This window comes from Rhinolophus sinicus, linkage group LG13 (genome assembly GCF_036562045.2).
Source record: "Rhinolophus sinicus isolate RSC01 linkage group LG13, ASM3656204v1, whole genome shotgun sequence".
Classification (NCBI taxonomy): domain Eukaryota; kingdom Metazoa; phylum Chordata; class Mammalia; order Chiroptera; family Rhinolophidae; genus Rhinolophus; species Rhinolophus sinicus.
In genome coordinates this window covers 1514060-1623989 of record NC_133762.1, presented here as the reverse complement: position 1 = coordinate 1623989, position 109930 = coordinate 1514060, and the positions used below count along the sequence as shown (strand labels likewise).

Here is a 109930-nt window from a genome sequence, read left to right as displayed (position 1 = left end):
AATGGGGGTCCAAGAGCAGCTGGGGGACTGAGGGCACCGGCTGGTCCAGAGGATGAGGCCTGAGTGTGATGGAGGACGGCTGCCGAAGGGCAGTGCCCAGGCAGCTGAGGGTCTTCAGGGACGGGGGTGGAAGTGGTGCTTCTCGGGCTGAAACAAACGGTAGGTGCGGACGTGAGGTAAGAGGTGGTTTAAGGTGAGCCGTCTGCCTGGTGCCAGGGATACCCTGGGGGCAGATGGAGTCTGAGCAAAGTGTGGTCTGGGTTGAACCGCAGTTGAGCAGAGAACTTTGAGGGGAACGGGCGTGTGTCCTCCAACTGGAGAAGGAGCAGCTGACCTGAGCTCTGGGTGCTGTGGACACTGGCGTCCTCCAGGGGGACATATCAGTGGCACTTCTAGGTGCTCCTGCAGTGGCTGACAAATGGCTAGTGCAGGGCGGGCGACTTGAAAGGGGAGGGAGTTCTTTACAGACTAAGGCTGCGGGGACAAGATGGCAGGGAGGGAGAAGCCACATAACCAAATGCTTTGGTGGCCAGGGAAGGATGGAGATGGTCCTCAGAGGCTGCCGGGAGGCGAAGAAACATTTACTGAAGCAGGAAAGGGGATCACGACCAGACAGAGCAGCCTGGGGGGCATGCTCCTTCCGAGTGTGTATGAAATTCTGAGGAAAACCTCGAAAGGGACCTAAAATCTCCAACGGAGTAATGTTGCCAGGTTACCACCACCGGTCCCCCCGGGGAAGGGGAGTGAGGAACGGCAAGTTGTGTGTGAAACCTTGTGTGTGTCCCAGCCAAGCTGGGAGGCTGTCACTGGAAACCCCACACTTCCTGAAGGTGCCAGGCTCCAGGGACGTTTGGCTGCAGGCTGTGTTTTCGTGTTACATGTGTGAAATGTTCTGTCATACAATGTAAAAGAAAGTTTCTACTTGGAAAGCCAACTGTTTTGGTTTGTGGTTGTCCCCACTGCTTCCTGGGGCTTGTGCTCTGATCCTAACTGCCCCTTGGGGAGCTGGCGCGGCCACCATATTGGAGACACCACTGTCCCTGCTCTTGGAGGTGCTTTTCGGTGACATGCTAGTCCGCTGCAGTAAAAGGGGACAGCAGTAAAGGAAGTGGGGACATGCCCAGGACGTCATTCATCTCTAAGCAAGTGGGAACAGCTGGTCTGGATAAACAGTAACTTCTTCAAGTATGTTTAAGGGCAGGTTATTTTCAGCCGTTTAAGTCTATTTGATGTGAATCCTCTGATACCCTGCGTTCGCTCACCACTCACCAACGTCAGACACAGTATTACTACAACTTCAATACCGTAGTGATAAGGACTTGAGAACTGAAGAGCACACATTTCTTCACGAATTTATTATATAAAACGCCCCAGAGATTGATCGTCTCACTTCCATTGGACACCAAGCACATGGAGGACCCAGGCCCCGTACGGTGAGCGGCTGCGGGAGCCCCTGGCATCTGAAGGCTGGCCCGGAAAACCCCACGTTACCTGTAACAGCATGGAAAGCATGGTCTTCTTCGTCCACTAAATTATGGTGAAAATGTCACTGTTTTATTTAGCATTATGGTACATAACAGTTCTATATCAATTACTAAAAGAATTAAAATAATCCCGAAAGACATCCCTTTTTCCCTCCAATGATTTGAACGCTGCATTTTTCCTGCCAATTTCCAACAAACCATCAGGCTGATAGTGTTAAAACAATCAAGGCACAAGCTCAGCACGTTAGCTGTCGCTTGTAGTAGAGATGATATATCAATGTCTCTCCTTAGTTAAAAATACATAATCCTTTTATTTTCTATTGCAATAAAAGAAACTGACATCACAGACACAGGAGACTAAAAGGGGAGAGTACTTACTTGTGACTGTCCAGTGATTCAAACCTATCGGTACTTTCCACAGTACTTGAAAGGAGTATTTAACACTTACTTTTGGACGTAAAATTTAATCTTTGGGGACATACAATGCAGTAGGACTTAGGAGTAATAGTTCCGTCATTTCCAGGTGACCACAGAGAACAAGGCACAGCAGCCGTCCTTTCCTGTATGCTGGACACTGACCATGTGACCACGTGCCTCGAGAAAATGGCTGGTTAGATAAGGTGATGGTAACACAAGGGAGCACTTTGGATTGTCTATTTAAAATGCAGGTAACAAGTCACCAAAAATTTATTTTAAGTGCACTTTCACATGCTTTGTGTTTATAATAAACAACAAACGTCCTAACTTTCTTGCAACAGGCTTGACTAACCACTTCTTTTGGCCAAATGCACTTTTCCCCAGGAAACGTAAAACAACAACACAACAACAAGAAAAAAAATCCCTGTCTTTCCGTAAACTAAGAAAGACGATTGGCTACTGAGACAGCTCACTGCGAGACGCATGAAGACACAGGCCGGGGCGTGGGGCGCTGGGGTCCGCTGTGCTGTCACTGCAGGTGAACATCCGAGCTCTCCCTTCCGTCTTTATTACAGATTTCAGATTTTCCACAGAAACTCTTTGGGGGCTAGAACAGCAGCAATCGCATCACACTGTTTTCAAGACTTCAAGTTTCAAAAGCAAATTGTTAAAAAAAAAAAAAAAAAAAATACAGTTCCTGATTTGAGTTAGCTACAGGGACCCAATAGCACATACTCGAAGGTTACACGGTCTGTAGATGGTGGCCAGTCCCTTAGGGAGCAGTTCGGTTGGTGTATGTTTTCAATACTCAAAAGGCTCAACCTCAAGCATAATAAACACAAGCAAAAGTGATTTAACCATTAAAATAAATATTCAGAAAAACCTCTCTGTACATACAAGTGAAAGAATAAGTAACACTTTCACACAAAAAAATAATATAATAAAGGATTTGTTCACGTAAGTAGCTGAAATCTGCTGTCCCAGCCCACGTGTCCCCAGCAGAGAAGGGGACGCACGGGGTGACCACTGCGTTCACTGCCTCACAGCCTTTGGACCCGGACACCATCACCACCAAGTTTATCCCTCTTGTTGTGTTTATTCAAGTTCTCAATTTCTTTTTCTTTCCTTTTTTTCTTTTTTCCTTTTTCTTTTTTTTCCTTCCTTTTTTTTTTTTTTTTTTTTTTACAGCATGCCAAATCCTTTGGCATACGTGATGGCCTTCAACAATCTCTCTTTCAGTTTTTCTTTGCTTGAATATTCCGGAAGTAAAAGGACATTAAAGCAAGTATGAGATGTAGGCAACCTAAATAGAAAGGGGGAGAGGAGAGAAGTCAGTGAGACTGTGGTCAGCATTACGGGGTGTTGTGGGGAGGTTGGGCAGTGCAGACCACACACCAACGCAAGGCCCACGCTCTGTGCGTGTGCCACCCAACAACCAGTATCAGTGGCAGCTTCCGTTAGGACTCAGTGCTGGCGGGGACTGGCAGTCACACTACATCTGAGCTCCTGCTTTCTACCGGGTGTGGTTTCAGGTCTCAAACCAAGAGAGAGCTCATCTACCTGAGTCTTCTCACAACAAAGCTCCCGGGAGGGCACCAGCTCTCTGCTATGGAGCTGAAGTCTGTGAGGTTAAGTAACTTACTCTAAGCTAGAGTGTTCAAACGTGGCTTTCAAGGCTGGAAAGTGTGCTCTCGAATGCATATTGGAAATATTCCTGGCAATATGACCACATAAATGATTGGATAATATAAATACATTTACATTAATACCACTATATATCAAACAATGTAGAAGACTAATAGAAATCTTCCTACACATTTAAACCATTAATATGCTACCGTGTTTCCCCAAAAATAAGACCTCGCCAGACAATCAGCTCTAATGTGTCTTTTGGAGCAAAAATTAATATAAGACCCAGTCTTATTTTGCTATAAGACCAGGTATAATATAATAAATACCAGGTTTTTAATATTATATTATTACTACATAATACAATACCAGGTCTTCTATTAATTTTTGCTCATGTGTCATATATGGTCCTTACTCACCAAAAATGTCAATTTATACAATGGAGAGAGGGCACATTTAATATGGAGATTATGAAATTAGAGATTCTAGCATAATCGAGTGCTGAACAATCAATCTCCTGAGCCTCAACTTAACCATTCTGAATATAATACATAATATGGCTTTCAATTAAAAACTTCTGAACCCAAACTGACTGAACCACACCAACCCGCAGAGTCATTAATCCAGGGAGCCCTGTAGTAAGTTTTAACTAGGCAGTGCTTTAAAAATTTCCTTTAACAATAACTACAAAATCTTCTCTGAATATTTCAGGTGATTTGGAGATTTCGGTATAAAACTGTGGAAGTGCTCAGAAGCCACTGACTGGCCAGTTCACACGTGTGCGATGCAGAACGCAAGGTGTTGGGTATGTAGTCACAGTTTAATAATTACCGTTCCGTGTCTGGGCCGTTTTTGGCTATAATCATCTTTAGTTTCCCTAGTCCACCCACAGGTGCTCTGTCCGTGCCTGTTGTAAATTGCAAGAAGAGCCTTTTCTGCTCATCTGTAAATGAGTGGACGATGTCCCAGAATTCCCTAGTGAGAGAAGACATGACCTTGATTTTAGTTTGGCGCCGTGATACTTGGCACAAACACAGTGATGATTTGTATTAAAACCACATGGAAATTAACATCGGAAGCTTCATTCCTGGTGGCTATGACCCAGGAAGTTCATGTGTGCACATTTATCTGAAGGAAACAGTTTTTATAACAGTAAAAACTGGTAAACCTACGTGTCCAACAGTAGGACATGATTATGTAAACTGTGGTATAGTCACAATATATAATCAGCAAACGAAAGACAAAATCCAAAACCCAGATCCCAAGACTTGCAAATGACTCAAAGTAATACTCAGAAAAATTAACTCTGGATGTCTTTGAGTATATCTATTTCATTTACCCCACCTTCTTTATTTAACTCTTTATCTACTCACACCTTACTCAACTTTTGGGGGGAAAAGTGATACAGATTAAGAACAAAAGAAAAAACGGAAAAATCCCAACCCACATACCGAATAGTTAGTAATACTAAAGCATACCATTTTTAGATGAACTAGAACATTTTTATCAGTAGCGTGTGTTGTGGTGGGGAATTATTCTGTTATTTCTGCTACATGGACGTGTTTTAAGATCATGAATTTGTCCCTGGAATTCCCAAAGCCCCAGAGATAAAATTCATGTCAGAATGATCCTTGTTATACTTAATCTAAAAACAAAACGCAAGCTCATGTAAGCTATCTTGGCGTGCTTGCTTGAATAGTCAGGTATCCATACGTCTAACAAATACACTAATTCTCAGCTAAAAAATTCAAAATTTTAGAAAAAAATTAGAACATTTTTAATTGGTGAAAGAGTACATTTAAATATTTATTTGAAAAATTCTTTCCAGAACCTTGGCAGAAAACGTCACCCTTCCCACACCCACAATTACAACTAACTGTAGTTTCTGACATTCCAGTATGCAATTTCTGTTACCGAAATGGCAGCATTTTTGTTGGTGTGATGCTACTAGCGCTGATATAGCTCAGTAGCTTTCTTAGACTCCCTGGCTCTCTCCAGTGTCTTCACACTTCCGTCCCTGACCATCTACCATGCTCCCTCATCCCTCAGCTCCCGCAAACCTCCCCCTCACCTACAGAAAACAATAAAGAAACCCACACCAAGAGGAAATGGCACGGGACTCACAGGCACATGTGAGTCCAAAAGGAGAAAAATCACACCACACTCCAGGACATTCCTTTTGGTAAGAAAACGCACGGGTGCTGGAAGCCCGAGTCCCTGTGAGGGCAGGAGGCGTGGAAGCCTGACTGCACCAGCCACCCTGCAGAGGCGGGTCAGAGGGTGCCCTGCGTGGGGGAGACCCACGGTGCTCACTGTGACCAGTCTGGCTAGATTAGCAGTGAGCTTCCTAAAGTGGTTCTTTCTAAAAAACTACAACTTAAAATACTGAAGTTACTTAGTATCAGTTTATATAATGAAAACACTGAAAAGTTCTTTTCTTCCTGTAAGTGTTCTGCTCTGTATTACAATTCTGAGTTAAGAAGAAGGCGACTATTTAGAAGACTGAAAACGAGAAGAAGCAGCTGCTGCATTTCTACCTAAAAGTGGTGGCTGCCTGGGCTGCACCCCATTCACACCTCCTAAAACTTACGGACATCAACGCGGAGAGGAAATCTGGTAAAACACGCATAACCTGCGCCTAGATTAAAAGTAGGAAAACAGAGCAGCAAACGCCAACTGACAGGTGAGCAGGAGTCTGAACACCTGAGCCCCGCCCGCAGGAGTGAGGTGGAAGAGCCTGAGAAAGGCCCCGGAACCAGAAAGGGCGAAATCGAGAAGGCACCAAATCAGGAAGGGCGGGCACCTTGGGAGACAGACGCGTCCCTTGAGTAGCTTCTGGCTGTAAAGGGATGGAAGCAGCTGATGAAAAAGGCCCTAATTAAACAAGACAGAATTGGAGAATCAGGAAGTGCTGGGCCATATAACCACATTAAAGGAAATGCTGTTACCACAGCAACATAAGAGGGATCCCTTTAATGCAGAGACCACTAAAGACACCCAAACTCCTCTCCATGCCCCCATGTGATCTAACCGGTCATAGAAACAAATGAGAAAAACAGAACTCCAAAATCGATAAAGATGTTATAAAACAAGTCCAGCAAATAAATGAGAGGTAAAACTTCTGGCAGAAAAAAGTACACCCAAAAAATTCAGTCACGAAGAAGGGGAACCTGTAACACCCATATTCCAACATGAAGGGAGAACACAACAGCAGATAGAAAAGAACACCATTGATCAGAAACATGAAACTCAGACGGATGCACAGACCTGAAACAGAAATGAGAATACTCAAAAGTACTCCAGAAACGTGCAAAAGAAACTTGGAAATAAAGTCTAATTTACAAGGTGACCAAAGGAGAAGCAATATGACCACAATTTCTACTACGGACATAAAGGTCAGGGACAAAAGAGCAAGAACATAAACAACTAACCTAAAGCAGTGCACAGCACAGCGGAATAAAGGAGATCCAGATTTAACTACATAACATAAAAGCTTTCACTTGGCAAACGACCCTGTGAGCAAAGGCCACAGACAAATGACAAACTAGAATAAATATCTGCGAATTTACTGAAGTGCTAATCTCTCTAACTCAGAGTTCCTAAAAACAAAGAAAGTAATCAATAACTGCACAGCAAAATGAACAAGACTATAAAAATACAAACAGCTCTTAAGTACAAGACAAGACGTCCACCCTCTCTCATTCACAAATCAGAACTACACTGAAATAGCACTTCTCAAAGGTAAACATCCGAGTTTAACAAAACATTGGGTTTGGGAAATTTTAGAAAAGAGAGATACACTTACATACTGCTGGTGGGAGTGCAAAATGTTACAACTTCTGGGATGGAGAATTTGGCAGTATCTGTCAAAATTACATATGCATCTATATTTGATGCCACAACCCCACTTTTAGCAATTTAACGACAGCCGGCAGATGTATGGACTGATCCCACACAGGATGACTCACGGTGACATTACTTGTAATAGCAAAAGGCTGGGACAAGCACGAGGGCCACGAGCACTGTGACCTGCAGTGCCCTCACAGCACGACAGTCCTGCCAAACCAAGGAACATGGGAGACGTCTGCAGGGACATGGGGTGGTGTCCAGGACAGACTGGGACAACTGTCTTTCTAGCTCTGCCCATGAACGAAGCCTGCAGGCAAAAGCATTTAACAGCAAGGTCACACCTGGCACCCAAAATTGACTTCTAAATGCCATTCCTCAATAATTTCTTATAAAAATGGCTTATTTCAGCCAGAGGGGAAGGAATGTTGAAGGTGAGCTAAAAGTTTTGGAATGTAATGGGGTCGTGTTAATTTAAAAGCATACCAAGACCAAATATCTAAATGTCATTAAGAATAATGACTGTGAAACACATTACATATAAACATCCACGAGTTCATAACATTCAGAAAAAAAGCAAAAAAACAAAACAAAACCCACAACTAAAACGTCAAAATCAATGGTCACTGCGGAAACTGTTACACTAACCCCTTACTCTGAACTGTCTAAACATACTTAAGCCTTTTAATAGGGCTGTTTTTCAAATAATCAGCCCCCATTAATAAGGAAAAATGGCAGGTATATATGTAGAATGAACAGAAGAAAATTGTTTTCCAAATCACCATTTTGTAAACCCCAGTGAACTAATAGAAATCAAGGATATTAACAGATACGAAAATCAGGTGAAAAACAGATAAAGGGCTTGGAGAGGATGATGGTAACAGCGACGCAGTTATTTTTTACTTTTATCAACCTTCTCAACGTCTCCCCATGAAAAAGAGCTAATTGCATGGGAAAATGGAAGACTTACAACAAAATACCTACAACTGAGTGAGGCCACAGGCTGTCCCCACGAATGCTCACGTGGAAATGGACGGGAACAAACAATGCAGGGTAAGGAAGCCACGGGAGGGCACCTGGGTTTCTCACAGCCAGAGAATACGGGACCCTCAAAGCCACCAACCCACGAAGAGCACAGGCCAGTGTGAGAAGAGCAGCCACAAGTCACGGGGCGCTGAGGTGACTCAAGGGGACAGTGACACAGTAAGCAAGCTCTGGGCCCCGAGAACTGCCCAACACCAAAGCCCCTTCCAGAACAAACCTTGCGCTGAGGAGAAACTGCTGACCAGGTTAAGGATAATAAAAGCAGAGAAAAACTCTCATCAGTAGGGCAGGGCGTAGACGAGGCAGCTTCACAGCGCACAGGCACGTCTTCAGGTCACTTTGCAAACACAAAAGGCACAGAGCCCCCGGAAGCATGAGGAACTGTCCTGGTCCTTGCCCCCTTAGGGGGTGGGGATGCTCACTCCACTTTTCAAAAAAGGCACTAACAGCAGCCGTGGTTCTTAACAGGCGTGCATGTGCACACGCGCACAGGGCCGGTGCCCCTCAGAGAACGAAGGCACGCCCGGAGAGCTGCCCACGAAACACAGAAACTGCTGGGAACTTCAAATTGAGCTAAATTAAAAAATAATAGAGGCGACGACAGAACAACGAAATCAGAAATAGAAAATCTCAGAACAAGGTTAACGGAACAAAAGGAAGATTTTGGAAGACATGACAGACCTAGAATTACAACTGAAAAAAATCGTATCAAATATGAAGTAAAACTAAACTAGAACCACAGGGTGAATTAAGCCCAACGATAACACCACAGAAACAGAAGCTAGAAGAAAAATCTTAAAAATCTAGTTGTAGACTTATCAGAGGGATCACTTTGTATGTTATATAAATGTCTAACCATTGTGCTGTACACCTGAAACTAATCTAATATTGAATGTCAGTTATAATTTTAAAAAGTCACGGGGATGTAAAGTACAGCATTGGGAATATAGTCAATAGTATTGTAATAACTACGTGACAGATGGGTAATAGACTTATCGGGCTGATCACTTGGTGAGGCGTATAAATGTCTAATCACTATGTCTATACACCTGAAACTAATGAAAAATAAAAACAAAAAAAGTGAAAAAACAAAACAAAATCCAAGGAGACCTGAAGCCGAGCCTGAGGCCCCCTCCCAGCCCAGACACAGCTGGCCGGGAATTCCGCCACCATGGGCTCCAGCCTGGGAGCGCTCTGCTTCCTGTGGAGCCTCAGCAGCCCTCCCAGCCCAGACTCCTCTTGGGCAGGAAGAGCAGCCAGGGGGACCCGCACGGCAGGCCCAGGGCCCAGGAGACACCATGCCGCTCAGCCAGGGGGACCCCACACGGCAGGCCCAGGGCCCAGGAGACACCATGCCGCTCAGCCAGGGGGACCCCACACGGCAGGCCCAGGGCCCAGGAGACACCATGCCGCTCAGCCAGGGGGACCCCGCACGGCAGGCCCAGGGCCCAGGAGACACCACGCAGCTCAGCCAGGGGGACCTGGCCACAGGACGCCCAGGACCCGGCACTCTCTGCAGATCCAGGTGACGCAGCCTGAGTGAGAAGCTGACTCCACCCTCTCAAGCAGCACTGAGTGGGGCCCCACTGCAATGAGAGAAACGAAACCTAAATTTGTCATTGGAGCCCCGACTCATGCTCAACGGGAACAGGACTGCGTGCTAAAGTAAAAATGTAAATAGGACCTAGAGTCTCTTTAACATAACAGCAAAATGTCAGGGACACAACCCTGAAATCACTGGTCACACCAAGAACCAGGAGAATTACAACATGAAGGAAACCAAATGATGTCAACACTGGGATGAATAAGATACTGGAATAAAAAATTACCTTAAATATAAACGGTCCAAATATAACAAAAGGCAGAGATTGACAGAGTGGTAAATCCATAAAAACGACATGACTCAACTATATGCTGTTTATAAAAAACTCATTTCAAATTCAGCAACATAGACAGGTTGGAAGAAAAAAGATGGAAAAAAGACCTATCACGGAAACATTAAAAAAGAAATAGGAATGGTTATCTTCGTATCGGATGCAGAGCAAAAAAAGTCATAAGACATAAGGGGAGTTTTCTATAATGATCAAGGGACCAGTGCACAAGAAACACGTGATCCCAGGTGGCTCTGCACCAAGGGACAGCCTCAAGATACCTGAAGCAAACCTGACAGAAGAGGAGAAGAGACACAAATACCAGAAACAGACGTACACAAACACGCTCAGCTGATTTTTGTCACGTGTGAAAAAGTAATTTAGCGGAGGAAGGACACAGTGGTATCAGTGGTATATCTGGAATATGCAAAGAACTCTCAAATGCAAGTTAAACAAAACAAAACAACTGACCGCACTCTTGGCATTTATCCCAGAGATATGAAAACTTACGTTTACCTAAAAAACTGCACGTGACTGTTCACAGCTACTTTATTCATAATATCCCAGCACTGGGCACGAACTTGAAGTCTTTCAACCGGCAACAGTTAAAAAGAATGGTAAATCCGTAAGGAATAAACACTACTTAGAAATAAAGGCGCACTACTGATACATGGAGAACTCTGGATGATTCCCAAGGAAACAGGCGGAGTAAGAGAAGCAAATCCCCGAAGGTCACATACTCTGTATAATTCGTTTATATCACATTCTTGAAATGACGAAATTAAAGAAACAGATGACAGATCAGTGTTACCAGGTCTGGGAAGGGGCGGGGCATGGAGGTAGGTGTGGCTATGGACTTGTCCTCTTCACTGGGTCCTACCTGTGCCAGGTGCCAGGTAGGTACCTGTGACTTGACCCCTGAGGGAACTGGGCAAAGGGCACACAAGCCTCTGAGTTATTTCTTACAACGGCATCCGAATCTACAACTATCTTAAAATAAAAAGTTTAATTAAAGTGCCGGCCTAGGGGGTCAGGAGGTTGGAGCTCTGTGCTCCTAACGCTGAAGGCTGCAGGTTCGATTCCCACATGGGCTGGTGGGCTCTCAACCACAAGGTTGCCAGTTCAATTCCTCGAGTCCCGCAAGGGATGGTGGGCTCTGCCCCCTGCAACTAAGATTGAACACGGCACCTTGAGCTGAGCTGCCACTGAGCTCCCGGATGACTCAGTTGGTTGGAACGCGTCCTCTCAACCACAAGGTTGCCGGTTCAACTCCTGCAAGGGATGGTGGGCTGTGCCCCCCACAACTAGCAACGGCAACTGGACCTGGAGCTGAGCTGCACCCTCCACAACTAAGACTGAAAGGACAACAACTTGAAGCTGAACAGCACCCTCCACAACTAAGATTGAAAGGACAACAATTTGACTTGGAAAAAAGGCCTGCAAGTACACACTGTTCCCCAATAAACTCCTGTTCCCCTCTCCCAATAAAATCTTTAAAAAAAAAAAAAAAAAGTTAAAGAAAATTAGTAGAGACAAAGAGGCAGATAAGGGGATCAACACACCAACACACCAGAAAGACACACTGAGGCTCACAGTGTATGTGCCAAACAAAAACTCTTGAACACAGGAAGCGAAAACTGAAGGAGCCAAGAGGAGGAAGAGACAAATCTCCCACTAGAGACCACGCTACACCCTCTCTGAACAACTAATGGGACTACGAGTCAGAAAACCAGCAAGGCGTCTACCAGCAGATGTAAACCAGCACTACAGGACACGCCACAGCACACTCACAGTACTGAAGTCACGCAGAAGTTCTCTGACCATAAGGTACCAAACTAGAAAGCAGTACCAGAAAACAGGAAAATATTTAAAAATCCCTGGAAATTAAACAACATACTTCTGTTTAAATAAGGGTGCAAGAAGAAGTCTCAAAATACATTTAAAAAACTACATAGATATGAAGGAAAATGAAAATATAACTTAACATTTGGAATACAGCTAAAGCAAGGCCAAGAATAAATTTAAAGCAATAGATGCTTACACAAGGAAAGAGGAAATGTCTTAAACCAATAATCAATGTTTCTAGCCTCAATAAGCTAGAGCAAAAGCAAAATAAGCCCCAAACAAGGAATACAATAATAAAGAGCAGAAATCAATATAACTGGAAACAGGAGAAAAATAGAGAAATGAAAAGCTGGCTCTTATCGATAACTTCGAAAAGGCTCTGAGTAAGACTGAAAAGGAAAAAGAGAAAACACAAATGACTACTGGCAGGAATAAAAAAGGGGTGATCAGTTCAGGCCTTCAGACATCAGGAGGATAAAACGGGAAAATTATGAATTCTGCACACATAAATGTGACAACTTACATGAAATGGATCAACTCCTCAGTAACAAACTGCCACAACTCACCCAATGCAAAAGGTCATTTCAGTAGTCTTATTAACCATTAAAGAAATTGAATTTGAAATTAAAAAGCTCCCCAAAAAGAAAATCTCCAGGCCCAGATGGTTTCATTGGAGAATTCTACCAATCATTTAAGAAAGACATTTCAACACAATCTCTTCCAGAAAGTAGAACACTTTCCAACTCCTTTCATGAGGCCGGGATTAACTCTGATGTTAAAACCAGTCCAAGACAATACAAAAAAATACCAAACTACAGAGCAATATCTCATGAACTTAGATACGAAAACTGTCAACCAATTACCAAGTCTAACTCAACTATGAGCCCAACGGGACTGACTGACCAGGGTGAGCAAGGCCAGTTCGATATTGGAAATCCCATTAACAAAACACGCCATATCGACAGGTTAAAGAAAAATCATGGTCTCAACTGATGTAGAAACAGCCCATCTGTGATAAAACTCTCGGCGAAACCAGTACCGAGCAGAACCTCCTGGAACCTGTAGAGCACTAACTGGTCACATGCTGCCTGATGACAGGGATAGATTCTGAGAAATGTATCGTCACATGTATCTGAGTATCAGCGTGCACATAAACACATACCTAGTTGTTACTGCCCCCTCCCTGCACACCTGGGCTGTGGGTACCGCCCCCTCCACTCCTGGCCTGTGGGAACCGACCCCTCCAAACCTGGGCTGTGTGGTACAGCTGTTGCTCCTGAGCTGCAAGTCTGTGCCAGGTGTTACTGAATACTGTGGGCAACTGTAACACAATGGTAAGTGTCTGTGTGTCTACACACCGAAACATTGAAAAGGTGCAGCAAAAATACAAAGTGATCTTTGTCCGAAAGATACAAAGTGGTCTACCTGCTCAGGGCACTTACCATGAATGGAGCTGCTCTGGGTGAGTCAGTGTGTGAGGGGTGAGAGGATGTGATGGCCCAAGACATGAATGTCCCCTACTGTGGACTTTGCAAACACTGTACACTTAGGCTACAATCAACTCACAAAATAACACGAGATTAAATCAAGCACAGGAGAAAACGATGCCATCAAGAGACATGGTAAACACAAGACATGTGGGGCCGTTGCCAGCGTCACACAACATACTGTTTACAGCAAACTATTTTGAATAAGTAAAGAGTCCACTCTAAAATAACAACAAAAAAGTAAATACGTAAACCAGTAACCCAGCCACTTCCTATCAGCATCAAGCACTGCACACAGTACACGCTGCATGTGCTATGCTTTTAGATGATGGGCATTGCAGGTGTGTGTACACCAGCGTCGTGCCACATTAGGCATTAGGATGGCCATGACGTCACCAGGCGATAGAAATTTTCAGCTCCATTATAACCTTCTGGGACCACCTTCCTATATGAGGTCTGTCATTATGCGTTGTACGCTAATATTAAACAATAGTTAAGGAATGAATGCTTTTTCTCCTAAATTAGGTTTTCACTTCTATTACTCCTACTCGCCACAGTGCTAAAAGTTCTAGCCAGCACACTAGGCAGGAGAAAAGAAATAGGAGACATACAGATTTAAAAGGAAGAAATATAACTGTCCCAATTTACAGGTGACATGGTCATCTACACAGAAAACCCCTGGAAGTCTACAAAAGACTTCTAAATTGAGTTTAACAAGGTCAGAGGATGTAAGAGCAACATGTAAAAATCAACCACATTTCTATATACTAACAAGAAACATGGAAACCAAAATTAAAAATACAACCATTTACAACTGCTACAACGGAAATCACATACCTAGGCATAAATTAAACAAAACATGTATAGGTTCTGTACACCGAAAACATCAAAATGCTAATAAAAGAAATCAAAGAGAACCTAAATAAGTGGAGAGCTATACTGTGTTCCTAGATTGAAACAGTCAACACAGTGAAACTTCCCAATTTGATCTTAGTGTAATTTCTATCAAAATCCCATCAAGGATTTTTGCAGACATTGACAAGGTGAATATAAAATTTATATAGAAAAGCAAAGAGTTGCTAAAATAATTTGGAAAAAAATCTTTTGGAAGATTTCTGAATGGAAGAAAGGTACATACCCCATATACCTACGGCAATAAACAAAGGTGGCACTGGCGGCGACACACATGCACACAGATCAACAGAAGGGCACAGAGAACTCAGAAACCGATTCACACGAACCTTACCAATTGATTTTTGATAAAAGAGCAAAAAACAATTCAGTGAAGAAAGGCCAGCCTTTTCAATAAATTGTATGGGAACAACAGGCAAAAAAAGTGAGTCTTGACTAAAGTCTCATGTATCATTTAAATACGGACTCAAAGTGGACCACAGACTTCAATGTAAAACTACAGAACTTTAGGAACAAAGGTAGAAGAAAATCGTTAGGCCAAGAATTTTATATTTGAAATCAAAAGCATGATCCATAAAAGGAGAAATTGGAGTTCATCAACAAAATTAAACACTTTTGCCATGCAACAAATTCTGTTAAGATCTTCAAAAGATTTTCAAAAGATCAAATGACTAGCTACAGAATGGGAAAAATATTTGTAAACCACATACCTCACAGAGGACTAGCATCTATAGATAACTCAAAATTCAGCAGTAAAAAGAAACCAGACGTTTTACCAAAACCAATATACAGATGGTAAATAAGTACATGAAAAGATATCCCACATCATTGCTATCGGGTTAACTCAAATTAAACCACAATGAGGTATCACAACATATCCAGCAGAATGGATAAAATCAACAATCTTGACACCACCAAATGCTGACAAGGATTTGGAGAAACTGGGTGGCTCACATATGGCGCAGGGAAATGTAAAATGGTGTGGCAACTCTGAAGTAGCTTGGCAGTTTCCTTAAAATCTGAACACGCACTTGCCATAGGACCCAGCGATTGCACTTTTGGGCATTCATCCCAGAGAAATGAAAACCTACGTTCACATAAAAATCTGTGCCTAAGTGTTCATGGCAGCTTTATTCCTAAACCCAAGTGTCCGTCAACAGTTGAATGGTTAAACCACTGTGGCACATCCACACCACAACATACCAGGCAGCAATAAAAAGAAATGAGCTGTTAATCCATGTGACACCTTTGATGGATCTCAGGAAATCAGGCTACAAAGGGACAGGGCGTGGGAGTCGGCCGGTGACGAGAGTTCTGTGCTTGGATTCAGGCAGTGGTTATGCAATCTATAGATGTGATCAAGGTACATATAAAAACCATATACACATACAGGTATGTGCATGAAATCTGATGAAATCTGATCATGGTCTAGAGATTGTCCCGATACCAACCTCCTGATTTTTGACAATGTTACAGGTCTGCAAGATGCTACAACTGTGGGAAGATGGATAAAGGGTACACGGGATCAACCTACACTTACAAAAAATTCCGCAGAATCTGTCATTATTTCAAAGTAAAATTTAAAACACAAAACCTTCTCACAAGGAAATCTCAAAGGCCCATTGTCTCACTGGTGAATTTCATCTAATATTTAAGAAAAAAATAATCCCAATCTTACACAAATATTTCTGAAAATAGAGAAGGGTACTCACTCTTTCAACTCATTATATGAGGGTAGTGAAACTATGTATACAGGAAAAGGAAATTACAAGTCAGTATTTCTCATGACTACAGATAAAAACAATTCTTAAAAAATCTTAGCAAAATAAACAGTGATATGTTTATAAATTAACAGACCACAACTAAGTTGGGCTTATCTAGGAATGAAAGGCTAATAAACATCGAAAAAGTCAATGGAATTAATCACACTAACAGAAGGGATCAAACCTGATCGAGTCTCTGAGACAGAAACTCACTGCCAGAAAGAGGCCCTGCCTCTTACCCTAAAAGAACAGGCAGGGAAGGGCATTTCAAAGTCAAACAAATTAAACCAGGGCGAGCTTTATCAGCAACTGGAAAACACACAAAAAACTGCTTGGGACTCAACATTTTCACACTTTGTTTTTATTAATGCTATACTTTTAAAAGTTCATGTTTTAAATATAGATTTTTTAAAATAATGATTTATTTTCATTAATTTGATTATTGGTAAGTTTTAGTAGAAATATATTTTATAACATTAAAAATAAAAACCACAATTTTAGTGTTTCATATTACACTAAATATAATGTTGGTAATTTTTAGTTGAAATGTATTAAACAGTTTCAAAGTTTTTTTACTCATTTCATTTTAATGAATTCCAAATACTTGACATGAAATAAATACCAACTGGATACCAATATTGCTATTTTCCCCCTGGTATTATAATCACCATTCTAAGTCTCCAACTTCCTACTAGTTGTAGGCTCTATTAATGAATTAATATTTTCATATTTATGTTGACAAAACTAAGAGATTGAATTTTGTTTAAAAGATTTTTAGAATATTAACTGTGAGAATGAGTGGGAAGCTGTTATACCCATCATTTCACGTGCATTAGCTTGCCCTTCAAACCATGTATTCACCCCCAGGAATGATGTTATTTTAAAAGCTAGAAATAAAAGGAAGACCTAAATTTAAACAATTTCTTCATAGGAACAGCACAAGATACTGTCAGCTATTCTTAGAGAAACATTAAGATGCTACAAAGTCTAACTATCTGTGATCAGCATGTCACTAACAGAAGCCACTGTGACGCTCCCTGGGACACGAGTGAGCTTTTCCTGTCACCATGTTATCTCAGCCCTTTCATGGTTGGAAACTTCAAGTAAGTTTCAGAACATACGTTCAGGTTCACAACCACTGCTAAAAATGACCAAGGGTGTATTAAGAAGAGGGAATCCCATCTGCCTCCTACAAACAGGTGAAGAGCAACTTAAATAACAGAAGAGAATAAGCATAACACGGTACTGCTGGTTTCTAGACACTGTTGATGTTGGTTCCGGTGCTCTCAGCTGTGACCAGCAGGCAGCCATCTGTTCGCCTTCTCACCTCAGCCCAGCAGTAGGAGCCAAAAGGGCACCTCTGTCCCCAGCCACCGATACCAGCAGGGGAGGAGGGAGCCCGTGTCTCACGACTGGATGGCCAAGTGCAGACGAAGAGCCAGTGCGGTGGCAGGAGCCTGACTGGAAGCAGGAAGATGGTGGGGACTCTGCCTGTTTGTCTGAGATGTGGGGGCTGCGTCCCCAGGTGTAACAGAAATACTACTGTGTATCTTGGCATGTTATCCTGAGGATTAAGTACAAGAATGTACCATTTCACACAAAAGGTGCTTCCTGTAAGGAAGGTGAGTAACAATTCACAAACAGAATTAAAAGAAAGGAGAAATATTCAGAGGTAGAAGTTCTATTTTCATCGTCTCCTAACCAGTAATAAGCAGTCTAATCAGAATCACTAGGAATAGGAGGTAATCCGTACCCCAAATGGAGAAGAAACACTTCTTTTGTATGCGACTTACATACAACACTTCATTGAAGAAATAAATCATAAGATGAACAATACAAACTGATGATTATATTACATTACAAACACACTTCTAATTTTATAGATTGAGAATCTGTGAATTTGCTTCTTTGGAAGGTAATACCTAGAGACAAAGGTCTAAAACATAAAGCACACATCCCTTTGGTGAATTAAATCTTCCTTTGAAGAATGAAGTGAATGTGAGAACATACTTGCTAAGGATATATCCGATAAAGGGTTAATAGCCAAAATATACAAAGTAAATAGCAAAAACACACAAAGTCAGTTTAAAAATGGGCAGAGGACCTGAACAGACGTTTCTCCAAAGAGCACATAGAAATGGCTATCAAGACTAATCATCAAGGAAATGCGTATCAAAACCACACCTGTCAGAATGTTATCATCAAAAAGACAACAAAAAACAAATGTTAGTGAGGAGGTGGAGAAAAGGGAGCCCTTGTGCACTGTTGGTGGGAATTTAAACAAGTGCAGACCATATGGAAAACAATGTGAAGGTTCCTCAAAAAGTAAAAATGGGAACTGCCATACAAACAGCAATTCTACTTCTGGGTATTTATCCAAAGAAAACAAAAACATAAATTCGAAAAGATACGTGCAGCCCTATGTTCACTGCAGCATTATTTACAACAGCCAAGACATGGAAGCAATCTAGGTGTCCATTGACAGATGATTGGATAAAGAAGTGGTACATACACAGTGGAATATTACGCAGCCATAAAAATGAAATCGCACCATCTGCAACAACATGGATGGACCTAGAGAATATTACACTAAGTGAAATAAGTCTGACAGAGAAAGACAAACACCATATGATCTCACTTATATGTGGAATCCAAAAAGAAAACCAAAGGAAACGAACAAACAAAATGAAACAAACAGACTCTTAGATAGGGAGAACAAAATGATGTTTGCCAGAGGGGAGTGGGCAGGGGGCTGGGTGGAAAAGAGGAAGGAGTAAGAGGTATGGATTTCCAGCTATAAAATAAGTCTTGGGGATGTGATGCACAGCACAGGGAATGGTCAGTAATATCGTAATAACTATGGACAGCGACAGATAGTCACCAGACTTGTGATCACTTTGTAAAGTATACAAATGTTCAATCACTATGTTATAATACACCTGAAACTAATATATATTGTATGTCAACTGTAATCGAAAAATGAGATAACATTTTTTAAATAAAAAGATAGGGATCTGGAAAAAAAAAAATTCAACCACTCACCTGATCAGCACAGAGTCCCGGGTGTAGCCACCATCATATTCTGTAGTTTCTTCTAGTGCTTGGAAATCTAGGTTCTGGAAATTGAGAAAACGTGGCTTAACACCTTCCACAGCACAGCATCACAAGCAAGAAATCAGTGAGTGGCACTCTGCAGACACCTGCTTTCTTACCCGGCTTCCACATATAAGCAATTCAATCTCCTCTGGTCTGAACAGGTACTTTAAGGGGGATTCATTGGTCACCATGTGAAAACCTCTCCGAAAGGCCTTGAACTGTTTTTCTACTGATTTGTTGAGAATGTAGTCAGAATAGAGATTGACAAATTCCTGCAGGAAACATTAACCACAAGAATTTCTTACATAACACATACACAAACACAGCGTGGCTTTCTTCACCTGCATTTGTTTTTATTTTCAGAGAGAAAAAACATTCAAGAATATTTTAAAAAATTCAAACTTTACACATACAAAGGAAAACAGCTTTAACAATTCCACAGCTCTCTGAAATAGCCAATATTAAGCTGTAAAAAGGCCGTGTACATACACTAGTAATACATGTTAAGTATCAATTTTGATATTTTATTAAATAAGACTGAATATGAAAGCTGGGCCTCAGCTAAGTGTGCAAACACAAGGGACATTTAAATCATGGAGTCATCGATTTATAAAAGCTACCATTTTTCCTAAAAGCAGAATGTACTTTGGAGCAAACCAGGAAGTATCATGTTTTCTATTCCAGAATCTTTGGGAAGTTGCCTACCGTCCCCACTTCCCCAAATCCCTGTGTTACTCGATACCTAAGCTACGGTGCCCATCACAACAGGGAAGTTACTTTGTGAGCGAGCATGATATGCTATCAAAATGATATTGATGTGAACACGCTTTTAAAGGTTTATTATATACGCATCATCATTTTCCTGCTATGTTCTAGGTTACTCCTGTTTCCAGACGCTTACTTTTCTTGTCAATATGAAAACACAAATCTGATTTAAAGAATACTTCTCAGCAGTGTAGTTAGGCCACACATACATCCATGTGGGTTCATTAAATGCAACTATCATTTGTCTGGTGACAAGGACCTTAGTCACGAGATGCCTGATTCCCTTTCCTCTGCAGCTTCACGATAAACACCCTGCTTCCTGCTTTCCAGATCACAGCCACACCGCCCGCTGCTCAGTGGGCCCTACTTCCAGCCTCTTGCTGTACAAGGGGCTCAGTGCCGGACTGTGAACTCTCACACCAGCTTACAGCCCAGATGTAGAAAACTTGGTCCATTTCCTTTACAAGAACCTGGTTACTTGACTTGGGTCTTTGTACGGACTGTATTAGATACGGTGATGGAAGGAGAACTGACTCTGGGGGGTGAACAAACAGTGCAATCGGTGATGGATTATAGAATTATGCACTTGAAACCTATATAATTTTACTAACCAATGTCACCCTCAATTCATTTAATAAATAAAATAAAATTACAGGCATACATGCTTTGATATTCTGTTAACAAAAAGAGAAAGGCAATGATATAAAAACATTTAGTACCTTCCTGTTTTCATTTGTAATTGGAATTTTATCACCATTTTCCTTCAGATCATACATCATTGGATTACCAAAAAGGTCTGTCTGAGATATCTGGAAAGTGATCATCATATCATCTTCCACATTCCCTTCATACTCCAGTAAATCTTTTAAACTCTGATACAGAACCTAACAACCAGAAAGGGAAATTAAGGTTACCATACGACTACAAAATACAACAGTCTGTAATGCTCTTCTTGGAAGAAAAAAAAAAAAAAAAAGAACTTTGACAGTTGGAATTAAAACACAGATGGTAACCCTCCTGTCCCAAACAGTTTGTGATACAGGAACTAAAGATTGTCAGTCACTGGTGAGACACCCCAGACCGCCACTTCAGCAATGAGCTCACACTGCTCGCTCCACGAAAACCCCAAACGTGTCTCGGGGTAAGGAACAGCTGGGGAGGGGACAGACACACTGACGGCGGCCACCATGCCCCTTATTTCACCTGCAATCTGATATAATCAATCTTATAAAGCCTGCTTGCTGACAGTGAGTGATACATAAAAAAGTGTCCCCTCCTTTCAGGTTTGAAGTGTTCATGGTACTTCTGACAGATTAAAACAATTTTATCTTACTGGGTATAAATATTAACAAAGATACCAAATGAAAACTTTAATATTTATATAAATTAAACTATATGTTTGCTTCTACATAAAATCTAAAAGATCTAATAAAAAGTGACAAAGACTTACGGGGTGAGAGTCTCCCAAGTCCCGGAAAGTTCCTTTTTTCCCCATTAGCTTCCTGTAGACAACCATGGGGAAATGTACATCCAGTATGCAGTTATTGTAAATAGCCAGACCCAGTACTATGCCAATCAGAGTGAACTGACCCTCAGTTTCGAAAGAGGAAGGATTAAACCAAAACAATTTTGTAGATTCATCATATGTGAACATACCTGTAAGAAATGAATTTTGAAAATACATTACTCTTACATTTTATTAAAAACTGATGAAATACAAAGTACATATATTTTATGTATTTTAAAACAGAAATATAAAATAATTATAAAAATAAAAATAAAATAATTAAACATGTAAGTAAGTATACTTATAAGTGTTAGGTACACAACATTTTTTTCCTCTATTACATTAGCACTGGAAAAACCAAAGTTTAAATATAGAATTATAAATTGTGGCAAATAGTAGTACTGTCTATAATTTTAAAGAAGTCAAAGAAACAAAGTAATAAGCAACTTTCATGACATTTTCCAAAAAGTTAGGGAAAATGTTCATTAAATTCAAGCTCTCTAATCTTCTAACACAGATGAAAAGTTAATTTGCATCCATACTTTATCCACGAATGGTTGAAAAATAAATGCAAAACAAAAAGAAAAAAGGCTACCAAATTTTGAAAATGTTGCACTTATAAAAGCATATTTCGTCCACATTTTAGGAAACAATTCTGAATTCCATTAAGGAAAAGTTTTTTTTTTTGTTTTTTCAACATTATACAATGGTCCCATGAAGTTTTTCTAGCACCTTTCTAACAAAGTCAGATGATGTCAAGTACATACTTAGGAAAACTTGATAAACTTAGATTATGTCCAAAACTCAAAACTATTTAATACACATATTAATCGTGGGCCAGTGAGTAAAATAAAAGCAGTTTGCAGCTTTCAGTTTCACATGCCTGTCATCACGCAGAACCCAAGCCTGGAATCCTTATGTCACTCATTTAAAAACAGAAATCTTTAGTTTTGCCTATTGCCTATCTAAATAACCATTGTTCAGGCAGAACTGTCTTCTTCCCTTTAGATGAACACCTAAGGAAAAGGTTAAATGACATTTGAATTGAATTTACAACATTTTTCATTTTACTAAAATATTTTTCCGTTGCTACATGAAAACTGAATGAAAAATAGTTTAGGAATTAGGTCTAAAAAAGACGGAAATTTCATATGAATACAGCACAAATAAATCAATTATAAGATTTTTAAAAGCTTAAAAATATTCATTTTCACATTCAGTTTAAGTTAAATATAAAAGAAACTTTAAAATGTCCCCTTGGTCATAAGAGTATAGATTAAACTACAACATTTTTCCAATGCAATTTAATGTTCATGAAATAACAGTTTGAATATTATCCAATTCGTACTTGAATTTCAGTTTACAGTTAAACTTTTTTTTACAGGCCTACATCACATATATTGGAATGCTAAAAATTTCATTTAGTTCTAAATATAGTATTAATGGGGTCAAACAGTCTAAAATAATTACAATTAATGAATAAATTTGATGAAATCTCGCAAATGTATGCCCTTGGTAGCAAAAGCAACAAACTACAAATTAATCAGGATATAAATTACACAGGTCACAGCTCTCATCTCTGCGTATGAAAGCTAATTTGAGGTACATGGAGATTCCACTCTGTGCACATTTTTTTCAGGTACATGGAAGAAAACCACTATAAAGGGTGTGGCTCTACTAAAATTTTCTTGTTTGATATTTCTATTGTCATCATTCACTTACATCAAGTAGAAATGGTAATGTATGCTTTTTCTTAAAAGCATTTCTGCTTATAATGTAAGTATACTTTAGAGCTAATGTTTAACATTTTAGATACATCAGAACCTAGAGCTAAGGTTTACCCAACTTATGAAGCTTATAAATTAATTTTCTATCTCAAAAAGGGCATGGTTTTACTTTCAACAATTTACATACCAATGACATAGCCTTCGGATTATTAATAAACATTAGCTAGACGAGACACATCCTCACCTTAACTGTATGTCATGAACTCAAAATGTCTAAGTCCATATATATGACCCACTAAGAACAGGAAAGTCACTTCAGTGGACACACTGACCCAGTGTGTTCTCACAGCTTAAGGCAATTATCTGCGGTCCCTGTGGTCCGTTCTTCACAGTTCTGAGGGGACCTTTAGTGAAATTCTTTCCCTATCATTGTTATGCATTCAATTTTAAAAGGAAGCAAAGCCAGTAACCAAATGACTACATTGTAGAATGGAACCCGTTCAGGATTACCAGTTAAGTACACTATCCAGAAGCTGCTGTCATTTCCCTGTTCGACACCGCCTACCTCTGTCAGGGAAATTCAAATTCTTCAAACTGTAGATCAGTCTTTCCCAAACTGTGTTCAGTGAAAACCCTCTGGGGAGGCAAATATTATCAGATGGGGGACAGAAAGAGGCTTCTGGAGTTCAAAGAGTGGGAGAGAACATTACAGTATTAACCACCTCCTCCCCGCCGCCCAAATCCTGCAGCAAATACACCCAACTAAGGGAAACCAGCCAGTGTTTGCAAACTCTGGGCCGGATGCCCAGGCGAGCCATCCTCGAGCGTGCAGACCACTGCTCTGCGGAACTCTTGTCTGCAAATGCTGACTGCGGTTTCAGACCACCTGCTCTAATGGGCCGCTCTAAAGGGTTCAATTTCATTTACCTAAGAGAGAATCCCCCATGCTAAAATATTTGGCTAAGTAATCCAAGTAAGAACTTGAAAAGGTGAGTGATGCAAATCAGTTCCAGAAACCCACCGATTCAGTCAGTATTTGTGCTTCTAGGTGAGCCACACCCACCATCTTCTGCTGCTCTTAGTACCTGACAATATGTATAAACCAAGGTACACAATTTCTGCATTCAAAACAGTACGACCCCATGGCACATCACTAGAATATTTACCAATATCTGGATTGAAGATTTCCTCCACAACCAGCTGAAAAAATTCTTTGGAAACACCTCCCTCATCAACGCCTTGTTCTCCTTCGAATTCCACATACAACTGTTTCTTCAAGTCTGCAGGATTTTCCATGGCGATCATCTCTAGCTAGTGAGTGAAAAAATAAAGCGAAGAGATGATGAGTGCCGGCACGGGGATGAGCAGAACGAAACAGTAGGTAGGGCGAGGGGGCAAATACACGTTACTGACTTTTTGTTTGTTTTAAACGGAAACAGGAAGCAAATGCGTAAAAAAAAGCTAGTGAGGGCAAACATTTAGTCTCGTAGATAACGGAAAAATAGGACAGAAAAGAAACCCAGCATAGAATTAGAAAAGGGTTACTTTCTAACTACTTATTTCTTATGCAATTGACAAAGAATACAAATAGAATTAGATTTTGTTACTTGTATATAACAAACCTGGGCTGTAAGGTTAGGACATGGAAAGAAGACAGCAAAACGCATTAAGTGACTACTCCAACTTTTGCATTTCAGCAAAAATAATGGAATATAAAAGTCTGACTTCAAAATTGTTTGCTAGTAGTTCTTTATATTACAATAGAAACTCAAGAATTAAGTCTTGCTATCTATTAAGCCATAAGTAAACTAATTTCAATCAAGAAAAACACATTGGCTAAGCAGGGAAGCCATTTGTGGTCTCTAATAAATAGCGCTCAGTATAAATCACTAGTTTTAATGGATCAGAACACAGGTTATGTCCACTTATTTTTGAAAACAGATGAGACATGCCCTTGCTCACATCCTTACTCCTAACTTCTTACTAAGTTACCAAACCCTAGTACCTAGCATTTCAACTATAACTCTTTACCAATTACACTCTGTAGCTACAGAATAATCAATATAGTGATTAATCTGTCATTATGAGATTAACCATAAAATCACACTAGATTCTAATGTGAAATATTTTTTTTTTTTAATTTTATTAGTTTCAGGTGCTAATGTGAAATACTTATGCTGCAATCTGTTGTTTTATGTATCTGAAATTTATTACACTTATGTCTGACTGACCATCCACTTTATTTACTAAATTGACTTTAAATGCTTACTGGATGTTTAAAAAAATCAAAAATTTTAAAAATAGTTTTGAGCAGTGTAAATGGAATAAACAGTCCTAACGTAATTACTTTAGGTTAATAACAGCACTGGTTTGGACAATCTAATGTGTCTTCAAAAAAAAAGTGTGTGTGTGTGTGTATTATGAAGTCGTGAATCAGGTCAGTTGCCCTAGATCAATGTTTTTCAAATTGCCAACCTGCAGCTCCTTAGTGGTAGCCCAATCCGTTTAGTGGTTTACAACCAATAATGGGGGGAATTCAGAATGTGTTCCACATGGTAATGGCATCTATTGTTTTGCAAAACTTTTAACTATATGTATAGACAGATATGCATGTGTGTACTGGGATGTTATGCAAAATATCTCTTACTAGTGGTTGCAGTCAAAAAACGTTTTTAAGAACAGAGACCAAAATAATCTCCTGGAAATCTTTAACTTTTGGATTCTATGATTCTGTGAATTTAGAATCTTTAGCTGAAAAGAACGTCTATCCTGTACAACAGCAGTCTCCAACATTTACAGAAACATTTTTATGCCAAATTGTATTAAGATAATTTTATATTTGAGACCGAGTGTTGTAAAGTCAGAATACTCTGTACTAGTCCCAACTGTCACTTAACATAACTTTTAACCTTTGAACATGAGCAAGTTAGTCTGTTAAGCCTGTTTCCTCATCTGTAAAGGAAAACGGGGCGGGGGGGGGGGGGGGCGGGGGGGCGGGGTGGTGTCCCGGGAGGCAGTACTCTTCATGCTGCAAAGTTGTGAAGGCTTAATGTCGATAGATGAGAAAGTTCTAGATTAGAGGCTATATTAAAGGAATAACTTTGCTCTTTGAATAAGATTCAAACTTCAGTTGTATAGCCTAACCCCAAGTTTTGCAAATAACCTTGGGGGAAAAACAGTTGGAACCTGTTTCAAGCCACAGACTACAAAGAATTCTGAGGACTAAATGAGAATTACCACCTTAACTCAAATATGCTCTACCCATCAAGGCTAACTTCGCCCACTGCCATGGAACCCATTCCTCGTTTCCTTCTCCCAGTTCCCACCTGCGGGGTGTCAAAGGTCAATGTTTATGCAGGCCCTTACCACACAGACAAACCTGCTTCTACCAGGTATGATGCATTCCCAGGCGGAAAAATTCTCTATTTAGATTAATGCCTCCCTGACATTCACAAATGAGCACCGATTCCACGCCCATGGGACTGGTGACGTTTAAAGGATCTGGTGGGGTTTCCACAGGACTCAGAGTCCCTGAGTTCTGGTCCTCCCTCCACCTGAGACACTTCATATGACAACTGAAGCAAACTGATCTCCATTCTCAGTAAAATACTGCATGTCTGTGCATTCCGACCAATCTCACCCTCCACTCCCCACCTTGAGTGCCAGAAGAATTGGGAAGTGTGTCCCGTTATAACTATAAGCATATAACAGTCTCTCTTTGCTTTAGTTTATCTGCAAAATGAGCAAAATGACATATTAAGTTAGTATGTGTGGAGAGCTTAGGTGAAGTCCCCGCACAACAACGCCGTGTAAGTACTAGCTCTTGTTATTGTTACTTTGATTTTAATGGGTTTCAGACTCGCCTGCAAACGCGATGCCCACAGCAGAACGCAGATCCTAGCACTTAGGGGCCAGACACTATTCTAAGCACCTTGCCTGTATGAACTCATCTAACTTTCACAACCACCCGATGAGCTCAGTAACACTATTCACCCGTTTTATAGACGGAGGTGCAGTAACCTGAACGGCAGAGCAGATTCTGGCCCAGGCACCACCCTCCTGAAGCTGCAATGTACTGCTCTCATCAGTGACGACCAACGCTCTTAAAATTAGGAGTGATGTTTGCCTGCGTTAAAAAAAGGTTTCTTTTTTACAGTAAATGTATATTACTTTTACAATCAGGATGTTTTCAAATGTAAATATGTAAAAAGAATTTGAAAAACAAGTGGCAACTGATTTCTACAGGTGAAAATTCCATTATCTGTTCTTATTATTGTCAGATATAAATAAGTGGTCCTGTAAAATACTATATCATTTACTTATACATGGATAGCCTACTTTAAAATAATTACTTGTAAATGTGGTAACAAATACATACAATAAAATTTAGCAATAATCATTTTGACAAAGGCCATTATTAAGAGACTGCATTTACTTTTATTTTTCTTAAAAATAACCACTTCCAACCCATTGTTCAATTAGAGAATAATTAATGAATGAAAACTGCAAAGGCATATCCCTTCATGTAATACATACCATTTAAAACTGTACTTTTAAAATTCATAAATTATCCTACTACAGTAGGATGTTGGAAAATTGGAAAAACGTCAGTGAACATTCTGAAAAGGAGAATTTGTATGCATCCTTGACCTGAGTTCATTTAGTACAGAGACCGGATTTTTATATACAGGTTTTCTTAAAGTAGGGGACATTTTGTATTTATTTAATATGGAGACTGGCAGAAGACAGCTTACTGGAAAAAATAAACAAAAATAGACTGGATGTAATAACATCTACCTCTTTCCTTGTATGACTTCCTCTTCTTACTAATACTCTTGATTTCATCAATTGTTGGATAAAAGGATTTTCAATTTCTGAACTTTTAATTGGCCATGATGATGAAACCCTAGAGATCATTTTTTTTAAAAATTGACCTATCAAAGCACTCCCAGAATATCTAGGTAGGATGTCATCTCAATATATAAAAATATCATACTTGCCAGATTTACAAGAGTCAAAAGCAAAGCCCCATCCTTTCAAATCTTTCAGTATTCTGGATTATTACTCATGTCAAATCCATCCTTACCCATAGCTGAAACAAAATTCCCTAATGGTACAGAAATTTAATAGCAGTAGCAGCATTCAAATAACCTAGAGCTCTCTAATACTTAAGAACGCGTGGGAGCCCCAGGAATGGCTGGCTTAAAACTACTCCAGTCAGCTTACTAGACTCGATGGTGAAACACATTGCTAGCAAGTACGTTTAAACTATTGAATGGGATTTTTAGATTATCCAGATATATTTTTCATTTCTCCATTAACAGATAAGGTTTTTCATATCTTAAATATAAATGTAGATGTTTGGGTCACGGCCAAGCCACATAATCACATCTGCCTGTGAGACCAGAAACCCTGGCTTCGACTTGCGCTTCTGCCATGAACTTCTCCAGGCCAGATCTGAGTTTCCCTCCCCTCACATGTCAGCACTAAGGAGTCCGATAGGCTCATTGTGTTAAATGATTCAATGGGGCTGAGAATCTACGCAGAGCTGGTTCCTTCTCTCATTTGACTCTGAGGACCTACCTCAGGCGTGAAGTTCTTCGCTTTGATTAGAAGAAATCGTAAGAAACAATGGGCAAAGCATGAAGCACAACACAGTGACCGTATAAAACACACCAGCTACACCCACAGCAGCACACAATCATCTTATTCGTAAAGCACTGTAGGTCCACCGATACGTGAGAGAACCAAGTTTTGTTTCAGTGAGAACTCAGGGTGTTTGGCAAGGAAAACGCTGGGGAATGGGTTAGACAGTGCTGGGACGGTCCAGAAAAAGTGGGCGACTTTTATAGGGGATTGAGAACAACCTCGGTAGTGGGCTTCTCATCGGGGCCTGTCACCTTCCTCTGCTCTACTTCCTAGTTTTGGACTTTCCCATCCAGTTCCACATCTCTGCCGTTCCTTTTCGCCTTTAGATCTCCACTCCAAATTCTAGGACTCGTTGCCTACTCTAGTCTCACCCCACCATGAACCCCTCTTCTAAGCCTGCTATCCTCAAGCATCCTCTCACATAAAAACGGCCTCCAGAAATCTGGACAGGTCAACTGCCCCAGCAGCTCGCCTCCCAAACACTGGTTTGCAGCCTGGCTTTATCCGAGTAACCGAGGGTACTCCCAGAAATACAGATTCCTGGGATCCACACTAGAGTGCCTCATCAGAACACTTACAGGGTAGAACCTTGGGTTTTGTTTTGTTTTTAAACAAATTTCCCATTCAGATATGAAAGGAGTTTGGCCTATCTGATAGAAGGCAATACTGTTTTCTTCCATGATACTCATACCTCAATCTTCTAACATAAAATTTTAAAAAAAGTTTTTATACCCTCTTCCCTTGGGAATGCTAAGAAAAATGACAAATTATCTACCTTTAAAAGAATACACAAATAGCTAAATGTTATTAGTAAAATACTGTAAAAACCTTCGGATGGTTTTCATTCAAATGGAAGCTGAGCTCTGAGCTCATGTTTATCACTGTACTCCTTTCTAAGGAACTAAATATAATGAAAATAAGTCCTAGGGGGCAATATCCCAGTAACTTAAGGGTGTGGGGTAGTTCTTAAAATAATTCTGAGCTATCTATTTGTGGAAAGACAACTTTTATTACATTTCATTGATTCTAAAATTCATTTTTCTGTTTTCACATTTGAACATCATGAAATCAGTATATACCATACAATTAATAGCATCTTACAATTAGCAGCATTTTCCCGCTTTTAGTAGTAATAATATAGTGTGTTCTACAATCAGAGGTATCTTAGGTTCCATAAAAATACTGTAAATGCTAATTCTACTGTTGTCAAAGACACTTCCTCTAAAAAGTCCAATTAGGAAACAACTTGCTAGTCTACTTTGAATTACATGGTACATGAAAGCAATGAACATATTTTTCTTTTAAAAAATCTGTATATATTCATTGAAGTTCCTACCCCTCCCTCTTCCTCCACACTACCAGCCTTACAATAACTGAAAACCAAGACCCCATAGAAAACAGTCAATAGCGTCGCACACGTAGTCACTGCTTTCCCGGCCTCATCTGTAAACGAAGGAGCAGGCGGGGAGCTCCAAGGCTCCTTCCAGCCCTTAGTCTAGGCCCCTAATTCTGTAATTATCAGTGTTAGGCTCCCCACCAAGCCCCTCCTTCCTCTTACCTCCCAGACCCTACTCTGCAGTTCAAAGTTAACAAATGGCAACAAAGCGGTCAATAGCTTTACTTTGTTTGTCAAGCTGGGATACAAAATGAAGAATGAGGCTTTAAAAGAAGCAAAGTAGATCTTTAGGGAATAAGGTGTTGAGAATCCATCAGTACTTCTCAGCGGTCACCTGAGAGGATGACCTTAAACTACATTTGTTGTGAATTTATTACTAAAATACTATGACTTTATCACCAGCTATGAATATATTTTTTAAAAAGGCCAATTATCAATTTGATTTGGAAGACCTATTCTGATGCTTATTGTCTAACCTTTTCACGCTGTGTTATTACAAAAAGAGAAAAGGGAGGGAGCTAAGAGATCTGCTGGCTGAGCATTCAGACCCTGATGGGGCTTCTCTGTGGTCACGATCCATCTTCACCGCTCTACTGCTTTCTAAGGTGCCACACACAGGATTTCTGCACTGAACTGCCTTTGTGGCTTGGGAACATCCAAGTTCAGGTGTTACCCAGTGAATCCTGATTTATAACACGACAAACCGTAACATCTAGTTTTGACATAATGAAGTAGAACTCACTAAAAGCCCCGTTATCATAATGAAAAAGCTCAGTTAATTTTACCCTAGCGCCTGCTTAAAGGAAGGCCTTATAAGCCAAAACGGGTGACTGTTTCCTCAAGATCTTAGATGATAATTTAAAAATAGAATGAGGCATACAAAAAGTACTAAACTTTTGTGGGATCTTAGCCTTGCTTCAGTTGGAGAGAAAAATAAGGCTGAACGGATTTCTGAGGAGAGGGCAGATACGGAAAGTGGACAATTTTTTTTAACTCTGGATTGAATGTCACGGACAGTAATTTCACTGCTTTCTAAAGGCCAGTCACAGCTTTTGCTGGAAACAAATGAAAGGATCTCAACCCCAGAAGCCAAACACATAATGTGTACGTAGTTCTGGGATCTGCAGTCGTGTTCTAACAAAGGAAACTGGTAGAACACCACTCCCGTCCTGATCCGACACCCTGCCATTCTGCTGGGCTGTGGCTTCCTGATGGGCACTTATTAAGTATATTCATTCTTCACATAGCTCAGAACGACGTAACTAAAAACACAAGGGCACCAGAAGTAAGCGATGATGGTTACGCCAAGCAGTGAAGGCCCCCTTCTATCTGCTGAAGAACGGCCAGCATTGCTTAAATAACGCAGACTCTTTCTTCAACACTGTAAATATATTTGGTTATTTTTCAAAACCAGTAACCAAGAAAAGAGGCACAGAAACTCTGCAACTTCTAAGTTTCTGAGGTGTCAAACATTTTCTACTGGTTTACAGCTTCGTGAATTCTCAGGTTTAGAGAAATCCACTCTCAAACAGAAATATGCTTTACAAGTATCGCTATTTCCTAGTTGTCCGTGTCATGGGTTCTTATCCTCTATTACAGGGGTGTCCAAACTTTTTTCAACGGTTTTTCACCAAGGGCCATATGCAGTAAAATACACAAACAGCCGGGCCACTCACTCGAGGTGAAGTACGTATTGCCTCACCTGGTTTATTTAAGTAAACTCAATATATTTTTGGAATTTGCTGCGGGCTAATAAACAATGGATCATGGGCCGCAGTTGGCCCGTGGGCCGCAGTTTGGACACCCCTGCTCTATTAGTATAAGTTGACTGTACCTTAATTTTCGTTCACATTAAACTTGCAGTTAATAAAAAACTAGCAAAGATAGGAGTACCTAATATTATGAGTACAAGAAAACCCCGAGATAAATAAAGCGCCCTACGACAAAGGTAAATTTTGGCAGAAATGACTGGCAGCTGGTTTCTGTCTTCCAGCCAGGCCCACACTCTTAAATGGGGGTGCTAACATTCTTCCTTTCTTTGGAGGGACAGAATGAGAAACAGGAGGCCCGAAGGTGGGTACCTGTGGCCGTCTCCTCCCAGCTCAGTTTCCCTGGATCAGGCTGGTAAGAGACACCGCTAACCCTAAGAGTCCCGAAATAGCCGCTATTCGCCAGCAGCTCCAGCAAATTCCAAGAGCCAGCGTGGTCCCCATGGCACGGAAGTGGGAGGAAACTACCACCAGGCCAGGCCACGCAGGACGCTGTGAGTGCCCCAGCAGGACCCCACCTATCATTTTATGGTGTGGCTTTATTGCATCACTTCTCCTAGTTAAGACTTGACGTTCATACTTGCGACTGGTCATCTCCACATTCCCCCTGGTCCTGGGCTCTGGTCTTTCTCCCACAGCCACTTCTGCTCTGAATGGAAACTTCTGGGGCTAGCTGTCGAGACTCAGAAGATCAATTCTTTTTCCAAGAGAGAGCAACCATGGTAAAAGACAACCCACACTCTGTGGAGCGCACCGATGAAGACGGAGGAATGACGGTCTAATACTCACATTTACAATAAAAAGAATCACGTGCCCACACGCTATATGACAGCATTGCTCTGTTTCCAGAGGGTTGCTTACAGAAAGCATCCCCGGCACTGCATCACAGTTAGGTATCTGATCCGGGACTCATTTTAAACAGGAGCTCAACTTACCCGGACAAGTGCGTCATCTATGATATGGTCACGTCGGACTTTGAGTCTCAAATACGGATTCAACTGCTGCCCCTGAACTAAGCTGTAGAGAACAGTGATTCTTCGTTCACTGTACATACGGATTCTGTTGTCGTAATACAATCCCAAGTTCTTTGTGACAGCATTCAATATAAAGGGACATGTCATAAAAGAGAATTTATTCTCTGTTTCTACTTTGAAAAAAGTGTAATCTTTATCCATCTCTAGGACATCATTCAGCGGCTCGTTAATAAATTCTTCAAAAGGGACGAGTGGTTTGCGACAATCCAGGGTCTTCACACCGAGCTCGGTTTCGAGTGGGTCCACTCGGGGACCTTTCTTGTTCCTTCTCTCCTCCCCCAGCAGCTCCTGAAGCGTCAGCTCGCTGGACTCGGGGATGGGCTCCTCGTCGTCGTCCTCATTGTGGCTGGTGTCCACATCCCCGCCCACCACGTTTGCATAGTAAACCATCTTCAAGCACTTGGAGGCCGCGACTATGGCGTCGTCGTCATTCACCAGGTTTCTCTCGTTCACTAGGTTCCGATTGTTAAATTCATTGCTTATGACCTTGTACGTAATAAGCTGCTGAAATGTCTCCATCATTCTCCGAATCTGGTCTGCACTGTATTTGGACCACAGTCGGATCAGTTTTCCTTGGGCTGCAAGGGGAAGCTTACTCATTGCTTTGCAGAATAGTGGCAAAGCCATTTCTAGATATTCAGGGCTGTGGAGGTTCCTATTCTCCATCACGATGATGAATAAATTCAGATAATTAGGATCTCGGGAGTACACATTGTGATACGTCAAGTCACATTCCACGTTGGGTGACAAGTATACCAGTGCATTGAGAAAGGCAGTTTCTATCTTTTCATTAGCGAGCAGCCTGGTGTAGACCCTTCTGATGGCCTCGATGTCCACAGACACGTCCTCGGGGCCCAGTTTTTGTGAGTTATCGCCTTGCGAGCTCTCACTCATCCTGGAGGACGACGCTTCGGAACCCTCCTCCATGGCGGCGGCAGCAGAGCACGCAGCCTTCTCCTTCTCGTCTTCATCTTTGTCTTCGTCCTTTCCTTGGAGGGACTTCAGTTCCTCCTTGGTGTGCTGTTTGACTTTCCGGAAGCTCTGGACCAATGCCTCGGCGCTGGAAAACACTCTTCCGATGACCCGGATCAAAGGGGAGTAATCCTCTCTCTCTCTACACACTTCAAGAATTTCATAGACCAACTCTTCTGTTAGGTAAGTCACATCTAGAAAAGGAGAGGGAAAAGAGGACATTTATATTCATCACGTACGTACGTACGTATGTTTACTTTATTAATAAGTTCTAGGGAAAAGTAAAATAGCCAAACATTTTGATTCAATACCATTCATAACTTACAATTCTTTTGAAAATGTATCTAATACTTAGACTCCACAACAAAACCTTATGTATACCTGTTTTTTAACGAATCACTAACGACGACCTCACCCACTCTTACATTCTTTCAATAACACACAGCTTGTAACGAGCTCACCGTTCTTCAGGGTCACAGCATATGTTAACACGCATCTTCAGCTGTAACTACGAACCAAGGCACTGCACCTCTGATGGCCTTGCTTGGGAGCAGAAACACTATTTATCCGAGAGGTTTCTTCTTCCTCTCACTAGTCTGTTCTCAAGACGAAGGATTTAAGAAAGGTTCCTTCAGCACCCACTTTGAGAAACAGCTCTTGTCCTATGTTTCTACATATTAAAACCACATTAGTTCCTTCCGAGCCTTCCTTTTCGTTGTTTCCAGGGTGGACATTCTTGAGAATCAGTAGCCGACCAGCTCTCTCTACTAAGCTCCAAAGGTGGCAGGCGCTGACGTCTGCAGCCAGGAATCAGGTTGGACTAAACCTCACAGTGTCAGGAAACAGCACAGAGCAAAAAGCCAACAGCGTGGGAAGAAGGCGACATAGGAGCAGATGAATGCAGCGGCCATTCCGCAGTCACCAAAACCTGTTCCCTCTCCTTCCTGGGCGCAGAGCTGGAGCACATGTCCCAGCCTTTGAGATTCGTGCTACTTTCAGGCCTCTGGATCCCCTGAGGAAGGGGATGAAGCTCCGCAGGGGCTCTGAGAGCCCGTGGGGAAGGTGACAGCACCTCTGGTGGCACACGATTCCACATCACTAACCAACTGAAACTTGATTCAATGTTGCTGAAAGCTTTGCTGGTATTCTCTAACTTACTGTCCTCAACAAAAGGCTTCCTCTTTAATACCTCTGGTAGGCGGAGCCCTGTCAGTCATTCAGAAACTTACTACCTTGTTACTGGTATGTTCACTGAGGGAAAGAAAGCCTGGAGCTGAGCATTACAAAAGAAAACGAAGTTTTTAACAAGTTTGGAATACAGGACCATGTAGAAAACAAAACAAGGCCTGGCTGAAGATTACCACTGACAGTGAGGATGCTTGGCCGTGCCTGGGGGAAGGTGGGCAGGACGCGGAAGAATGTACTGGAAGGAAAATGGAGCCATTTCTTAGGTAGCTGTTTAAAATTTTGCCTTTCCTTCAGAAACAGAGAGGCCACCCCTTCCTCTTTCTGCCTCTTTCACCGCATAGGGCTAGGGTTCCACGCTCATGTAGATAATTTCACCAGCATTTCCATAATTTAAATAGACTCCGTGGCCTATTTAGGACATTAACTACCACTTAATACATTTTTCCTAGTGGAAAATGTTTACAAGTTCCAATCTATCCATTAACAAAGGAACTTTGGGAGTATGATCTGCTTCTAATTAGAAACCACTGGAACAGTAAAATACAGTTAAAGAACTGACTCAATTATTAGTTGTGTCCTTTACCACAATGAAAAAATCAGTCCCACTACTGGGGTGCCAAAAAAGTATATACAAGTGGACACTGGTCAGCGGTGCTCAAGCAGTAGTCCGCCGTCATCAGAAGTGTCTGGACGCTGATGGGAACCACTTTGAGCACGTCTGGTAATCGCAGAAGTCAAACGTGACTTGCATTCATCTTTTGTTATCAGTATATATTATTACAATTTTAACAGTTTTCCTTTCTTAAAATGTGTATACATTTTTTTGGCACCCTCTGTATGCTATCATTTCCTAATGTCACACGATTAGACAAAACAAACTCTTCACATGTTATCTAAATCTCCGATCTGGTTTTCACTCAAAAACTCTCAATCAAAAATAGTATGTCTTACCCTTAAAATCGTCTCTTGCTCCGAGCCCTTCCTTCTTGTTCATCTTGCTGTCAGAGCAGGCGTTGTTGGCGGCACCTTTCGAGTTTTCCAGGTAAGCGGAGCTCGCTCCTTTCTTGGAGGGATGAGGATCACAGAGTTTTGCATTAATCTTATAAAGCTCCAGGGCTTTAATAGCCGCCGCATTGTTATCCATACGACGGAAAGATGGACAGGACGCACAGAACTCATTCGTGCAGGCCTCATTTCCACAGCCCTCAGTTAACTGGTGGTAGTAGCGTTCTATTAGATGCTTTGCAGCTGCTCGCTTCCTGTACCAAACATTCAAACAGTAGGCACGTGATTAGTACAGCTCTCAGGGCTGCGGCCCTGCAGGTTGGCAGCAAGGCAGTCATTAATCAAGCACCGAACTCGTCAACTTGCAACTGGAGATCTGTTCACACAAGGCTTTTTTAAGCTAGTGAACTATTTCACAAATTCTTCCTAAGGTACTATGGTAAATAGCAATGCTTATCAAAATCACTGTTTTAATAGAATATGCTTTCCTTTGGTTAAAAAAAAGGGGGAAAAAGCTTGTTTGATGGTAAATATAGTTAAAACTGTTTAGGGTAACGGGAAAATCACAAGGTTTATGGCTAAGAGTTTTAGTAGTTTATCACTTTAAAAATTAACATTAAGAAAAGAAGAGTCTATTTAAAGTATCAATCCAGCTTTCCTTAATATAATCACCATTTTGTTTCAACAGTTTGTAAATACTTGATTTATCGTTAACACAGAACTTACATCTGGAAGAAAACATGTCCCCCCACCCCCAATTATCTACCATATGGGGCATTTAAAAACAAATTTATCAATGAAATATCCAATGTGTTATCATACAACCTTGAACCTAAAACGTGTTAAACTTCCTTGTTAATCTCCAGTGACAGGAACATGAAATAGTTTAAGTTCCCTTAGGGCAAAATCTTATGTCCCTCTTACGTTGCAAACTTAACAGTATGTAGACTGACGTGCCAGGATGGCTGTCCCAGCAGGGCCACCAACAACGCTGAGGAACGGATTGCATATTTCATCAAAGTTAAGAAGTTGGCTACATTATCTCTGTGGTTCATTCCACACTAAGAGCTATGCTTCTACAATCTGATGGTATGAGATGACCGTAATGCAAGCAGACTAATCTACTGGATCTAAAAAAGCAATTCAGAGCTATCCTTTTGGTCCCAAGTTTACATGAATAGGAACAAAAACTACAAATCATCAAAACTATAAAAAAAAAAATTACCTAATTTAGTTCTCAAAAAGTTCCCACAATTATCTTACTACTATGGTACATGGTATTAGAGTTCGCCCTGGTTAATTGTACAGATGGCTTGTTAATCACGAGAAACTGAAGAACTACAATAGGCACATACTAAGCAGTAGATAAGGGACGCATTAGTAAGTCCACTTTTTCCTCAAAGTAGGACGTTGTCTCTAAACTATCAAGGAGACAAAAAGTAATAATTCAAACACATAGTATTCATCCCGATGCTTCTATTTTTCAAACGTTCCATGCAAATTTACCATTCATTGCGTGCAAACAGAGAACACACCCCACACACTTAAAAACTGCATGAACATGACTTCTAAGAGATATTTTATATGTAGCTATATTTTCCCACTTTTGAAAATTAAAGATTATCAGTCTCGATACATCAGTATGCAAAAGATAGTGACAACATGTAGAGAAAGAGAAATCTGGACTCCAGAAGCTTTATGCCACGCTGGCGTCCTTCAGTAAGCACAGGGAATTTATGCCATCCTCTCCGAAGTGCAGTGGCCTGCCCGAGTGAGAACGTATCATAACTGCTGTGTTTCCTCTCTGCAGGAAAACTCTGGGCATGTATCAAAAGTCTTTAAAACGAAGCAGAGAATGAACCATGCGAATGAATGACCCCACTTGTGGGAAACCACTGGACAATTCTGCAAAAATTCATTGCTTCTATGAAATCGGGGGGGGGGGGGTGTCAGTCAACATGCCCTAAAATAGCTGATTATTTAAATGACTACTGTCCACACGATGGAATAAAAATTGCCAAGATCTCAATTTGGCGAGGACGAGTATTACTCGTACACCACCACCTCACAAGCCAGCTACAAAGTGGTAAGCGCAGGATGAAGCCACTTGTATTTCAAGTGCTAAGAGTCATTTTCTCTGCTGTAATCGAATGGGTATCTTAAATTCTCTTTTTGCTTCTAATTTATTTTTTCTATAATGAACATGCTACTTGCATATTAAAATTAGTATGAATGGGGAAATGTTAGTGGTTTAAAACTTCACATACCTGATTTAAACAGCCTTCAGCTTTACTAATTTATCCATATGATTTTTAAAGATTATCTATCAAAAATCAAAACACCAAAATATTCTAGCTATTTTTCTAAGAACAGCAGGTTTTATCCTAAAAAAAAAACCCCACAAAAAACCCCACACTAGTCATGATGTCTAGAGAAGCGTGTAACTCATAAAGGAGTGTGAACGATAACAACAGGACACGACGAGGACTCAGAGGTTAAGCGACAGCTCCTTCTGCCTCGAAGCAGCTGCGGGATCCTGAATAAGGTCTTCCCTGGGCCTCAGGCTTCCATCGCTAAGATCCCTTTCAGTTCTACACTCAGGTTATTCTACGTAATGGGGGGGGGGGGGCTGGGCAAGGAAGCACCATTCGCTGAATGCCTGATAACACACTAGACACGCTGCTAAGCACTCTGACAGATTCAAATGTCGAGTATCTTCGGTCCACAGCCAAGAGGAGATGGGAATGAAAGAGTCACATCACGGACTCAAGATGACACAAAGGAAAGTGCAAGACGAGCACAGGGGTTCAGAGCCTAAGTCGTTTCCACTAGATTCTTACAGGTGATGCATTTAAAAATAATTCTTAACAACAGCAGTACTACAGACATTTATGACAAAATCCCGTAAGTAATGTGCAACTGAAAACAGGAAAAAATCCTCCTGAAGAGTTGTAGTTTGAATCTCATATTTGTGCGTGACATCTGGGTTCACACAAGTACAGGGAGTTTTTCGAGGAACAGGCACCACTGCATTCTGTGAAGCTGATGTACCTAGAATCTGTTGGGGACCCAAGTGGCAGGCACTTCCCGATGTTCCCGCCTGAGGAGGCAGGAGATCCCAGCAGGTAAGAGCTGGCACTCTAAGGCCAGGCTGCCAAGTGTGCACGCTGGCTCGGCCACTTACTAACTGTGACCTTGAATGAGTTACGTAACCTGTGTGCGTCTGTTGCCTCCTCTTTAAAACGATGGTGTCCATGAAATGGCTGTGAGTGAATGAGATGAGTTAACATATACAACACGCTGAACATCCTGGCTCAGCAAGCGCCGCGGGAGAGGCAGCCGCTGTTATTTCCACTGCAGTTGTCCTGTGTCCTCAGCAGCCTAGGAACCAGCCCATTAACTCTCGTGCTGCTGGTGCCCAGAGCAGTCACACATCTAATAAGAGATTCGAACCCAGGCTTGACCTAAAACCTGGGCTTCTACCACGAAGGGGAGATTTAATAGCAGTAAGAAGAGCAGGCCCTTTGATTTGGTTAGCTTCTCTGCCCAGAGACTTAGAAACGGTAGCTACACTCAGACAGGACTGAAAGGAGGCCATGCCAGAACCTTCTGTGCATCAGTGGAATGAACCACAGTAAGCATTTTTCCTCACTCCAATGACAACTTTGAATTATCTGTGTACAATTCTGTACCCCTGTATCATTTAGAGCACATAAAAGGCCTCTAAATTGGGGGGGGTGGGGTGTCCACCAATAATGACAGTTTGGTAGACAACTAATACAAGGTTAGTCCCTGTCCAGTACGAGCCATCAAATCACAGCCCATGGGCCAAATCTAGCCTCTCACCTGTTGTTGTTTTTCTATAGCCTGCAAGCTAAGGATGGTTTTTACCATTTTAAATGGTTCAAAAGTCAGAAAAAGAGTATTTTGTAACGTGGAAAAAGTGTATGAAACTCAAATTTCAGTGTCTATAATGTTTCATTAGATCACAGCCATGCTCATTCATTTATAGACTGTCTACAGCTGGTTTTGTACCACAACAGACACGCACGGCCTGCAAAGCCTAAAATAAATACCACCTGGCCCTTTACAGAAATATTTCCCAACTCTTAATTTAGAGCCGTGCTCTCTGCCCTGCTGCGACACGTCCATCTGATCACATGGCCTCCTCACTTTCTTTCCTTTCACCAAATCAGTGCAGTAAAATGTGTACCTGTCCCCTAACACAGTTAAAGCAAAAAGGAAAAGAAGAGGAAGGAAAAGAGATAGAAAAAAGCAAAGGACTGAGTTTGGGGTCCTTATCTGCTACTCATAACCAAGCTCCCAGCAGCGGGGCCATGGCACTTCCCATAACCTCCTCGTACCTTGCTGGCTCTTCTGTCTAAAATCAAAGTTCATTTTCTATAAAAGGATGCTTTTCTTATCGAGTCAGCAATGAAGAAGCTTCTGCGAGAGCTCTCTAAGTTGAGAGAGACACCTAAAAATACCTCCACCTTTAAAACAGACAATACTTCCATCCACTGATTTTACTTCTATGACAGAATTAGCAATGCAATCCTGCAATCAATGTTCTATGGAATAAATCATATGCCGAGGGCCAGAGATACTCTAGGATATACAACAAAATCTTTTTAAAAATGGTTTCACACTAGAGGAAAGTATACTGATGTCAACAATTAACTTGGAAATGCAATAAAAAAAGATGGAAAGAAGAATGTTTACGTGATAAAGAAATGTCACTATTAATGGTAGAATCTAGAGAAGGCATACGCTGTCAACTGTAAAATTCTTTCAACTTTGCTGCATGTCTGGAAGTTTTCAAAATTAAACAATGAGGGAAAACACTGCTGCCATACGGCAACTTTTCAGAGAGCAGGTCAACTGGCGAAAGAGTTTCAGCCATCAGTGGCAAGAAAAAGGAAAATCAGTGTCTGCATCAGCAGTGGCACTAATACCACCCTGTTGACTTCAGATCTAGTTTTTGGAACACTCCAGTACTTAACAAAAAACAAACAAACCAACAAACAAAACATAAACAACCCTATAATAATAGTAATGATAGAAAAAATAATACTTGTAAGGTGACCATAACTATGCAAAGCAACTGAATTTACCCATCAGGGAGACAAATCCTAGGAAACACGTTTAAAGTTCCCATGCTGAAGGCCACACACTGAGGTCACATCCACTGAAACGCTGTCAACAATACAGGAGGTAGGAGGTGAAAAAGCCTGAACTGAACTGAATAAGCAGCTGGGAAGTCAGCAATGAAAAGGAGAACGAAGATGAAGCCAGGAAAATGGCAACCGTCAGAAAGGGAAAATGTGCCAGTGGATACTGAGCAAATAAGATTCGAATCAGAATTAAAAGCAATGATAGAACATGAAAGAAGTAGTAAGTAGGACATGCAACATAACTAGTGCTGGATAAAGTACAGAATAATAAAAGAAGATAAAAAGGCAAAGATCAAAAAGAATATGTGAATATGTAAGTAGTGACTTTAACTGAAGATGAAGCCAAATGAAGTTGGGAAGAATCAAGAAGCCCGAGATAAAACAGCAAGGGCCCAAGGCCTGTACAAAAGTCTATGAAGCTAATAAACACCGCTAACTGGTTTCTCAAAGGAAGTGGAATGTCTCTTTGTTCCTTCTAGGACGTCGCCTTTGTAAACTCTCCACCACTCCCCCAAAGCTGTATCTAACGTAAAAATTTTGGAAGACTAAACAATGGCAGCCCACATAGTACGGGCCCTTCTGGAAACAGGGCTGACAAAAGACATCTATGACATAACTCAGGTTTAAGGTTGGGTCTATTACAATGGAATTGAGTGACTATCAGATTATTAAATACTGAATCTACAATTGTAAACTCATTATTACCATGATCCAACCAACAAGCCATTAACTATCGAGTAAGATACAGACTACATGAAAAAAAGTTAAATATAAATCGATCGTATTTTTACTGTTAGAAATACATTTAACAATAACCCCTAATTATTCATTTATTGATCTTTACAATCTCAATGCCTAGAGTGCTTATGTAGTAAACACAAAGTAAAATTGTAGAACTAAATGTTTATATAAAATCCTTCACTGTTAAAAAAACCTGTTGTTTTTTAAAAGTGTCATTTTACAGTAAAATTACAATGAACAAAACCCAAAATATAGCCATCTGCCTCCTCCCAATTAAGATCCTAAAGGGAGGAGCACAAAATGCATGTTGGTGTTTGCAGGACGCCATTCAATTCTGTGCTAATCATGAAACGTGGTCTTTCACGTCAAGATAAAAAGTTTATTTCTTGACTAATTCTATCCTTGAGTGTCTACCACAGACCAGGTAATATGCTGTCCATTCTGTGAGAAAGCTCTGGCTGGCTTGGTATTTTGCATTCACGACATGTGGATAACTCTTATAAAGTGATCTTTGTTAGAGGGTAACGGGAGCTGAGAAGACCCTGGAGTTGTTAGAAAACGTAAATTTTACAGAGACTGTTGAGAAACCCCTGGAGTCCTTCAGGTGAGAACATCTGTAAGACTCACCTTTGAACTTATACTAAAGAGTATTTAATATACATCAAAGTTAGTTCTGTATGGATAGTCCTGCAGGCATCGTCCTTCTACCAAGTTCATCGTAGAAATACTACATTTATCTGAACAAAGGTAAAAAGCTAAGCAGGAGTGTCATCAGCAACATGGGAAGAAAAATAAGCCCCATAACTCGTTGCCCCACAGAAAAACCCTTTATGGGACCTCTAGAAACTAGTTAGGAAGTTGTAATACCCCAAGCAAGTTCAAAGCCCAAATCAGCCAGAGACACGCAAGAAACGTTATTTCACTTCAACTGCTTCAACCCCTCCCCATGCTGGTGCAATTTACAATCAGGATGAAAAGCCCAACTCCCAGCTTCACCCACGGGAACAAAGAGAGGAGTAAAATTAAGTCCAGCATTCCAGTTTTTGTTTTTTGGGAGGTAGAGGGGGCACTGCTCAAGGGACTAGTTTCAGCCTTGCCTGACTCAGAGAACTGATGGAACCAGCATACACTGAACGCCCTGGGCGCTACGGAGAACAAAAGACGGTTCCCACGCTAGCTGCACCACAGACCCCACAGCACCACAGACACAGGAGAGGGCCAAGGACCAGAAGCTCTTAGGAAGGAAACCCACAAACCTCTTCTTGGTAAATTACAAGCAAAAGGCCAGAGAAGATGTACCCATTAAGAGGCGTTTAGAGGTATCGAGGATCTGTAGTCAGGTTAAATGGTGAAGGTCTTCCCCTCTATGAAGCCAGTCCATAAAGAGTGGGAGAAGCGGCTGTTCTCACAAATGCAAAACACACACCAAAACACACACACAAGGCACATAAAAAAAGGGAATCACAGCCCAATCAAAGGAACAAAACAAAGCTCTACAAAATGACCTTAAAGAAACACAGAGCTATGAATTCTCCGTCAAAAAAATTCAACATATTTGCCTTAAGGACATTCAATGTGCTGTAAGAGAATATAAAGAGACCACCAGATGAAATCATGATGCATGAACAAAATGGAATACCAACAAAAACATAAAAAGAACGAAATGGTGAAGAAGGTAATAACTGACTTGAAAAACTCATGAGAGGAAATCAACAGCAGGCTTGATCAAGCAGAACAACGAATCAATGAACTCAAAGGTGGGTCATTTGAAATTGAGTCAGAGGTAAAAAAAGAAAAACAGTGAAAAAAGCCTAAGGGGATTGTGGGATACTATGCACGAAGGGAATCCCAGGAGGAGAGAGAATGGTACAGAAAGCTTATTTGAAAAAATATGGCCAAACACTTTCCAGATCTGAGGAAGAAAATGGAAATCTAATTTTAAGGCTCAAAGGACTCCAACTAGAATTGGACCTCCAAAGAATCCCACACTAAGACGCATTATAGGGGATCAAATATATGGTGATGGAAGGAGAACTGACTCTGGGTGGTGAACACACAATGTGATTTATAGATGATGTATTACAGAATTGTATACCTGAAACCTATGTAACTTTACTAACAACTGTCACCCCAATAAACTTTAATTAAAAAAAAAGACGCATTACAATCAAACTGTCAAGTCAAAGACAAAGAGACTAGTCATGTACAAGGAACCTACCATCATAAGACCGTATCAGCATATTTCTCAGCAGAAACCTTGAAGGCCAGAAAAAGTGGGATGATATACTCAAAGTATGGAAAAAACCAAACCAAACCAAACCTGCCAACCATAACATCTTATCTGGCAAACCGAACTTCAAAACTGAAGGCGACATAAAGACCAGCTCGGGTAAACAAAGGCTGAGACATCCCCGCCCCGAGACCTGCGTTATAAGAAATGCAAAAGTGAATCCTTCACCTGGAAACCAAAGAACGGTAGACAACAACGCAAAAGGTTTAAAAAAGTATAAAGCTCCCTGGTAAAGGTAAATAGATGTAGACAAAAACAGAATCCTATAATACTGTAATGGTGATAAGTAAATCACTTTTAATTCAGGTACAGGTTTAAAAGATAAAAACATTAAAAAACGACACGTTAATGGATACAAAATATGGATGTAATCTGTGTCGTCAATAACATAAAGGGGGAGAGGTATAAAGCAGTTTTGTATGCAATTGAAAGTGATCAGTTTTAAAATAGATCATTACAACTGTCAAATGTTTTATGTAACCCCCTAGGTAACCACAAAGAAATACCCACAGAAGACACACAAAAGTGAGAAAGAAATCGAAGTATGTCACTACAGGGAAAAAAAAAAAAAAATCAATGAAACATAAAGGAAGACATCATAGAGGAAAAAAGGGGATACAAATAATATACAAATAACTACAAGACACACAAAACACAATGAACAAAATGGCAATAAATCATAAGCTCTTCCCTATCAGTAATTACTTTAAATGTAAATGGATTAAGCTCTCATATCAAAAGACATCAAGTGGGTGTTAAAAAAACAACAAACAACTAGTCAGGCACTACATAACCATATTTTAGTCAAGGATGGATTGCATATACAGCTGTGGTTCCATAAGGTGAAAGTGGAGCTAAACATTTCCTATCTCCTCGTGACGGAGCCGTAAAAACACTGTAGTGCAACACAGGGGTGTGGGAATTATTACACCAGGAATTTAAAACAACTACGAGTAATGTATGATTAAATAATATAGGCTCTAATGGATAAAGTGGACAGCATGCAAGAACAGATGAGCAATGTAAGCAAAATACCCAAAAGATGGCTATCTTTTTGGAAAGAACCAAAAAGAAAATCTAGAGATCAAAAACATTGTACCAGAAATAAAAAATGTCTTTTGATGGGCTGAATACTGGACTAGAAACAACTGAGGAAAGAGTTTCTGAACTTGAAGATGTGTCAACAGAAACTTCCAAAACTAAAACACAGAGAACAAAGATTGAGAAAACACCACAGAATACCCATGGACTGCGGGACAACTACAACAACTGTAACAAACACATAATGGGAATACCGGGAGGGGAAGCGACAAAGAAACAGAATACCTGAAACAGTGATAGTTGAGGATGTCTCCAAATTAGTATCAGGCACCAAACCATAGACCCAGGAATTTCAGAAGACAGTACAAGCAGGATAATGCAAGAAACCCCCAAAACTACCATATCATACGCAAACTACAAATAATCAAAAATAAAGAAAAATGCTGAAAGAAGCCACGGGAAGAAAATACCTTACCTACAGAAGAACAAAAACAAGAATTCTGACTTCTCCTTAGAAACCTCACAGGCAAAGAGAGAGTAGAAAGAAATATTTAAAGCATTGAGAAAAAAATGAAACCAACCTAGAATTCTATACCCTGTGACTTTATTCTTCAAGAGTGAAAGAAAAATAAAGACTCTCTCAGACAAATAAAAACTGAGGAGATCTGTTGCCAGTAGAACTATCTTGTAAGACATGTTTAAAGTTCTTTAGAGAGAAGGAAAATGATATAGATCAGGAACTAGAATCCACATAAAGGAAGGAATACCACTGAAGAATGAATACATGAAAGTAAGATATAGTTTTCTGAATCTTAATTGATCTAATATATGTTTATTCAAAACAATACTAACAACGTACTGGTTATAAACACTGATGTGTGTGTATAATTATATATATGTTTATATATAAGTAAATTGAATGTCAGCAATAACACAAGGGCAGGAAGGAGGAACTAGGATTATTCCATTATATTATAAGGTCTCTACTTCCTCTCATGTGATATAGTGTTACTTGAAAGTTAACTAGGTTACGTCTAAATGCATATTGCAAACTCTAGGACAACCATTAATTAAGTAAAGTAAAAATGAAGGTTAACTGATAGGCTAACAAAGGAGAGAAAATAAAATCATATAACACGCTCAAGTAAAATCACAAAGACAGAAAAAGAGTAGAAGACAACCACAGGAACAAATAGAAAACATTAACAAACATATTAGCTATTAATCCAACTATATCAACAAATCACTTTAAACATCAATGATCTGAATGTACCAATTAAAAGATAGAGGTTGTCAGAGTGGATCAAAAAACAAGATCCGGGCCGGCCCGGTGGCTCAGGCGGTTAGAGCTCCGTGCTCCTAACTCCGAAGGCTGCCGGTTCGATTCCCACATGGGCCAGTGGGCTCTCAACCACAAGGTTGCCAGTTCAATTCCTCGACTCCCGCAAGGGATGGTGGGCAGCGCCCCCTGCAACTAAGATTGAACACGGCACCTTGAGCTGAGCTGCCGCTGAGCTCCCAGATGGCTCAGTTGGTTGGAGCCTGTCCTCTCAACCACAAGGTTGCTGGTTCAACTCCCGCAAGGGATGGTGGGCTGTGCCCCCTGCAACTAGCAACGGCAACTGGACCTGGAGCTGAGCTGCGCCCTGCATAACTAAGACTGAAAGAACAACAACTTGAAGCTGAACCAGAACCCTCCACAACTAAGATTGAAAGGACAACAATTTGACCATTGTTCCCCAATAAAGTCCTTTTCCCCTTCCCCAATAAAATCTTTAAAAAAAAAAAAAAAACAAGATCCAACTATAGGTAGTCTACACTTTAAAAATAACACATACAAATTAAAAGTAAATTGAGAAAAAAATATACCATGCTAATAGCATGTTTATGAATAACATGAGTCAAAGAAGAAATTTCAAGAGAAACTACAAAATATTTTGAACTAAATAAAAGTGAAAACACAACTTATCAAAAAGCGTGGATGCAGTGAAAGCAGTGCTTAGAAGGAAATTTATAACTCTGAGTACATGTATTAAAAAAAGATCTAAAATCAGTCATCTAAGCTCCTACTTTGGTAAATCAGAAAAAGAACAAATTAAATCCAAAGCAGAAGAAAAGAAATAATAAAAATTAGAGCAGAAATCAATGAAATTAAAGAAAGAAAATCCACAAAAATCAACAAAATCAAGAACTGGTTCTTTGAAAAGACCGATCAAGCTGGTCATCCTCTAGTCAGGCTAGGGGCCTGGCGCAGTGACGTCAATGTTTGTGTGCACGAGCTATTTGTGTGCACGAACACTCGTCCCCCAAGAGTTGACTTTCTCGAGGGAGCTTCAATCCTCTATTTCAATCACTGGGGCACAGTAAACAAACACCCAACCTCTGATCATTATCACCTAGCCTTACAAGTGTCACTTACACAGAACCATCTCTGACCTCTCAGGCTTTTTGTCATCGACCCAACACCTTGTCTAGCACCTTTCCAATTGTGGCCATTGCCAATGACATGTAAATTCCACTACTCCACAATTAAGATCCTACACACAAGCCACGAGTGGTTGTGTCCTAGCTGCTTTAATACCCAACCCTGAAATATTGTACCATGCACCCTCTGGCTACCAAAGAAAAGTCCTAATACTGCAAGTCCGAGAAGGTCTCTAACCTTAGCTGGCCGCTCAGCAGCGTGAGACTCACTTCTTTACCCACTCTGCCCAGCAGTTTCCCGCCTTCCCAAGTCCCCTAACCAAATCCTGTGTTCCACAAAACTCTGTTAAAAAATGTTTCTTACAAAGTTACATGGTCACAGAACTACAAAATCACCTCACTCCCATTAAAATGACTAATATAAAAAACCAGGCAATTGTAAGTGCTGACAAGAATGTGGAGAAATTATCACCCTTGCGCACCGCTGGCTGGATTGCAGAATGGCGCAGCCACTGTGGAAAACAGTATGAGGGCTCCTCGAAAAATTACACACAGAATTTACCACGTGACCTAGCAATCGCACCTCCGGGCTATACTCAAAGAACTGAAAGCAGGGTCCCAAAGAGATATTTGTATGCCCATGTTCATGGCTGCATTATTTACAGGTTAAGACATGGAGGCAACCCAAGTGTCTGCCAATGGATGAATGGACAAAATGTGTTATGTACACACAGTATTATTCAGCTTTAAAAAGGAAGGAAATGAACCTGAGAACACTACACTGAGTGAAATGAGCCATTCACAAAAGGACAGATACTGTGTGATTCCACTTCTATGAGGCAGAATCATCAAACTCACAGAGAGGAAGTAGAATGGTGATTGCCAGGGGCTGAAGGGGTGAAAGGGGACCTACTGACCAACAGGATATGGTTTCAGTTTTGCAAGATGAAGCGCTATGAAGATGACAGTGGCAATAATTGCACAACACAAATGTACTTAACACCACTGAAATGCACATTTACAATACAGATGGTAAATTTTATGCGCATTTTTCCACACCCAAAAAAAGAATTAAAAAAGGTTACATGGACACGTAAATTTGAGAAATACATCTTTCAGTCCCTTCTTGGAGGCACATCAGCATTTTGAAGGAGCTCAACTATTTTCAGTAAAGAAACCTGCCATTTAAGTCTGCATTTCCCAAACTTATTTGACAATTGAACCCCCTTTCCAAGCAGCACCTGGTAGTCTCATCTCAAAGGAAACAGAAACGGGTGTAGCAGGCCTAAATTAATTTACTTTGAAAACTGACAGCTCAGGCAAGAATGACCTTGACTTTCCCATTCTCAATTACAAGCACATTCAACATCACTTCCATCTTTACCTTCTTCTAGTTTCAGAAGGTGGGGTGTTTTGTTCTTTTCCAAGAGCAATCCTACACCTGTATTCTTCATTCCAACCCTTACGGCCGCAGAAATGACTGCCTCTCCTTAACTTCTCACAACTGATCACTGAAGTCTTACTGGTGTCACTTCCTACATAGGTTTCTTTCTACACACTTCCCAGAAACTGCCCCTGGCACTCGTGCTCTCGCACTGCCTGCCTCTGTTACGGCTCTCCCAGACGGAAGGGCTGGGGCCTGGCCACCCATCACCACTTGTTTCTCTTCAATCCTGTCTGTCTGCGGCCGAAGTTACTAAAAAGATATGCCGGACAAGATTTCTCCCACCTCCCAGACACCTGCAGGGACAGCCCAGGCCTTCACACAGACGCAAGGCCCGGGGCCTTTCTCTCCAGTCTTACCTCCTCCACGTCCTGCCTTGCAGCCCATCTGTGAGCTAAAGAACCTCACCTGCCCCCGATACTCACTGTGCTGCTCTAACTTTACTCATGCTTCTGCCAGAACAAGCCTGCCCACGCTGCCAGCTACCTACCTCCCAGTCACACCTCCCAGCTGCCCAGCTTCCTGCAAGCCTGGCCCTCGTCTGTGCTCCCACAGCATCCCACCAGCCTTCTGCCCATGACCGAAACACTGGATTTCCCTGCCCTTCACCTGAGGAGACTGATGTCTATAGGTTAAGAACTAACTGACACATCTTTGCATCCACAACACGGCACCGATGCCTCCCACAGAGCGGGCACGTTGTTAACCAGAACTCTTTCCCCATCTCTCTATTTCCTCACACCTGCCAGGTGAGCAACAAAACAGAAGAATCCAGGAGTATGCAATTATCTATGGAGAAGGAGAAATCTAGTGACATGTTACTGAGGTTTAGAGGTATTTATTTGGTAGGGAAAATAGTAGATATATTTCTAGCTCCCAATTTATTTTGTAAAGCACTACTCTCTTTTAATTGAAAGTTATTTTCAAATAATATGATACATTTAAAGCAATCTAGGGCAACTTAAAAGACATCACAGCCTCAATTAAGTGGCACTTACATTCGGCTAGCTTCAATGTCGTCAGATTGAGGTTCTCCTGGTGATCTGCAAAATGCAATTGAGGAAAGTTAAGCAAAATACTCCATATTCCAAAAGGGGGCAGATGTTATTTGGGAAGACAAATTTGAAAACAAGATTTAATTATTAACAGTTTTAAAAGTAATTAAAAGATTACATGAAAAAAAAGTGGTCAGATCAGATTGCTACATAACACATTTATTGTAAGGGCTGGACTAATAAGAAACAGTGTATTTTTGTTAAGGAACCTGTAAACACTATTTTAGATACCAACACACAAACCACTATAATAAATCATAATTACTCACAAAGTCAAATGTTTATAATAAAAACATAACAACTATGAAACTTTCTCCAGCCAAATATCGGGTACCACAATAACAAAGGTATTCACTGATATTCACAGTCCCAAACTTTAGATCAGGGGTCCGCAAACTACTTCCTGGAATGACAAACCAAGGCCTGGTTCGGCTGCCATTTGTCAATAAAGTTTTATTGGAACACAGCCACACTCATCCACTTACATATCTATGGCGGCTTTTGCACCACAAGGGCGGGGCTGAGAAACTGACAGAGACAAATGGCCTGCAAACCTAAAATATTTATTATCTGGCCCTTTAAGAAAAAGTCTGCCTGCCTCTGCTCCGGATAATTCAAATGTAAAGCTAACAGCCTTAGTGAATTTTGAAAAGTTGAGTCAGATTTAACATTCTGATCATGATTATCTTGGTTCAATGATGAAATCAGCTTTTCCCTGAAAATACACTGGCAGGATGTGTACCACCAAAAGTGTACCATCCTGGGGCATTAAATTTTTGCTGTAGATAATTGTGAATTAGCATCAGTTATAAATAGTTGCCAGTTATTTCCTATCATTTTTTAATATACTGCTGCAATCCTATGTAGAAAGATTCAAAATTCTAAGATTCTAAGAAGCCTTTTTTTTTTTTTTCTTTTCATTTTGGGGCATGACCCGATTTTGTCTATCCTTAAATTAATTCCTGTTACCCTATTCACTTTACAAAATTATAAACAGCATCGGTCAATGTATACTAAGGTGAATCAACATAATACTGATTTCTAACACTTTCAAATTCTCAAAATAAGTAAAATATTTTTTAGAGGTCCAAAACCAAATTTTCAAAATGACATTTCAAGAACTTGATTTGTGAATTTATCACTGACTTGAGAATTCAAATTTTGAACACCTTCAACAAAAGAATCTTAAAATTAGAGCCACCAGCAAAGAAAGAAAAAAAGTTTTCTGCACTTCTTAACTTTTAAAAAACTTACTTCTTTATCAGACTTTCAAAATTACCCCTCATTGCAGTTCAGAGTCCAAAAACAAAAACGAACAGAAAGACTCCAGCAATTCAAATATTTATTTTGGACCTTCTTTGCAGTATACGCACATTTTCAATCTTGCACAAAATTATATTAGAACTAAAAACCGGGGGCATGCTGGAGGTGGCAGTGACTTGGCAGTGACATAAATGCAAAAATTTCACTCCACCCTCTCCCCCAGGGATCAAGCAAATCACCTCTGTGACACACCTGGTCTCCAGCAGCCTTGTGGGTAAGTACCCCAAGATTGCTTCCAAACTTGTATCTGTCAGACAGAAGAGCTAACAACTGGTGATAACCCCATGTACCAGCTGACTCATTTTTGAAAGTGCGACCCTCCAGCATCAGCTGTCACACGGTAAGGAGGCAGAGCAGGCTTGCAAAACAAAAAATAAACCTGCTGGCACTAAGGGAAGAGAGGCAGGTTAGAAGCTTTCAAACATGTAGGCGGCAAAACTTTCAAAATTCACAAGGAAAGAGAAAGAGAGGGAGAGAAAAATGAGGACACGATGACAGGAAAATTAAAACACTACTGCAAACAGGTGAGACACGAGCGAGACAGCAAACAAGTCCCAGTCTTAGAAGCACAGGATGTAACTGCCGCGAAGTTCTGAGATTCTGGAAGGGACAGAGGTTAGACACACCATCCAACGATAACTACATTCTATTTTCCAATTTCTGTTCCCTAAACAAGAGAATATGTAATTAGCATCAAAACATCACCAGACTACTGCAAGCACACTATATTATCATTTAATATTAACATACTGAAGCGAGCTCCTAAAAACCACTAGAGTCAAACCAAGTCATTTAAACTGATTCAGAACAACAAAGGTTGAAAGATTATCTCCCGAAACACATCTATCTGGGTCTGACACATGTTTAGCACAAGATGTTTTTACTCAAAAGGGAAATTGTGTTTAATCAAGAGAAAAGTGAACAAACCCAGAACTAGCAGAAACCCTCTTCCTGAGCTGAGTAGTAAGTACCAGTACATATCTGAAGAAACTGCTCGTCCTCCTGCTTGTAGGACATTTCTGTAACATTCTAAGTCATTTACCAAAACACATCCTCAAGTGAGCATTCCAAACTCGCAAAACTACGAGGCATCTAACATGCAGCAACAGTTTCCAAGCTTTGCTTTGGCCCTTAAAGAGTGTCTTTATTCTTTACTGTCAGGTCTGAAGAAGCAAGGATCCAGCAGAACATGCTCGTAATTTTACCAAATTCAGGAGAGATAATTGAAGGAAAAAGAGAAACAAACTACTGACTTAAGTACAAATCAGAAAGAAAAATTTTAAAACTGGAACTATAAGCAGGTAACATGAGAAAATAAAAAGGAAATCTTGGAAGAATCTCAATTTTAGGTCTTGATTTCGATCGCAGAAATGTGATCACAAACGCCCACTAATCTGACCGCTGCAGCATGAGCTAGAAAAGCCACGTGGAGGCTCGCTTCCAATTCTACTGGTGCAGCTTCTCCCGCCTGCAAGCCACTCCTCTCACCTCCACGTAGCTCTACGGGGCAGGAAAGTAACACTGGTATCATTCAAGTTGTAGAAACTTCTAGAAGTGTTTCATGAAAACTCTCACTACATAAGAGACAATCTTCTAAATGCATATTAAAGTGGTTTTTCAGACTTTTTATCATGTCCGTAACAAAATGTTTACTGACTTTTTGAGCAGCATTTTCCTGTTTACTCATACGGATGGGTCTGGGGAAAAGCCTGAAACAACTGGGAAAGGAGAGCGATGGAGAAGCCTTCACCCGTTAGCGGCTGTCCTACGACTACATCCTGTCACATGTCATGGCACGCACTTGACATGACGGCCTTTTCAAGGCCGTGAAATAACATCAAAAATTACCTTTTACAAGCTGTGGCCATTCGTTGACATCAGGGTGATCACAGCTTTGAGTCACTGATTAAAAACAGGTGTCACACCAGTCTAGCTGCTACCTTGATCTGAGCGTAGATTTAATAGCTCTAATAAATTAAACAAATCTTTTGTTAGAATGCTTTAATATACAAACCCGATTCACTGTTCAAAAAACAATCTTGAAAGCTTCAAATGAGTTGTCAATGCAATCAATGTTCACCAGAAGAACTATGGACATGCTTTCACGGAGTATCCCCGGAAGTTCTTTTCTTAAATGATCTCTTCACTTGAGAAAGTGGTAACAACCTCATGCACTTTTATAGGGTGTTACAGTTTACAAAGCACTTTGGTCCATGGCATCTTATTGGAGTCTCATGACCCAATCTGGGCAAATGCCATTGTAAGAACTAAAAATATAAATAAACAAGCAGCCTCGGAGTGATTAACTGACTTGCCCAAGATTCTAGAATTAGTGGTGAAGTCAGGACTACAACCCAGATCTACTGACTTTCTAACTGGGGTTAGACTTTTCTGATTTGTTTAGTTTTGCTATACAAAGTTTCACAATTTAAACATAAGTAAATGACTAAAGATTTAGAGTATGGATTAAGACCCCACAATTACGACAATATTTCGACGGGACCGGCAGTCACTGGGTTTCCCAGGCAGCCGGATGCTGAATGGAATCGTATGTACACATGCACACCCAAGTCTAGTCCACCTCATTCTATTACTTACGCAGGTCACCTAACACTGGCCCAAACCTTCCTGACAACGTGTTCGTTCTCAGCCATCAAGCCACTAATACTCACGTTCGTGAAAGAACGGCAAAACGGGAGCGCACGCGTCCTCCCTCACCTAGCATCTCCTGGGCCTCTCCTTCTCGGCCTTGGCTGAACTGGCCTGATCGTCACTGTTCTCACTTATCAGGCATCCTAATCACACTGTAGTTCTGGAAAGACAGGCACCTGAAATATCCCAGTGTCAAGAGCTCGCCGTGCAACTAGTTCTTCCCCTGATGCCTTCCCCACCCCACCCAACCGCATTCCAGGCCAAATCTGAGAAGTGAACTAAGGAAAACTGAGAAAATGAGAAAAAAAAGACTCTTGATAGTAACACCTTCGAAGTGACAACAGACACCCATGGAAGGTGGTTACCAGTGTGGACCCAGAACCCAGCAAGGTATCTGAGACCCAAGAGAAGGCTCAAATATGAATGCCTGCGCCCCGAATACCCCTGGCGACCTATGGACTTGGGCCTCAAATTCAGACAAGGGTGAGGGTTGGCCTGAGCGTATCTGAGTAACTTTAGGGGACTCCAATAAATGGGACATATCATCCCTGGAAGAAATCATTCAATTCCCCAGATTTTCCTATCACAACCACATGTCTCCTAATAGGAACCTAGAACACTGCTGAGGTGACAGGTGGAAGAGACAATGGAGCCCCTGAAATGAACAGTGCTCCCTCCCAGGTTCTCATAAGACTAACAGTGCATTTGGATAGAAGATCCAAACACGCCTAACTGTCCCCCCCTGTAAACATAAAAATGAGCAAGTCAAAATAGCTCTTAACTGACTAGTTCACTGAGGGGAATTCTCATGTAAGAGCTACATGCAATTTGGGAATTTCTGAGTCAGGCGCTCCTTTCTAGCCCCCTTTTTCATGAGGGTCAGTGTTCAACAGAGCAGACAGGCCGCAGCTGGTCTGGACTCGAGTGCGTCTGCTCACTCACTACATGGGAAATCTTGGGCAAGTGACTTAACCCCTCTGAGCACCAGCTTCCTCACAGCTAGAACTAAGGTCACGGTGAGCAGTAGCGATTTCTTGGGGCTGGCACGAGGATGAACAAACCAACACATAAATTGTTCCCCAACAGTGCCTGGCACATAGTAAGATCTCAACAACGGGAGCTGTTCTTACTCGTCACTCGGCCTCACAGCCAAACCTGCCCCTCAGGCTGCTTGCGCACGTGGCTCACTTCTCACAGCACAATGCCCTCCTCTCGTTTCTTCCCGAACCCCCCTGGGCTCCCTCAGACAGGCTGCCTGGTAGGCTGCTTTACAACGGCAGGCACCCAAGTTTGCTGAACACATTTGTCATTATTCTAACCGTGACATTAAGATATACATGCAATTTTGAATTCCAAAAAGTAAAACAGAAACGTACCATAATTCGCCAAACTTCTGAGGAGCTGGTGAATTCTAAAATCAGGATCTTACAGAGTTTTGACCTAAAATATAAAACAGCTCACTCAATTCTTCTTATACAGACAACTGGATACACTTTCAAAGAAAATGTTGTCTAAAATTATTATAAATGTGAATTAATCTTGGTAATATTTATGAATATCCACAAACATGCACATCAAGAGACAGGGCCTGCTGCGCCTGGCAGGACGCATGGAGGCGGCCTGGCCGGCCACGCTCACCGTCCTCGGCGCTTGGTGGCCTGGCCACGCTCACCGTCCTCGGCGCTTGGTGGCCTGGCCACGCTCACCGTCCTCGGCGCTTGGTGGCCTGGCCACGCTCACCGTCCTCGGCGCTTGGTGGCCTGGCCACGCTCACCGTCCTCGGCGCTTGGTGGCCTGGCCACGCTCACCGTCCTCGGCGCTTGGTGGCCTGGCCATGCTCACCGTCCTCGGTGCTTGGTGGCCTGAGTGCCTTTAGCTGGCACAGCACCTTCCCATCTTCACCCAAACCTCAGCGCTTGCCACCTTTCCTCTGACCTCCCTCCCAAAGGGCCAAAACACATGAAAACTGTTTGTCTCGTGCCTCCAATCCCTTCCGCTTTGGATTAAATGCCACATGATGGGCGTGTGCCATGTTAGGTACACATCCGGGCATCTATCTGTCCACTACTTGCCTTGGGCAGGTCTTTTGACCTGTGAGTCTCAAGGGTCAGGCTGTTGTGAGAACTAGAGACAATGTTTTAAAAACCATGTAAAACAAAGCTGCCTGAAACATAACAGGATCTCAAAATACGGTAGCAATTATTGTTCTTAAATCAAACATTTAATACATTCCTCAAAACTTGACTCTTATCAAAAACCAGATTCTGAACTTAAAGCATGCATCCAAATAACCACGGTAAATTCCTACCTCATCTGCATAAATCAGAGCATTTCTCAGCGGAACAGGAACTGGGGTCCATTCCCTTTTATTACATATGAAGAAACCAAGTCCCCAAGAAACCCACCAAGTGTCCTATAGGCTGATGCTAGAAAATAAACACACTGCATATACAGTGGACCCTTCAACACGGGTTTGAACTGCACGGGTCCGGATTGCTTTCAATAAATACTGTAATTGCATTTTCTCTTCCCTATGATTTCAATAGCATTTTCTTTCCTCTAGCTGACTTTATTGGAGGAATAAAGAACAGAATACATGTAACATACACAACACGTGTTAATGGACTGTTTGTTATGGGTAAGGCTTTCTCATGGCCTCTCCCCACGTTTCCGCCACCAGCCTGTTCTCAACCTCAGTGGCACCCATCTCCATAGCCCTCTGCTATTCTATTTGTCAGCGCCTCTAGTTGGAAGCTGACTGATGGCAGGGCTCCTCTTACCCATATTTTTATTTTCATAGTAATGAGGACTGTGTTTTCTTGACACACCCCCTCCCTACAAAAGAAGACGTCAGGATCTACGGCTTGACAGAGGATTTGGAGCTAGTTTCAAATGCCATCTATATGGATGAACAAACAAGGTTATCATTTCTTCCCAAATGGACACAAATCTAGTCCAATGACAGTTTTACAAAAGTTTATTTCAAAGACCACAAAAGTAAGAATAACCAAAAAATTTCACTTTCTAATAGCAGAATAGTATCTCTCAGGAGCTTGTTCTACTAGGGATTAAAGCACAGAATTTTAATCTAAACAGTAAACTCAGTACACGTCCTTCAGAAAACTCTCACAGTATCTCCTCAAACTAAATGTGTGCATACCCCATGACTCAAAAATTCCACTCCTGCATACACATCGGAAAGAAGTACATATGTTCACTAGAGGACTTTTACTAGTGGAAAGTTCAGAGTAGCAATATTCTTAGCAGCCCCACACCGAAAAGGTCACCAACAGCAGGATGACTGACCTGTGGTACGTCCCTAAAGCAGAATACAACACAGCAACTGACGGTGCTGATGGGGCTCAAAAGTAAGTTAACTGAGAGAAGCCAGACTCCACTCATGTCAAGTGTGAAAACAGCAAAGCCGATCTACGCGACTGAAGTCAGGACAGGGGTAGCTCTGGGGGACCTGGGGGGCACAGGTAGTGACAGACGAGGGCACCGAGTGGCACAGCACCAGGGACTTCCGAGGAGCGGCTGACGCCGTGTCTGGATCTGAATGTGTGCTCAGTGTGTGACAGTTCAACAAGCTACGTGAGCACTCGAAGCATACTTCTGTATATACGTGTGTTGTATTTCAATCAAAAGTTTCTTTTTAAAAACTCAGTATGGTGTGAGCACTAGATAAGTAGGTAACTGGAGAAGAAAGTTTAAGTTCAGAGAAAGATCCAAAGGCGCAACAGGTGCTTCTGGTCAAAAGAAAACTGAACAACATGCGTGAGATGGCTGTTTTTAGACGCTGGTACAGGACTGCGACCCATGAGAGAACCAGCAGAAATGAGGGGAACCCCCAGTGCCAATTCCTGCCTGGAGGCACCTTTCAATGTGCAGTCAGCGGAGGAGGGACCCAGGCAGAGGAGAGCAGTGTCACCAAGGTGAGGAGGCGGATCTGTAAGACAGGCCCGCCAGTGAGGAGGGGACCAAGCAGAGAAAGGCTCCTGGAGCTGGGGCAAGAGGCGTGTGCCCTGAAACCGTCTCAGTGCTCATGCAGGATTGGGAGCCCCCCGCGCTCCTCCCAACCAGAGGGGGAGAATGCACGGAGCCTGACTGCGGCTCTTAGTAGAGGACTAAGGAGCGTGTGCCGTAGGAGCCACTAGCCTTAAAGACAAGTCTCTCGACACCCTAATACAGCTGTGAAGGGGTCCAGCTGACCACAAGGGACTTAGCCGGCAGCCAAAACAAAGCTGAATAGTCCAACGAACAACAAAATCTAGTCACTAGACAACAGGCTATTACAATGCCAGCATCCCATAAAAAATTACTAACTATACAAACAAAAGGAAAACATGACCTAAAACCAATGGAACACTAATCAATAGATCCTGAAGTGAAAGAACTGCTGGAATCAGTGCACAAGGACTTTCAAATACCCATTATTATAAACATGTTCAAGGACTCAAAGGGATACATGAATAAAGAAACAGAAAAACATTAAAACAAACCAAATGAACTTCTAGAAATACAAACTAAAACATCTGAAAATATAATATGTGACACTGCCAGGAAAAGAAAAGAACATTGAAACAGAAGACAAAGCAAAATGAAGCACAGAGAAACAAAGACTAAAAATAGCACCAGTAACCTGAAGACATAATCAAATGGTCTGACACACATGTAACCAGAGGCCCACAAAGAGTAGGAGGAAGAGAGAGGATTTAAAAAATACATGTTTAGACATAATGGTTGATACTTTCCCAAATATGATGAAAGCAAACTCACAGATTAAAAAAAAAGAACTCAACAAACCCTTATCTGGATAATCACAAAGAAAACTAGCGGTAAAGGAAAAACCTTAAAAAAAAAAAGGCTAGAGAAAAAAACTGCAGGGAAAGAGAGACAAGTATAACCACAGACTTCTCAGAAACAGATGCTGAAAGGAAAACATGTCGACCCAGAATTCTCTATCAAGTGAATATCCTTCAACCTATGAAGGCAAACCACTCTCCACCCCCCAGGACGGCCACATCAGAAAGACTAACAGCCCCAAATGGTGGCGAGGTGCAGGGCAACCGGAACTGTGGTGTGTAAAACAACAGCGACATGATGACAAGCTGTGGCAACACACCGTAAAGATCTTACAACCCACTAACAACCGCATTCCCAGGTATGCCCCCAAGAGAAAAGCGATCACATATAGCCACATAAAGACGTCCGCACAATGGTTCATTGCAGCTTATCTGCAACAGCTAGGAAGTGAAAGCAGCCCAGGCGCCCCTTAACAGGAGAATGAAGTTACAAACTACTGACACATGCATTCACATGGACGAATCTCAAAAATATTACGCTGCGTAAAAAGAAACCTTATACAAATGAGTGCTAAGATACTATTTCCATGAACTCCTAGAGCAAGCTAACCTCACCCATGATGAGAGCAGAACAACGGGTGACAGGGAGGGTGCTGTGGAGATAGGAACTGACTGGGAAGGGGATGAGTCTAACGTGGTAGGATCTCGTGTGCAAAGGTGTGTGCATTTGTCCAAACTCATGCACTCCTGTATGCGGCACACTGTATTTCTCAAAGACCGCCACCACAATACACCCACCCCACACATCTTACAAGGTACCCTCGGCATTCGCCCATTAGGGGGTGGGATCTGTGTCCCTTCTCCTTGACGGTGAGTGGCCTTTGTGACTCTTTCAATCAGAGAGGATGACACACGTGCCAGGTCATGACAACGCCATGCACGTGTGCTTGCTCTTTTCAATGTAGCTGCCGTACAGCAAGGAAGGCAGTCACTTAGCACCACGTGTAAAGGCAGCACGTGAGTGTGCCAGGCCAGAGCGCCAGCAGCCATCTCCGGCGTGCCAGTGAGGCTCCCGAGGACAAGGACGCGGCTCCAGTCGTCCGCACGCACCGAGCCAAGCCAGGCCGCCCCGCCCACCTCTGCCCGAAGGACAGTCACCAGCAGGATATGTGACTGCTACACTCAAGGCATGGACTGTAGGGTGACTCGTTACACAGCAACAGATAACGGGACCAATACACTAAGTTCAGTTATTGACATTAATTACTGTTACTTGACAGTGTACATGCTGGAGTTAAGGATGACACGTACTAACATCTGCAACTTAACTTTGAAAAGCACCAAATAGATAAGAAATTAATAGAGAAACAGGAGACAAAGGAAATAGAGCAAGATGTTAATGATGGAATTGCAGTCTCTAGTTACTTCGCACCTGTGTAAGTTTCAAAGTTTTCCTCACAAAACGGTAAAGAATGAAATAAAGGCATTTTCACACAAATAGTTATGTGCGCACGTGATGTGCTGCCCAGATTGAACGCTGTAATGAAGAATTATTATTCAGCCCCATTCTCTCAGTTGCTCTGGCATCTTTCACTCCTCCCTTCATTCTGCACTCACTTCTGCTCTATGACCAAATCCTGCAGCTCCAACGTGTCAGTAATTCAACCACCTCTCATCACCCTCGCTGGCATGGGCGTGCCCTACCCAGCGTCACCTGTCCCCTACTTCCTGACTGTTCTGAGCCTGCCCTTGCCCTCTTGCAGTTCGTGTTCCACGTGTCAGCCAGTGACCCTGCTAAGACATAAGGTGGAGCTGCTCACTCCTCTGCTCAAAAACCCTCCATGGCTACACATCAGGCGTGAAGATAAAAATCAAAGTCCTTATTATGACCAAATGATCCGCACCCAACATTCTGACTCCTTCCTGTCATTTACTTTTCTACAGCCACACTGGCCGCCTCACTGTTCCTCACTCGCCCACGCCAGGGTTCTGTATTCACACAGCCTTTGCCTGAAACGCTCCTTCCCCAGATATCCAAGCGGCCAGCTCTCCATCTCTGTCAGTTCCTCACTCGGGTCACCATCTCAGTGAAGCTTTCTCTGGCCACCCTAAAATTTGCACTCATCCCCTCCACCCCCAAACGCTTGATACCCCACTTCCCTTATTTATTTTTCTCCTTACAAGTACTATGTAACACACAATATATACTTATATAATCTGTTTATAATCTCCCTACTAAACATAAGTCCACGAAAAGAGGAGTTTGGATGGGTACACTGTTGCCTCCACCAGCCTCTAGAAAAGTGCCTATGACACAGCAGGTGCCCAACACGCATTTGCTAAGTGCATGATGTGCACGGAGCCGTTGACCTGGGAGGATTTCTACAACAATGTGAAGGGAAGGAAAACAAGTACAGGATACAAGCTCAGTACAAAAGTCTATACACAAGCAACGAACAATCTGAAAATGAAATTAAGAAAACAATTCCATTAGCAATAACATCAAAAAGAATAAAACTCTTAGGAATATATTTAACAAAATATTTCTTTTGAACAAAAGAAGCGTAAGATGTGTGCAGTGGAAACTACAAAACAAAAAAGAACTAAATACCAAATAAGTGGAAAGACATCCCATGTTCATGGATCGAAAAGTAAAATGAAGGTAGCAATACTCTTCCTCAAATAGAGCCACCAATTCAACAGATTCTATCAAAATCCCAGCTGCCCGTTTGCAGAAATTGATACCCTGAAATTCACACAGAAATTCAAGAAATCCCAGAAAGCCAAAACAGTCTTGAAAAATAAGAACAAAATTTGAATATTCACATGTCCCAATTTCAAAGCTTACTACAAATCTACGGTATAATCAAGAAAGGTGTGTCAATGGCTGAAGAACAGACATACAGATCAATGGAAAAGAACTGACTCCAGAAATAAATTCTTACATTTATGGTCAACTGGTTTTCAAAAAGGGTACCAAGACAATAAGAGTCTTTTCAACAAATTGTGTTGGGACAACTGGATATCCGCACTAAGAGAATAAAGTTGGGTCCCCCTACTTCACACTATACCATATGCAAAAATTAACTCAAAGCAGGTAACAGACCTAACTATAAGAATGAAAGCTACAAAACTCTTAGAAGAAAACAGGTATAAATCATTATGACATTGAATTACGCAATGATTACTTAGATAACAACCCCACTGACAACAAAAGAAAAACAGATAAATTGGACTTCACCAAAATTTAAAACTTGTGTACTTCAAACACATAATTCATGAAAAAGAAAAGACAACCTACATAGAATGGGGGAAAAATATTTGAACTCTTACTATCTGACAAAGATTTGTATCTAGAACATATAAAGAATGCATAAAATCCAACAATTAAAATAAAACCCAATTAAAAAATAGCAAAAGATGTGAACAGATCTTCTCCAAAGATGGCCAATGAGCACATGAAATGACACTCATCGTCACCAATCATTAAGCAAATGCAAGTCAAAACCACAGCGATGCCTTCATACCCACAAGAACGGTCAAAGTAAAAGGGACAGACAGTAAGTTTGGGCAAGGAAGCATGGAAGCTGGAAAGAGCCCTGTACATTGCTCATACAATAGAATAATGCAGCCACTTTGGAAAGAGTTCAGCAGTTCCTGAAAAAGTTAAGCTGTTACCCAGCAATTACCAGCAATTTCACTCCTAGGTATGTATATACCCAAGAGAACTAAATGTGTATGGGCACACAAAAGCTCCTACATGAATGTCCATCGCAACATAAGAACCCCCAATGGAAACAATCCAGTTATCGACCGAATAAACAGTATGTACGGTGTACTCATACAATGTAATATTATTCTGCCATGAAAAGGAAGTACTGATAAATGCTGCAACACAGATAAACCGGAAGAAAACACTAAGCTAAGGAAAAGAAACCAGACACACAAGAACACATTTTATGATTCCATTGACAAGTGTCCAGACTAGGCAAATCCATAGAGATAAAAGCAGATTACTGTTTGCCTGGGGCTAGATGAGAAAATGGGGAAAGACTACTAACACAGGTACAGGGTTTCTTTTGGGGATGATAAAAATGTTCTAAAATTAGACTGTGGTGATGGTTGTATAACTGAATATATTAAAACCCTTTAAAAGGGTGAATTTTATGGTATGTGAATTATAGCTCTATAAAGTTGGAAATTGTTTTTTTAAAAAGACATGATTTTTTTTAACCCCCCTTAAAAAAAAACAAACATTCCATGTATCTGTACTTATACAGATATTTCTGTCTATTCGTGAGGCATTTTTATGCTGTTTTACACTTAACTGTTAAGTTTTAGAATTGGATGAAAAAGGAAACTTTCACTTCTTTTTATACTTAAAAACAACACTTATTTGTTTTCTGTGTTTCCTCACTTTCAAAAATAATTAATTCTAGATACCAATATTTGATGGAGGTGGGGAACTAACCATAAAATATAAGAGGTTCTCTGGAAAAAAAAAGTTAGAATTCCTGGTCTCACACTTTAGGGACTAAGTGGCCCTAATGTGTAACACTGAGGCCGTGCTGACAAACATGGGCTGTACGGCCGTCACACACACAGGAGAACTGGGGAGCACATCACAGCCCTGGAAGAGAACTGAACTCCCTAAAGCGACCCTTGGCCTTCTCGGCTGTGACCATTTCAGAAAGTCAACAAGCTGTGTATTTACCTACCTGAGTAACTACAGAGGGCAGACACGTGATCTGCTGACATTAATATGCTATCTTTCCCCAATACAGTATATTTACTTAAATGTTTTACTATGGGGCTTACTAGCAGTGAGAGAATTCGACGTGAGCATTGATCTACGTGTTGTCTATGGAGATCCTTTAGAAATTCCAAATTATTTTAATTTCCTGGCTTTAATGATAAATCACTTATTCTGGTCAACAATTCTATGATCTCAAAACAGAAGCAAACGTGCCAATATATTATTGTAAAAGTTGTCTTCATTCATCCAGCACTCATAAATGCCTGAAATGCACATAAAAAAAACAAAAAACAAACGGGGCAGACTACAAACATTAATTTTCTCATAGAATCTTCAATTCAGGAGTAAAGAAATTATGTCATTTCAGTTGAGAGAAGTACTTACTCGGGAAAAGCAGAATCTAATAACAGAGAAGCCCTAAACAAGGCTTCCTAAACAAGGAAGCCCCAAAACCATCCTTAAGGAAGGCTGACCTGTGTAGCATTTAGGCAGAGCCCAAAAGAATAGGTCCTGAAATCTGTTGGCTGTGTTCTGGGAAGACTGAAATGCAATGGCAAAGGGTCTGGAACAAGAGAGGTTGAATAGCTCAAGAAACTGAAAAAAAGCCAGAACTGTTAGACGATCCTAAACAAAGGAAGTGTTAGAGGAACGTAAGGCTGAGGAGGTAGAGGAAATCCAGATGATGTGGGACCTTATAGACCAATTAAGGATTCTGAATTTTATTCTAAAAGCAACAGAAAGCCAGAGGAGAATTTTAAATAGAAAGCAACAAGGTTAGACTTGTATTTTTAAAAGAGCACTTAAAAAAAACAAAACATATAACAATAAAAACCTCTCAACTATTAGCAGACAATAGAAAAAGGGATTTCTTACAAAACACAAATCATAAAGGAAAAGACTCAGATTTTGACATCAAAAATTGAGAGTCTATATCCCAAAAAGAATACCATCATGAGCAGTAAGTATGACTTTATCTTTTATTCTTATTTTGATAAATTTCCTGGCTGTATTGTAAAGAAAGATGAAAGATGATCTCCAAGGTCCTTTGCAACATAAATGCTGTACGATATGTTTCTTATGTTCTTTTTTAAAACAATTTTTTAATTTATGAAACGTTTAAAACATATAGAAAAAAATAAAGTCCATTCATATCCATTCATCTACCACCCAGAGTTAATAATCAAAGAAATGCAAATTTAAATGAGGTATCACTTCACGTCCATCAACTTAGCAAAAACTCGTACATCTGACAATCCCAAGTATGGGCTGGGATGCTGGAAAAAAAATGCTCAGATACTGCTGATAAAGTACATGTTGAAATACCATTTTAGAGAAGAATTTAGCAGTATCTAATAAAGCTAAGGATATTCACAATCTACTCCCCAGCAATTTCACGTCTGTGAATCTTCCTAAAGAAACACCTGCACAAAGAAATGTGTAAAAATGATCACTGCAGCATTATAATAGCAAAAAGGGGAAACTGCACCGCCAGCAGTGGGATACATCATTGCATATATGCATACAAAGGAGCACTAGACAGCAGGTAAACTGAATAACCCAGAGCTACATGCATCAACAAACACGTTTCAAAACAGACTTTAAAAAAAAAGCAAGTTGATGAAAGATATGCACAATACCATTTTGTAAAAATTAAAACACAAAACCCACACCCTATATGGGTACTTCGCTTATGGAGACACAGACACATGTCCAGTAAAAGTATAAGCAAGGGGATGAAATACTACACCCGAGAACCTCAGGGCAGTTACCACCTTAGGTAGAGAGTGGAACAGGGCTCGGGGGCACTGAGGCTGCCCCTCTGTGATTCCCCTCCCCCCCATGAGTATGTAAGACTGCATTTGTTTCCCAAACGGTCAAAAATGGCATAACTTATAGTTCTTCATGGTGGGTAAATGAGTATTTCCTATATTGCTTACTATATGCTTTAAATATTTTATAATTAAAATATACACATTATTTTAAAAAGCAAAAATGAGCATCTAATACCGAAGCTGGAAATGACCTTGGAGATCACCTAACCCAACCTTACTTTATAAAAGAACTACAGCCAGATCTCAGAAGAACATAAATGCATACTAGATAACGCAGCACTGGGGGAATGAGGTCTCAATCCCTTAAGAGCGCACCTTGGGAGGCGGCAGTGGTCAGTCCCCATTGCTCAGCATCTGCTGGCAGCTAGAAACACGCAGCACACACAGCCCTCCTAGCAGGAGTGATGGAACAACTTGTCAAACCCAGCACAGGGCAGAAGGACGGGGGTGGGGTGGGGTGGGGGGGTTACAGCAGGTCTTGGCCCACTATCCAGGCTAAGCCCCATCCTGTCCCTAATAACATTTCTGAAAGTTCTTCAGCCTCGAGGCGTGCTCCCAATCAGTTAGTTCATCAACCCACAGCAGACAGCCAAGAGTCCTGCACTGCCTAGGAAGTGGTTCATTCATCCAGCAATTATACCTAAAATTGCACATGGAAAAAAAACCCAAAACTGAGACAGTCAGCAAATGTCTATTACCGTTCTCACAGAATCTTCAGTTCAGGAGTAAATAAATGATTTCAGTTGTGATAAGTGACCTATCTGTTCCCGTTGAGGTCCATCTATTTTCAGTTCACCCCTCCCTACCTTTCATCCAGCCCAAAAGATGGGAGATATTTTCAGGGAAGGGAGTGGACTGACTCCCTACTGAGTTAAATGAGACCATAGATTTTACTTTTCCATTTTGAAGGTCATTTGAAATATTTTGCACTTGGCAATAACTAAATTTATACAAATATGTAACAATTTGAAATGTAGAAATCTGGTTTTATGTATAAAAGGCTAGTGTTAGCTCAGCTTTTCTGATACATGATAGTTCAGTGTTCTCCTTTCAGCTTTAAAGAAGCACATCCATTCTGTCCAGCACAGGGTGCCCCCACTTTAGCTACCAAACTTTATCCACTTAATTTTCTATTTTCCCTCTTCTGACATGGGTAGTATGTGCCCTAGTCCACTTGGGCTGCTGGAACAAAATACCACAGACTTTCAAACAGCAGACATTTATTTCTCACAGTTCTGGAGGCTGCAAGTTCAAGATCAAGGCGCTGACAGACGTGTTTGGGGAGGACGAGCCTGGTCCTCACGTGGCGGAATAGGCAAGGGGGTCCCTGGCATTAACTCATGAGGGTTCCACTCTCACGACCTGATCCCCTCCCAGAGGCCCCACCTCCTAGGACCGTCACACTGCGGGGTAGGGTTTCAACACGGGAATAAACATTCAGTCTATAGCAACATGTGACAGACACAGCAAAATGTGAAAATGTGTAAGAAATTAAATATGAATGAAGCAACTGAAGTAATTAGGGAAACTTCATTTCTTAGGAGCTCTGAATCTGGATTATCTTAAACAGCATAGTTTCTATCACCAACATGGAACATGACACGTTGTCAGCCCACTTTAGGAAACTAAAAAAAAAATATGTTAATTAATCTTTGTGTGAAAAAAGATTTATCAATTAGTATACTTGTCACATACATTAGGTGTTCAAATGACAGGTATTTTTTAAACTTCCCAAAGAAAAACTTTAAATGGCAAATATGTAATACCCTTATGTGTGGCACAGTGCGAGGTTACCAATACTGCCACATACACACACAGAAAGTCCTAAGATAATTCATGAGCTGGCAGTAACCCGCATCCCTCCTTACGGCCTGTAGCTCAGTACAGAGAACACTGGCAGGCGCCCCATCCTTCCGGTTCCAAGGCAGCAGATCAGGCTTTACCCCTGGTAAGAGCTAGGACGGCAGCTCCTGCAGTGGGAGCGGCAGGGCTGGAGGTGCCGTCCAGGAAGACAATAAGGAGCATCGGTTTGAGAGGAAGCGGAATAATGCGAGGAAGTGACTAAATGTGTCCGTACTGAATGGCCCCGACGTGGTTGTTCCATTTCTTTTTACTGTCTGTATATTGAATTTGAGGGGGAATTCAGAATTTATTCTGCATCAGAGAACACAAAAATAAACGTGTTAGGATGGTAGCTACAGTCCACAAGGCATTCTAAGATGACCTCGCATTCAAGAGGAAGGCTGCCGAGGCAAGATCTCTTAGAAGCGAGACATGGATAAGCTACCCGTTTGGATCCACGGACACAGTGGTCATGTGTGGAAGGAAGTGCAGCACTGGGAGTGCCGTCACTCAGCCCCCAGCTACGGCGCCTGTGTGCAGCACAACCCGTGTCACAGGTGGAAAGGAACACCCTGGGTTACTGAAAGCATATGCAGTGGGCACACATCAGAACTCAAAAAGAGCTGCAAGCTGTACACCACAAAGAGACAGGTCACAAAAAAAGTCATGTGTTATTTCAGTAACAGTAAGGGATCTGTGTTGGACTAACCTCGATTGAGCCAGGTCAACTTCTGGCACACACCGAGCTGTTACGAGTCACCGCCCACACCAGACTTCACACTGGCCAGTCAAGAGTGGACCTCAGGAAGACTCACCCCACCGGTAGAGGAGTCACCCCACACACTACCTCCACGCTTCCATTTGCAGCACCGATGCTGGCTTCAGTCAATACGATCTTACGGAGCATTCTCTTCTATGCTCTACGGGTAACGTCTTACATGAGATTCCAGCATACTTCCTAGAATTGAACTTCTGAAATACTCTTATCTCGGAGATGCTACATCTTTTCCTTTTGGGTCAACCTTATGATCCACTTGCCATTTATCAAATTAACAGGAGAGGTCAAAGGGAAAGCAAATCACAGAAGGGATCTGACTGTGGATTAATAATAGGAAACGATGCACCACCAGCTATTAATATCTATCGTTTATTTCAAATGTAGTTACCAAATTTAAAATAAATTCACACTAAATATTTCTTAAAACACTTTTCTGTGAAAAGGTTAAAAATGTTAATGGAGAAAGCATGAAAATATACCAAGGTTCGAATCACCTACCGACCTGTTTTCTTGGGCAAGTCACTAATCAGTATTAATCCATTCTTTCACGAATGATCACATTTCAAAATCATAATCCTCTGAAAGAGACAAAGCAGGTAACACCGTCATCTGACAGCAGGAACAGAACAAAGGCTTTGGAAGCTAAATAACCTGCCCGTGACCAGTCAGAAGCTAAAGGGGAAGGATGAACCCACGATCTCCTGACACCAAGGTTAGTGCTTCTTCCTCCATGTTAATGGTTCTCGGTGGCTTTTGTTCACTGAACCTGTTGAGATTCTGAAGCACTTACAATTTTATATGTAATAGTGGGGAGTTCACAGTCACAAGGCTTAGAATCAAACAGTAATAACTGTCAGCTAAATCTCATGTGCAAACAGCAGTATTCAAAAAAAAAAAAAAAACTAGCCTTATTTCATTCTCAGCTAGGCCTTGTACTTAATAATCCTGACTTACCACCCATACTGGAATTTTACTTGTTAAAGATAACTAAGATCAAAGCACAATAGGTGGCATTTCTGAGATTAAATGAAAATGAAAGCTAGCAAAGAAATTTTTGTATGTATTTATTAGTAAGCAACTTCGTTTAAAAATCATTCATATAGCATCTTTAAGTATTTCAAACATCTCATGTCTGGGACATAGGATATGAGTTTGTAGATAACACGATTTCTAGTTGCTGAAATTTTCCTTGATTTCCGTTATTAGAAAAGAAGCCCTATCTCCTGCTCTTACTGCCATGGTCAGAAACGGTCCACTGACGGCATCCGTGACGGCTGCTGTCTAGCAACACTGGCGGAAACACTCCCAATCTCCACAAATGGGGGCGGGCAGCCACAAGGCAAAGCAGCCAGTCCTCCCGACAGGTAGGACAGGGTGCAGAGTCCTGAGCTGCAGCCCGGAGACAGACAGGTCTGGCTGGCTCTGCCACCTGGGTCCCTTTAAGAAACTCACTTTAAAGCTCTGCACTTCAATTTCCACAACTATAAAATGAATGGAGTGATGGGCCTCAAGGACAGCCCCACTCAGATTTAAAATGTCTATGAATCTTAACAGACAAAACGATCATCACCTCAGAAAAGTATCAGCGAATTTACAGGCCACTGTCAAATTTATTTTAAATTTTACATACACACAAACACACTATGTGCCAGCACTGGTATAAAGAAAGGGGTGAAACAACGTCCTACAGAACAGCCGCTGGCTGGGAGGTGTGGGCTCCAGAGAAGCGCCCTAAGATGGGAAGGGTGCAGGAGACAGGCTCCAGTATGAAAGGGCTTCACAAAACATGGTGTTATGGGAACAGTCACTAGACACGATTCTTGCCTTTGTAGCCCCTACAGCTAGCTCAGCTCGTCGTAACCCCGGCAGGTACCTAAGAAACTTCTCTGACAGGTTACTGGTCACTAATTCATCCGCACTCAGGTAACACACTCTCCGGTAAACATTACGAGTCCTTGCCCTTAAAGAGTGAGTTCACAGCTGGGGAGAAAGAAAACGCTGTAAAGGACAATGGGCCAGACGCAGTGTATAAGGTGCTTGCAGGTCATTCAGAAAACTGGGTAGGAAGACTTCAGAGGATAATACCCATGTGCCTCGCTGGACTTGACTCTCAACTCTGAATTGGTTTCCTGTCCCCCTTTACAGATGACAGAACTGCAGCTCATCACGAGTCACCTGGCAAGGGCCAGACAACCAGAGTAAGCCAGAATTCAAAGCGGCGGATGTGCTCCCAAAGGTAAGTGCACTGCACATACCACAATGGCTTTCATCTGTACATTTCTTCTTTACATTTGCAGTGGGGGACTATCACACTCAGCCAAGAACTCTGCTGTCCTGAATGGTCCCATGTGTCATGCTGATGAAATGAGCATCTACAGCTTTACCCAAGTATTTTACTTGAAAAATCACTAGTGAAAATTTGTCTTCACTCCTAAAAACTAAACTAATTTTAACAGCTTCACATGTACTTAATGTTGCTACATTTTAACCTATACAAGTATAGGTCTAAACAAATGTGCCACATGACTGAAGCACAGAACCAGTAAACACTGTAAAAACTAACATTTACAAATATTATTTCAAGTGCTTGCGTTGAGAAATTCAGGTATGGTCCATAGTTCTGGAGTATTCCACTGCATATTGAGAGAAAACAGTCAATTATTCCAGATTTTTTTTGAGGGGAGAGGTGATGGGGCATTTAGAAATGACCTACAGTTTAAGAAATATAACTGATTAAATGTTACATGCCAAAGACACTGTAGGTACCCAAGCAACCTTGTTCAATGGACTGGACAAGTGGGATGAGAGTGTGTCTTCCTCACATTTCTGACTATTAAGTACCCCAACCTAAGAAGCTATTTGTTAAGCCATTTAAACAAGTGTAGAATTTGACACAAAGTAAGAGCTTATAAAACCTCTGAAAAGGAATCAAAAGACTACAATTTGTAACATTGTGTAAAGTGAAACTCCTCAGGAAACCCCTTGCTCAGAGGACGCTCACATACTGCCTAGCCCAATAACCACACTCAGTAAATACTGACACAGCAAGACTTTCTTAGTTTACACTCTAATTTCATAGTCATTTGATTCCTTAAATCTATTTCTTTTTGTTTCGTCACGATTATTAGTTTCTTACAGTGCTTCTGGTCATCTTTTAGGTTTATCAGCACCATCATTAAAATTGTATTCGTTTCATTAAATATGTGGTAAGTAGCTCAGATTTACAAGCCGGATCTAATTCTAAAGTTATTTCCGCTGTACCCATGACAAAACTTTCTTTTTAATCTCCCTAAATTCTTAACTCTTTTACATGGTTTACAAAATAATCTCTTCGGTGAGGGTACTTACTAGTCAAGGTGTGGGGCAAACACTTCTCATCCTGCTTGTCCAATTCATTCAACAAGATGGACTGGGTATGCATAGTGCTACTGAAACCCTACAGTACTTCTGAACTTTAGGTCATTTCCATTTGAAGCCCTTTTCCTTCCCCCCAAAAAATTCTGGAATAATTTGCTGCTTCTCAATATTGCAGGCAGTGCACTGATTCAAATTATGGCCCATATTCATATTTCTTCATGATTTAGGGTAACTCTGGCCTATAACTATATACTATTAGTTTCCATTTTCAATGGCACCCTTAATGTAATCCCAAACATTTTAGCGTGCCCACAGGACGTTTTAAAAAATTCAGAGACTTAATTGTCTTTTGAGGATTCTAAGCTTAATCAAATAGCGTCTCTATTAAAATTACCGTTAACAATTTTATGACTGAAAAGTATCTGCCACATTCAATTCTGACTTTACCAATGAAAACCTCTCCACCACGACGAGGAAACAGTCCTTTTCATTTTCTCAACTGAAAAGGGGAGGCAAGGCCAACTGTTTGCAGGTCTGCATTGAACAGTCTCAGCACAGCCGACAGCTCACGTTTAATTCCAGAACCCCGTGAGTAATCTGCGGACACAACCCTTGGCTTTCACGTATCACTCCGTCCGCCCTCCCTCTTACCCAGTCACGCCCAAAACCCCAACCCACCAAAGCACACGTCGAAATATTTCTTCACCAACAGGGCCCAACCCGCGACACACCGAGAAAGGGCTGCCCCGGGCAGGAAGAGGCCAGCCCTCCGCAGCCTGGGGCCCAGGGCCGCTCGGCGAGCCCGGCTCCCGGCTCGCCCTCCCCGGGCTTGCTCGTGTCCCCTCGGGCGACAAAACCCTCCCTCCGGCACACAGCCAGGACTGACAGTTACGGCAGCAGCAGCCGCTGCGACCAGAGGCCTACTTCTGGCACCGGCCAGTCCGGACCACGCGCCCCCATCACTGCCCCGGCGGGGGTGGGGGCGTCCCTACCGCCGCCCAAGCCGGCCCCGAAGGGTGGCTAGGGCGACACAGGGGGCGAAGAAAGCTGCCGCCCGGCCTCCCCAGCCCAGGGCCCGTGTTCGGCCACACTGACCTGTGGTCGCGCCCGCGCCTGGGCTGCGGCCCTCGCCACAGCGACTGCCTCACTGGTCGTCGTCGCCCTCGCCCGCCGCCTCCGCCCTCCACCACCTCGTTCCCTTTCGCTGCCGCCACCGCAGGGGCTCATGCGGGACCCGCGCTTCCTTCTCCGGAGATCAAGGCCGGGGGAGGGGGCGCCGGGGCCGCAGAAAACCCCGAGCGCGTTGCCAGTCGCCGCTCCGACGCTGCCTGTCCACACCGGGGGGCTGCTCGGCCCGCCTGTTCGGGGCTAGGCAGCAAGCTGCTCCGAGTGCTGCCCCGAGGAGCCGAAGGAGGCGCCGCCGCCCGCGGCCGTGAGCGCCGGGTCGGCAGAGGTGACGCGCAAGCCGGCGGCGGCGGGGTGCGCGAGCGAGAGGACGGCGGTGTGTGGAGGTTCTAGCGAAGTGGATTCAGGCTCTGTCGTCTCCTGCAGTCACCCCGAACCCCGCGCCACCATCTTGGGAAAAACGCGGATCTCGCGGCCGCGGCGCAAGCCGGGAGGACTGGCGGGGCGGGCCGAGTATCCCGGCAGGCCGCGCGCTCGGCCCGGCCAAGCGAGGGAGCTGGGCCTGGACGCAGGGACGCGGGGCGGGGCCGGGACTCGCGCGGGAGACGCAGGGCTCTGCCCCGCCCACCCGCGCCGGCTCCGCCTCCTTCCCGCTTGCCGTCGTCGCCAGCGCAGGGGGCGTTGGGAAGGGGAAGTGGCTCGCGGCTCCTTGGAGTCCCATCAGGGTCTGTCGCCATCTTGGGACTGGGCCGAGGGGCCAAAGTCTCCTTTGAGTCACTGCTGCCTGCGGCTCGACAGAAAGAAGGGAGTGCACTCTGGAAACCCCCCTGGAGCCCCAGGAGTGTTGGAGAGTCCCCTGGTCCACCCAACCGAGAACCGTGTCTAAACTTGGACGCTCCCCCTGTTGTTGGGGGACGAATCGGCTCCGAAAGTACGCCCAGGGGTCTTCGATGGCCCTCAGCCTTGCGGCGGGGCGCAGCCTCCGGATACTAGATCTCCGACCCCCACCCCTTTTCCACCCCGAACTGCCTTGGTAAACACTGCAGACGTGGCCCCAGAGTGCTGGCCTGCTTTCAGGGGACCAAGGTCATCTGCTTAGACTCCTGCCAACACATGATGTGTCACTAGTTTACAAGAAGGTAAAAGCCCATCGCCTGCAGTTTTGACATTCGGAAGGTTGTAGATAAAGAGAAAGTGGCCTCCTGGTTGACACCAGCTGTATAGAGCCTAATTTTGATCCGTATGACAAACCCATTTAAAGCCATGCATCTTCATATTTAGTAGCAAAGTCACCATTTTATTTAAAAGGCTTTTTGTTTAATGACTGTGCTATACTTACTAGCAAAGCTATAATGGAATCACTAACAGTTCCACCTTAACTAAGGAAGTTAAATGAAATCTCGGTTATTAAAAATGGTGCAGACAACTCCACTTTGCTGATAAGCCCATAAAGTGTTACATGGGATCCCATTTATCTAGTATTCAAACTTTTTATATAAACAATCATAAACACCTATGTGACTATTAGCTGTCATTCTTAGAACATTTTTTACATATGTCTATATATGTATATGTAAATTTGTATATGTATATATACATATATATACATATATATATTACTGCTTCCCAACAATAAAATAACCAACTATAAAAATCTTAACCAACTATAAAAAATAAGTTAGAGGAATTTAAGTTGTTCTAGAACCACTGATAATAAATGACGGTATTAAATCATATCCAACTTTAACTCAGTCCCTATTCTTCTTTTGTTTCCCCCCATTACAGATCCTCATTTGGAAACTATTTGCATTTGTACTTTATGGAAGAGACTAGTTAAAATCATTCTTTTAAAGATTTAGCTTTACATATTACCGAAGTAATCAAATGAGAATGAAAATCGTTAAAGACTTTGTTAGAGTAATTAAAGCAAAATGTTACTACAATATCTAGCATGTGAAGATACTTTAAGCTATTCTACTTCTTAAGTAAAAATTGAATAAATGTGATTTTATAATAATCTGGTATATCAAAATGTTACTGAAATCCCTGAGTTCCAAAAAAATTAAAGACTAAAAGAGATAACTCTGCTCTTAGCTAAATGTGGGAATGACTATCTTAGTTCTTTTCTAAGATCAAGAAAGAGCCCAGTTCCTCCTTGGAATCTGGAGAAATTACCCGTAGCCCTTTTCGTTCATTAGTATTAAATAGATATTCTTATGTGTGAAACTAGGTCAGACTTGATTCAAGAACCCATTGTGCTCTTTGCCTTATCCATTTTCAAATTTCAAAATGTTTGCTGGTAAGTAAAAATTATCAGCACGAATACTGTCAGGAATCCTTAGAATACTAATAGAGTTCCACCTTTCTCTATATATATTCTTAACAAATATTTTTTCACAAAAATTAGACCTATATTTTTCTTCAGGTGTGTTTTCCCAGAAAAACAACTTAGTATCTACTAAGTAAGTAGTAAATATTTTGGACTATTCCAGTCAAAATGAAACCCAGTTATTTCTAATAATTTTCGCATTTCAGGTGTAAAGTGAAAGCTGTTTAATTTTTTTTTCTAGCATAATGCATTAATTCCTTGAACAAACTTGGAGCTTTCACTGTTAACCCAGAACTGTGCCAGGCTTTGGGAAACAATAAAAGAACACTTCAGTGGTTATGGGAGTACTTACTAATACATACCTTTTGATACTTATAAACTTGTGTTTTGTTTAAATCATGAAACATTTTGCCCTAAATTGCTGATGAAGTTGGTCTTTGACTGGGCTGTTTTGGTGCTCAGGATTTCTTGTTGCTATGAGTCACAACAGGTGAATCAAAATGCAAAAACACAATTTTGTTTTACCTAGCATTGCCCTTGGATCAGGAATAAAAAACTGAGAGTTTGGAACAGCAAAGAGTCAGATATGGTGGGATGAAAGTTACTGCTGCTGTTTTCAGGTTGCATCAAAATGTTAGACGCTCAGCTATTGAAACAGAATGAGCTTTCAGTGTTTGAGAAAGACTGTTGAAGTAAAATTAGCTCCATGGAGAACAATGCCTGGCAGAAGTGCTCGCTAAACGTTGGAGCTTAGTAATAGTCCTAGTAATAGTAGCATCTATGTCATTGTTTCACATACACACTTCAGGCGTGAACTCCACACCTCCGCCCTTATTCCTACAGACCTACCTGAATTTGCACTCCCCGATCGCTTGTCTTAAAATGAACCATCCTTCCTTTCTACAGCTAATATTTTCTGGGGGGTGGTCTTCTCAAGACTCTAATCCCCCTGTCTTCCCCTCGTCTGTTCATAAATTCTCCCTCTGCTAACTTTGTCCCTTCTGTTTAGAAGTGTTATCTATACTCGATTGCCATTTGCTTCCAAGTCTCTCTTCCACTACTGAAATTTAGCACGTGCCCCCATTTTCCTTTGTGCATTGCGTGTACTAATGTCAGCAGTGGCCTAACGGGCAAATCTGAGGGTTGCCTGTCCATGTTCATGGCCTCTGACCTCTTTCCTCCTGGAAACAGCCCCCTTGGTCCCTTGGGTCCATCACCCCGTCTTCTCCAGCCTCTCCTCCTGTGTCTCGGGCCACTCTTCCTTGAATCTTCCTTGCAGAATGCTCTTCCTCTCCGTCCCTGGTTCTCTTTGCCCACCGTATTTCACAGTCTCTAACGGTACCCTTGACATATACTCATCATCACTTATTTCAGTCAGAGATCAAGTTTGAATCTTGAATACTGACCTCACTCAGAATCTTCAGACACATATCTCCAAGCCCATATTGGAAATCTGTACTGACTGTTCTATTGGCACCTCAAACTCAACACATCTAAGATTGAACAGCTAAATTTGTCCCACGTGCCACTATTAACTGAGATGGGATAACTGGAGAGGAGCAGGTTTTGGAAGAACAAGGAGTTGGGTTTTGGGAACATGACATTTGAGGTGCCTGTATATCTGTAGTAGACATGTGTAGTAGAGACAGACTGCTAATTGACCCCTAAGACGCATTCTCTTCTTCATGCATGATAATGGAATATCTAGCCAGACACATGGTTGCTTATAATAAACTCTCATTGTGACCATATCACTAAGTTCTGGCCAGCGGGATGTAAGCAGAAATGAGGTGTACAGCTTCCAGAAGATGCTGTAAAGGAAACAACGTCCTGTTTCTCTTTGTCCTTTTCCGACAATTGGCACGTGGGTGGGGATGTGAACTGTGTTGGGGGGATCGTACAGCAGCAAGGTGGGCCCCCGAGGCCTTCGTGGCTCAGAGCCTGTGGAGCAGCTTGAGCTTTGGTGTGAGATGGCTACTGTAATCTCCATGGTTCTTCCAGATCCCTTTTATGGCCGCTGACCTTCTATCCTAAATCCAAGTGAAGAAATGGAGGAGGCAGTTGGCCGTGGCCGTGGAGAATCAAACCAGCTCATCCTCCAGCCCTTGACTGACGACTGTGGCCGTGCCCCGTCATAGTAAGGTCAGTACTCCTACGTTTCTGTTTCTCCGTCACTCTCCCGGCAATTAGGAGGCACAGTTATATATTTCTTAAAGAATTTGTTTTAGAATTAGGTAGCGTAGCACACTGGCTAAGAACACAAGGTCCGGGTTTATTAGCAAACGCAAATTGCCAGGCAAAATCATAAGCTCCTTTCTGATTTAGTTTTCTCCTTGTAAAATGGGGTTGTTGTGAGGATTACATGTTAATATACGTAAAGCACTTAGAATAATACAAGCTCAGAAAAGGTGAGCTTTTTTACAGCATGCAAATCGCAGTTCTGCCACTTACCAGATATAGAACATTCCATTAAACCTTCAATTAATCTCTCTGTTTCCTGATCAGAGAAGTGTAAAAAATAATAGTGCCGACCTCACAGAGCTGCTGTGAGCCTTCATTCATGCAGTCAGTACACATTTACTGAACAGATTGATGGACGAGCACTGTTCTAGGTGCCAGGGATAGAGCAGTGACCAGAGCCTGGCCTCGTGGAGTTTATGACCTAGTGAGAAAGAAAACCATCAGAATGTGTGTCAGAATGTGATAAGTGTAAAGGAATATAAATCGAGGTGAAGAGAAGAGAGAATGCCACAGGGATTAGATCATGCGGGCAGCAAGAGACGTCTCATTGAAAAGATGACATTTAAGCAACGGCTTGGCAGAAGCAAAGGAGAGAGCTGTGGGAACAGGAGGGGAAGAGTCTTCCAGGCTGAAAGGTGCCCACAGCCGTCTAGAAGTACCTAGGAAGGCTCCGTGCATGGCTGGAGCAGGGTGACAGGAGGAATTGTGACGAGCTCAGGGAAGTCAGGGCGGGCACAGCGTGGCGGGCATGGTGCATCCCACTCAGGACTTGGGTGTCCGGCTAGTGAGGTGGGAGGCCTCAGAAGGGCTGCAAGAGTTACGACAAGGTCTGCGCTACGGGGATCACTCTGACTGTTGTGTGGAAACCGACGGAGAGGACGGGGACTTGCTTAGTGCCTGACGTCCGGGAAGTGCTCAGGCAATGGTGATGGGCATTAGCATGACGACTGCTGTTAGCTAGTATTGTCATGGCAGTTACCACAGCCACTTCCTCCTGTGTAAGCCCACTGCTGCTGCCTTAATTTAGACCCTTAGTTTTCTTGCCTGAACTAGAATGTGAGCTGAAAATGGCAGGGTCAGATTATCTTACTCGCGGTTGTGACCCCAACACCCACCAAAACGCTGCTCCACGCCCAGTCCTTACCTGCTGGATCTCCTCACCGTGGAATGTTTCTTAAAGAAACATGATCTCATTGTTCCTTTGCTGGAATCCATCCATGACTCTTCCTAGCTTTCTAGATAATGTGCAAACTCCAAGAAAAGGCCCATTGGATGTGGCTGCCTCCCTTCCATCGCCATCTCCGTCCAGTTCCCATGTACCAGTCAGGAGTCACTGGAGCCCCTTGGCCTGCAGCTCTTCCTGCTTTTACACACGTTCAAAGGGGCCCCTCCTTGGAGAAGCCTCTAGTCCCTTCCGTGGCTGGTGCCTCTGTACCACTTCCCATCACGTTCTTCCCGCACTCTGGGCTCTGTGCTGGGTTACACGTCCGTCTCCCCTGAGCTCCTTGAAGGAGGACAGGGCCATTGGTCTGCTCGTGTCCCAGTACCTGTCCAGGTCGTCAGACCTGGCAAAGGGGAGTATCTTTAGCGATCTCACCTTCCAACTGTGTCAAGCACAGATACAAGGTACAGAGGTGCCTGCTTCTGCAGTTCAGTGGGGACAGCAAAACCAGGCAAATGAATTGACTGTAAGAAATTTTAATTTGTGTTGAGCTCCAGCAAAAAAGTAGGCAATAACGTAAGATATTCTGATGAGTAAAATTAAGATTGAACGAGATGACCTATAAAGTCCTCTTGAATCGATGACTAACTCGCCATTGATTTTCACTAATTGCTCCTATCTCCAAGACTGTGTAAGAAGTGATTCAAGTCATTCAATCAAAAACCTGGAAGTCCTATCAAATTATGCCTTGACCTGGGTCATTTTGGTCTCTGTGCCTGCCTTATCCCAGCTGGAGAGTAGGTGGAAAAGAGGCGTTTCATTGAACACTGGCTGCTGCTGCCAATCTGAGCTCTTCTGAATAAAGCAGTTCCACTCAAATCGATGAAGCAGCCCTTACAGACAGTGCCTTCTGACAGGAGCATTCTGGGAGTTCTGTGAAACCATTCACACTGCATCTGTATGTCTAACGCCATATTTAATTCATACCATCCTGTTTCTAATAGGAATTCTATCTGACACAATAACGTTTTTAAATCTAAGGAAGTGCACTGGTTAAATGAAATCTCCGTTATTAAAAATGGTGCAGACAATTCCACTTACTGGTTTTTTTGTTTGTTTTAGGATAGCTCAACTATCCTAAAACATCCAGCTAGAGAAGGGTCATGATTATAGTTTGCAGTCGATAAGCAACATTGTATTTTTTTGACACTAACAAAATACCAAAAATTCAAAATGACAAAATCTACTATTGAAATCCTTTTGAGATTACTTCAAACAATTTCATACCTAAAACTTGCCTTTTTAAAAAATTTTGCTTTTACTTTTTTGTGATAGTCAGCTATCATTTATAACATAGAAAGGCCAAAGCTTTTTCAGATAGTAGTGGAGATATTATTCATGACATAAAATATTTTACATTGCTTTTTTTTTTAGTTTCAGCCACGCATGGTACTGATTGCACCTGTATTTCAGTACTTAACACAAAGTTCCTGAAATGACAGTTTGTTTCCACAAATTGCATTTATGCACCCATTAAGTGCTAGTTGCTTGAATATGCTCATTAATTCTTATAATAATTTTGGGTATTATGCATTTTATGTCTTAGGAAATTGAGCTTAGAATAAGAAACTTGCCCATGTCTCACAGCTAAAAACTAGTAGAGGTAGGAGTTAAATCCAGGTGTGTGTGTGCGTGTGTGTGTGTATGTGTGTGTGTCTTGCTGTTGCTGCTTTCCCAGAAAACAAAGATAAATTTTTTTGAATTTCAGAAATCTGTTGCATTGAAATGTTTGTAACCATCCAATCATGCTTTTTACTCATTGCTTCCTAACAGCATTTTACCAGAATCATATTCTCTAATAGTTACTCCAACAGAAAGCTCCTTTTCCATCCCGTTCTGTTCACACTGGGCTTCTGGGAGCCTCAGCCTCTTCTGTACCATTCCCTCCTGCATCCGGTTCAGATCGCTGGAGCACGGGCCAGCTGCTGAGTCCCGGTCGCGGGAGCACGGGCCAGCTGCTGAGTCCCGGTCGCGGGAGCACGGGCCAGCTGCTGAGTCCCGGTCGCTGGAGCATGGCCCAGCTGCTGAGTCCCGGTCGCGGGAGCACGGACCAGCTGCTGAGTCCCGGTCGCGGGAGCACGGACCAGCTGCTGAGTCCCGGTCGCGGGAGGACGGGCCAGCTGCTGAGTCCCGGTCGTGGGAGCACGGACCAGCTGCTGAGTCCCGGTCGCGGGAGCACGGCCCAGCTGCTGAGTCCCGGTCGTGGGAGGACGGGCCAGCTGCTGAGTCCCGGTCGTGGGAGCACGGGCCAGCTGCTGAGTCCCGGTCGCGGGAGCACGGGCCAGCTGCTGAGTCCCGGTCGTGGGAGGATGGGCCAGCTGCTGAGTCCCGGTTGTGGGAGCACGGGCCAGCTGCTGAGTCCCGGTCGCGGGAGCACGGGCCAGCTGCTGAGTCCCGGTCGCGGGAGGACGGGCCAGCTGCTGAGTCCTGGTTGAGGGAGCACAGGCCAGCTGCTGTTGCCCAGAAGCCTCAGTTTCTTCATCTATAGAAGGGATGATGTTGTGATGATTCAAGAGATGATATTTTGGTAAGGACTCCACTCAGTGCATGGCACATAAGTGCTGGGTAAATGTTGATCAGTTATTGGGTAAGTGGGTGAAATTGTCTGAATTTGGGGTTCCTTCAGAAACAAATCTTGAGACAATGATTTGAGTACAAGTAGTTTCTTTGGGAGGTCATCCAAGAGCATGGGTAGGGAAGTAAGGAAGTGAGTTAGGGACGGGAGATAACCATTAAAGGGCACTTTGTCCATCAAGCGTCTGCTGTGGGTAACTGTGGTTCATGCTACTGAGGAACTCTGGGGGGCCAGTGTACAGCACTCACTTGACCTTCTCCTGCAGGAGGGAGAGGGAGCGTTTTCCACTGACTGTCCCAGTGACAACTACTCAGACTGCAGGCTAGTGTGGTGGTGCACCCGGCAGTTCCAGCGGGTAGGGAAAGCCCAAAGCAGGGAAATGCGGATGCCGGCAATGGGGACGAGGACAGGCAGCACGACATTGGTGAGACCAGGTCGCCAAAGCCTCTGCTGCACGAGGGAATGCACAAATGCATGGAGGTTCTCCAGGCTTCCTGTTACTCTTGAGTCTTCTGCTCTTGAACAGCTGTTTGATGGACTGCACTCTTCCACCAGGCAGCGTGATTCATCAACAGGAAATGAGCTTCATTATCCGTATTTTTCTATTAATACATGCTCGCCACTGGAGAATGGTATGAGAATGAGTGGCATTTAGGGTTCTGGAAGTCCTTGGAGCCCCTTGGAGAGGGTGCTAGACTCACCCCTGCGTGTGGCACTAATAATGGGCCAGGCATGCACACGTGCACATTGACGACACCAACAGCACACAGAATTGTCACTCTGGTCACACAGCTTACCATACGTTACAAATCCTCCTCCAGCTTGCTCCATAAAGCTGCTGAAAGCAAAGCAGCAGTCAGAGTTAGCACTGCTGGATTGCTCACATCTCTAAGACTCACCTGGTGCTTTGCTGACTTTCAGCTTCCCAGCTCCATGCAGAGCCAGAGCAGCAGATCTGAGGTGGAGCCCAGCAAACTGCACTTTAACAAGCACCCAAAGAGTGCAGAGCTGTCAGTGAGCAGTGTCAGGAAGGAGAAACATGGGCACGACTACAGAAGTGAAGACAAAGACAAAAAATGTGGAGAGATTGCAAGGAAACCAGTTGTACTTCTTGCTGGGGACAGTGGTTAGGATCTGACTGTGGGAAGTGGTTAGTCCCCAGGGTTCTCCACTCGGGGCACATCTACCTCCCGCAGCAGGTGGGGTTTTACCCTCCACATCGCCTGGTAATTTAGCTAAGACATCATGGTAAGTGCGTTAACACCAAAAGAAGAAATCACTTGAGTACAATTCTTCCTAAACTAAAAATAACATAATTATAGATAGTTTCAGAAGTAGAAACATTAAAAGATGGCATATAAATTATCCCAATAAATAAAATGGGACAAAAGAGAAAATTGGCAATATAAAACAAGAACAGTAAAAGCCTGAAAGACCTAAGCAGAAGTATTGGGTATCAAAAATAATACTTAGATAAAGAACACATGCATTTGGGATGAGTAGCAGAATGGATGTGTCTGAGGAGTGAATTAATAAATTAGAAGACAGACTGAGGAAATCTCTTGGAAGAAAAACCTCCCAAAATATTTTAAAAAAAAGAAGAAAAGAAAAAAAAAAAAAAAGGGAGGATATTAGAGGTGCCAATATCCAGATAACAGCAGTCCCAGAAAGAGAAAATATAAAGGGAGAAAAGGAAATATGTGAAGAGGTAATGGAGATTAAATGTCCCAAAATAAGTAAAGATGAAAGGCCTCTGTTTCAAAGGTCTCAGAGGGTCCCCTCCAGAAGAGGTAAGGAAAAGCTCACCCCCAGACACATTACAGTAAAACTGGAGATACCAAAGAGAAATTTAAGGCTTCAGAGACTAAACAAATCACAACTAAGCCCAAGAATCAGATTGACAGCACATGTTTTCTTCACTAACAACTCTAGATGCAAGAAGACGGTGAAGTGGGATTTTCAACACATTAAATGGAAACAACATAGAATCTAGAGTTTTATATTCAAACAGTCAGTCAAATTCAGAGACACGATGACATGTTCTCCGGCATAGAAGTTCTCAGAAGATTTGCCAAACAAAGATCTGCATTGGAAACAGAGCAAAATATTAATAAAGGGGAGAGAAAAGTCTAGGAGATGCTATAGGAGATACTGGAGGGAACAAAATATTTCATACCTTGGTAAAATTTATTGTCTTTAAAAAAGAAAAAAATATCTATAGTAACTATGAATTTTAAATGTAAGTATTACCAACATAAGGAATGAGGAATCTGAAATATTTGAGAGTGTGCTAAAACTCTTTGTTTTTTGGTGTGGTGGAGGAGCTGTTGACATTAATACCAAAAATAAAAATAAAAAAGACATTAAAATTATGGAAAAAGTGGGAGAGAACTAAAATAATAAACTAAGATTGTAAAAATGGGTTTTCTTAGATCAGATTCCCTAAAAGTGTACTATGATGAGAATTCTTATAAGAGTGTTTTATTAAGAAAATGGTCCCAGGGTCCATTGGTAATGGAGTGGGCAAAATAGAACATGGAAGGGAAGGAAGTCTCACAAACATGCAGCGTGACCCTCTAGAGCAGCTGTGGAGAGTGTGTTCTTCCTTTCACCCTCCCCACACTCATCAGTCATTACTGAAGGCATTTCTCACAGCACTTTCAGGGGGCGTGGCAAAAAAGTGAGCTCCAGGAGATCCAACCAGTTATTTAAACAGTGGTAAGTGCTTGTTGTTGGAAGCAAAAGACACAGTGATGATGGGAGCTGAATAAAAGAGTTTAAAAGGATCCACGTGGATCTGGGCAGAAAACATTGTCTACTGTACAGGTCCAAGTATATGAGTAATGCCAATAAATGCAAATGAAATAAACCTACAGTGAAAAAATATATGGACATGGAAAAGTTGAAAGTATATGATGGAAAAAGACATGTCAAATACCCATCTTTTATCATTCTGTAGTGACCTTCTCTCTCCATCCCCACTAATACTGACAGTTTTAAATCCAATTCTTATATGAAGTATGACAATTAAGTTTGTGAACTTGCCACCATGCACTCACATTGGCAGCACTGTACAAACAGCTCTGTAAGGTTTCATTACTTTGGTATATCAGTGTCTCATAGCTGTGTTCATGTCGACATATGACTGTGTTGTGCTGAGTGGCGTTCATTATTGTTGTTGCGTATTTTTGTGTGCCATTGTGAGAATGTCTGAGCTTGAATTAGAGCAATGAACAAACATTGAATTTTTTGTTAAACTTGGCAAGACTGGAAGTGAAATCAGGGACATGTTAGTTCAAGTTTATGGGGATAATGCCATGAAGAAAATGGCAATGTACAAATGGATTAAGCGTATGTCTCAGGGGAGAGAATGCGTCACTGATGAAGAGAGGTCAGGACGGCCAGTAACGAGCAGAACTGACAAAAACATTGCAAAAATTCGTCGAATTGTGCATCAGAATTGCCAGCTGACTGTGAGAAACATAGCAGACCAAGTAAACATCGGTAGAAAAACAGTTAGGAAAATCTTAACTGAAAATCTGGGCATGAGAAAGGTGTGTGCAAAAATGGTCCCAAAGGAGCTCACCGGTGAACAAAAGCAAAGGAGAGTTGAAGTTTGCCAAGACCTTTTGTAGAGGCAAGACGATGTTTTGGGCCATGGTATCACTAGTGATAAAACATGGGTGTACCAATATGACCTTGAAACAAAGCATCAAAGTGCACAATGAAAGTCAACCAATTCTCCATGACCAAAAAAGTTCTGTCAGTCCAAATCAAGAGTCAAAATGTTGTTGCTAACCTTTTTTGATATCAGAGGGATTATTCATTATGAATTTGTACCAACTGGACAAATAGTTAACCAACTTTACTATTTGGAAGTGCTGAAAAGGCTACGTGAAAAAGTTAGACAAAAACAACCTGAACTTTTCACCAACAGCTCATGGCTCTTACATCACGACAATGCACCAGCTCACATGGCACTGTCTGTGAGGGAGTTTTTAGACTGTAAACAAATAACTGTATCGGAACACTCTCCCTACTCACCTGATCTGACCCCCAATGACTTCTTTCTTTACCCAAAGATAAAGGAAATATTGAAAGGAAGACATTTGGATGGCATTGAGGACATCAAGGGTAATAAAACTACAGCTCTGATGACCATTCAAAAAAAAAGAGTTCCAAAATTGTTTTGCAGGGTGGGCTAGGCACTGGCGTCAGTGCATAGCTTCCCAAGGGGAGTCCTTCAAAAGTGACCGTAGTGATATTCAGCAATGAGGCATGAAGCATTTTTTCTAGGATGAGTTCCCGAACTTAATTGTCAAACCATATATAGATATATATACATATATATAAACACATATATATACACACACATACATATATGTATATATACCAAAAAATGTATAAACATTTTAAGAAAGGAAAAAAACTATATTAAAATTGTCATACTCAACATATACCGATAATAAAAGATGAATACAAGTCACATGTATGCATTTTTTTGGCGCCCCAATATCTGTCTATCTTAGGAAGTAGCAGGTGAGGCCATGGAGTCCGGATGCTGCTCAGAGTGGTACCCAGGAAATACACCCTGATGTCTTAGCTTGCTAAGAACACTCCACGCTTCCTTGATCCTTGGCCAAGTAACACAGCCAACCTGTGACACAGAAGCCAGGACAGAGTACTGGGTGTCTAATGTCCTTTCTACCCACAGAAATAATCCCCAGATAATTCCATCATGCCCAGCTGGAGCAGCTCACCAAGCAGATAGGCCAGACCTGCTGAAGGCTGTGTCTGCGGCACCTTCTTTGAGTGGTTACTTCTGGCCTGGCTGTGGTGGCTTTTGTTGACGGACCATCCTTTTTCCTGGATGGGTAACAGGTGACAGCCGTCTGGCCACTAGAGGATTCTAAATAGAGGTCAGGAGGTTAGAGATGTGTTAGAAGTCCCGCTCAAGTCTGTAGCAGAGTGCCAGAAGTAGAAACTGTTGTCCACGTAACGCCCTGTCTCCTGGACATTACGGTGTCCAGTGACCTGTGGAGCTCAGGTCAGTACAAAGCATGCATTTGTCTAAAGCACCAAACAATACTTGCAATTAATAGATTGCAGAGAACGGAACTGAGTGGAGGCAATAAGGTTGCCCTCAAATGCGACACTGCCATAAGGGGAACGTTGTAGAGATGGTCGCATGGTCACCCTCGCCTGAGGCCCTCACTGTAAAGGGCCGTGCGCAGCAGGGGCAGCTTCCGGGGACAGAGCGGTTGGAGTTCTTTGTCACCACGACGCACTTGACAGTCATCGTGTTGTCTGTTCTTGAGTCAGCAAAAGAGTCCATTAGACGTGTTAGCAGATGATGTTGACATAATCCAAGAAGCTCCCTTTCCAATCTCGGAGAGAGCGGCTAGCTAAGTTTAACACCTACCTGAGTACCCCCACCCGCCCACCCCCAACACCATGGACCTTCTCATCACCCTGATTGAAAAGAACTGTCTGGTTTGGCTTGTACTACAGGGCTACAATAATCAAAACAGCATGGTATTGGCAGAAAAACAGACACATAGACCAATGGAATAGAATTGAGAACCCAGAAATAAAACCACATAAATATGGACAGATAATTTTTGACAAAGAAGCTAAAAACATACAATGGAGCAAAGACAGCCTCTTCAATAAATGGTGCTGGGAGAATTGGATAGCCACGTGCAAAAGAATGAAACTGGACTGCTATTTGTCACCATGTACCAAAGTTAATTCAAAATGGATCAAAGACTTAAGCATAAGACCTGACACAATAAACTGCATAGAAGAAAACATAGGTACTAAACTTATGGACCTTGGGTTCAAAGAGCATTTTATGAACTTGACTGCAAAGGCAATGGAAGTAAAAGCTAAAATAAACGAATGGGACTATATGAAACTTAAAAGCTTCTGCACAGCAAAAGAAACCATTGACAAAATAAAGAGGCCACCAACTGAATGGGAGAAGATTTTTGCAAACAGTGCCTCCGATAAGGGGCTAGTATCCAGAATATACAAGGAACTCATGCAACTCAACAACAAAAAAACAAACAACCCAGTTGAAAAATGGGCAGAGGACTTGAAGAGACATTTCTCCAAAGAGGACATACAAATGGCAAATAGACATATGAAAAAATGCTCAATATCACTAATCATCAGAGAAATGCAAATCAAAACCACAATGAGATATCACCTCACCCCAGTCAGAATGGCTATCATCAACAAGACAAATAATAACAAATGTTGGAGAGGCTGTGGAGAAAAAGGAACCCTCATACACTGTTGGTGGGAATGCAGACTGGTGCAGCCGTTATGGAAGGCAGTGTGGAGGTTCCTCAAAGAATTACGAATAGAATTACCATATGACCCAGCAATCCCTCTCCTGGGTATCTACCCAAAAAATCTGAAAACATTTAGAGATAAAGACACGTGTGCTCCAATGTTCATTGCAGCTTTGTTTACTGTGGCCAAGACATGGAAACAACCAAAATGTCCTTCGATAGATGAATGGATAAAGAAGTTGTGGTATATATACACAATGGAATACTATTCGGCAGTAAGAAAAGATGATCTAGGAACATTTGTGACAACATGGATGGATCTTGAGAGAGTAATGCTGAGCGAAACAAGTCAGACAGAAAAAGCAGAGAACCATGTGATTTCACTGATATGTGGTATATAAACCAAAAACAACAAAAGAACAAGACAAACAAATGAGAAACAGAAACTCATAGACACAGACAATAGTTTAGTGGTTGCCAGAGGGTAACGGGGGCGGGGGGTGGGGGGTGGGAGATGAGGGTAAGGGGGATTGAATATATGGTGATGGAAGGAGAACTGACTCTGGGTGATGAACACACAATGGGATTTATAGATGATGTAATACAGAATTGTACACCTGAAATCTATGTAATTTTACTACCAATTGTCACCCCAATAAATTTAATAAAATTAAAAAAAAAAAAAAAAAAGAACTGTCCGGGACATGACGTCAACATGTAGTAATAAAGGGAGCAGCAGACAGGAAAACTGCGCTCCGAGAAAATAAAGAAGCCTTTGAAACCAAGTTCTTTCTCCTCAGCGAGGACTGTCAGGGAGATTTGAGGTTAGAAAGGGTGGGTTATACGGGCATGTGCCTGGACTACACCGTGTGATAATGTGTAGTGATCATACCATTTTTTATATTCGTGTTTTTAGAAACATAAATTTGAATCATACATGTAAAAATGCCATAAGCCTTGGAACAACTGTCCAACTTTAGGATGAACTTTGCAAACGTTACAAATGATGCTAGTGATTGGTTAAACTCTAAATTTTGTACTGTAAAAATGACTTTCTGATTAGAAAAGTAATTCATACTTACATTATATGCTTTTCTGATTATAAAATAACACAGTAATTCATTCCAAAGAAGACCACCCACAATTCTTCAGGAAGATCTCCCTGTGTGGAGAGCATACAACAGGTATTTGTGGGTCCCCTGCTGCATGCTAGATGTGCTCTTAAGTGCTGCGGACCCAAAATCTATAATACGCCATTTTCACCTTCAGGAACATGCAATCTGCAGAGGAAAACAGTGGAAACAGGTGTGCCGTGGGGTGCAGGGGTAGCTAAGAGTCAGAAGAGCAAGTGCATGGGGGGCTCCTGGTGGCAGAGAGAAGTTGAGGCAAGTTACGCAGGAGAGAAGCGGTGGGGAGGAGACTGCATGCATAGGACGGTGTGGGCGCCGGAGCATGCGTCCAGTCCAGGAGTGGGGTAGGCTGGAGAAGCGACTCGGGGGCCCTGTGCTCCGCACTGAAGGACTTTCAGACACAGGACGTTGACAGGTGGGAACATAGGTGTGCTTGGAGCTTTGCACTGACTCCCACTGACTGCCCTTGGCTTTGGGACGTGCGCGCTGTGGGAGCCGCTGCCACACAGACTGTCCATCCTCACTCACGGGACCATCATTGCCCCCCAGGGTGAGCATCCTTCCACCAAAAGCAAGTTTAGTGAAGAAAACGAGCTAGACAGGCACAGTGTCCTGCCTTGGGCTAAGCATCCAAGAAACCAGTACCTGTCTCACCTGGAGAGAAGAGGATGATGGGAGATGTGTCATTTATAGGAGAGGGAACTACTCTGACGGTTAAAAAATGAGCTGACAACCAACTAGTACGGGGACAGATTTCTGGATACTCCCAATCCTTATGGCGTAACCACTACGTAAACTACCTCATGGATCACAGGTCTGTTTTGTGGCTAAATAATAATAGCATTTTCTTGGTACCAGGTGCTTGTGGAGTTTTCCTAAGATACTCAGAAGGCCTGAGCCTTCCCACTTGTAACTCTACAGGAAAGATGATGAAAGCCGCTTGGTGCGAGAGCAAGCACATCTTACGCATTGATGTGGGGAGGGTTAGGAAAGTGCAGACGGCATGAAAACGCTCCAGGTGAAATGACACCTGCAGACATGGAGCGAGTCTGGTTTTGTCTATACACGAAAGGCACATCAGCGCACAGATGTGTTCATCTCTGGAAGACGGGCGTCAGGTCGTGTTTATTCAATCTTTAGACCTTCCTTCTACGACGGACAGAATATTTTGTAATGAAGTATTGTTATTTTTATAAAAGGGTTGTCTGGCTGAATTGGAGCCTAGAAGCAATGAATGAAAATGATCTCCATGTTCCTATAACTGCCCCTTAAACCACTGAACCCCTAGTGTGTGTGTGTCCATCGCTGTGTGGGAGAGTCTTCATGCTGTTACTATGGGGGAGTTCTGGTTGAGTCAGAGGGCGGAGGCTGGATTGGGATTTCTATGTCCAGAGGAGGGAGGCAGGAGTGGACAGAACGACTTTTCCTGGGTGATTTGGTAGAAATGGGAGGTCAGAAGGTGACAGAACTTTTTTTTTTTAAGGAGGGCGCAGCTCCCAGTGGCCCACGCGGGGATCGAACTGGCAACCTTGGTGTTATCAGCACCACGCTCTAACCAACTGAGTTAACCAGCTGCCCCATTAAGAATTTGTGGCCTTTTTTTGTGTGTGACAAAACTATTGAAGAAAAACTTTGGCTGCCTCTGGCATCAGCAGAACTAGAGGTGGCCCAACAGTGGGGACGAACCCATTCTCCTGACCCCTGCACAAAGCCCAGCGATGCTGGGGGTCAGGAGCCCACTGGGCCCAGGCGGGGACACTGCTGTATGACGGGCAGGGGGGCCCCTTCAGGCAGGTCCCTGGACAGGTGGGAGCCAAAGCTGAAGACCAGGGTAGGTGATCCCCCTTTCAGACTCAGAAATAACAGGGAAACCTTGAGGCCAACTGGCTTCGAGCCACTGAGAATGGCCTTGCCCTGTGATCCCAAACTGATGAAGACTCAGGGTGAGGCTCGTACCAGGACCTGAAAGAAGATCATTTGTGAGTAAGTGAGGACTTACTTCTACAACTGCTGGAATTCAGCGCGGAGCGTGGCACAGGTTTTGGTTGGTCTCACGGTCCTGACAAGCACTGCAGTAGGCAAAGCAGCTGTGGCAGCTGGGGTCCTTACAAGGGAAGGTGGCAGATGTGTTGACCGCCCCGTCCCTGCCTGACCCACAGGGGACCTAAGGAGAGGCAAGCTTTCCGCATGTGGGACCACACTTCCCAGTTGAACACAAGGTCACCACCATCTGCTGCAGCCCATGCAGCCCAAGTGCAAGCGCATTAAAGGGAAATGGAAATTGATTGCTGAAACATCTGGTTGGGTGAATAAGGACTTCCTGCATGGCTGGGGACCCCAGCTGTGCCCGAGTGCAGACCAGGCCAGAAGTCACCCTGATGCCCGCAGGTCTGTGAGAGCACTGAAAGGTCCTCTGTCATCCTGACGTGGCCACAGGAGGCTTTCCTAGGACAGATGCCGAAGTCAGTGACAACCAACATAAAGACCCCTGCTGAGAGGATATTTACTCGGAATACACTTTTCAGATTCCCCCCAAGGTAGATTTAATAACATTTTAGAAAGAATGTATTCAATCAGCGTTTTAAGAAATAACTATCCAGTAGCCATGACATTATTTCTGGATTTCTGGGCTCAGGACGGGAAAGGACCACATCTTAGAAAATCCATGCGTCCTGTTTCAGGGTTTATTGCTATGGAGATGAAATCTGGCAGCTGTTAAAATGTAGATGTACCATTCAGGCCTGACAGCACTCGGCCACTCCCACGGAGGTGGGGACCCCGAGTCCCGGCGTGACATGCCCTCAGTTATGGACCCTGTGTGGACACCCCAGAGTGGTCTCCAGTATCTCCAAGTGTGTTCTCAACACCACCAGCCCCTGGACCTCCTTAGGGGTGGCTCCTGTCACGTAACTGTGACTGGCAGCGTCTGATGCTCCTTAGTCATTCACGGTGGGCCCCGAGATGGCCTCCGTTGAAGAAATGCCCTTAAGTCTATTTAACCGGAAATGCTCAGTTATTTGATCAGAGATTTTTGGTTTTGGTTTCTTTTTTTCCTCTTGAAACACCTCACAGTATGGGACACTTTGCTTTCTAGTGGGGATTCCAGTAGCTCTTCCCTATTGTTTTTTGGGACACACCTGTCGTTTCCTTTGGGAATGTAACACAATGTAATTATTCCTCTTTCTGTCTTGATGTCATGAGATTGTCCAGCCTCTGCGACATGGGCCAGGGCTCGGGTGACAACTCCAGAGTGGGAAGCCACCCCCGGGAGGACCAGGGCTGCAAGACCGCCTGGCCAGGAGATGGGCCTTGGCCTTGGACTTTCTGAGAGGACAGGGTTTCTCTTGCAGATGCTAAACTAAGGTCTACGGCAACTACACGACGTCCTACTGACTGTGCTATTTGATGGGCTCCTAGGGACAACGGACACCTCTGCCCTGGGAACCCTCTTTCCCTGGGACAGTTACTCATCAACCAGGAGAATTAGGGTGTCTTTTGGGCCATATGTTTGAGGGTTCAGTTTACCATTGTTGGTGGTCAGGAACTGAGCTGGAAGGCAGGTGCTGGCGGGAAATTGTCTGTAACCAACTGGATGAAAAAATAGGAGAAATTCATTTTTGCCTGAAGTTTCTTTATCTTCAGTTGCCCTTAATTTTATTGTTAAAAGTTTTTGGAATTTCATATAATCTTTATTTATTTATTTTAATTTTATTAAAACTTTTTTCATAATTTTGAAATAATTATAGAATCACAGGAAGCTGCTTAAAATAATACACAGTTTCCCTCAATGGCAAGATCTTGTATGAATATAGTACAATATCCCAGTCGGGACTACATGGAGATGCTCCCTGCCTCATTCCTCGTGTTGGGACTCCATCTTCTTTTTATGTTTGTCAGTCTTGCCAGAGGTGTGTCAAGTTCTGTAGTCACACAACAGCCTAGCCAGGTGTCCCCCCCTGTCTTTCCTTAAGGAAAGAAGAATCTGTGAGACTGTGCCTTTCTGGGACTCTGTTCCATCCTTGTGTTTACACCTTATGTGTCTCTGTCTGGTCCCCAAAAGATGGTTTGCAGCCAAAGATGGGTAAGATATCTCACGGGAGATACAACCTAAGCCAGGCGGAACCGAATGGGGACCCCCAATGAGCTGCCTTAGAAGAATATGGGAAGGAGCCTTGTCTCTCCTTCCCCCTGCCTGGGAAAAGCGGCTGCTGGCTCTAACTTTTCCCTCTCACCTAATTGTGAGGAAAGTCTTGAGAGTGATAAGATTAAACTCTCTCTGCTCAGCTCTGTGAAACAATTTCAACATGTGATATATGTCCCTTAAAAGAAGTGCATACCTTCACCTCAAGGACTTTCTGCTCCGGCTGCTTGAAGATCAAAATAATTTGTTTGGGTTGTTTCTATAACGTGATAAGTGAGTCTCACAAACCGTGCCAAAAACACTGCTACTCCCTTGTATATTTATCAATAAAAACCTCCAGTCGGCCTTATTCTGGGCTCCAGTCCTCTGAGACTGAGAGACCCCTGGCCTTCGGAGAGATTTAACTTCATTAAGTCTCTGTTTGTTTCTTTCTTAAAAACTTAACCCAAACCGCCCCTTCTCGCAGCCTCACTGCACGTGTTGCGCTGGATGCGACAAAGTTCATAGAAGTGTTCAGAGAATTCGGTTTTTGTTTTCTTGGTCTTCTCTGTTGCTTTTCTGTTTTAAATTTCATTGATTTCTGTCTTTAATATTTCCTTTTTCCTGCTTCTTTAATAAGTTTATTTTGTTTTTCATCTTCTAATTTCTTGAGGTGGGAGCTTAGATTATGGGTTTTAGAACTTTTTTCTAGTGTTAGCATTTAGTGCTATACATTTCCCTCCACTGTACCTTAGCTGTGTACCATAAATTTTGATACGTTGTATTTTATTTTCATTCAGTTGTATGCATTATTAAATTTCCTTTGAGTCTTCCGTTTTGTTGCATGTATTATTTAGAAGTGTGTTTCATTTCCAAGTGTTAGGAGATTTTCCTCGTATCTTTCTGTTATTGACTTTGTCTGATTTTTTTATGGTCAGAGAACACACCCCATGGTTTTAATTCTTTAAATCTGTTGAGGTTTGTTTTATGACCCAGGATGTAGTCTGTCTTGGTGGATGTTCCATAGGTGCTTGAAAAAATGTATTATGCCATTATTGTTTGTTACGTTGTTATCATTATGTTCTGTAGATACCTTTTAGGTCCTGTTGGTGGTGGTGGTGTTTTCTTCTGCCTTGATGATGTTGTGTCTAAGACGTCTGTTCATAATTCTGTTATGAGCTTCTGGTGATCTCTCCTCTTTACAGCTGCTCTTGGTATTCCATTTCACTTGATCTTACCGTATATAAAGTTTGTGCAGAACTAGAGCAGCATATTAGAATCATCTGGGAACTTTAAAAGATGCTGATGCTGGGGGCCACATGCCAGACCATTTACATCAGAATTTCCAGGGGTGGGTTCTAGGCATCTGTGCTTCTCCAGAGCTCCCCAGGTGACTCCCTTGTGCAGCTGGAATTGAGGATGGCTGGGTCGCGAGGAGGCTCCGTGACGTGACCCAATTCAGGCCTCCCAGGCAACCCACCTGGCTAGGCCACAAGGTCAGATCTGGTGTCTGGAGTGGCTGTCAGTCAGCTGAGATGTGGGACGGGGTCCTGTGCTGTCTCAGGCTGTAGCAGTGGCTGCACGTGGCTGTTGGAATGTGGCGAGTGAGACTGAGGAACTGAATTTTTCATTTCATGTTAACTTTGAGGAAGTTTAAGCAGCCACATGTGGCTAGTGGCTACTGTGTTGCATGGGCAGCTCTAGATTCATGTAGTTTTTCTGTTTCATTTGGCCAAAAAAAAAAAAAAAAAAGATGTTTTCATCCAATATTTCCAATGAGAAATGATTCTAAGTGGAAACTTTCTCAGTTGATGTGTTTTTTTTCATATCATGTAGTACATTTATCAGCAAAACACATGAATTGCTGTTATTTCTCTGTTGAGAAGTGGGACCTTAGGAAATAGTTCAAAATGCCTTTTGATTACAAAATTGCCCTGATGGAAAATATTTGAAAACAGTGTTGCTGAGGAATAACACTTGTGTCGGAAAATAAACTTATGTTTTCTTTCTAATACAGAGGTGTTATCTGTGGCTTTTAAAGCTGAGTCCTAATAACCCCCCAGGGATATTGTTCATCTACGCTTGTAGTTTCCAGGAACACAACTGTAGCTGTAGAAACGTTCAAGCCCAAATGGGTTGGACCCAACGAAAGCCTGCAGTCAGCCTGTAACTGAAGTCAAGACGCTGTGCTGAGAGGCATCATGTTGGCTTTTCAGTGTTTGCAGCATGACCGGCATGTTTATAAAGTGAGCAGCCCCTGCAGTCTTCACAGGAGCATAGCCCTTAGGTCGTGACCAACTCGCTAGGCTGGACAAAACGCTCAGCGATGCGTCCAAGGTGGTGACAGGACCACAACCTCGTCTTCATTCTTAAGCATCCATTCTGCCGCTGGTCATTTTTAAATACTAATTCTTAGTGATGGAATAAAACTAGAAAGAAAAGGAGAGCTATGAAAGTCTATCAAGAAAGAGGACTACAGACTTTCAGTTACGCAAGATAAACTCTGGAGACCCCTATACAGCAGCGTGCCCATAGCTCACAATACTAGATTGTATACTTAAAATTTGCTGCGAGAGTAGGTCTGACGCCACACAAAATAGTAATAATAATAATAAAGGGGTGAGCAGAGTTGTATACAGTGAATATGTGCAGTTCTTTACGTGTCAGTCACAACACAATGAAGTGGTTTTAAAACAAAATAAAATTATAAAAGAGAAAAGGGGCTATGTAATAAAATTATTCACTTGGTTCTTTCTGAGAATATTTCTGTAAAACTGAAATAAGTATATCCTGTTGGCATGAGAAGTAGATATAATTTTTCCATCTTTTGTCACTCAATAGGAAACTATTAATGGTATATGTACACAGGGCAGAAAATGTTGAAAACATCTCCATGGACAATCATGTATTCTTGCTTCCATAGTTACTTTTAGCTCTAGGAACTGAGAGCTTTAATTTTCACTCAGGCCTGTCCAAGTCCTGAGAAAACCCTAACCAATCCTAAGTCTATATACACAGGCTCTTCACTATTTTGTTGAGTAAGAAATGTATCTGCAGCTAGAAGAGTCTGATGTGTGATTGGCAGAAGTGCCCAGACACTTCTGGAGTCGAGGAGGGAAGCCCTGAGCCCTGGTGCCTTCTGCCAAGTTCTAGCTTCTATTCCAATGTTCCTTAAGCTTTTTAAGAACCTTCTGAAAATACAAAACCCTAGGCCCTGTCCCCAGAAAAATATACATATGTACCCAATTTTGCTCACTTTCTTAGTACCTTTGAAGGTCCAAAGTGCATTCATGGCCTGAGCTTGGGGACCTTGTCCTAACCCCAGGGGGGTTCTTGTGCCGGCCTTCTGCTTTAGGTCCTGGGCTTTGGCTGCTGGCCTGGGGCCATGGGACCTACATGGCCCTTGCCAGTCCCCACCCCACTTCCCACAGCTGCAGCTGGACCCTCCCCGCTCCTCAGGGCACAGAAGTCCACCTCCAGACTCCAGCTGGCCGCAGAATCCAGGGCTGTCTTCCATATGGCATGGAAGAGCTGGGCAAAACCGTGGTTTTGTGATAGCGAACTAGGTACCAGAGTGAAAGTTATTTCTAAGAACGATCGCATGGTATTTTCATCCCATCATTTTAAAACTAAAATGTACTCCCTTTTGCCTTCAGCCACACTAAACCTGGGGCTGCAGCCCATATCTCTCTGAAGCTCCTCAGATGTATGTACAACTTCTTTGGGCGTCAAAGATGACCAAAGCACACTGCATTTCCCCCTGCAGCTCGGCCTGTTTTCCATCGTGCTGCCCTACAGTCCTGGCCTTTCTTACAGTTTCCTGACATGCGGAGAGCTCTTTCCTGCCTCAGGGCCTTTGCACTGCTGCTATGTGGAACCTGATGCCCTCTCCTTCCCCCTCACAGCTTGTCACTTGGACATCAGAGAGGCCTCACCTGCTCACCTCATTTAAGGTAAGGCCGCTATTACTGTCATCTAGCTTCTGTTCTCCTCCTTGAGAGGGCATTTCCTGATTTACATATGTTCTGACTTATTTATCCGTTCCGTCCTTGTCTAGACGGTGCACTGTGGAAGGATAGGGGCTGCATTTGTGCAGGTTTTCACTGTACCAAGCCCGGTTCCCGGAACTGGTAGAAAAAGTGAATGAGTGAAGCTGCAATGTCACAGGTCACTAACGAAATGTTCCAGGTTCTGTGCCTGGCTGTGTAAGTGGAGGCAGAAAACCTGACTCAGCACTTGTCCCGTCCGCTCCCCAGTGCTCTTGGCTCCCTCAGGAACAGACCCTCTGCCTGGCAGGCTCCCTCGCTGTGGCTGACCCCCACGCTGGCAAGTTTTGGAGTTTTGTTTTTAGTGAGTTCACGCCAAAGAAACCCAAAAGCCTAGTTTCTTCCTCTTTATAGAAAGGTGGTTCTGCTGGTGAGCTTACAGGATAATCTCAAGACATCTTTTGAGATTTGGGGTTTGCTGGATTTTGCAGAATGAATGAAGTCAAGGGGGAATGGCCGTCCCCAGCAGGTGCCCTCTTTCTGTGGAGCGCTGTGATTTCCAGGGTTTCTTTAGAAACGAAGGTTCCAAGGGTTGAAGGGCTTTGCCTCTCAGCATCTGTGCACACGCTGCCCTGGGGCCTGAGATCCCTGCCTACAAGTTTCCTGTTTCTGCTGCATTTCACTTTCCTTCTTTGGGGATATAAATCTGCACCGGCAAGAAGATCTATCTGGGCAATAACGTATGCAGTGGACATTGCCAGTGTTTCTGATTATGCAGTGATACAACATTACTGCTCTGTGAATGGAGCCCCTGGACAGTCTGTGTTAAAGCTGGTAAATAGCTCCAGGGTCCGCACACACCCCCTCCTGCTCAGTGATGTCTGAGCAGGTGAAGTGCCCGGGCGACAGTCTGGGCATTTTGTTGTTTCTTTCATTGTTTAAGAATGCTTTGAAATATAACACAATGGAACAGAAATGAGAAACATCATTGTTCCAAAGAGGAAGGCAAATGACCACTATTGCGAAATAACAGGGCTGGAGAAATGCGAGTCACCAGCCTAGAATGCGCTTAGGAGAGTGGCTGCGTACGGAGTGAAATAGCCCTCAGAAACGCGTCTGCCGGGGCTTGCCTCCTGCGTGCTGCCTGCATGTGTCTCACACAGAATATTCTCCGATGCCGAGCAGAGAGAGGAGCCGCAGGCGTACACGAGCCCCTCCTAGCAGGCCTCCGTGCTCCGGGCACTCCCAGTGTCATGACCAGGGCTTTCATGCCACCTGCCCGAACCACTGGCAGGGAATGGCTCCCGCCGGCAGGCTTCCTGGCTGCCCGGATGAGAATGAAGGGTCATTCGTAAATGCAGTACTCTGCCAGGCCTGCGGGATGCTTGGTCCTGGGATGAGATCCCAGGGCCACCCAGGCACCCAGGGAAGGCTGTGTCAAGGCACCCAGACTTGGCAATGGGAATGGAGAAGAGCGAGTCTGGGGGAAGGTGGTGAGTTCTGACTTGGGCAAAGGACTTGCACCTCCAAAGAGCTATCCAGACTATGATGCCCAGTCAACAGCCAGGAACGGGGACTTGAGCCGAGAAAGGGGCCGGAGTCTGAGATGCACTCCAGGGCCAAAGCCGGCACTAAGGTTGGCTAGTTGTGTGTTGGCTGAGGAAATTCACACGGAACTTGCTGAGAAGAGACGCTTGAAGATCATGAATTTGGGGTCTGCAGTAAGAAGCAAAACAGCAGGGGAGATGGAGCTGACTTCAGCAGAAACGTGTGAGAGCTGGGAACGTGGCCAGGGAGCGCGCCACCACGCATGGCCCTGACGGATGCAGGAGCCGGAAAGCAGCGCGGCCAGAAAGTGGCCTTTATGTTGTAGCAAGAGGTGCTGTTCCTTAGAGGGAAAGAGGTAGAAATGTCTGCCAAGGGTTGAGGAGTCAGGGAGGTGAGGGTGGAGGCTGCGCAGGAGCCTGGTGTGGGGCACGTGGGTGGCCGATGGAAGGGGAGAGTGGGGAGAAAGGGAGACTGGTAATGCTGGGAGCCAAGGGCTGATCTCCAAACAGAGAGGACAGTGACAGGAGGGGGAGGATGCGAAAGCATGGAAGGGGCTAGAAAGCATTTTCCCTGGGTGTCCTTGACCACTTTACAAAACTGGGAGAGAGGTCATCTGATTAAAATGGAGGGGACAAAGGTGAAGGAGGTGACGCATGCTTGGAGCGGCCTCTTTAGATAATGCACAAGAAAGTCAAGAAAAGGTGAACAAAGCAGAGTCGATGCAGTCGCTCCGAGGGCCAGATCATAGCACATGTTTTGTGACTCAAAACAAGGCATCTCTGTGACTTCCTCCAGAAATTCTTGATGAGGAAAGCGTGGTGGGTTGGAAAAGCCACCACTGTAAGGTCCTAACGAGTCCAGCGATTTAAAACCACTGACAATGGAGTCCAGCCTGGGCACACCTCAAAGTGGTGCCAGAAAGGGGGAGAGAAGCCAGGAACACAGGAAAGGTTTTAAGGACAGGACGCTATGCTGAGAGGGACACCTCATTCCCCTGGAAGGAGACAGCCAATTCAGGGGACCATGATGCTCCCCTTTTCTGCTGGGCGAGCAGGTTGTAGCCAGTGTCATCTGCGAGAAGCCTGGGCTGTCCGGGTGCCCCTGGCCTTACACCATGTCTACACTGCAGCCGCGGGTGTTACCCTGACGAATAAGCCCTATCTGTAACGTCTGTCAAGGGCAAAGGGGATTCCCAGTAACGTGTTACGTAGTTACAGCCAACGCACTTGGTTATAGTTACAAGTCTCCTGTTAGACTCCTGGAGAATTCCTGAGGGGAACACTGTGTTCCCCCTTTTTTGTCCTGAAGGCATGTATGTGCCCCTGTGCCTCCCATTTCACGTGGAAGGCTGGGCCAATCACACAGGTGTGGCCGAGGCAGCGTCACCCTCCTGTTGCTTCCTGCAGCACTGGCTTTCCACCCTCACTCACCCTGCCCCTGCTGCCTTGGCTTTCCTTCTCCTGCCTTCTTCTCTGGGCTCCCCAAGGCTCGGCTTAGTCAGGGCTGAGGGGTTAGCACCACAGCCCCTGGGACTCAGAGCCACAGCCGGAGCAGCACCGACCGAGAGCCGAGGACAGAAGCAGGGCCGAGATCCCTGGGCCAGGTCCGCTTCCTGGGGTGCCTGTCTCTGTTCAGACCCCCACAGTTGCCTGGGCACAGGGCAGGGCCATGTGAGAGGCCATGAGCCCCCCAGACAGAATTTTTCTGTGAGAAAGGAAGACGCAGGCTTCACTGTGAGTGTGTGTGTGTGTGTGTGTGTGTGTGTGTGTGTGTGAGAAAACAACTCGGAGCGTGTAGGCTATCTTTCATTGAAATGTTTGGCTGTAATTATAGACGTCCATGCAATGATAAGGCGTAACCCTCCCCCCAGTGGCGGTAACACCTGGCAGGCTTGCAGTATACTCTCACAGCTAGGATGTCAGCACCGACAGTCTGCCTTGCACTCATTTGTGTGTGTACGTTTAGTTCTCTACAGTCTGATCACAGGTGTAGGTGTGTGTATCCACCACCACGGCCAAGATACTCATCACTAGACCGACCGCCCCCCCATGTTTCCGTTTTATAAACATGTCCACCTCCCCACTCCTTTCCCACCTCCACCCTGCCTCTACCCCGCAACCACTGTTCTCCATTTCCAAAGTGTGGTCATTTCAAAACTGTTATGTAAATGGTATCTTATGATATATAACATGTGGGATTGGTGTTTTTTTACTCAACATAATTCTCTGGAGTGCCATCCAAGTCATTGTTGTCTCTGTAGTTTGTTCCTTTTAATTACTGAGTAGTTAGTTCCCACCGTGTGAATGAACCAGTTGGTTGTACCTGCCCCCTTCAGGCTACGCTACATTGTTATGTTTGAAGAGAGTCTTGTTCATTTTTTAAAGTCTGTTTCTCTCTCTTACGTAGATTCATTGTTCAAATTGTGCAAATTTTATCCTCGACTTCAGTGACTCTATCCTCTGTCATCACCATTCTATTGTTGGACCTGTCTAGTGAGCTGTTTTTGTTTTAATTTATTGTACTTTTCAGTTTTCTAATTTCCATTTGTTTTTGTTTTTTGGTAATTTCTACTTCTTTGCTGAGACTTTGCTATTGTTTTTATTTGTTTTAAGAGAATCTGTCATTGATCATTGAAACATTTTTACAACAGCTGTTTTAAAACCCTTATGGGATAATTCCAACACCTCCTTCACCCCGTGTTAATGTCAGTTGGCTGTCTTTTCTCGTTCCACTGCTGATTTTCTTGGTTCTTGGCATGGCAGGTGACTTTTTATTGTACCTGGGCATTCTCTCTGTTGTATTAGGGGACTCTGGGTCCTACGTCAACCTTTCATTTTAGCAGGTGGCCGGTCTGTCAATTTAGTACCAGGTCCAGACTGTGGTTCCCACGCAGTTGTATTTCAGAGCCTTTGGTCTTCTTGATTTATCTGCTGGTGCTGGGACTCCCGTCCCCTCTTCGCGCTGCCTCAGGGAGTGGGACAGGCTTCCCCAGGCCGGGCTCCTGTTTTGGAGGAGGGGAGTTTCAGCCTGTGGGGACCACGGAGCTTCCTGGGCTGGGACACTTGTCATGGTGCCATCCCTCTGCTGGTTCTGCCCCCTGGGTATGTCGGGGGGCTATCGACCTAGTGGGGTGTCTTGCTGGTATTTTTCCTAGACTGTAACTGATGGAGGGAGAGCCGAGGCCGGCTGGAGCCACGCACTGTAGCTCCAGTGCGTCACACTGCGTGGGAGGCCGGCTGTCTGATTGTTCTCCAAGACGCAGGCCCCTGTGAAAGTCAGCTTATCCACGTGACTCGCCTGGCTCGTGAGATGCGAGCAGGGAGGATAAGTGTCACTGACAGGCGGAAGCTTTGAGAGCCAGGAGAATCTTTGCTTTGCTCTCCTCCCTCTGTCACCGTCACTGACGATGCTTCAGACGGTGGCTGTTCCATCAGCCCACGTCCCAGTGCGGGGGTGATGACAGCTCAGCGCAGAGCCCCCGCAGATCTGGGAGAGCACGTGGTGTGAGTGATGTAAATGAGCAGGGACCTTTGTGTGTGAATTGTTTGTCACCATGGCACCACCTAGCCTGCTCTGCAGTGAATGTTGCTTAAAGGAAAAACTGAGCGAGGAGGCAAATCTTGATAGCCCTGGAGGGTACTAGAAATGCATAAAACACTATATCTTAAACATTCCGTAAAGCAAACGGTTCACTACTCCAGCCCATGCGCCTTGGGTAAACACAGCAAGTGCAGTTTCACCCCAGGGAATGCGAGTCCGTGTTTAGTTTGGCAGCATTGTACGCGGAGTACCGAGGCGTCTGTGCAGAGGCTTGTAGTGCAGCTCGCTTTCCAAGAGGAGAGCGGTGGGGCGGGGCTGCTTGCAGAGGAAGCTTTATTTCTGGCTCTGCCTGCGGTGGGCTGAATGCAAATGAGTGGGTCACGAGGGCCCGGCATCAGGAACGTGGCACTGACGCAGCAGGCCTGCGAAAGCTCCCTTGGCTCCCACCAGGTGAGGACGCAGTGAGAGCTTGGCATGTGCAGCCGGAAGAGGGCTCTCGCAGGAACCCTGGCGGGCCAGCGCCCCGACCTTACTTATACCTGCGGTCTCCAGGACATGAGAAGTAAATTGTTGTTTACCTGCCTCCCGGTCTCTGGTATTTTGTTCTATCAGCCAGAACAAACTAAGACACCACCCCCAGGATGGACTCCAGCATTAACAATTATTGATCTCATGGCTCTGTGCTTATCCCCACATTTTTGCATTTGTATTTTGGGGTCGTTCTTCTGCACATTTCTGTCGCCATTTTACAGCCTTGAATTGGGATCTCCGCAGGTCAGTAATGGGCTCGGTTCAGCTTGTAGCTGACCACACATGGCTACAGCCTCCTGGTAGGAGCAAGGCCTTAGGCAGGGAGACTGAACGCCGCCCTCCAGGAAAGAGGTTCTGTTTCCTTGGGGAACTCTAAGGTAAGCCCGTGGCACCTAGGTTATGGCTAGACGATGCTTATTAGGTTAGGCTTGGCCTCCACACACTCTCCAGTGCTCCTAATAGAATTTGTCCTGAGGAAAGGATATCCTGGTCTTTTTATAAGGATGCAGACATGCTCTGTCAAACTGAGCACCTTTCTACAGTACTGAAGTGTTGATAAAAGGGAAATCGCTTTACAATGAAATTAGAATGACACATGCAGCTCTGAACTGGGAGCCACAGGACGAGTCACCTGACTTACAAAGGCCAAGCCAACCGTCCCCTGACCTGTCATCTGGGAGACCGGAGACCTGGTGGTAAAGTTGTGGTCTGAGTCAGAAGGCCTGAGAACTCGGAGGGCCGCTGGCGTGAGTTTCAGTCTGAGTGCAGACGACAGCAGCCCTCCCAGCTGGGAAAGCAGGCAGAGGGTGAGACGCCTTCCTCCTCTGCCTTTCCTTCTCTGCAGGCCTCCAAAGGATAGGATGGGGCCCACCCACCTGGGGAAGTGAGGTTAGCCTCAGCCAGAAACTCCCTCACAGATACATCCAGAATAATGTGTAACAAAACTTCTGGGTACCTGATGTCCAAGCCAGATAAGGGAAGTGCAGATTAAACCAGCCATGAGACGCCCATTAGAATGACCAACGCTGACAACACAAGAAGCTGAGAAGACGTGGAGCCACAGGAACTCTCTTCCACTGTTGGTGGGGATGCAACGTGGTGCAGTCGTTTGGGAAGACAGTTTGGCAGCTTCTTATAAAACTGAACATCCTCTCACCATACAATCCAGCAATTGCACCCCTTGGAATTTACTTGGAAGAGCTGAAAACTTATGTCCACCCAAGAACCGGTACACGGATGTTTATAGCAGCTTTATTCATCATTGCCAAAACTTGGAAGCAACTAAGACGTCCTCCAATAGGTGATGGAGAAAGAAAGTGGTGTACACCCAGACACAGAAAACTACTCGGCAATAAAAAGAGATGAGCTATGAAATCGGCAAAAGCCATGGAGGAATGTTAAGCGCGTGTTACCTAGTGAAAGAAGCCAATCTGAAAAGGCTGCATGCTGTGTGATTCGCTCTGGAAAAGGCAGAACTGTGGAGACAGTAAAAGATCAGGGAAGGGAGGTGAGTTATCAGGGCATCGAGCACTTTCCTGCAGTGACGCTCTTCTATATAATGGCGGATGCACATCACCATCCATTTGTCAACACTCAGAATATCCAACACCAAGAGTGAACCGAACCCTAACTAAACGTGGGCATTGGGCGATAGTGCTGTGCCGTTGCAGATCCATTGACTGTAACAAATGTATCTCTCCGTTGGGGGAGATCAATCTGGGGGAGGTTCAGTGGGTGGCAGGGGGTACATGGGAACTCTCTGTGCTTCCTGCTCAGTTTTGCTGTGAACTGAAAACTTCTCTAAAAAATAAAGTTCATTAATTCCAGAAAATAAATACCTAAATGAATGAAATCTAAATACGCTAAATACAGGGAGACAGAGAGAGCACACAGTGTCCTTTTAGTTTCTTTAGTATGCCACTGGCAGGGACTGCTTGTCACACTCTCATCCTCTACCCCTCCCAGACTTTACAACCTGGAGAACATGGTAGGAAATGCTGATAACTAACCACACTATCCTCATGGGAATTCCTCAGGGTACCAATTCCAGTGTGTGTGTGTGTGTGTGTGTGTGTGTGTGTGTGTGTGTGTGTGTGTGTGTTTTGGAGGGTCCCCTACACCAACAAGCAATTCTCCCACACCAGCTGGGTGTGCTACAGTTCAACTCACTCCATCACTATCTGCCCAGAGGAAACGCCATATCCTCATGTTAAGGACTCAGGCCCATAATGTCCCCCCCCACTTCAGATGCCCCCAGTGCTTCTGACCAACCTGCTGTAAATCGGAGGTTCTGACGACACCTCCTTGTTGGGTTCATTTACCAGAGCGGCTCACAGAACTCAGAGAAAACTTTTACTCACTAGGTTACCTCTTTCCTACAAAGGATGGTAAAGGGTATGAATCAACTGCCAGGTGGAGAGATAAACAGGGCAAGGTCCAAAACAAAGGAGCCCTTGGCCCCATGGAGTTTTGGCCTGGAAGGTGGTGAGCAGAAGTGGTCCAGCTCCCCAACCCGGAACTCTCCGAATCCTTGCTTTTGGGTTTCTATGCAGGCTCCATGACGTGGACATGGAATCTCCTTGGCCATTGGCAACTGATTCAACTGCCAGCTCCTCCGCCCGCCACCAAGGTCGGGCTGGGACTGAAGGTTCCAACCTTCTAATCATGGTCCTGGCCACCAGCCCCCATCCGCAGCTGGGGTACACAAGTCACCTCATCAACATAAAAGAAGACACTTTCATCGCTCTCATCACTGAGGAAATTCCAAGGGTTTTAGAAGTTCTGTGCCAGAAATGGGAGAAAGACCAAAAAATATTTCTTACCGTAAGTCACAAGGTCACACTCAGTCTACATGTACTTGTTGAACATCTAATAGGTGCCAGCACCACCTGGAGAATATAAGATGGGAAGTAAGTTAAGACTCTTTACACCCCCGGGGCCACAGGGGCCTCGCCCCCTCCTTGGGAGACAGAATGTCACCGTGAGGCTGTCAAGAGACCATAGTGACATCACGTACTGCCGCTCACCAAGGCCTAGGATGATAGCTGCTGAGCTAGTGTAGTGCCTGCTAGCACAGGCAGTACGTGTGAAAAGGTTTGGTGTTGGAGGAAAGGTTCATGGGAGCTGAAAACCCTGAGAAGACTCTACTCAGAGGGGGAAAAGCCAGGGCAGTTCCACACCTGCCCCCACACTTACAAGGGCTCCCCCACTTGGCTTCCGGCTCAGTTGTCACCATCTTGGAATTCTTAACAATTTTGAACAAGGGTCCTGTGTTTTCATTTTGCCCTGGACCCCCACCCATGAAGTCCCCTCTTCTCCTGGGAGGAGATGTTTGTATGGGGGAGGGTCATGCTTGATTTGGAGACTGTACTTGCTACCTACCACTTGTGCATGGAAGGGTGCCAGGAAGGGTGCTGGGAAGGGTGCCGGGAAGGGTGCCGGGAAGGGTCTTAGGTGCTTAGAGGTTTCCCCTCTCACCCGCACTCGGAGGAGAAAGCCAGTAGAAAGGCTGCCTGAAGCCAGCCAGTCTGTGGGGCAGGCAGCATTCAAACCCAAGCTCATTTCTTTTCCTCCTGATTCATTCTTTTCTGGTTTTTACATCGATTCTTTAAATTCACAATTCATGCTTTAAAATAATGTTTATGTTTTTGAGAGGAATAAAGCAGCCCACCTCTGTGAATAGTTTACTCCAGAGGGTCCCAAACGTTTTCAGGTCACGGCACCCTTAAAGTCTTAGGGATTTTTTTCCCCCTAAGCCAAAAGAAATACTTAATATTTCTGTGTATGAAATAGTCAGCTCCAGACACCTTAATGAAAGTATTTATGTCCTAACAACTTAGTAGCTGAGTAAAAAAATCATGTACAAATTGAAAAAGAGCGAACATTTCGATTCTATGTGTAACCACAGCTTCTTAACTCCCGGCATGTGTGTGCATCTGTTGGTTCCCCACAGATGCTGGACATGCCACTTTCCTTCCACGTCCATCGCAGCAACTACCCAAACCCAATCCCCAGCCTTGCAAAGATGGGACATCATGGAAGGCAATGTACGATCTCATGTTAAAGCTGACTTATCTCGAGCTAGCAGTTCCTGAGGTTATGACAGGTGTGGCTGCGTTCCCTCGAACATTTAAAACATCCAGAAGACTCTGTGAGTCCCCTGAGGTGGATGTCCCAGGACACAGTCTGTTGATGAAAAGTAGTCTCTCGTTGCTGGGGGAACAGGTGTAGGTATCCCTTTTTCCTCGACATGATGGTATTAGATACACAGAAAATCAAGGACAGAAATAGAGCAAAAAAAAAAAAAGGGAATGAAAATAGAGCCAAAAAAAAAACCCCAAAAAACCTCCAGAAATGTATTTTTTTATGCAGTACCACAAAAATAAGCTTATATTTTACTAGGCATTTGATATCATAATACAACTACAATTAAGATAGATTGCATTATCTACTTGACTTTTGTATAACTTAAATACCAAGTCAATTATTATTTAAGTTTTAATGATGTAATCCCAAATGGAGAGAGAACTACTCGTTTTTAATATAAGTGCTTTCTCAATTTGAAAAGTAGAATTTTAGTACTGCTCAAAAGTGTAATAAATTCCAAGAATTAAATGGCACTTAAACAATTGTTAGCAGCTAAGCAGTTCCTTTTATTTTTCTACATAAATGCTGGTATGTGGGAAAACAAACTATTTTCAACCATATATTTAAGTCTAGTTAAATTCAACAGACAAGAGGGCTCATCCTCTCTAATAAAGACATGCTCCTTCTAATAAAAAGAAAACACAAAGCTATTGTTACTTATAACTTGCAGTCAGTAACATGTTATTAGTGGGCTGTTAGTCAATGTTATCTAGCAGTGCTTAGGTAGCTGTTGTTTGTCTCCTTTAATTCCACGCTACTTCAGGAAGGATGGATGGCTGGATAACTTGGTGTTTGATGACAGAAAGATTTTACATCTCAGAAAAAAATGTGTTGCTGCTGCCATCTGTTGGGTGGAATGTGAGTCCCACTAGGGCACATGGACCCTTTAAACGGCCAAATATCTGTCCGTTCTTTCTTTTCGCTTCACAGTTTATTTCCTAAAGGTGGGAAACTGCCTTTAATCTGGAGACGTGAGGCATGGTTCCCAGCCCCAGAGTCTAATTTATCTCGGCACCGTCTTCTGTGGTGGTGGGTACTTCCTCTTCAGAAGCGGACATTCTTTCTACTGAGGAGAGAGCATGAGGATTGTATCTCCGCAGTAAGACTTAGGGAGTGAGGAGAAGGGGTGCGGTTGTGTGAGTATGTTGGGGAACATGCGTGCTTTTTGCATGGGTAGTAGACTGTAGATGGGACTTGGGCAGAGGGAACGGGCAGAGCTGTTACCAGATCGCGGTGCCTTTCCAGGCCAGCGATTTCACTCCTCTGGGGTAGTTTCCTGAGCTGCGAGATGACATGGCTGGATGAGAACTGAGAAACTCTCATGAATCCAAGACCCAGGGGTTCCATCTCTCTAAGAGTCATGTTCAGAGAGTAGCAATTGCAGCATCAACAGCAAATATGGATTTCAGGAGAAATGCCAAGCTGCATCTCCAGGAAAGCAGGGAACAGGAACCAGTCTGCCCACTCATGGGAACCCTCCAACCCACCCCACCCCCCTCAGTTCTTACTGTCCCATATTCTGGAATGGTCAACCATCCTCCCTATACCTTCTCCCAGGCGTGGCCATTCTCTCTCCTTCTCGCTCCCACTCTTGTTCAGTCTCTTTCTTAGCCCTCCCTCCTTCTGTAGCCCCTTGGGTCCCGTGTTAGTCTTCCCATTCTCTGATTCCCCGTTACAAAGCCCCACCAACCAGTCTTGGACAAGTGGCCTCTTCTGTGGGGTGGGGAGTGGGCGGCGGAGCCGAACCAGGAGGGACACACTTCATACGGGTCCGGGAGGCAGGAGAGGTGTGGGACACACACACGTCACCAGGAGCCTTCCACACTGTCGTGCTACAACGCCAGTGCCTACGGCTGAATTTACTGGTTAAAAAGCGCATGATAGAGTTTGTTCCCCTGGAAGACAGAGGCTGTTTTATTCCTTTCTCCTGCCTTGATAAGAAAGAAAGGCTGCTTCTACATCTTGAACATGGGGGTGCAGATATCTTTTGTTTTGGATTTCTTCGGATAAATACCCAGGAGCGGAATTGCTTGGTCCTAAAGTAGAGCCCATCAATAGAGGACTGGGTGAAGAAGTGGTATATACACACAATGGAGTATTACTCGGCCATAAAAAGAATGAAATCTAGCCATCTGCAACCACATGGATGGATCTGGGGGGTATTATGCTAAGTGAAATAAGTCAGGCAGAGAAAGACAAATGCCAAATGATCTCACTTATTTCTGGAAGCTAAAGAGCAAACTAAATGAACAAACAAAACAGAAAAGAAAGGTTGGGATCACTATTGAACTCAGCTCTATTTCCCTTCCTTGGTATTTGATGTCCACAAAACCTGGAGCTCATTCACTTCCTCCTTCTCCCATCCTTCACTCAGTCAGTGGGTCGCCTTCGTTTATACCAGATCGGGGAAGGGGAACGCTCAGGAAGCATTCCTTTGCTGTTTCTCCTCCTCCGAGGAAGTCTTGGCTGAACCTTCCATGGACGCAGCCAGAATGGGAGCCTACGAGTGGGTTGTGCTTCAGTGTGCCTTCTCTAGGGGCCAGCGGGGGGCCGCTTCCAGAACTGCCCCCTGGCTAGGCTGGCCCGCCTGGCTCCCCTCTGCCCTCTGTCCCCTCTGACCCCTCTGTCCCAGGCATGGTGAGATTTGCTGTGGACGGACAGCAGCCGGCCCACCCTCCAGCGTTCAGAAAAATGACAGTGAGGCAGCGAGCTGCATTTGGTGCTTCTGAAGCCAAGCCTGGTGCTGCTGTGTGAGCCTCTCCTGCATTTGTGTCCTTGGTGAAGGTCAGGGTGGGGGACCCTGTCCTAGGACCTGCGTTGGACAATAATGTGATAAGCCACATGGTGCTGTCACCACAGGGCCCAACCCACCACAGGGCTGTCACTCACATCTCTGCTCCCTCCTTAACCGAGAGGAGGCACAGTGACCCCAGCTGGGAGGCAGCCCAGAGCTGTGCCCGTGGCTGCTCACCAGGCCTCGTCTAGCAGGGAAACATGGACTTCTGAGCAACGCAGGGAGCTTACAGGCAATTGGAATAGAAAAATCTAATAACTGCAGGTTTTTAAAAACTCTGCAATGTGGTGTAATCTAAAGGAGGATTCTATAGACTTCAAGTCAGAGTCCCCATTTAATCTCTTACAACCTAGCCTCTCTCTCATTATATTGTATTGTATATATCATGTCATGTCATGTCATGTTATATCATGTCACATCATAT

The 109930-nt window shown here is 43.2% G+C and overlaps 2 protein-coding genes across 8 annotated transcripts; one reads left to right on the top strand and one right to left on the bottom strand.

Moving 5' to 3' along the window:
* Window positions 1–1532: 1532 nt before the first annotated feature.
* Window positions 1533–73589, bottom strand: UBE3A (ubiquitin protein ligase E3A). Of its 7 annotated transcripts, none has more exons than XM_074317681.1 (14): window positions 73016–73589; window positions 55927–55990; window positions 54571–54710; window positions 53747–53865; window positions 50519–50563; window positions 36353–36660; window positions 33143–34407; window positions 24560–24704; window positions 21610–21815; window positions 20879–21043; window positions 19511–19666; window positions 19341–19414; window positions 4362–4505; window positions 1533–3204 (listed from the first exon to the last, which is right to left on the bottom strand). In XM_074317681.1, the coding sequence occupies exons 4-14, from the start codon at window positions 53764–53766 to the stop codon at window positions 3084–3086; spliced, it is 2649 nt and encodes an 882-aa protein (XP_074173782.1). In that variant the 5' UTR covers window positions 53767–53865; window positions 54571–54710; window positions 55927–55990; window positions 73016–73589; the 3' UTR covers window positions 1533–3083. The 7 variants fall into 7 exon arrangements, with proteins under 7 accessions (XP_074173782.1, XP_074173781.1, XP_019608761.1 ...); XM_074317680.1 differs by having other exon boundaries at window positions 54571–54726; window positions 73016–73549; XM_019753202.2 differs by lacking the exon at window positions 54571–54710.
* Window positions 56118–80311, top strand: LOC141568280 (uncharacterized). The gene is made up of 5 exons (XM_074318037.1): window positions 56118–56400; window positions 70709–70799; window positions 72988–73222; window positions 73293–74184; window positions 77376–80311. The coding sequence occupies exons 1-4, from the start codon at window positions 56118–56120 to the stop codon at window positions 73929–73931; spliced, it is 1248 nt and encodes a 415-aa protein (XP_074174138.1). The 3' UTR covers window positions 73932–74184; window positions 77376–80311.
* Window positions 80312–109930: the final 29619 nt, after the last annotated feature.

Excerpts from the sequence above, each read along its gene's own strand:
- UBE3A (XM_074317681.1), bottom strand. The coding sequence starts at position 53,766 with ATGGCCACAGCTTGTAAAAG. Across the intron at positions 50,564-53,746 it reads ATGGCCACAGCTTGTAAAAG|ATCACCAGGAGAACCTCAAT; the intron begins GTAATTTTTGAT and ends TGCATTTTGCAG. Across the intron at positions 19,667-20,878 it reads TTACAAATGAAAACAGGAAG|GAATTTGTCAATCTCTATTC; the intron begins GTACTAAATGTT and ends TGTTTCCTGCAG.
- LOC141568280 (XM_074318037.1), top strand. The coding sequence starts at position 56,118 with ATGCACATCAAGAGACAGGGCCTGCTGCGCCTGGCAGGACGCATGGAG. Across the intron at positions 56,401-70,708 it reads GGCCATGCTCACCGTCCTCG|ATGACAGAACTGCAGCTCAT; the intron begins GTGCTTGGTGGC and ends CCCCCTTTACAG. Across the intron at positions 70,800-72,987 it reads CGGCGGATGTGCTCCCAAAG|CCCAGGGCCCGTGTTCGGCC; the intron begins GTAAGTGCACTG and ends CGGCCTCCCCAG.